Below are 144,179 nucleotides of genomic sequence, written 5' to 3' on the forward strand. Positions count from 1 at the left end.
TGACCCACTATGGCAAATCTGATGTTCTTACCTAAAATGCTCTTTACAGAACTGTGATTCATGCTGGTACCAATCTCTCCTGGTGATCCAAGGAAGAAGGATCACATACAGAATTTTTAGATAAATTGTGAGCCCACCAGAACAGACAGGGAAAAATGTTCGAGCCTGAATAAATTCATGTAAACCGTTCTGAGCTCTCTTGGGAGAACAGTATAGAAAATTGAATGAATGAATAAATAAATTTTATTGAAGAAGGACCCAGAGAACCATAGCATCAGCCTAGTTCAGCCACACAGCTATTAACCAGGGTCCAGGAAGGGGGAAAAAAGTGTTTTTCTTTCTATATTTTCTGCCTGCTTAAAGGCTGTGTGGCTTAACTAGACTGGGTCCTTCTTTAATAAAATTTTGTATCAAGTTTCAAGTTTATTAGTTTTTAATATCCCGATCATAAAACAAATATCTGACCGGTTAACAATAATAAAAAAATTTAAAATAGGAAAATAAGAACTAGTTAATAGTGTATTAGAAATATTGGAGAAAACATATTAAACATATACAGACAGACATGACCGTGAGGATGAATGGGAAGGAAGGGAAAAGTTACATAATATTAGAAGAAATGATATAGTGGGAAGGGAAAGAACATGAAGGATAATTTTGCATGATATTATGATATGCGCTAAAGTGAAGGGTTAGTATTGGGAGAGTGTTGAAAATTAAATAGATGAAGTAAAGATTAGGATTTATCAAAGGCATCTTGAAATAGAAAAGTTTTAAGATTAGTTTTAAATTTTTGTAAATGAATCCTTCAGTTGTTCCTTCGTCCTTGGATCACCTTTGCTGTCTTTGATCCTTTTGCTGGTTCTTCAGGAGGCCTTTCTCCTGTTTCCTTGGTCTGTATATAATTTTAAAACACATTTGCTATCATAAATCATTAATACTTGCTCCCAGACATCAGGAAATGCCCTGCGTGCACAAAGAAATGGCATCATTTGATGTGAATCCCCAGAAAAAAAATAATGCCTGCCAGGTTTGCAGATATCCATGGGAATGCCACAGAAGCAATGAAAAATTGGACCTGTAGAGTCGGTTAAAGGCTCCAGAAGGCAATAGCTTGGCTTCTCTACAGCCAGTGAATCTCATGATACCAGGGCACCCTGTAAGTCACCGCTGCCCCAGGGTCAAACTCACCTCATAAAAGTCGTTTGTTTCACAGCTCAGGAATTATGAGAGCAAATAGCTGCAGTTGTCTTGAGATGTCATTTGGGCAGGACACTTTGGGAGGTTCCACTGCATCTGACCTGAGTAATCCTGCAAAACGGTTGCAGCGGCCGGATTTCATGACTGCTAAAGCCCTTTCATGACTTTGGAGCCCTTTTACTAAACCGTGTTTATTTATTTATCTTAAAATTTTCTGTACCGTTTAAACCTAAACGGTTTACATAATTTAACATACATAATTCTGTAAAACAGGTAAAATCAAAGAAGCATTGACAAATAATCCTCAGAAAATCAACAGTGAAAAAGATGAAAGCCAGAAAAAGGCTTATACAGAGAAATTTTTCAGCAATCAGCAGTCATGAGGGATCAATATCTAGAAAAAAGCAATTTACAAATAACTGCGTTTTAAGTAATTTCCTGAAATTGCCCCTTTCACAACATTTTCGTAATTGACTCACAAGTGAGTACCACAATTTAACCCCTGCACAACAGAAGGTCAGTGTACTGGTCCTCGACATATTTGGGATTGACATTTGCTTTTAATAAAGCTGAGGTTTCAGAGCGCAGAGATCTATTTGGTAATTAGTCATCTTGCTCTTAAATAAATCAGGTATGGTGCCATACAAGAATTGATGGCAAATCATTACTGCTCTATACTGAATTCCGAAAACAACTGGCAGCCAATGTAATTGTTGGAGGTAGTATGGCGGAGCAGACCGCCTCAGGCACTTTTTTGGCGGGGGCGCTGTATAAACGTTTTTTATATACCGCAAAACCTCACTTTTGCTGCACGGCTTTATAAAAGGGGGGGAGGGAGAAAGTTAGGAGCCTAACTTTTGGCGCCCTCTAGAGCAGCAGTTCCCAACCCTGTCCTGGAGGACCACCAGCCAGTCGGGTTTTTGGGATCACCCTAATGAATATGCATGAGAGAGATAATGGAGGTGACAGGCATACAAATCTGCTCCATGCATAGTCATCCCGAAAACTTGACTGGCTGGTGGTCCTCCAGGACAGGATTGGGAACCACTGCTTTAGAGAATCTAGCTCTGGGTGCTACCTGGCTAGGTGCCTGCACTGAATATATGGGTCTAATTTAGCCAGCGGCCAGTGTTTAAACAAACACTAACTGCCATCGGCTGAGTATTTCTGTCTTTGTGTCTTACTGCTGTTCTCTCCACACACACACACCTCCTCACCCCCCATTATATTCTTATAGAGTCAGGTTGAATAAGTGTTTGTGCTTGGGCAAGCATTTCCACCTTCTTCCCCTTAGTTTCTGGCAATGTCATTTTTGAAGCATGGTTTGTGTGTCTTCAGCTTCTTTCTGAAAGGTACTGGCATCCATAGCATGACTCTGATAATCCAGAAAGGGATAATGAGGCTTATGCATGTTTAATAACGCCAACAATGCATTCTGCAGTTTTAAACTGGGTTGTTCCCCTCTGACTCATTAGGTGCACTCATTAACGGCTTAATCGGGTTGCTCATTTCAAAGTTTTGTGATTTTAAAAAAAGTTTGTCAGGCCCTTCGCTGCAAGTTATTTTTGGCCTCAACCTAGATGAAAGAACTGGAGTCTGGAGCTATTGTCGTCTGCAGTTCTGGTTCCAAACAGCCATGGGGACAATATTACATAGTCCTGCGTGCAAGGGTCAAAAGTGGCAAAGCAAGGCTAATGAGTCATCGAACCAATAGCATGGGATGCTTTAATGGAAACTCACCTGGGGAGGCTTGGCACCACCAAGAACCAAGGCCAACACAGCAAACAAGCAACAGTCTAGCAGATGTCGCCGCTTGGGACCCGAAGAAGGAATTCTACAGTCCATTCTTGTTATTTGTGTGTTTCCAATGCACGATATCACGTATCCCCATTCGTGCCACTCTATTTGCATATTAACAGACCTGCTCTATAAAAACCCTTTTCTTTGCTTTCATTTTCACTTTGTGTCTTACATTCGCTTTCGTATATGGTCCCCCAAGTGTCCAGAGTGTAACATAACATAACATAAAACACACTTGTATACCGCAAATACCATTAAGTTCTATGTGGTTTACAAAGAATAAACATCCTATATCTAACTTACAAAAATTTCTTAAAAAGATACGTCTAAGGCACGTCAAAATTGCTGGTACGAAGTTGGAGATTTTGAATATGTGAGTTAAATCCCTAGTTCATGAGGCCAAAGATAGCAAACGATCCTGAAATTTCTTATATTTACAACCTTTTACATAAGGGGATGAGAATAATGAATGAGATGTTCTGGGATGATTAGAATTTGTAATGATAAAAGATTCCAGAAGATACTCAGAAATTGAACCTGTTGGTGCCTTGTAACAAATACAGCCGAGCTTAAATTTAACCCGAGCCTCAACTGGAAGCCAGTGCAATCGGCGCTAGAAATCAGTGACATGATCATACTTCTTCAAATTAAAAATCAATCTGACCGCCGCATTCTGAATCATGCGCAGTCTCCGAAGATTCTTCTGAGTACCAGCAAGATACACAATATTACAAAAATCCAACTGACTTAAGGACCAGTGATTGAACCAACAATTGAAAGGAGTTAAGATCAAAATATGCTCTAATAGTTATTACTTTCCATAAAGTATGGAAACCCTTTCGGACCAGCGAGTCAACCTGATTTTTCATAGTAAGGGTACGATCCAAAATTACACCAAGGGCTACATTTACAAAGCCGCGCTAAGGCCTTAACGCGTGGAATAGCGTGCGCTAAATTGCCCCATGTGCAAGCCGCTACTGTCTCCTTTTGAGCAGGCGGTATATTTTTGGCTAGCGCACGCTATAGTGCGTGCTAATCCGGTGCGTGCACTAAAACCGCTAGCGCGGCTTTGTAAAAGGAGCCCCAAGTATCTTTATGGTTGATTGGATGCTATAGATTTTATCATTTAGGACAATAGATGTAACGTCTTCATTTAAATTTGGTGACGCAAAGAAAAATGTAGTTTTTTCTGTATTAATTTTCAATTTAAATTCTAACATCCAAAATTCAATTATCTGTAAAATCTCAACCACATTTTGATTGATTTGAGAGAAAGAGGTATGTACAGGAATTAAAAGAGTGATGTCATCTGCATAACTAAATAGTTTAATTTTAAACTGGGATAATCTGTTGCCTTAAGAGGCCAAATAGATATTAAAAAGCAATGGCGACAGAGGAGACCCCTGGGGTATTCCATAAGGGTTACTCCAACTGTTTGAAAGGTCATTGTTGAGATTTACTTGATAAGTTCTAAATTTAAGAAAACCCTCAAACCATTTTAAAACTTGGCCATGTATGCCTATAGCATCCAGACGTTCCAACAGTTTATCATGGTCCACAAGATTGAACGCACTACTCAGGTCCAACTGCAAAACCATAGCACTAACTGAAAAGACTATATAAATTATCCACTAGTGATGCCAAAACTGTCTCTAAATCCTGACTGTGATCCAAGCAGAATGGAGAAATGTTCCAAATAATTCAACAGTTAGTGGTTTACTAAACCTTCCATAATTTTTTTATAAAAAATGGAATTGATGAAATAGGCTTATAATTAGCCACCAACGATATAGATCCCTTAGGATCCTTAAGAATTGGAGTTACGATGATATGAGCTCCAGATGGAGGAAAGATGCCAGTATCGAGCAGATGAATTATCCAGATAAACAGATGTAATTGAAACTGTATAGGCGCTAGTTTCATCACTGCCGGGAAGCATTAGCAAAAGTACCCCTCTCTAGACTGACATGACAAGAGTCAGTTAGTGAAGGTAAACCAATGAGCATGATGATCGTAGATTATCAGTTTTCTTACTAAAATATCTTGCTAGCTCTACAAAGTGAGGGGGGATTACTTGAGCTGATTGTGAGAGGGAATTAATTTCAAAGATGTTGGTAACAATTTTAAAGAGTTCTTTAGTATTAGTGCCAATAATACTGATTTTAGAAGCATAAAATGTCTTATGTTTTACTTTAATTAGTTGTTTATAGGAATAGACCTCTTTCCTCCAGAGAACTCGGTCATTTTGATTCCCTGATTTTAATTAACTCATTCCAATTTCTTTACTTTACAGCACTGTCCCATGCAGGAAGCTAACCCTATTTTCTCAATAGGATCCACTGTTCACTTTCTGTGATTTTGAGGTGCTGGAACCTAACCTCTATTTTCCCATAGCCTCGATGTCTCGTTATTCACAATTTTGCAGTTTGCAAACATTTTCGGGAACTGTACTACTGCAAATAACGAGAATGGACTGTTCTGACATCATACTAAAGTTGGATATTTTCAAGGTGGCTTTGTAGTGCTGAGAGGTGGTGGTCTATACATTGAGGAGACACAATTAACCAAAAATGTGAAATATTACTACTAAGGATGGCTAATGGTCTTTCCATGATAGAAGTTGTTCCACTAACATGAAGTGAGCACAAACCTGTTCTTTGTGTTCCCAAGATTGATATTGTTTGTGGTCTGACTTCCTACTTTTATTTCTGCTCAGAATATGGAAAACAGAGCAGAATATTATGTGAGGTTTTATATTCTGCAGTAATTCCACGTCAAAATTGTATCAAGACATCTGTAACTTGAAATACCAAAATTTATCCCATCCAATCCACTAGCAAGATACTAAGGGCTCCTTTTACGAAGGTGCGCTAGCGTTTTTAGCGCACGCAGAGGATCAGCATGCGCTAGCCGAAAAATTACTGCCTGCTTAAAAGGAGGCAGTAGCAGCTAGCGGGCGCTACAACCGCTAGCGCGCCTTTGTAAAAGGAGCCCTAGGAGTAATTTTGGATCAAAATTTGACTAGGAAGAATCAAATTGATGCCCTGGTCCAAAGGGCTTAATTGTGTCCCATCAGAGCTTATTTTGATGTCATCTTTTAGACTTTTAGGGCTCCTTTTACTAAGCTGCGTTAGGGCATTAAAGCGTGGAATAGCACGCACTGAATCGCCCCGCGCGGGCGCTAAACCTTAATGCCAGCATTGAGCTGGCATTAGTTCTAGCTGTGTAGCGCGTGGTAATATCCTGCGTGCGCTAAAAACACTAGCGCACCTTAGAAAATGAGCCCTTAGTGCCAGCCCCGGTTCCAAGTCAGCTCGGCTATTGTAATATTGTCTATCTGGCTAGTGCTCAAAAAAAAATCTTTATAGACTTTGCATTATTCAGAACGTAGCGGTTGGACTGATCTTCAATTTGAATAAGTTTGATCGTGTTACACTTTTCTACTGGCCACTGCACTTGTTGCCGGTAGAAAGATGTAACCTGCCGGTTGAAGCCCTTGTGAAGCTGAAGTTGGGTCGTTTTGGTTTTACGGTGCTAACAGGTCTTGTACCTAATTATCTCATGGACTCATTTACATTTGTAAGGTCAAAACATTTTAGACACTCGCATGCTTTATTCACTTTTCCATCTGCCAAAGGCTGTTGTAAATTTAAAAGATATCATCAACGTCTTCTATCCTACCAAGCGGTGAGGATTTGATTTGTTTAATCATGATCTCTACCACTTATCAACAATTTAGGTGGCATCTAAAAACATATCTGTTTATTAGATCCTTTGGGTAACTGATGCATTCCGTCTATTGTAACCGCTTTCTTCTTTTGTAAACCACACAGAACCTAACAGTATTGTAGTATACTCTTCTCCCTCCGTATTTGCTGTGATAGGGGATTGACAGAACCCCAAATACAGGAAAACCGCAAATAACTTTTTCATATGTTATTCTCTGTTTTCTATTAAAAACCATTGTGAATATGGTGAAACCGCAAATAACATGGTGGGAGTCCTGGCCTGTTCCTGAAAGAGAGGCAAAACACGGTGAAGAAAGTGCTGGGAATCGGCGATTTTCTCTGTAAACGCTTGGAATCAGCTATTTCTCTAAGCAAGCTGATGTAATTGGGGGGGAAGGAGCCAGCAAGCTAATAGCTGTGAATAATCAAAACCGCGATTGCTGAAACCGCAAATACAGAGGGAGAAATATAAAAGTGAGTTGTTCTGTTCTGTTCTGTTAATTCTAATACAACCATATACTGTATGAGTGACAAGCAGTGGTAGTAATAATTGAAATCTTTCTTTCCACTACTTTCAGGATGTCAACATAGCACAGGGTTCCAGCAACATCAAAAAACAAACACTGCTTGCATTTAGAAATTTGCTACAGCAACTGACAGGTTTAGTTTAAAAATTAATATGCGGTAAATAAAGTCAGATACTAAGAAATCTGCACTTGTAAAGGAGAAGGGCAGAAGAAATTCCAGTGTTAATTTTAGAATGGTTTCTGTAAAGAGAAGAGGGCTAAAATGAGCGCTAAGCTATATAACACATGTCAACCCTCAGTTTACATAACTCAGCTACATCTCCAGATGGAATGTGCCATGCCTCTAAATTTGCTCTCTCTGGCCTGGTTTGGTCAGTCCTTATAAAAAGCTTGCACAGGGCACAGGTCAAAAGCTTTGCTATGAAGAAAAAGAAAAAAAAAAAAGGAGTACAGCGCTATTTTGAAAAATAAAATTCTTGAAGAGAACATATGATGAGAAGAAAATTGCTTTCCTGGAATAAAATCCTTTGGTTTAATAATTGCTCTCCCTCAGCAGAGCAGACCTAGCTTTGCACTGCATTGACCTGGTATCTGTATAAGACCAAAGCTGGAAGGCCCAAGAGAGGCCTTTCCAAACTGTCCTTTTTTGTTCTTCACATCCGAGATCCTCGTTCCTGAAGAATCTGCAATGGAAACAGGTGAAGTATCAGCCACGCATGCTGTAGAACTGCTCTAAAAATAAAAGACGAAGATACTGCCTGCTGACTGCACTCACACGGAGAAGCTAATTTCTTCCAGTTGTGTCTTTTTTTGCTTGGTTAGATTTGGACACCAATTTTCCTTTTGGCCCCCAGATTAGGGGAAAGAGATGAATTCTATCTTTATTTATATTTGATGTGTGTTTTTTCATATATTGTTTTTCACACATAGCACTTTTTGTTGTGCACATTAGTTATTCACACGGAGAGAGCCCGGGGATGTTTCGCAGTTAACACCTTTTGAGTGTAAACCCGCGGCAGCTTGTCCCTGGACGTTCCAGGGGTTGCTGTGTGACTGAGGGTTCTCCCGTTAAAAATTAAAGTCTAATACACAGTTGGCTAGTTCGAGCAATTAGTAGTTCTCATCTCTTTCCCTTAATCATTTTTCCTTCTTGGGGTGAGGGAGGGTTTTAGATTTTTGTGTACTTACACCTCCACTCTTTACAGGGTTCTATTTTTTGTTCTGTAGAACTGCTCTAGACAGAGGTGGAGAGTATGCACACATAGAAGTGATGTTTGAGCACATTTTGGTATGTTATAACAGCCTCTCAGGGGCAAAGGCAAGCCAGCTTTTTATTATTTAGCTTGTGTTTCTAAAGCTTAGCATGATGTACAAGTGTCAGCCGAGTGCCAGGAATCACCCCTCCCTGGCCACAAATCATTTAGGATTACAAATATGGATGTAAGAAGTAGAAAGCCATTACTGATCTCAAATATATTCAAATGGGCTCATTTTGGTATTTCATGGTCACTCAGGGATCATTCAGAAGTTAAGACAGGCTGGAAAATCTGAGTGACCATTAGATACTAGAACTCTAAGGGCTCCTTTTACTAAATTGCGCTAGAAGGGTTTAGCGCAGGCAGGTGAGGTAAATGCTCTGATGTTCATCGGATTCTTTGAGTGTCAGAGCATTTACCTTGTCAGCCTGCGCTAAAATCCTCTAGCGCCGTTTAATAAAAGCCAGCATAAATGATCGACCAGAACCAAAAATGCCAGTGATGTGCACAAAGCACAGATTTTGGGGCCATTTGGGCTTTTCTCCCGAGTTCTGAGCTATGCCAGTTTGTTTCATACATTCACTTTAATAAAAAGTTTTAATGTGTAACACTAATAGATGTACATCCCTAAGAAAAACCAAGTTTTCTTGTAAAACGGTAACTGAATACAGCTACAGTTGTAGGATGAGGAGCTAAGGTCAATGGACCGAAGAATGAAGCAATTTTGTTCATACTGCACATTTTTCAAAAAGGGCAGGATGGTGGCAATTACTCCTGAAAGCAAGTAAAACTGTTCTATAGCAAATATTGTCAGAGGTATCTAAGAGATGTTAATTCTATGTTAGAAACAGTTTTGATTTTGGAATCATTGCTCTAGGTAATCAAAAAACACGGCAGATCCTAATGGATGACCTCCTTAGCTAGTGACTAATTCTCATAAGTTTAATAGCGAAATCAGCTTGATTACGTTTTTTAGGTTCAAACAATTTTTATTGATGCAAACAGCGAAAGCAATACAAAGGCACACAAAGGGTCATAGACAACATGACATCAAACATGTACAGAATAAAAACAACAACAGCCAACCCCCCCCCTACTCAACTCAGGGCAAGCGAGGCCAGAGGTGACGTAAGAGCACTCTGGGGCCCTGGACTCTGATGAGCCCCGAAGAAGGCACATCCCCCCTCCCCCCACCAATGAACAGACCTGTATCTAAATGCCAGAATCTTTTAAAACACCCCCCCCCACTTCCCCTCCCCCAATCCCCTTCCATCCCCGAGCTTGACAGTTCTTTGAAGGATCTCTATTTTTTTTTTCTTCTTTGCTAATGATACTTTCTCATCTTATTCAAGGGGAGGCCCCACACTACCCTCAACAAAAAAAAGTAATTTTGCTCATAACAGATTTTCAAGAAACCAGAGTGCTAAGGGTAAGGAAAGGAGAAACCAGTCCAAAGGAATGCAGCAAAGGCCAAAGATGTTGCACTAAGGCTGCAACAACCGTTACTGAGCGTACAAAGATTTTCAGGAAAGGCAGGAGCCTTGAGAAATGAACGCCCAGCATCTGACAGAACAGCTGCCAACAGCAAATGCTGCTGGACTAAAAGGCAGCTTCTTACCTTTGCCTTCTCGCTGGGTTCTATAACTAGGCCATTGGATGAATTGTTGAGCTCCCTCGAGACAACGCCTGATCCTCATTTCCATAGTTGTAGGAGGATGAAATCTCTTGGGATAATTGTAAAGATTAAGTTAATTTATTTCCATGGCTCTTTTGATAAATATATTGTACAAGATTTTGATAATCACAGAGTGAATTAGTCAACAAGAAAGCATTCCCCACAGCAATAATGTTTTAGATTTGAAGAACAAATGCTGATTACTGTAAAATGAATTATACTGGACTTATATTTAAAATGACAATTGTGTGGTAACAGAATACTCCCTCAGTCAAACAATCTATGTAGAGAAGGACTTTGAATACAAAGGCCATGTTGTTAGATCTTTCCCATTGGAGTAGGTGTATTATTTATTTCTCCTAGGACAAGCAGGATGAGTCAGCCACATATGGGTAAAGGGTGTTATAAATATCGACAGACTATCCTGCTGTCCACGGAGAACCTACGTTACAGGTAAGTAACTACACTTTACCTGGATTTAGCTCAAGGTGAGTTACATTAGAAACATGACAGCAGATAAAGGTCAAATGGCCCATCTAGTCTGCCCATTATGGTACAGCAGGCATTTCCTTCAAGTCTCTGTTTTTTATCTGAGACAAAGGAGGGTTAAGCGAGTTGTCCAACATCACAAGATGCCTGAGATTTGAACCAGGTTACCCTGGCACTCAGGATGCTGTTCTAACCACTAGGTTACGCCTCCACTACCAAAGCATGCCAGCATTGGCTGCTGAATTGCAAAAACATAGACAATGTTAATGAGATATAAATGAAGCGGGATTCCACAGTAGACGCATACAAGTGGACAGTATCACAAGGACTTCACTATATCTACCCAAGATGTAGTAAAGTTTTCCGCATTAATAGTCTCTGATGATTCCCTTAATTGGAAGTCCAAATCCTAGTGTTAAATACCACAAGATTACTGCTAGGGGGTCATGGTGGTCATTTCGGAACCAAGAGTAGGAGTGAATAGGCACGGATCCTGATCTCAAATTTTTAAGCTGTAACATTTATGATTTTTGTACATCGCCTAGAAGCCTTATATCAAATTTTAAATGAACCTGACACCAGAGCAAGTATGGAGATCACGAGTGTGATGTAAGGGATTCTTCCAGGGAGGGCCTCAAGAATCAGTGCTGTCAGGGGGTGGGATTTTGAGTCTGGGAGTGGGGTGGCAGAATTGAACGTGTTGCGGGGGGAAGGAAAATTTGAGTCTGATAGATGTGAGCAAAGGGGATTAGGGAGGCGGGTTGACCTCAGTGTTGGCACTTGTGCCTTTGATCAGACTCTTTTGCATGTCTGCGAGCAAAAGAACCAACTTTTCAAAATTATTGGGGGTGCTAAACCTGATGAAAATGATATCTCCCTGGACAAAGCCAAGAAATGTATTCAATATTGGGGTGCTCAAGCACCCACAGAGCTGACTTCTATGCTTGAGGGTAGGTGTAAAAACCTCTTTCAAAGTCGGGGAAAAATCTCTTCCATAAAAGATACATTCACAGGGTGACATACTCGTAATAATAGGCACTTTCTAACAACTTTCTTTAATTTATTTATACAACTTTTAGACAGCATCTTCCTGGTTTTAAAAAAACAAAAACCATTATTCAATAAAAGAAAGAGTTAGAATGACACACATCTCTTCTTTCCACCCCCAAACCCTATAACTCCCACCCATCATGAGCAAAGATTGAAACATTATCTTTTTTCTGCCAACAGAAGCAGAGGAGGGTTTAGCGGTGCAGTAACACGGCTTTGGAGAGAGGTTAGAGAAGCAGCAAAAGATTGTAAGGAGACAATTATTATTTCTCACTTCTTGGATTGTGGGGCTCTTCTATTAAGCTGCGCTAAAAAGTGACCAGCGGTATCCCTAGCCTGATGCCATTTTTAGTGTGGCGGTAAAAATGGTTCCATTTTCCATTATTTCTATTCATGGTTTGGCTCTAACTTCAGAGAACCACAGTGAAGCTGACCATAGAATACAAGATGACTCTTGCTATAGGATTCACGAAGCTTTTGTAATATCAAAAAGATGCAACACAGGCCTATGTTTCGGCTGAATAGCCTTCATCGGGAGTCTTAACAATCCTGAAGCATATCAGTCAAACGAAGAGCCCAAAATCAATCACTCTTGTCAGGTCTCGCAAAACAACCAACCAAATGCATACCTTCCAAAAACATAGAAACATAGTAACACGATGGCAGAGAAAGGCCAAATGGCTCATCCAGTCTGCCCATCCACAGTAACCATTATCTCCTCCTCTCCCTATTGGCTAAGGCTCTTAACACTTACATTGTGATGTCATAGAACTTTATGGTTATAGAAACATACAAGGGTCATTTCATAAATAATGCACCCTATTATTTTTTTTTTAATTTACATGTTTTATTTTTTTTTCCAAGTATTTATTTACAGTCCTTTAATATAGTCTCCCTGCTTTGCAATGACCAAGTCCCAACGTCCAGGAAGCTTCATTATTCCATCTAAGACACCATTTTTGTTCATTTGCCAAATGGCTCGGGTACTGGCGGAAGAAAGCTCTTCCAGAGATGCAAAACGATGTCCACACATAGGTTGTTTCAACTTTGGAAAAAGGTTGAAGTCTGGTGGACTCATGTCTAGACTGTACGGAGCATGAGGTAACACCTCCCAGCCGTATTCGCGTAGCTTTTCAATGACAAATGGAGACGTCCATCTTCCCCACGACCCAAAAAATTTCGATGAGCTCAAAAGATTTTTGCTTATGATCATGAAGGCATCATCATCACAAGTGTCACAGTGTATTATCATGATTTTTTGCAGAAAAATGCACAAAACCTGACCTCAGTTGCTCTTGGCTGGGCCACTCATTCTTCACGACAACGCTCACCTGCACATAGGGAATGCCATCATTGAAAAATCACACAAATACGGCTGGGAGATGTTACCTCATGCTCCCTACAGTCCAGACATGAGTCCACCAGACTTTCCAAAGTTGAAACAACCTATGCGTGGACATCGTTTTGCATATCTGGAAGAACTTTCTTCCGTCGATACCCGAGCCATTTGGCAACTGAACAAAAATGGTATCTTGGATGGAATAATGAAGTTTCCCAGACGTTGGGACTCGGTCATTGCAAAGCAGGGAGACTATATTGAAGGATTGTAAAGAAATAGTTGAAAAAAAAATAAAACCTGTAAAAAAAAAAAAAAAAAATAGTCTGCATTATTTATGAAATGACCCTCATAGATCAAACCAAAAATACAAGGGTATAGTCATATAAATCGGACAAAGACTCAAAAAGAGAATGTACTGTATAATAGTTTTAGCAGAAGAACCACATTCGTATCATACCATCAAGAAAAAATAAAGCAGACAGAAAAAGAATAATAGTTTGTTTTTTTTAAGTTCAATCATCTTTATTAACATTTTAACATATACAACAATCAGGTAACAATGACCAGTAACCAAAAAGAGAAAGAAAAACAGAGAAAAACAGACCTCATACACGGGCAGCTGGGACTACACAGTACCCTAAGCCACCTGTATCATCACTGGTCTGAAAAAGACTCCGTACATTTATATTATCTCAGTATTTCATTTCATTCATTAGAATTAATTAAATTTGTATTTTTCAAAATTCAATTTCTGTCATCATTGTCCTTGAATGAAAAACAGGGTAAATCTGCCCCAAAAAACAATTAGCAATGAGCAACAAACTTTCAGTTCTTATTAAATGAAGTGAAAAAGCGTATCAAACTTATCTTGAAGTCACTTCTCTTAGAAGATGAGTAGTCTCTTCATCTAATCTTTCCAGCGGCTTCTTCCCGACAGAAAGCACTTCTGTTTCGCCTTAACAAGGCTACATCAGGGGAAACAAAACTTTTCACTATATAATGATGTGCAAACACTTTCACGCAACAAAGTAACCGGGCTGGCACACCCCAAAATGGCCGCAGGGCTGAGAGACGCCATTCTTGTATAAAGCAGGTTCCGGGAATGTAGGCCAGTAAGAACCCTGGCCTATATTTCTGGCATCTACTTTACACTTGGCCGCGATTCTGCAACCGCCACCAGTGCATGATTGACATGGGGCCAGCGCCAGGTTTGGAGGCACCAGCCAGTACCAGCACCAGTTGCAGAATCCAACCCTAAGGGCACAAACGCTAATGCGCGGCTAACTGGTTAGCACTAAGCCTGATCTCTGCTCCCGGCACTATAACCTCAGCAATACAAAATAAATTCTATAGCACATCGTAAATTCTATTTTTTAGCACCACGGTAGTGCTTTTTTACCCTGCAGTAAGCATGTGTTAGCACTTACCACAGCTTAGTAAAAGGGCTCCTATGTTGCTACTGTATGCCAAATTTCATCTTTCTATGTCATATAGCTCTCCAGGGAATGACAAACCTATGCCGTTCATTAAAAGTCTCCTAAAGGCTTTGCCTTCAAAACTCAGACTAACAAAATTATTTAACAATTCTAAATATATGTTCTAGATACTCAGCTAATAAACCAGCAGTTATCTCCGTGAGAAAATTATGTCACCGCTTTGCCTTGTGCTACTTTTATCAGTCCAGTGCAAGGTGATTCCCCTGATGCAGCTAAAAAAACACAGCTCAGATTCAAGGAGACTCTGCTGGCTTCAAGGCCTTTGAAAGAACCAGCAAAAGAAAAAGATTTGGGGACAAGCACAAGCCTCCTGCAAATCTAAAATGTCATTGTCATCATTAACTTATCCTGATACTTTTGCAACTAAAGAGCTCAAAGCATGGTGCAAGAGGTTAAAAATTTACAGATAGGCGTGCATACATGTGATAATGCACCAGGATTGAAGACAAAACAGAAACAGAAGGTTAGAGTATTGAAGCATCAGAGAATGTTCCTGCTGCATATCTTGAGACTGGGGAGAGCAGTTCAGGAAGTGGGCTTGGATTCTGACATTAGTCTGAAATGTTGTCACAAGGAGCTATGTTTTTTGCAGTTGTTTTTTTAAAACTGCAAGGTAGGCTGGACTTTGTAGTAATAATGTTCCCAAGTTCTCTCCTGTATATTCTGCAAGGATCCATCCTGACATCAACACTATTCCAGTGGCCTAGCCATGGGTGGGCAGGAGCCCAACCAAATTTGAAGTACCTTTCCTGTGGCCAGCGAGAATCTCCAACAGTATCTGCTGCCAGCCCTGGCCCTGCCTTCTGCCCTCCTCTCCCCCGACTACCGAAGTGGGAGAACATTTTGGCTGCCTTGGGAGGAGGTCTTTAGCTGGTGAGGATTAGGGGACCCCTACCAGCTCAGGTATTTATATTTTGCTTTAAGTGGGGGAGATGCTGAGGGAAGGTAGAGTGAGGGCTAAGACCCACCCAAAATTAGCCATCTGGCTATGTCACTGTTTCTAGGTGTCCAATAGCATCTAAACTTGATATCAATATTTTTATGAGGAAAACTCCAGAATTTCTGACTAAAAATGTAATAAATTCAAATACATCCGTTATACTCCTCACTTTAAACAGTTAATATAGAAACATAGAAATAGACGGCAGATAAGGGCCACGGCCCATCCAGTCTGCCCACCCTAATCACCCTCCCCTACTTTTGTCTTGTGAATAGATCCCATGTGTCAATCCCATTTGGCCTTAAAATCAGGCATGCTGCTGGCCTCAATCACCTCCAATGGAAGACTATTCCAGCGATCAACCAGATCCTCAGCGACACCACCTTAGACTCGAAAAACTCTAAGGATGCACGTGTCTATTCGTCACTGGATCATTGCTTTTCATAATCTTACTATAAATTAATGTATTATGTACTTAAAGAGTACTTAGCTGTATGGTCTTTCTCGTAGGGATAACTAGGCCAACAATGTTTCACCTTCTGGTTTTTTCAAGGCTTACATCCCTAATTGCTTAACGTCAACTCTATAGACCACAGCGTCCATCAAACTATGCCCTAGTACTTTTTCAATCCACAGTTCTCAACAGGATCCGGCTATAAGATCCAACCTCTACATTAAGGGCTCCTTTTACAAAGGCGCGCTAGCGGTTTAACGCGTGTAATGCCGCGCGCTAAACCACCGGCCGCGCCAGCCGCTACCGCCTCCTCTTGAGCAGGCGGTAGTTTTTAGGCCAGTGCGGGGGTTAGCGCGTGATGAAAAGTCACGCGTGTTAACCCCGCTAGCGAGGCATAATAAAAGGAGCCCTAAATTTCATCTGCCATTTGGATGCCCAGATGCCTAAGTTATTCCTACACTGACTGACAATTCACCTGTAATTTAACAACTGTGGATAATTCTGTGCCATCCACAAATCTGATCAATTCACTCATTATTTTTACATTTCCAGATCATTTATAAATATAGAAACATAGAAACTGACGGCAGAAAAGGGCCACGGCCCATCTAGTCTGCCCACCCTAATGGCCCACCCCCTAACTACCTCCATGAAGAGATCCCACATGCCAAATAGAAACATAGAACATGACGGCAGAAAAGGGCCACGGCCCATCTAGTCTGCCCACCCTAATGGCCCACCCCCTAACTACCTCCATGAAGAGATCCCACATGCCAATCCCATCTTTTCTTAAAATCTGGCACGCTGCTGGCCTCAATTACCTGTAGTGGAAAACTATTCCAGCGATCAACCACCCTTTCGGTGAAGAAATATTTTCTGGTGTCACCATGAAATTTCCCACCCCTGAGTTTCAACGGATGCCCTCTTGTAGCCGTGGGACCTTAAGAAAAAAAGATATCTTCTTCCACCTCGATACGGCCCGTGACATATTTGAACGTCTCGATCATGTCTCCCCTCTCTCTGCGTTCCTCGAGTGAGTATAGCTGCAACTTATCCAGCTGTTCCTCATACAGGAGATCCTTGAGTCCTGAGACCATCCAGGTGGCCATTCGCTGAACCGACTCAACTCTCAGCACATCTTTGTGGTAATGTAACCTCCAGAATTGTACACAGTATTCCAGATGGGGTCTCACCATTGATCTGTACAATGGCAGATGGTTCTAGAACCCACTTCGATCCAAATTTTAATTCACTCATTAATCATCTCACATAGACTATTGTAACTTTCTTTACCACGGCATAATTCAAAAACAAACCCGTAGATTACAACTAATCCAAAATACTGCGATCAAACTTATCTATAAGGCCAAAAAATATGATCATGTTACCCCGCTTCTTCGAGAGTTACATTGGCTACCAGAACAACATATAAAATCCTTCTTCTAACCTTTAAAATTAAGATCTTCCACCTCCCTGCTTTCCTAGACAAATATCTCATTCCACATACCCCTCCTAGGGTCCTTAGATCTACGAATCAGAACTTACTGACAGTACCCTCAATCAATTCCATTTTTTCTGTAGTCGCACCATCGCTCTGGAATGCAATGCCACTTTATCTCCGCAGTGAAAATTCCCTAAATAAATTTAAAACAAATCTTAAAACATTTCTCTTTAAAGATGCCTATTAATAAGGGAAATTTTTTTTTTAAATGCTTTTAAGCAGTAACATCCCCCTCTTCCTCTTGTTACTTCCTATCCCTCTACCCCTCCTTTTTATTTTTATTTACATATTGTAATTAAAACTTCCCTATCTCCTAGCACCTTTTGTTTCTAACAAGTCTTAATCTGTCTTAGTCCTAGTTTTACCCCCCTCCCTTTTATTTTTATTTTAACTAAATCTTAAATTTTATTAGATTTTTTCTAATTTTTAATATTGTAAATCATCCAGAAACATGTAATGGTCGGTATATCAAGCCATAAATAAACTTGAAACACTAAGGGCTCCTTTTACAAAGGTGCATTAGGGCCTTAACGCGCAAAATAGCGCACGCTAAATTGCCCCCGCGCTGGACCTTAATGCCAGCATTGAGCTGGCGTTAGTTCTAGAAGTCTAGCGTGGGTTTAGTGCAAGCTAAAATGCTGCATGTGCTAAAAACGCTAGCGCACCTTAGCAAAAGGAGCCCTAAATTAACTTATAAACACTAAAGAAATGAATAAGAAGATGCACCTAAGAAAAGGGGAACTGGTGAGGAGTGCTGCCACACTGATCTAATGGTCTCGGGACTCAAGGATCTCCCGTACGAGGAACGGCTGGATAAGTTGCAGCTGTACTCACTCGAGGAACACAGAGAGAGGGGTGACATGATCGAGACGTTCAAGTATCTCACGGGCCGCATCGAGGTGGAAGAAGATATCTTCTTTTTCAAGGGTCCCGCGGCAACAAGGGGGCATCCGTGGAAAATCAGGGGCGGGAAACTGCACGGGGACACCAGGAAATTCTTTTTCACTGAAAGGGTGGTTGATCGCTGGACTAGTCTTCCACTTCAGGTGATTGAGGCCAGCAGCGTGCCTGATTTTAAGGCCAAATGGGATCGACACGTGGGATCTATTCACAGAGAAAGGTAGGGGAGGGTCATTGGGGTGGGCAGACTAGATGGGCCGTGGCCCTTAGCTGCCGTCTATTTCTACGTTTCTATGTACTTGATCGGGGGGAGGGGGGGTATTCTGAGGAGCCCCGGGGTGTTTAAAAGAATGTTTATGACAGCTTGATTTTTATCAGTGCTAATTTAATTGTTTCCTAGCACTAAGCAGCAGTTCCTGAGCAAGGGTTGCAGGTACATTTCACTGTGAGGTTAAGTGTTAGTTTTACAATCTGCAGTGAGCAGCCTGCAGAAGGTTGCCTCTGTAATTGCTACTTGAAGTGTACAGCCTGTAGAGGGCTGCTTTCCAGATGTGAAATACGAACCCTAGCCTTTGACTTCCAGCACCTTCTGGAACTCAAGGTTCATAACAGATCTCTGAATGGGGGTTGCATTGTAAATCATGCATGACATCATCTGAGTTTCTAAAAGATTCTGTCTTGGGCTGCTTTCCTGATGTGAAATATGAACCCTAAGGCAGCTGGTTGTTTAGCCTTTGACTTCCAGCACCTTCTGGAACTCAAGGTTCATAACAGATCTCTGAATGGGGGTTGCATTGTAAATCATGCGTGACATTATCAGAGTTTATAAAAGATCCTGTCTTAGGCGGGAGTTTGTCTTTTGGCCAATCTCCACCACCAGATCTGGATTCCCATTTACAAAGGAGTCTAAATAATTGGAGAACTAAATACCAACAACATTCCATGCTACCGATCCAGGGCAAGCAGTGGCTTCCCCCATGTCTTTCTCAATAACTTTTCCTCCAGGAACTTGTCCAAACCTTTCTTTAAACCAGCTACGCTATCCGCTCTCACCAGAACCTCTGGCAATGCGTTTCAGAGCTTAACTATTCTCTGAGTGAAAAAATATTTCCTCCTATTGGTTTTAAAAGTATTTCCCTGTAACTTCATCGAGCGTAGGGTTACCATATGGCTCCAGAAAAAGGAGGACGGGTTGAGACATCTGGGTTTTACTTCCGTTGCTTTCAACAGAAATAAAACCTGGATGTCTCAACCCGTCCTCCTTTTTCTGGAGCCATATGGTAACCCAAATCGAGCGACTCCTAGTCTTTGTAATTTTTGACGGAGTGAAAAATCGATCCACTTGTGCCCATTCTATTCCACTCGGGATTTTGTAGACTTCAATCATATCTCCCTTCAGCCATCTCTTTTCCAAGCTGAGCACATGTACTTACAGTAAAAGGAAAACGGGCAGGGCACGAGGAAATAGTAGGCAGGAAGGTGTGCTGAGATTTCTTCCTATTGGCTGGACCATTTGGTTTACTTCTCTAAAGTTTCCCTCTCGTGAAAGCAGTGATCAAGATCAGTGCACTGAAGCTCCTCTGACGAGTGAGAAATCGGGCTGAAAGAGTGTGAAAGTGAGAAAGCTTTCAAATGCATGTGACACCCTCCTAATGAATGAGATTTGGCATCTCTGGACTAATATCTTCTTCCCTGTATGGGGGAGCTAAGCACCCTGCTCCCTCTCTCTGCAAAGGTGTGCCAAGTCAGACCTAAACTCTCCATACAGGGACTCTGCACTGCCACCTACTGGTATATTACAAAAAATCACAAACAAACAACAAAAAAAAGTTTTCTAGACAAAGAATATACAATATGTCATGTGTCATATAGAATCACCCATCTCATACACACATCAAATATGCTTTTCAAAGAGCCCCCCCTAGCACCTCATATCAGTAGACTGTGGGACCTTCGGCTAGATTCACTAACCTGCCTCTCGTGCATGCAAATGGGGACGATCGTTGGCATGCCCCCCACCAACCGCACAGATCACTGGAGAGTGATCCTTGAGCATGCACAGACCATCTTCCTTGACTGTCGATGGTCTGCGCATGCGCCGACCCTTCGTGCCTGGCAGAGCTTTTTTACTTTTTTTTACTAGCTGACTTTTTTTTTTTAACTTTTTTACTGTTTTTTCTACTTCACGAGCCTGTGGTTTTAACCCGCTTTAAACCCACGGGTTAAAACCATGCACTGCGGGGAAGGGCAGGCAAGTCAGAGCTGAATAGGGCAGGAGATCGGGGCTGAACAGGGCGACGAGACAGAGCTGGAAAGTCGGGGGCTAATAGCAGGAGATCGGGACAGAGAGCAGAGCAGAGAACAAGGCGCCAGAAAGCAGGGCAGCCCAGTCGGTGTCCCTCATTTGTTTAGTGAATCGCTGCCTGCCTATATTTGAATGCCGTTCCCCCTCATTTGCATGCGCAGATCAGATCGGTACACAGGTTAGTGCATCGGGTTGGAGGGAAATCGGGTCGCAAAGGGCTTGCAAACCGATCAGTACACGATCGGTTTGCTTAGTGAGTCTAGCCCCTTGTCTTTTTACCAATATTTTATATTACTTTCTACTTTTTGTATTTTTCTTCCATTACTAAACAAACACTGAAGTCATTATTTCAGAAAAGAATCCATAAGAACATAGTGACATTTACACATTTACATCACAGATAAAATATGAATTTTCTTCAATAATTAAAATATTACTAATTTTTTAGATCATATACTTTCTTCGAACCTCCAGTTAACGCGGTGGGTTCAAAAAATTCTTCATGCTTTTAAGAAAACTATTTCTACTTCAAGCCTAAGCTTTTAAATTCAGACTTATAATGAGAACATTCAATAAACCAGAAATGGAATCAATGTGGTCAGGTGGAGTGGCACCAAGCTTTCTGAAGGGATGAACGGCCTTGCTAAAACTTTCAGTGAAACATGTTGGCAAAGTTATCCCTGAAAGGAAGACCACATATAAGTTAAGTAACTTTATTAAGAGTAAAACGCCATGTCACATATTTATCTATTTAAGTAATTTTGATAATAAATATAGGATTCTGTGAAGAAGCAACACTTAAATCCAAGGTGGTATTTTTGAGGATTATATGAAGAAACGAATATAGGAGAAAAGGTTTAGAGCAAAAAGATATTGCTCTATTGACTACATTTCTGGTTTAAGAAAACTATAATATATTCAGAAGTTTTAATTTATAACATTTTATTGAAGGAATCAAATAAATATACAATAATATAATGCAAAAAGATATTCATTACAACTAGCTGATTACCCGGCATTGCCCGGATATTTATTTATCCCAAAATGTCCAACCCCCTACATGTCCCACCCCACTATGTCCCATATGTCCCACCCCCCACGTTACCCCCCCCCCCCACATATCCCATATGCCCCACCCCCATGTCCCAACCCCCTACCCTCCACATGTCCCAAAGGAATGTCCCTCTCTATGGGGCTGAACTTAGACTTAAACGGCATCGGGAGTGTCGGTATTCATCTCTGCGAGCCCGAAAACTATGGGTTGGACATTAATATCTGTCGCTTTTGATAATTTTAACATATCACCCCCTTCCCACCCCCACAGTATTTTACCCCGTCCCACCTGCACAATATTTTTCCCCAGATAGTAAGTCATATGTGTACCAAGTTTGGTTGAAATCTCTCCATGCGTTTCAGAGTTATGCTGAGTATTCATCTGTGAGCCCGAAAACACTATGGGGTAGATACTAAAATCTGTCATTTTCAATCATTTTTACATATCCCCCCTTCCCACCCCCACAGTGTGTGTCCTCAGATAGTAAGTAATGTGTATGTCAAGTTTGGTTGAAATCTGTCCATGCATTGAAGAGTTATGCTGGAATGTACATACATACACACACACACATATATTCAAATTATAATGTGAAATATCTGACAAAATGAATACATTACAACTAACGCAAAACTTGATTATAAACAACATTTTTAGTTTCACCTCCAGGAGCAAGAACATATAAATTCTTGGGTGAACCCACCCTTGAACAAGCAACATAGAGTTGTGGGCCGCGAGACCCCCAGAACATATCACCCCAGGTAGTGAGGGATCTGCATACCAAGTTTCGTTCAAATCGGTCAAGCCGTTTTTGAATTACTGTGAGAATGGCAGCTTTTTACATTTTTTCCATTGACATGAATGGGTGAAATCTGATTTTCTGTTTGTAGCTCCGCCCACGTGTGCAGGTGGGCCGCGAGACCCCCAGAACATATCACCCCAGGTAGTGAGAGATCTGCATACCAAGTTTCGTTCAAATCGGTCAAGCCGTTTTTGAATTACTGTGAGAATGGCAGCTTTTTACATTTTTTCCATTGACATGAATGGGTGAAATCTGATTTTCTGTTTGTAGCTCCGCCCACGTGTGCAGGTGGGCCGCGAGACCCCCAGAACATATCACCCCAGGTAGTGAGGGATCTGCATACCAAGTTTCGTTCAAATCGGTCAAGCCGTTTTTGAATTACTGTGAGAATGGCAGCTTTTTACATTTTTTCCATTGACATGAATGGGTGAAATCTGATTTTCTGTTTGTAGCTCAGCCCACGTGTGCAGGTGGGCTGCGAGACCCCCAGAACATATCACCCCAGGTAGTGAGGGATCTGCATACCAAGTTGCGTTCAAATCGGTCAAGCCGTTTTTGAATTACTGTGAGAATGGCAGCTTTTTACATTTTTTCCATTGACATGAATGGGTGAAATCTGATTTTATGTTTGTAGCTCCGCCCACGTGTGCAGGTGGGCCGCGAGACCCCCAGAACATATCATCCCAGGTAGTGAGGGATCTGCATACCAAGTTTCGTTCAAATCGGTCAAGCCGTTTTTGCGTGATCGCGGCACATACACACACAAATACATACATACACACATACATACCTCCGATTTTATATATATAGATTAGATTCACAATTATAATTTTTCCATACATATTTCTATCATTCCTCCAAAATATATTTCCATATGGCCTATTTCATTCCTCTATACACCACCACCACCCCTCCGTTCCCTTTCCCCTTCCCCCATTCTTTTTATTTCCAATTATAACATTGTAATGAAGGAATTAAGCAAATATAGAATTCAAGTATTTCCATACATATTACTATCAGAAGTTTTTTTTGCAGGAGAAGAGTTTTGGCTTCTGGCCCAAGCTCTATTATTGCCACAATTAGGCTACCGCAGTCTTAGGGCCCCTTTTACAAAACTGCGGCATTGATTCTCCTGCAGCAAATGCAACCAAGCCCAAAGGAATGGAATGGGCTTCGGTGCATTTACTGCAGTTCTAGACATATATTGAAAACACTGCACACAATGGGGTCCTTTTATCAAGCTGCGGTAGGGGTTTAATGCGCGTAATACCGCACATTAAACCGCCTGCCGCGCTAGCCGCTAACGCCTGCATTGAGCAGGCGTTAGTTTTTTAGCCGGCCGCGGGGGTTAGAGCGTGATGAAAGGACCCCAATGCAAAACACGGCGTTTCACCTAATCGTCTCACTAGGAAAATACGACAGTGTTTGATGTTATTTTCAAAAGCTTTGTTGGCTTCCAACTGAAGCAAAAATTATGCAAAAATTCTCACGTATCTTATATAAAAATACTCTATGGATTCAGCCCACGTTATGGGCTCCTTTTACTAAGCTGTGGTAGCATTTTTAGCATGCGTTACATTGCCCCGCGCGCTAACCCCGCGCCAAAAACTAACACCAGCTCAATGGAGGCGTTTGCGTCTAGCACGTGCTAAAACCACTAACACATCTTAGTAAAAGGAACCCTAGATGTATGATCACTTTTGTTTCATCCTTAGAGCCTGAAGAACTTATAATAATAATTATCCATTTGTTAAGGGTAATTTGGATTTCCTTTATAGTTACTTTTAATTTTCCTCTCAATCCCTTGACATGGGCTGCATTGTTTTTCAATAATAAGTACTTTGTACTAATTAATGAAAATAATAATAATTAAAAAAAAAAATCCATTTGCTTTTCCATCAACAAAAGGTTGGAAAAGACTGCAGCTACATGATAGACCTATATTGAGGAAAGAGGTTTTGGCTTGTTTTTATCAAACCTATACTTATAAGGATTTTAAAAAGTAAAGTGAAAACTGTTCTTTTTGGAAGATTTATGCTCTCAAACGGAAGCTGATAATTTTAACTTACAACAATCTATTAGGAAATTCCTAGTGGATTTTACTTGGCGTCTTGTCTTTGTAAACTGCTTTGAACTGAACAGGTGTTAGCAGCACACAAGTACAGATGTTATGTTGTGTTACATTAGGTTATATACTTGTAAATACCAATTTCAGAAAACTACCGTTTTACACTTTGACATTCACCAAGGGAGCTTAGTCAGGTCGTGGCTTCGGTGGGATAAGAATATCCATACTAGGTCCAGATCAATGATCCACGTAGCCCAGGGGCTGAGAGGAGATGTGACTGAAGTCTACAAAATCCTGAGTGGAGTAGAACGGGTACAAGTGGATCAATTTTTCGCTCCGTCAAAAATTACAAAGACTAGGGGGACACTCGATGAAGTTACAGGGAAATACTTTTAAAACCAATAGGAGGAAAAAAATTTTCACTCAGAGAATAGTTAAGCTCTGGAACGCGTTGCCAGAGGGTGTGGTACGAGCGGATAGCGCAGTTGGTTTTAAGAAAGGTTTTGAAAAGTTCCTGGAGGAAAAGTCCATAGTCTGTTATTGAGAAAGACATGGGGAAAGCCACTGCTTGCCCTGGATTAGTAGCATGGAATGTTGCTATTCTTTGGTGTTCTAGAATCTTGTTATTCTCTGAGATTCCAGAATCTTACTATTCTTAGAGATTCTGTATGGAATGTTGCTACTCTTTGGGTTTTTGCCAGGTACTAGTGACCTGGTTTGGCCACCATGAGAACGGGCTACTGAGCTTGATCTGGGACTATTGGTCTGACCCAGTAAGGCTATTCTTATGTTCTTAGGTTTCCAACAGAGGCCATGAAGACAGGGGCTACATGAACCATTGGGCTGACCCAGAAAGGCTATTCTTATGTTCTTCTATGAGATATGATCAATGATATTGCTAAGATGGAAATGAAAGGAGATGTGATGATATTGATTGACTTTAATCTACCAGACGTGGATTGGAGTAGAAGCAGAAGTGGAGAGAAGAGGAAAGACAGAGGTTGCCTTACAAGGGTCTTTGTTCAGACAAATGATGAAGGAACCCATCAGGGAAGGGTCGATGCTGAACTTAGTACAGTACTCATGAATGAAGAAAGTGTGTCTAATGACTGAGTGGGCACCCACCTGAGCAGTAATGATCCCTACACAGTGTGGTGTGATATAAAAGATAAGGTGGAGTCTAGACACACCAAACTCAATGTTCTGGATTTCAAACATGCCGACTGGTAAAATGGAGAAGTACCTGAAGGAGGAGTAGGTGGGGTGGGAGAAATGGAAAGGGAATATAAAAAGGGCTACGGATCTTTATGCAAAGAATTTAAATAAAGCATGAGTAAAAAGGAAACTGATATGGTTGGCCAATGAAGTCGTTGCAAAAAGGTACGAGGGGCCGCTGAAAAGTTCTCAGCTCAACCAACAAGGCTGGGGCAATCTCCATCGAGGGCTATACACTTAGTCCAGTGATTTTCTACTTTTTCATTCCATTGGAAAAATATAGAATGAAAAAAAGAAGAAAATCACCGGGCTAAGTGTATAGCCTTCGATAGAGACATCCCCAACTTTGTTGGTTGGGCTGAGAACTTTTCAGCGGCCCCTCGTAGCATCTACAAAGGGATCACAAAAGGAGAAGCACAAACAAAATTACTACATAAAGCTGGAAGAGTGAAAGAAAGAAGTCAGAATGACAAAAGTATGGACAGAAGTAAACAACTAAAGATATAAAGCATGGCAATAAGACAAAAAAAGAAGGCCAGAGATGGAATTAGGAGACACATAGTTGCTGAGGATCGATGTGTGGAAAGTGATGAGAGAAAAGTGGAAATGCTCAATGAATATCTCTGTTCAGTGCTCATTGAAGAAAAACCTGGAGAAGGTCCACAGATGACTGGCGAAAATGCATATGGGGATGGCACAGATACTATACATTAAGATAGTGGACACGGGATCCAGTGAGATACATCTCAGGATACTGAAGGAGCTCAAAGAAATATTGTTGGGGTCCTCCAGAGGATGTGTTGAATAAAGTCTTGGAAACGGAGAAGCTCCATAACATTGGATAAAAGGCTGATGTGGTCCTCTTCGCAAAAGCGGGAAGAGAGAAGAGGTGAAAAAGTACAAGCTGAGACGTCTAACCTCATTGATGGGAAAGATAATGGAGAGACTGCTGAAGGAAACAACTAGAAATTTTCTGTAATATAATGAGATGCAAGATCCGAGGCAACATGACTTCGCCAGGTAGATTGTGCCACCCAAATCTGATTGATTTCTTTTACTGGGTACAAAGTCAGGAAAGGCAGGTGCTGTGTCAGCAAGACAAAAAAAAAGAGCCACACAATGCGGTCTCTACGGTGGGTCTGAAGAATGAATTTATTTTATTTGTGGGCTAGAATAAATATTTGTTCATAGGTTCTTTTGAAGTCTGGCGCATTTGGCTCTTACAATGGGTTATATTTAATTAATGCATGTGTTTCGGCTTCTTTGGGCTTTTAAAACCAGGACCATATGGTTTTAACAATTGGGTGAAAATATTAGTTGGCTTTTTTTTATACTGTATTTGTTTAGAGGCTGGTGCTCTATAACCCTATCAATAGATATAAATGGTTTTGTGCCTTGTTTGAAAGAATCTTTTCTTTCTTGTTTCAGATGTTGTTGCTTTACAGGTTAAGATATTTGACATCCTGACTGGATTATTATATTTGGTCCTTCAGATTTAAGGATTTTCTTTTTAAAATCTTATTTTCTTTTATACTGTATACAAGCTTGAAAGTTACCAAAGTGGTGTACATTCAGGTACAGTAAGGATTGCATTTTATAGTTCTTTTTCTTACTTATGTTTAATTAATGTTTAGTTTCTTTGGGTTTTCTTTTTAAATTTTGTCTTTATTCAATGTTTCGTTTCTTTTGATCTTAACTTTTGTTGTTTTTCTCTTTCCTTATGTGGTGTGGTTCTTGTAATGGTCGTTTTTGGCGCCATGATATTGCCTCACTTATGTCCAATTTTTAAGGTGTCTTACTTATGTACCCCTAAAACAGGTAGGCCTGCCAAAACATATCAGGCATCAACATATATTGAAATGTAATTGGATGGATGTATAGTATTTCTTTCTAGGCTGCTTACTTTATTTAGGGCTCCTTTTACTGAAGATTAGCGCACGCTAACCCCCGCGCTCTGTGGAAAATACTAACGCCAGCTCTATGGAGGCGTTAGCGTGTAGCACGTGCAGCAATGTAGCGTGCGCTAAAACCGCTAGCGCAGCTTAGTAAAAAAGAGCATACGTTAAATTATCAACAACTTTACTCACCTGGGGTCATTTTGACCCCCATCGCTTATAAGCACTGTACGCTGCTTCAGCTTAATAATTTAGCAAATTCTCACGGTTATGGCACTCAAGTCAAACATTTATGGGCTCCTTTTACTAAGCTGCGTTAGCGTTTCTAGCGCATGCAGCATTTTAGTATGCGTTAAACCCATGCTACGCGGCTAGAACTAACGCCAGCTCAGTGCGCACGTGGCAATTTAGCGTGCACTATTCCGCGTGTTAAAGCCCTAACGCGGCTTAGTAAAAGGAGGCCTATGTGTTTATTAAGGGCTCCTTTTGCTAAGCTGCGTTAATGTTTTTAGCGCACGCATTTTAGCAAGCGCTAAACCTGCGCTTTGCGGATAGAACTAATGCCAGCTCAATGCTGGTTTTAAGGTTTAGTGCACGCGGCAATTTAGCGCGCGCTATTCTGCATGTTAATGCCCTAACGCAGCTTAGTAAAAGGAGCCCCAAATGTATATTTAGGCCTACAGCACAACCGGTGACGTTCTGGTAATGTTTCAATAATGTTTCTTCTCTTATCCAGCACACTCACTGCATACAAATGGACAATATTCAGGGCGGTTCATAGTCATTCGCGCACAAGACTTCAGCGCGCCGACATTGGAGTGCAGATAATTCGGCGCAAGACCCCAGTGCTCTGACGTGGGGTGTGAGTGGGGAACCCCCCCCCCCCCCAGTTTACTTCATACTCCTTGCGCCGCCATTGGGGGGATGGGGGGTTGGAACCCTCCATTATAGAGTATACTTAACTTTTTCCCGATTTTTGAGGAAAAAGTTAAGTTTTCTCTATAATGTGGGGGGTTGCACCCCCTCACACTCCCTCCAACGGCAGCGTGAAGACCATTCCAACGATCAACCATCCTTTCGGTGAAGAAGTACTTCCAGACTTCATGGCGATATCAGGAAGTACTTCTTCACCGAAAGGGTGGTCGATCATTGGAATGGTCTTCCACGTCAGGTAGTCGAAGCCAGCAACATGCTCGACTTCAAGAGACGATGGGATAAACATGTGGGTTCACTCTGGGGAAATGCTTAGGGGAGGGTTCTTTTAAGGGGAGGGTTCTTTGAGTGGACAGACTTGTTGGGCCGTCGGCCCTTTTCTGCCGTCATACTCTATGTAATTTTGGTGGGCTATTTTGGGGGAGGGTAGGCTAGGGGAAAATAGATTGGTTAGGTTAGCTGGGAAAAATGTGTCCCATGCGCCCACCCCTTGGAGTGGATGAAAGGGGGGGGGGGCTAGGATGGGAGTTGGGGGGGGGGTCACAGCTTGCAGGAATAGAGAGATCAATATGTGGGGAAAAGGCTTTGATTAAGGAATAAAACTATCCTGCAAGCTTGAGTGTGGCACCGTCTTGAGCGATTTGGGGATGATTAACAGCCCAGCGTCACTAAAGGCCAAGGGAGTTTGGGTGACATATTCAGCTTGTTTGATATCATCAAGCTGAACTGGGGTCTGACATACGTATGAGGCTCAAGTGTATAAGTTGAAAATGGATTTTGTTTGCTGCATTACAATTGTTTGGAATTGTTTGAGATTAATAATCACATAAAATAAGAACATAAGCATTGCCATACTGGGACAGACCAAAAGTCCATCAAGTCCAGTATCCTGTTTCCAGTAGTGGCCAATCCAGATCACAAGTAGAAATCCAAAGAGTAGCAACATTCCAGAGTTGAGATGGTGATGTCATAATGCCTCATTCCATCAATGCCTAAGAGCCAACCTCATCAATGATGTCATAAAGGCTTGATTATCCTATACTTGGCTCACATAAGAGCTGCCATACTGGGAGAGACCGAAGGTCTTTCAAGCGCAGTATCCTGTTTCCAAAAGTGGCCAACCCAGGTCACAAAGTACCTGGAAAGATCCCAAATTTGTTTTGCTTAATCTAAGAATAAGCAGTGGATTTTCCCTATTCCTCCTTAATAATGATAGATATACTGTAGAAGGGAGCATAGAGGGAGTATCCTGCACAGAGAGCCATGTACAACCCTGGTCATCTTTCTGGACCACAGTGGTCTTTATCTGCCTTCATTTACTATGTTATTCTGCTTGGTAGAGCAGATCGCAGTATAACAGTGAGGGCTGCCAAGACCAGTCCTGCTGTACCTTGAAACTCTGGTCCGGTGAAAAGGTTCAAAACAAATGCCATTATGTTTTATCACTGACATGAAGTGACTTTAACCACAATGCCTCCAGATCCTTTCTGAATATGACGTGACATGTCTACAGTAACTTCAAACCAGTATTCCCACTCCACCCCATTTTAATCCTCTTGGCTTTTAAAAAAAAAATTTTTTAGTTTGAGGTACAGTATAAAGAACACAGGGAGCTGTTGCCACCGTTCAGGTCATGTAAGAGGAATGGATTCCTTTTGATTGCTGCCTCGGAACATGGAAAATCCGACTGGAAATGACATTTTGCAAAGGAAAATATACAGAAGTCTGTGCAGATAAAGAGAAGAGTCAAGGAGAGAGGTATGTAGTAGCTATTTGTCTTGGCGTTCGCTGTTCTCTAGAGCACTGTTTCTCAACTCGGTCCTGGAGTACCCCCTGGCCAGTCAGGTTTTCAGGATCTCCCACAATGAATATACAGAAACTGCCTCCATTCTATGCACATTTCTTTCATGCATATTCATTGTGGAGATCCTGAAAACCTGACTGGCCAGGGGGTACTCCAGGACCGGGTTGAGAAACCCTGCTCTATAGCCTCAGGGCACTGCCTGGCCCCTTCTTGAACTTTTCTTTTGATAAGTTTGAAAACCCGTTTATACATTTCATTGGCAATTTAAGCTGAATTTGTTTGAAGCCCGTTGGAGGGACGGTTTAATGAGCGACGGTGCCGTTTCACAGTTTTAACTCTGCAGAAATCAAATCCTCAGGACAATATGAACTAATTTGTCTGATTCTCTTGGAAAGCTTTCCTCGATTAGAAACTTGCATAAGACCTTGCATGATTCAGGAACAGTTGGGTAATTAGAATTTGTGATGCGTGGAATTGCACTGGGGTTCTGGCAGAAGGGAATTAGTGGTCCAATTTGCTATAAGAATGCATATCAGGACACGTCACTATCAGATCTATTCCCCAAAAAGAGAGTGGCTAAATAGTAACTTATTGAAGCGAGAAGGGATTCAGCGCTTGATTGGATTTCGGGGAGGGAAATATGACATTGAGATTCAGTTCTCTTCTTCCTAAACTTAACACTAGTTCCAGTTCACCCTACAGGAATTGTAATGTGGCTAAGAAAAGATGTGTTTAGACTTGCTTGGCAATACTGCCAATAAAAATTACATAATTCTGCCATTTCCAAACTGTGAAGGGAAGTTTGTGAATAAGAACATAAGAACTGCCATCTCCGGATCAGACATTCGGTCCATCAAGTCCGGCGATCCGCACACGCGGAGGCCCTGCCAGGTGTACACCTGGCGTAATTTATAGTCCACCATATCTTTATATGCCTCTCTTAAGGAGATATGCATCTAGTTTGCTCTTGAAGCCTAGGACGGTCGATTCTGCAATAATCTCCTCTGGGAGGGCATTCCAGGTGTCAACCACTCTCTGAGTGAAGCAGAACTTCCTGACATTAGTCCTGAACCTGTCCCCCCTTAGCTTCATTACATGTCCTCTAGTCCGTGTCAATTTGGACAGTGTAAATAATCTTCTCTGCTCTATTTTGTCGATTCCTTTCAGTATTTTGAAGGTCTCGATCATATCCCCACGCAGTCTCCTTTTCTCAAGGGAGAACAATCCTAGTGTTATAAGTCTATCCTCATATTCCAGTTTCTCCATACCCTTCACCAGTTTTGTTGCTCGTCTCTGCACCCTCTCCAGCAGTTTTATATCCTTCTTTAGGTAGGGAGACCAATGTTGGACGCAGTATTCCAAGTGGGGTCTGACCATTGCCCTGTAAAGCGGCATTATGACTTTCTCCGATCTACTCGAGATTCCTTTCTTTATCATGCCCAACATTCTATTTGCCTTCTTTGCCGCTGCCGCGCATTGTGCCGACGGCTTCAGGGTCCTATCTATCAGTACGCCCGGGTCCCTCTCTTGTTCGCTTTTTCCCAGAGTTGCACCTGACATTGTATACTCGTATTCCTTATTTTTATTGCCTAAATGCATTACCTTGCATTTCTCCACATTGAACTTCATCTGCCATTTCTCCGCCCATGTTTCTAACCGACACAAGTCGCTCTGGAGTTTCTCTCTATCCTCCTGCGATCTGATTGCCCGGCATAGTTTTGTATCGTCTGCAAACTTGATGATCTCACTGGATGTTCCTTCCTCCAGGTCATTGATATAAATATTAAAAAGGATCGGCCCAAGTACCGAGCCCTGGGGTACACCACTAGTCACTTTCTCCCAATCGGAGAACTTCCCATCATTAGTTATGTGGAAGACACTTTTCAAAGCCATGTCGATGGCAATATATGTTTTATTGTGAAAATCCTGCTCTCTCAATGCACCCACCGGCACAAGTCAATCGTTCATTCAATTCTCTATACCGTTCTCCCAGGGGAGCTCAGAATGGTTTGCATTAATTTATTCAGGTACTTGAGCATATTTCTCTGTCCGGGTGGGCTCACAATCTATCTAATGCATCTGGGGCAACAAGGAGCAGGGTCACAAGGAGCAGAGTGAGTTTCAACCCATAAGCTCAGGGTGCTTTAACCAAATTTAAGCCAAATTTAGCTTTAAGCCAAGTTTAGGGGGAGTTATGTGAAGCCTTTTCCACCTGTTAAGTGACTTTAACACACAGAAAATGGGTCTTAAAACATACCCAAACCTGGAGTAGACATTCTCAGGGTTGTAGTTTGAAAGAATCTGGGGTGGCATTGCAATCTAATAATAATAATAATTTTATTTCTTATATACCGCTATACCTTAAGTTCTAATGCATACTCTGTAAAATACACATTTGCACCCACCTTGGAACAGGTGTAAATTTGCCCATGAGCATTTATTTGTGTGTTTGGAGAGAGCTTTGGATGCCTCCATTGTTAAGCTATTAACCGAAATGTAAGTTGTTTACTTCAAGCTTACCTGTACTGGATTAGTTTGGATGAATCTCTTCATAAAGACAGTTAATACAAGGGGGTGCAGAGCAGTCCTAGCCCCATAGTAAGTTCAAGTTTATTAATTTTAATATACCAACCATCGACGGACAATTTTATAATTAAAAGGTTAAAATTAAATTATTATGAGGGGAGGGAAAGTGTAAACATTAAATAGACAAATTACAAGTACGAACGTGAGCTTGAGGGTTAAGGGGGAAGGGAAAGTTAATAATTACATCATTAAAAAACAAAGGGGGAGGACATAACATCAGGAAAGGGGTTTGCTTCTTAAAAGCGGTTCGTGTTTAGTTTGCTAGCTGTTGGAGAATAAATATTTAAATGCTATGGTATGCATCTTTGAATAAAAATGTTTTTAGTTTAATCCTGAATTTGTTGAGTGAATTTTCAAGGCGGAGTTGAAGTGGCATGGCGTTCCATAAAGTAGGGGCTACAATGGAGAAATTAATTTTCCTAGTGTAATAGAGGCTGCTGAAAATAAGCTCCTCTATGAACCCATTACATTACATTACATTACATTAGGGATTTCTATTCCGCCATTACCTTGCGGTTCAAGGCGGATTACAAAAGGTTAATTAAAAAAGTAGAGTTACAATGATTAGCTAGAGAGGTAAGTTGTAGATCTTATAAACATTTAACGTGTTGTTGTGGGTGAGGTGGTTTGTAAAAGAATTAATAGGTGGTCACAGTGGAGGTTCTTTTGTTATTATTAGTGCGGTAATGGGTAGATCTAATGTCAGTTTTAGAGTTACTAAGAGGTCGTGATGTTATTGCTGCTTCAGGAATTTCTTGAAAAGTATGGTTTTTATTTCTTTTCTGAACGTCCTATAGTCTGGGGTGGTCATCAGAAGGTTGGAGATCTGGTTGTCCAGTCTTGCGGCTCGAGTGGCTAGGAGGCCGTCGTGTAGTTTTGTTCTTTTGACTTCCTTGATTGGGGGGGGGGGTATGAATGGGGAGTGCGTTTTTCTGTGTCTGGTAGTGGGTGCTTGGATGAGGCGATTGTTCAAGTATGATGGGCTGTCTCCGTGTAGGGTTTTAAATAATATGCAGTAGAATTTGAATTGGATTCTTTCTTGGATTGGAAGCCAATGTGAGTTGATGAAGGCTTCAGTGATGTGATCATGTTTTCTCAATGAATAGATGAGAAAGCCCTTTTGGGGAAACGGGTCCTGTCGGGGCATGCTAGAGACATTGCATTAAAAAGATAAGGAGTGTTGATTTTTGCTTTTTGAAAAAGAAAAGCCTAAGGTTCAACAGCAGTAAGCATACCAGCTACATTTAACCAGAAGGCTAGGATATGAGCCCAAGAAGAATAACTATGAGTTGATGTATTGAGGGCTCCTGTGCCATTCTGAAATTGATTCCTAACCAGTGAGGTCTATACTCGTTGTGGGATTTTCCAATTTGCCTCACGTTTCCATCTTCACTATCTTGTGGTGCTGAAAAGTTCTCAGCCCAACCAACCCACTTCCTAAATTCTGAATGTTATTTTGCTACTGTAGCTGAAAAGAGTGTTATCTTATTTTGTTAAGTGCCAATTTGCAGAAACAAAATTCTCTGTTTTGATACTTTTTCATATCATTGATTGAACCATATCCATTTCATTCTCTTCTTGGTTGGGGGTGCTGGTTAGCAACATTCCAGAGCTGAGATTATGATGTCATAATGCCTCATTCCACCAATGTCTAAGAGCTAACCTCACCAGTGATGTCACAATGGCTTATCCTATACTTGGCTCACTTTTATTACATATAAGGGGGTGCTGAAAAGTTCTCAGCCCAACCAACCAACTTCCTAAATTCTGAGCGTTATTTTGCTACTGTAGCTGAAAAAGAGTGTTATTTTATTTCATTAAGTGCCAATTTGCAGAAACAAAATTATCTGTTTAGACATTGTTTCAGATTATTAATTGAATCATATCAACACCATTCTCTTTATGGTTGGAATGAGAACTTTTCAGCACCCCCTTGTAAATCCCAAAATGAGTAAATAACTATTTTATAAAGGTGTAGAAAAAAGGTAGAAAATAGATACTCTGTAAAAAAAAAAAAAAAAAAAGAAAAGGATTTTCTCAGATTACTCCTGAGCCTATAACCTTTCTTTCACTCGACATTTTTAAATGTCTTATATCTACATTTATACCTCTTAATATATGATGCATAGTTTTCTATTGATTGATTGATTATTTATATTTATGTTTGTGGCCCGTCAAAGGGCAAAACTTGCCTGAGTCAGGCCCATGTTTACCTCTCCTGTTCTATTCTTTGGTCGATTAATAAATTATACTTTGAAAATTTAATCTTCACTTCTTTTCTCACCTGGTTTTTGCTCTGGATTTTGTGGACCACTTGCTTCTTAGGACCATCCTTAAAAGTTAGGTGCCAGCACTAATGCCATTATAGAGCTGGTATAATAAGTGACACCTGATTTTGGGTGGGCCTGAGCCCAAATTGGGTAGGCACAAGAGCCCTGTGTCCCCCCCTTCTCCCCCCCCCCCCCCCGGCATCTCTTTCCTCCCCCAAGCAATCAAGGTCTCTTAATTCCACTCCCCCCAATCTCCCCAGTACCTTTTAAGCTATTCAGTGCTGCTACTCATGCTGGCTCTGGGCCTTCCCACTGAAGCATCTTCTTGTTCACAGGGAAGGAGAGGGGAGGCAGAGATGCCAGGAGTCCTCAGATGGTAGGAGATTCCCACCAGCCACATCACAGTTGTGCTACTGCAGGGGTGGGGGGATCTCGGTTGAAAGTGGGTGGACTTGTGTCTACCTAGGAGTCTTCCAATTGCATTTCTGTCAGTAAGGGGTGGTGCAAAAATTACTGTGTTAGAGAGAGGTAGGTTCCCTGGAATCTTGCAGGGCTTGCCTCTCTGTTACTATTGAAAATGTGATAGTGAAACAGAACCTGCTACTAGCAAGATTAAAGATGAAAGAACAGAACAATCATTAAAAAAAAAAGGCATAATTGTATACTATATGTGATTGGCTATGGACTTCACTTTTAGGGCTCCTTTTACGAAGGCGCATTAGGGCCTTAATGCACGAAATAGCAAGTGCTAAAATGCCGCATGCGCTAGCCACTACCACCTCTTGAGCAGGCGGTAGTTTTTCAGCTAGTGCACGCTATAGTGTGCGCTAATCTGGTGCGTGCATTAAAAACGCTAGCGCACCTTCGTAAAAGGTGCCCTTAATTTTGGCGTTCCTTTTTCTCTGCATTTATGTATAAATTGTAAGTCGGTATGACCTTTTCCAATGGCGGGGTATCAAATGATCAATAAACATAAATATAATTTACAGTCTATAAATTAGGCATATAAGTGTGAGTTCCATCCATGCTCAGTCCACATGTATACACCCTTGCAAATAAAATACATCAAGCACATTCTTGGAACAGGTGAAAGTTTGGCAGTTATGACCATATGTGTGTAATATGCATATAAATGTCATTATTCTAAATAGTAAAATTCATCAATTATACCTGCAAAATGTTTCACAATGCATTTCACTGAGTCTAGGCAACTTTCAGATCTATCAAACACTACCGGATCCGCCCACAAACTCAAATTATCTTTCCCCTCGTTAAAAGGTGTCATGTATGCAGGTAAATTAGGGAAATCCCTTTTCTTCAAATTCACTGAGCTTTGGAATAACCTCCCTGCCCCGCTGCGGAACCTAGGCTCATTCCAATTATTCCGAAAGCATCGGAAAACCTGGCTTTTCTCCAAAACGTAAAGCTATCTATTTAAAATGTAAAGCTAGCTATCCTCTTCATAACCTCTAATTTCTTATTATGTCCTTCCCTCATTTATTGAATTTGCCTGTAAACCGTGCCGAGCTCTATCTTTATGGATATGATGCACTATACAAACTTAAGGTTTAGTTTAGTTTCTATTCCTCTCTCTCTCTTCCTCTCTCTCTCTCTTCCTCTCTCTTTTTTCTCTCTCTCTCCCTCTCTCTTTTTTTCTCTCTTTTGCTTTCTCATTCTCATTACAAGGCATCATGTATGCAGGGAAATTAGGGAAATCCCTTTTCTTCAAATTCCCTGAGCTTTGGAATAACCTCCCTGCCTCGCTGCGGAACCTAGGCTCATTCCAATTATTCCGAAAGCATCTGAAAACCTGGCTTTTCTCCAAAACGTAAAGCTATCTATTTAAAATGTAAAGCTAGCTATTCTCTTCATAACCTCTAATTTCTTATTATGTCCTTCCCTCATTTATTGAATTTGCCTGTAAACCGTGCAGAGCTCTATCTCTATGGAGATGATGCGCTATACAAACTTAAGGTTTAGTTTAGTTTCTCTTCTTCTCTCTTTTTTCTCTCTCTCTCCCTCTCTCTTTTTTTTCTCTCTCTCTCCCTCTCTCTTTTTTTCTCTCTTTCGCTTTCTCATTCTCATTACATGGCATCATGTATGCAGGGAAATTAGGGAATTCCCTTTTCTTCAAATTCACTGAGCTTTGGAATAACCTCCCTGCCCCACTGCGGAACCTAGGCTCATTCCAATTATTCTGAAAGCATTGGAAAACCTGGCTTTTCTCCAAAATGTAAAGCTAGCTATCCTCTTCATAACCTCTAATTTCTTATTATGTCCTTCCCTCATTTATTGAATTACCTGTAAAACGTATCAAGCTCTATCTTTATAGAGATGATGCGCTATACAAACTTAAGGTTTAGTTTAGTTTAGTTTCAGAAGCATAAAACGTCATAAGAAGCTAATAAGTAACCCTTTCCAGATCAACTTCACACTCCTCATGTCTCCTGAATACACTCCTAAATAAGCTCATCTGGTGTTTGAAGCACCTTTAAGTGCTAAAATAGTTGTATTTGAATAATATGGAATTAGACTGCAATATATAGAACACAACTTCATGAAGAGTGTGAAGTCGATCTGGAAAGGGTTACTTATTAGCTTCTTTTGACGTTTTATGCTTAGACTCGTTGAAATGCATTGTGAAACATTTTGCAGTGTAATTGATGAATTTTGTGTCATTTTTTTCTTTTTTTTTAATATACCTGATGGGAACGACGCTGGCTCATTCGGTAAATGCTGCACATCGGAATGTTTTCAAGAATCATTGCTTGAGATTTTACATAAGAACATAAGCAATGCCTCTGCCGGGTCAGACCTGAGGTCCATCGTGCCCAGCAGCCCGCTCACGCGGCGGCCCAACAGGTCCAGGACCTGTGCAGTAATCCTCTATCTATACCCCTCTATCCCCTTTTCCAGCAGGAAATTGTCCAATCCTTTCTTGAACCCCAGTACCGTACTCTGCTCTATTATGCTCTCTGGAAGCGCATTGGCTAAGGCTCTTAACATTTGCATCTCCTCTTCCTATAGGCTAAAGCTCTTTGCACCTGCATTGTGATGTCATAGAGCTTTATGGTTATAGAAACCTAGAAACATGATGGCAGATAAAGGCCAAATGGTCCATCTGCAGCATCCACTATCTCCTCCTCTCCTATAAGAACATAAGCAATGCCTCCGCTGGGTCAGACCCGAGGTCCATCGTGCCCAGCAGTCCGCTCACGCGGCAGCCCAACAGGTCCAGGACCTGTGCAGTAATCCTCTATCTATACCCCTCTATCCCCTTTTCCAGCAGGAAATTGTCCAATCCTTTCTTGAACCCCAGTACCGTACTCTGCCCTATTACGCCCTCTGGAAGCGCATTCCAGGTGTCCATCACACGTTGGGTAAAGGAGAACTTCCTAGCATTCGTTTTGAATCTGTCCCCTTTCAACTTTTCCGAATGCTCTCTTCTTTTATTTTTCGAAAGTTTGAAGAATCTATCTCTCTCTACTCTCTCTATGCCCTTCATAAGTACTTACGGAAAGCCGTTGTAAGCTCGCACACACACTCTTGCCGGCCGGTAAGAGTGCGCATGTGCAGCTAGGGTTTTATTATATAAGATACCGCCAGACCAGAAATGGTTCTAGGCGGTTCACAACAAATAGAGCTGAACATGCAGCGAAAAATACAATTCATAATAGAAATACATCAAATTGTAAAATATAAGAAATACATAATTATTTTAAAAGCATAGAGTGCATTAGGATACAAACTTATCAAATAGTTGTGTCTTTAATAATTTTCTAAAATATAAATAAGAAGCTTCTAGCATGATTTTTCCAAACCAAACATTCAATTTAGCAGCCTGAAAAGAGAGGGTTCTCTCAAGAAACCACTTATAACGACATAATTTAATATAAGGGTATGTAAACAAATGAACTCTATGTGTAGGCTTATTAGAATGGTTCAAAGATAGCCTGGTGACATGCCGAAAATTGATTTGTAACAAATGCATGTAAAATTCTTCAGCGGCATTGGGAAGCCTCCTTCCCGCATCGATACTGGAGGCTGACTTAAGAACATAAGAACATAAGAAGTTGCCTCCGCTGGGTCAGACCAGAGGTCCATCGCGCCCAGCAGTCCGCTCCCGTGGCAGCCCATCAGGTCCTTGACCTGTAAGGTGATCCTTGTCTAAAACCCTTTAGTCCCCTTTATCCTTCTATCTATACCTTTTAATAACCTATTTTAAATGTTTATTTGTATGGAGAATGTACCACATTTTTGGCTATTTTCCACAAAGAAAAAGAAATTGGGATTCTTGAATATCTGAAAAGTGGCATTTTTGTGTGAAAATGAGATTCTTTGTCCACTTAATAAGTGCGTTCAACACCCACAGTAGGGAGGAAATGATCATTTTCAGCCAAACGGTGGGATCCAGCCATAGGAGCTTTTCAAAATGATTATGGAGTTCTAACCTGATGGAAATTACCCCTTCCTGGAGTTTGCTCAATTTTGAAGGTGAACTGGCATCTATAAATCCAGAATACCATGTTGTTCAAAGTCATTAAAATGAGCAAAGTGGACCTGGTTTTAGAGGAACAAGAAACTGGTGGTTAAGCTAATGTGGTTAAACTCTAGGGAAAAGCGCCAGTCCACCACTGTGAGAGAATACATTTTATTGAGCAAAAAAAAAAAATGTACACAGCTTTTCACATGGAAACAAAGAATTTTTTAAAACTAGCTGTTTCTGAAATTTCTGTGGAAAATTGTTTCTTTTTTTTTCTCATGTTGGGAGGGCCAATGCTTGAAAGAGTTACGTTTTAGGTGGGGATTATCTTCTTATCCTCCCTGTTACCTCTGTGATGAAGCTTGGTTCACAAGGAGCAAAAGTTCACATGGCAGGGTTAGCCATGTCGACATACATTGTCAGCTGTCATCCAGCCTTGCATAATAGTAGCCAGACAGTTTCCTAAAGAACAGACATCTAATCTCCTGACATGGAAGTACAGATGCCACCAATCCCCACCAGCCATGGCCCTAAATAGGAACATAAGAGGGGTTTGAACAAACTTCTAGAGGAAAAGTTCAATTATTAGCCAAGAAAACCTCAGAAACCTAGTCCTTATTCCCAGGAGGGAGCTGCAAGAACTGAATCTTTGGGATTTGCAAGGTACTCCCTAGTGATCCTTGTGCCAAACTTATAAATTTGAATGTATGAGTGCGATACAATTGGGACATTATAAGAAATTCAAGGAGGTTTGGGACCCATTGACAAAATTTTGTAAAGATTGATTACTAGTTTTCCCCGTTGATTATACACATCCAGGAAGGGGGTGGGGGGAATATGTACTTAATTTATTTTTCAATTGTAATTTGCTTATCTTGGTCATTTGTATTACTCTTTATTGTCTTTATACTGTATGAAAGGGTGGGGGGGGGATGGGATATGTACTTATTATATCAATTGATGGAATTAAGTGCGGCTTTATTTTGTAAATTGTTTGATAATATGTTGCACTTGATGTTGATTTTTAAAATGAATAAATATTTGAAAAAAACAAAACAAAACAAAAAACAGATGTGCATACAAAATTATCTGGATCCCATACATTATACATGATGTATGATGTTTGCATTGTATTTTTAATTGTTGTAACTTTTTAAGTATTGGTATGTATGATTATTTGTAGCTCTGAAACCCCCTGATGCAGCCTGTGTTCCACGTCGGGTATTGTTATATATTGCAAATGAATCTGCTCCTCTCTGCATTAGCTGCTGTCAGAGACAGGATGCCGACCTCGATGAACCTTTGGCTTTGGACCAGCATGGCATATCTTTTCCACAGTGTCTGGGTTGAAGGGGATCAAACCTGTGGCTTTTGGGAGCTGAGGCTGGGGACCCGCTTCAATAACTTAGGAGCTAAACAGCTATGGAAGCATCCAGGAGATAGTTGTCCTGTAGGCATCAAAAAAGCAGACACACCTCCAAAGAATTCCCAACAATGGGATAGTCTAGTTTATTCTAAATATAAGGAATGTTAGAAGTACTGGTCTAGCACCTGGTGTGAGGATCATCACGTGAATTTGCTGGCCTGGTTTCTGTTCTCATTCCTGCTCTAGGCATGATTTATCCTGTCATTCCTATTGTTGATCCATGTCTGATCTATCCTATGAGGTCCTCTCCAGGTATACTGCCTTGAAGGACCCAAGTGCCTCCTTGCTGGGGTGTTCTTGTTACCATAAGTTGCTGGGGGTCACTCAACCTGGGAAAATAGCAGCTAGGCAAATTCCCAAAAAGGAAGGTTTGGACAATTTCCTGGAGGAAAAGCCCATAGTCTGTTATTGAGAAAGAAATGGGGGAAGCCACTGCTTGCCCTGGATCAGTAGCAAGGATTGTTGCTACTCTTTGGGATTCTATAATCTTATTACTCTCTGGGATTCCGGAATCTTGCTTTTCTTTGAGATTCTGTATGGAATGTTGCTACTCCTTGGGTTTTGGCCAGGTACTAGGGACCTGGATTGGCCACCGTGAGAACGGGCTACTGGGCTTGATGGACCAGTAAGGCTATTCTTATGTTCTTGTCGCTTGATGTGGGAAACACAGAACTAAATGGACACCACTCATTTCCATGCCACCTTCCCTGACAAACGTTGTCTTACCCTTCATGCAAACCCTTCCACCCCCACTTTGTTAAACATGCTTCCAAATATGGTCTCGCCCTCCACAGGTGTGTTCCTAAGCAGTAGCTGGTACAACTTTCCTATAACATACCCAGCTACGGTGATTAACTAAACACTGAGAACAATAAATTAAACAAAGAAAAATAGACATCACATGTCTTACAGATATTTTATTATGTATTAATGATGATGATAAGTGTTAAAAGGAAGGCAGATATTAGTTTGAGTCATTCAATTGAATTTATCCTTTTCATCTCTCCCAATTACTTAATGATGCATTTCCTGTGTACAGTCCTTTATATAATAGTTACAGATTTGAAGTATTTATCACTATAAAGCCAATCATCGTCATTTGTCCTCTGGGTTCTCTTTTGGATAACTGTATTGTTTAATAAAGTTTCTCTCTGCTCTTCTTTGCCCCATCCTCTCTCCTCTTGACTTGTCGATGCTTTGGCGATTTCTTCGCTTCAGTCCTTTGGCTCCCCACATTAGCGGTATGTTCTTAAAATTTGAATTCTTCATCTGAATGGCTTTTCTTGGAAACAATATTGTCTCAATTTAAGTTTTATTGCATTTCCATTGCATAAATATGTTGTTGCATTTGTTTTCTGATCTGATGATTCTCCTCTGTCCTGTTTCTTCCTGTTCATCTGATGCTATAAGCTTTTATTTGGATTACCTGGGAATTTTTTACCCTAATTTTTTATTTTCTTTACTTCATCTCATTTTAAAGTGTTTGAGGCTTATGCAGATGAGGACAGAGCTTGCAGGAATGGAGCAGGGGCAGGGACAGGGACAAAACGCATGGGGACGGGACAGGGAAATTGAGTTTCCATTGGGACGAAGAAAAATTTGCCGCCATATCATTCCTCTACTGCAAATCCCATTCTCAACCCTACTCTACAACAAATGAAATCCATCCCCATTGTTTTCTACACAAAGCATAAGAACATAAGAATAGACTCACTGAATCAGAGCATTGGTCCATCTAGCTTAGCATCCCATCTTCATGGAGGCCAATCCAAGTCACAAGTACCTGCCAACAATCCACAGCGAACAATGGCTTCTCCCATGTCTGTCTCAACAGCAGTTTATGTACTTTTCCTCCAGGAACTTGTCCAAACCTTTTTTAAAACCAGCTACATTAACCGCTCTTACCACATCCTCTGGCAATGCATTCCAGAGCTTAAGTATTGTCTGAGTGAAAAAAATATTTCCTCCTATTGGTTTTAAAAGTATTACTCTGTAACTTCATTGAGTATCCCCAGAAGTAAGGAAAGCTCTTTCATGGTGCTTTACAACACTCATCTATTTCTACTTTACAACTATTGGCATAAAATGCTGCCCAAGTAATATTTTATAAAAATGCAGTTTGTAGATTGCTCAAGTGCAGTTCATAACTTCAAAAGTGTCTAAATGTCCAAAATATAAAACTAAGATACTTAAATCTTGCACTTAACTTGGAGAGGACTCCACAGGAACAGCTATAGCAACTTCAAATCTTCAAAAGAGCCAAGCAGTTTTAATTGCCCCAATATCTGGGTTTGAGGGTGGGTTTTGAAGTTTAATATACAACTGTTCCCATTAATATTGGAGTTATTGAAATGTTACACCATGCAATAGCCACATCCCCATCCTGGCTGACCCTGGGAGTGGCAGTCCCGATGCAGGAATTGAACCAGGCACCAGTTTACATGGATGTACCGTATACCCACCCTTCTCTGTCATATTAATATCATTTCATGTACTACTCAGAGCAAGTAATGGGTTAAAGAGCCTTGGGTAAGTGAGCTGGATAGGACACGAAAAACTGATGAGTCAGATAATAATAATTTATTTATAACCCGCTACACCTTAACAGTTCAGAGTGGTTTACAACAAAGAGAATCTGCCACACGCAGATAAAATACAAATGGAATTATATCATTTGCATGGTTGGGGCTTTTTTTTCTTAGCCAAAATTGTCATACGAAAGAGATTTCACAGATTTCCTAAACATTTGATAAGACAATGAATTCATAAATAGGGCACTTAAGGTTTTGCTCCAGACACTAGCCTGGTAAGCTAAAGTTTTGTCCAGGAATCTTTTTACATGGGGCTGTATATTCATAAGCCCCCTCCTTTGTAAAGCCGTGCTAGCATTTTTAGCGCCGGCCGTGGTGGTAATAACTCCAATGCTCATTAAACTCCTGAGTGTAGGAGCTGTTATCGCCGCAGCCAGTGCTAAAAACCTTGCTACGCTTTTGTAAAAAGGGGGAGAATTCCAATGGGAGTCCAAGCTGTTACCGCCACGGTCGCATTAAAAACACTAGCGTAGCTTTGTAAAGGAGGGGGAAAATGAGACTATTTTTTTTTTAAAGTAAGGGCTCAACTTATTCAAGCTCAGTTTCAAATATTACTTCACAGTTATCTATGACAGTGGTCATTTTGAGGATGAATGTGTGGGAATGGCGTTCCCGTGGTTAGAAAAGTACAGAATGTTGTTCTCCTTGTTAAAGGTCTAAGAGTCTAAATAGTGCAGTCGCTGAATTAATTGCCATCTATTATATTCAATACATTTTTTGGGGGGGGGTCATTTAATCCATAGGTCAGAGGTCACCAGTTATATGAGTCAAATGGGTTATGGGTCAGCTTGCACTTTCACTACTGTTTTAGAGCCAGTGGCCATCTTATTTTTTTTTTTTTTTGCTATGTTTCTCTTTCCCCCTCTTCTACGAAACTGAGCTAGCGGTTTTTAGCGCTGAATGCCCGTTGTGCTCCCGACGCTCACTGAGTTCCTATGAGCATTGGAAGCAGCGCAGGCCATTCAGCGTGGCTCTCTGCCCTAAAAAACGCTAGCGTAGTTTCACAGAAGAGGAGGTTTGTCTGCTTATGTATGTCTCCATCATATTCTCCAAAATAAAAAGTACATCCATGAAAGTAAATGAATACAGAGAGAAACGTTAGTTATTTAATGCATTCCTTTATTTGATTCATTTATTTATTTTGATTGTCCAAAATAATTGCGAGGTGTCATACAATAATATAAATATTTGATCAATACAAAGCAACATCAATCTGAATACCAATCATACTGAACAATATCTTTAAAAAAAAAAAAAAAAAATCTTTACCTCTCCATCCTGCTACCTCTCTCGTCTCCTAGATTTGAACAGGTATCTCTTGGTCATCATTCTGTTTGGTTCCAATTGTTTTGAAGAATTTATTTTTGTATTGTTTCTCTCAGCTTCAGGGTTTGACAGAACCATGTCCGATCAGCCAATGAGGAGATACAGCAACACCAGATGTCACACAGAAGAGGTCCCTTCCATTCCCAGGGAAAATCAAATGAATTTATGGGACTCTAAATCCCTTGGCCCCCAAGAAAGGGCTTCCACGCAACCAAATCAATTGGAGAACTGGAAGAAAAGAGGACGTCTGATCTCCATCATCGTGGCCAGTAACATCATTATATTTGGCTGTACACTGGTTAGTGGGGCATCTTTTGATGGCATGAACATTCATAATAATGAGGTGCTCATATTTCTCTGTATTCTAATGTTGCTGTCGGTGCAATGGATGCTTTTTCAATTATATTTCACCTTCAAATATCCAAGTGCTGTCCTATACAAGGATGCCCATGCAGGACCCATATGGATGAAAGGTATAGAATTCTTTCCTTGTATATAATCTGTTTGGCGAGAAGTTATTAGGTCAGCTCAGGGGATGCACAGTTAGCGATAAAAAAAATTAGAGGGAATTAAAATGACATGCATAATAATAATAATAATTTATTTCTTATATAACGCTATACCGTGAAGTTCAAAGCGTTTTACAATAAAGATACGTTTAGTCAGTACATGGGATGAAAGTGGTTTACATTAAAGATTCATTTTGTCAGTACATGGGATGCAAGTGGGTTACATTAAAGATTCATTTTGTCAGTACATGGGATGCAAGTGGGTTACATTAAAGATTCATTTTGTCAGTACATGGGATGCAAGTGGGTTACATTAAAGATTCATTTTGTCAGTACATGGGATACAAGTGGGTTAGAGTAAAGATATATTTTGTCAGTACATGGGATGCAAGAGGGTTACAATACAAGTGGTTTACTATCAAGGTGCATTTTGTCAGTGTAAGGGATACAGGTGGGTTACCATAAAGATACATTTAGTCAGTACCTGGGTTACAATAAAGATACGTTTTGTCGGTACATAGGGTGCAGGTGGGTTACAATAAAGATACATTATGTCAGTACATGAGATTCAAGGTGGAAAGAATAATTAGTTTCGGGCCTTGGAATTAGGGGCGAGGTGGAAGGGTCATGGAGAGGAAGAGTTGGGTATGGGAATTAGAATTTGTTAAACAGTCGAGTTTTCAGAGATTTTCTAAAGTCTGTGTATGTAGTGGCCTCATAAAGCTTGTTTTACATATAAAAAGGGCTTCTCTAAAACTACATGGTGGGGTGGGGAGAAAAGAGTTCACATGATCTGCTCACTGATATTTCCAATAGCATAGTTTGGAGAAAAAAGCTTGGAGTTGCGAAGTATGTGTGTATTATAGAATATGAACGAGTACGCTTGTGATGTATATTTGCATGTTTGTGAAGTAGGTAGAAATTTGTGTGTCGATGGAGTTGCTTTTAGGCACCCATGCCATAAAGCCAGATTAAGGGCCTCTTCTATCAAACTGCGCTAGCAGTTTTTAGCGCAGAGAGCCGCGCCGAATGGCCCGCGCTGCTCCCAACGCTCATAGGAACTCTATGAGCATCAGGAGCAGCGCAGGCCATTGAGCATGGCTCAACCCGCTACACACTGCTAGCGCAGTATGATAGAAGAGGCCCTAAGTGCCAATGCGCTCTTTATAAAATATATTTCTCTCTTCTTAAAGTGAAATGACATGGTGGCCATGTTAGTTCACTTTCCAAGGTAATATATAGAAATAAAAAAAAAAAACCAAAGGAAATAAGGTGATACCTTTTTTATTGGACTAACTCAGTGGAATTTATGATGAGCTTTCGAAGGTAACCCTTCTTCAGATCAGAAATAAGCAAATGTTGACAAACATCAGCATATATAAGGAAAACATGAAAGCATTTTGGAGATAGGAAGAGGGAGGGAGGGAGGGGTGGGCAGGAGACAGAAAGGGGGCAGAGCAGTTGTTTTTTTTTTTCCAAAGCTTTATTTAAAAAATGAGAATATTTGGTCTTGGAGAATGAGATGTACAGTGTCAGCATCTATGAGACAAACTTGGTTCTTTTTATTACATAGAGCTTTTTGGACCCCAGTTCGTTTACAAAAGTTGGATAGCTCTAAATCTAATAGATGCTGACACTGTAATCTAGAAGTGGGGACATTGGATCATCTAATTTTTTATTGCCTCTGCATTAGTAATTTTTGGAATTCAATTTGGTCTCAAATAAATTGCTTATTGGAAAATCATGTGGAAATATAATATGATACTGTTCTGTTCGGTATGTCTATGAGGAAAAAAAGTCAATTATCAGCACATAACAATAAGCTTTTGATGATAATGACGGGTGTTGCTATGCAACATATTACTAACAACTGGAAAAATTATAGTAATCTCAATTATACGTTTTGGTGGAATTCCCTGTGTCATATTTACAAGATGGAAAGAGCAATTGCAATACAGAAAGGAAGTTATAAATTTTTTTTAAAGATATGGAGACTGATGGTTGATTTTTGTATTGAATAGGCATCATTTTTTCTTTGATAATATACATAGGGGGGTGGGGGGATTGGAAGATAAGATGTAGCGAAATTGAAATTTTGAAGGAATATGATAGTTTTAATGATTGTATAGAAAGATGGGAGGGGGGAGGGTTTTTAATTAATTTACATATTAAGAATATAATGTATGATGTTCAAGTGTTATACGATAGTATTTCATGTTGTTCTTTTTGTGCACTTGATGTAAGTTTGAAAAAGAATAAAGAAATTAAAAAAAAAAAAAATGAGAATACAAAGAAGTAAACCACAATCTGGATACAGAAACAACCAGAAACTAACCAAAACACAAGACAAAAGGGTCTACCGCGTGGTGTCTGCGCGGAGACAAAAGATACTCACCAAAAACCAAATGGCAACCCACCCCCCAGAACCCCCCCCCCCTCCGAAGCAGTTTTAAATGTCTTTATAGTGTTAAAGAAAGCCCAGATCTCTGTTAAGTCTTGTCTGGTAGGTGTCAAAATACCTTATCATTTTGATTTCAAAGGTTTTACGTTTTTAGATTGTGTTAAAGTTCCCTTTTAGTATTCTCACCATAAAATCATTGGTGCATGTTAAAAGTCTCATCATAAAGGAAGAGAAAACTTAAATATCACATAAGCCTCTAAAACACTCTAGCTCTATAATATATATTTTTTAAAATAATAATAATAACTTGTACTATTCAAAGTAAGGCCCCCCTTTTACAAAGTCGCAGTAGCAAGCCCTGGCGCAGCAAATGTGACGAAGCCCATAGAAATTGAATGGGCTTCGTGGTATTTGCCGCACTGGAAATCACTACTGTTAAATCTTATAACTGTTTCATTTTTTACTGCGGCGGGGCCTTCACATAAAGGACAGCATATCATGCTTAATAAACACAGCAGGGCTGATTTTCAGACTGCAGGAGGCAGCCCAGCTACCTCCCGACAGGCCAACAGACCTGAAAATGCAATGCCAGGGCTGGGTCCAGTAACTGGCATTGGAATTTCCAGTCTATTTTTAACATAAGAACATAAGAACTGCCATCTCCGGATCAGACCTTCGGTCCATCAAGTCCGGCGATCCGCACACGCGGAGGCCCTGCCAGGTGTACACCTGGCGTAATTTATAGTCCACCATATCTTTATATGCCTCTCTTAAGGAGATATGCATCTAGTTTGCTCTTGAAGCCTAGGACGGTTGATTCCGCAATAATCTCCTCTGGGAGGGCATTCCAGGCGTCAACCACTCTCTGAGTGAAGCAGAACTTCCTGACATTAGTCCTGAACCTGTCCCCCCTTAGCTTCATTACATGTCCTCTAGTCCGTGTCAAATTGGACAATGTAAATAATCTTCTCTGCTCTATTTTGTCGATTCCTTTCAGTATTTTGAAGGTCTCGATCATATCCCCACGCAGTCTCCTTTTCTCAAGGGAGAACAATCCTAGTGTTATAAGTCTATCCTCGTATTCCAGTTTCTCCATACCCTTCACCAGTTTTGTTGCTCGTCTCTGCACCCTCTCCAGCAGTTTTATATCCTTCTTTAGGTAGGGAGACCAATGTTGGACGCAGTATTCCAAGTGTGGTCTGACCATTGCCCTATAAAGCGGCATTATAACTTTCTCCGATCTACTCGAGATTCCTTTCTTTATCATGCCCAACATTCTATTTGCCTTCTTTGCCGCTGCCGCGCATTGTGCCGACGGCTTCAGGGTCCTATCTATCAGTACACCCAGGTCCTTTTCTTGTTCACTCTTCCCCAGAGTTGCACCTGACATTGTATACTCGTATTCCTTATTCTTATTGCCTAAATGCATTACCTTGCATTTCTCCACATTGAACTTCATCTGCCATTTCTCCGCCCATGTTTCTAACCGACACAAGTCGCTCTGGAGTTCCTCTGTATCCCCCTGCGATCTGATTGCCCGGCATAGTTTTGTATCGTCTGCAAACTTGATGATCTCACTGGATGTTCCTTCTTCCAGGTCATTGATATAAATATTAAAAAGGATCGGCCCAAGTACCGTGATTAACATAGCCAGCCAAGCTGATATTCGACAGCTGACTGGATAAGTCATAACAGCCAAAAGACCTACAATTTAGGAGTCTCTATCTGGCCACTAAACTTAGCCAGTCAGCCAATGAATACAGGTGCTAAGTGGCTTTGTCGAGCAAAATAGACAGAGGCTGGGTTAGCTGCTGACTGGAATATTCAGTGGCAGATAAACATCTCCTGCTGAAAATTAGCAATTAGCCAGCTTAGGCTATTTAGCCAGCCAGGAACCATTTCCAGTCAGCTAAATAGTACTGGATATTAGGCAAAGCAGCTTTGCTTGGTGCAGAACGCATCATTCTCAGTACTGGTTTAGTTTTATTGTTATTATGAGTCTCAGTTTTTCTATGAATGCATATTTAAGTCTTTAATTATTTATCCTTCAACATTATGTTGTGCAAAAAAGCATGCTACATATAAATAAGGCATCTTTATGGACTTCGTACCTAGGCATCCTTTTATAAAATTACCCCTCCCTCCCATCCCTCAGCAAGACCAATTTTTGAACCTCTCGCATTGTTGAAAATGCCTAAGCAGTTTTTAAGCCCAGTGAAATCTCCTCATCCTTTCTTTTTGAAAACTACCCAAGTGAAAATCCGCCGCGGTGATTTGCACCTGTTTTCTCTGTGGATAGTTTAGTTTGGGGAACTTCTCCCACCAAGGTTTTACAAAGAAAAATAAATTATGGGCTAGATTTACTTAAGGGCAGAGCGTAATTTGTGGAGGAATGGCCTGGAATGCAGTTCCGCCACTTACTTAGTCGTATTTTCTGGCTTCAGAGAAGCAAGGGCATTCTGCCCTAGTAGCTGCCTTCAGGGAAGAGGAGGGTATGTTAAGAGCCGGGAGCAAAGCAGGGACCAGTTACTGTAATCCACTGGCATAGCAAGGGTGAGAGGCGCCCGGGGCGGTGGTGCCCCTCTCCGCCCTCTTCTCTCCGCTCCTTCCCCACTCCTTCCTGCCATGCATACGTGCCCCTTCCCTTTGCTCGTGCCAGCTTCGGCTCTTCCTCTGGCATCACTTGCTAGGGGCGGGTCCAGGAAGTGATATTGGAAGAAGAGCCAACACTGGAACGAGCAGCAGATTGAGGTTGCTGTTCACACCGTGCACGTTAACAAGGTACGGGAGAAGGGAAGTGGCATGCGTGCAAGGTAGAGGGGAGGGGCGGGGAAGGAGGGGGGTAGAGAGGAGGATGGGAGCTAGCGCCCCCACCATGAGGGAGCCCGGGGCAGACCGCTCTCCCCCTTACTAATCCATTCCTTCTTTTCCTGTTGCTCTTTGTCCTGGACCACCCAAGCCTTTCTTGGCTCTACAGCTCCACTGCCTTTTTATCTGCAAATTAAGCCCTGCTAAAGGATGCTACTACATCAGTTGAATACTAACATGTATATCGACATGTTTTTATCTAACCCCAGGGCCTAATTTATGCAACAGAATCTTGTCCGTAATAAAGCATGCTAAACGCACTAAAGCAAACCTAGCTCTGTGCCCACCGTATTATCTCCCAACCTAATTATTTCCTCAAGAATGTCTACACTATCATATGGCTACGGACACACATGCCAGGGAACAAAACATGAGTTGTTTGGGGGAGGGGGTTCTGGATAAAGGGTGAGTGATCTTCAGATAGACCATTTTCAGCTTCGAAGTGGTATACAAGAAAACAAATAAAAACTAGATTTATACAATAGCCAAAAATCTAATCAAGTACTTTAAGTAATTTCCCTATTTGTCTCAATGGGATCACAATCTAACTGCAGTACCTATGAAAAGGGATGAACAAATAATTATCATCACGCATAATGAATTAACCCGGTGTCTCCCAACCAACATGTCATGTTTGGGTCCGGCGCGGTTGCCAACATAACATCACCACCTTTAAGAAACAGAGAAGTTGCCAAACTACATCTATTAGAATTTTATAGGCTTGATTGGATTATAAGAGGTAGTCAGAGACAGTGAAGGCTATGATGGTCTCTGAGGCAACCAGCGCTGTGTTACTGTATTTGGTGTTAAGGGTGTGGGTCTGATCACTTCACAATATCACTTTTTATGATCTAGAAGATGACAGATTGTCACTTTGATAAAATAGATGGTGATAAGTGAAAGTATGAAAAAAAACAAAAGATACCACTGCCTGATCATCAGCTCCAGATCAGCCCATGGGCTCTGCTCTCAGCACTCTAGAGGAAATAGAGACATCATGGTGGTGCTTAAGCATACATGAGATCTTTTCAGAGCATATGTGGCGTCATATACGCCTTTCCCTTGATTAAATGCACAATGTGCCCTGGAGTATAGGAGGCCCCGCTCTGTACAGCGCCCACATCACCCTTCCTGTGTCAACACACCCTCTTCCATGACCACAATATGAAAGTGAGGGTGTGCCTCAAAAGACTGAAAAATATTGCAATAACCAACCAAATTCAAATTACAGCCAGGAAAAACAAGTCTTTATGTTATACAAACATTTTGGAGCCAATACATAAAAGCGCTGTGAGGATCTCAGAAGACAAAAGAATATTTTTGATATTATTTTTATTTAAAAATTTTATTTTTTTATTTGTGTTTTGTATTATGTGTTGATTTTATGTTTTGAATTATGCGTTGATTATTTTTTACATATTGTGTATTTTTTAATTATGTTTCAGATTGTAAGCTGTCTTGAAGGTTTTTTCTAGGGCAGGAAAGAAAATTTTAAATAAACTCGGAAACTTGGCAATTATATGTCCACCGATAGCCAGTGAACAAACACCTTCCCTATCTGTGGATTTTTGGCCCTTATTCAAATAGTATCAGTCAAAAGTCCATCAGAAGAGTTTGATATTCTCTGTATAAGAAAGGAATGGCGGGAGGGGAGAGGGAGGAACCAAAGATTATCCAGATAGCAGTGATATTCAGCTACTTTACTATCCTCATGAGGTATATGTTTAGTTTAAGCCTAATGATCAATTAGTACCAGCACAATGATCATACAATACAGAAATAACTATAGTGGCACTGAATATGTATGCAATTGAAATGCCGACGGTGACAGTCACTACCACCCTACTTCTTCCTAGGTCGAAGTGTTAGCACCTAAAATGTTGGCACACAATTTACACTCAAGGTCATACATTTTGGAGCCCACATTGCCCCCTATATGTTCATGGGCAGCCAATGAGCATATATTTACTTATCTGTGGATTTTCAGCCCAAATAATATCAGCAAAATGATCATCTGAACAGCCTGATTCTGTCTGTTTAGGAAGGGGGTAAAGAGAAGGCATAGGGGGAGGCTTAAATTTAGGAGTTTCTGATGCTTGTGGGATACAAAGTTGTCAGGCCATATGTCCAGTGGCCCTCCCCTACCATTGCTTATGGTAGGGATGTAGGAGTTCAGGCCCTGAATACCACAAACAAGCCAGATTTTCAGGATATCCCTAATGAATATGCATGAGATAAATCTGCATGGATACTACTTCCACTGTATGCAGATTTATCTCATGCATATTTACTTTATTATTGTTTTTCTTATATTATAAAATTTAATACATTTAAAAATAATAAAATTAAAATATAGTAACTTCGTTTATGAGATTATATTAGCCACTTGAAGTGAAATGAGATTATATTTCCCTTAAATTATATTTATAATTGTGCATCTTCATTAGGGATACCTGAAAATCTGGTCTATGTACCTCTTTCGAGGCCTGAACTCCTGCCATTTGAGCTGGTAGAGGAGAAAAAAGGGTCTAAAGTTCTCTTAGGCGTCCGTGGCTGGCATCATTATTGTTGCAGTTGTCTGGGTCTCAATGCATCTGGGTAGGTAGAACCGATGTTTCAGCCACCACCACAGCATGATGGCTGAAATGTCAGTTTTACTCAGTGCTATAGCAAGGGTGAGAGGCGCTCGGGGCGGTGGTGCACCTCCCCCGCCCTCTTCTCCGTCCCCCCCACCACCACCTCCACATGCTCCTTCCCCGCCCCCTCCTGTCATATGCACGCTGCTTCCTTTCCCCCATACCTCTGCAATGCTCCTGGCATAAGCAGCAACCTCCAAACTGCTGTCACGCCACCATCGGCTCTTCCTCTGACTTCACTTCCTTGGCGTGGGTCCAGGAAGTGACATGAGCAGGTTGGGGGTTGCTGCTCATGCCAGGAACAGAGGTACAGGGTAAGAGAAGCGAAGTGCACATGGGGAAGTGGGAGGGGGCGGGGAAGGAAGGGGTGGCAGAGAGGACAGGTGCCTATACCCTCACCAAGATGGCGCCCGAGGTGGACTGCCCCTCCCTCTCTTACTATGCCATTAGTTCTACCTACCCAGATGACGCAAGTCCCGGACAACTCCAACAATCAAGAGGGTCAGTCGCCTCACCATGCTCCAAAATATAAAAATTATTTTTATTATTTCATCAACTCCCACTGTGCAAAAATGACTATTGTGAATTTTTGTTCCCCTTCCAATGTGGAGATCAGCAGTTTTCTAATCCAGTAAGATATATCACCTACCAGCTCTTCTGTTTGTCTCTACACAGCTGGGCTCATTCTGTTTGCTGCCTTCACATTAGTGTTGGATGCACTTAAAATTGGACATTACGCAGGTTACAACAACTGTGTGTCTTCAGTCAAACTCATCTTTCCTCTGGTGGAGGCAGTGTTTGTTATCGTTGAGGTAAGTGTACCTATACAGGTATATCAACTTTCCCCTAAGCAGTGTCTCTCAAACTGTGTGCCCTGAAGAGATTCCAGGTGTGCCATGAGAGATTCCAGAATTTTACATTTGAAAAATTCCCTTTATAAGTGTACACTAGAATACCTAGATGACATGCACATCATGTACGCAAGAGTCTGTCAATGTTATGAGCGTCTGTGTGAGTAAAAATACAACCGCCCAGACAAGAATCATTCTTTGATGTGATTGGCCCTTGAAAACTAACAGCAAATAATTTTATTTTTATTTTTTATGAAGTAATTATCCTAACTTGAGCAACAAAGCAATCAAGGCGTTGTTACCGTTTAAATCTTTATCTTTGCGAACTTGGATTTTTAGCTTGGACAGAAATTAAATCACAAAAAAAGAGAACTACAGATGGTGGATGATGAAATGCGTGTTTGCTTGTTGACTATTGAACCATATTTTGAGTTAATTTGCACTCAAAGACAAGCACATCCATCGCATTGATTAGCAATTCTATTCTATCTACTTTAGTTCCACCATTGTTTACAATTACCCATACATAGTTCAGATGACTTTAAATAAATAACTCTGTGGAATACAATGATCTTGACAAAGCGTTTATTAGGACGAGTCAAATAAAAGTAAAAATTTTAAAAAATAAAATAAAATAATCTCCACTTCATGAATAACTGATGTATGATGTGATAAGGACCTTACACGGTCCGTGTTTCGACAAAAAGCCTTCTTCAGGGGTCCAGGTCAGTATTCACTCAATGGTATAAAAAATAGAGAATAAATATGGCCATTACTTCTGCCTCGCAGAAGTGCTTCATTTGATTTTAACATCTTCACAGACAAGGTTTTATCCATATTTATTCTCTATTTTTATACCATTGAGTGAATACTGACCTGGACCCCTGAAGAAGGCTTTTTGCCGAAACACGGACCGTGTAGGGTCCTTATCACATCATATATCAGTTATTCATGAAGTGGAGATTATTTTATTTTATTAATTTTTACTTTTATTTGACTCGTCTTAATAAACGCCTTGTCAAGATCATTGCATTCCACAGTCTTTTCTTCTTTGGACTCCCATTCTTTGACTGTGGAACATCTGGGCTTTTGCTTTCTTTGCAAATAAATAACTCTCAAATTTAATTTTTAGTTGGATGTGCAATTTAATAATTTCAATTATAATGTGCCACAAAAAACATGAAATGGAACGAAAAGTGTAGCATAACTTGTAAGCTTCATGGCTTTAAATCATTCTCTTCTTGGCTGGGCTGAAAACTTTCCTGTGTCCCTCCTACATGGTTTATATTTTGTTGAAATTAATATACTGCCTTTCGGCTTCACTTTAGGACTGGCCATGCTCATGACTGGCCTTGTGGTATTCACTATGTATGAAATAAAAAAAGATCACCCAGAAATTAAATTTCACGCCCTGACTGTGTTTTATATCTTTCAGATAACAAGGTGGTGTACATGTATATGTGCACATATGCATTTAAATTCTACCTAAATGTTATTCTGTACACAGCTCTTATTTAACAGATGGGTGTGCACATGGGAAGAGTCTGGGTGGAGTGTGATTTGGACTCACACTTATATGCTTAAAGCTTATATAATACAAAGGGTTTTTAAAAAGGTTTCAATAATTTTCTAAAAGAGAAGTCCAATAAGCCATTATTAAGATGGACTTGGGAGAATCCACTGCTTCTTTCTAAGATAAGCAGCATAAAATCTGTTTTACTCTTTGGGATTTTGCCAGGTACCAGTGACTTGGTTTGGCAGCTGTTGGAAACAGGATACTGGGCTTGATGGACCTGCGATCTGTCCCAGTATGGCAACTCTTATGTTCTTATGTACTGAGGAGTAGTGGCTCGTGGCCAGCAGGGGGTGCTGTTTATGGGACGATAATGGAATGGATGTCGGAGCATGATAGTGCAGTATTTTTGTGAAGTTTTTTCTACAAAAGTGCCAGTTTTTCGTATGATTCTGGGTAATTCTAGTTAGATACAAACATCTGTGTCAGTTAAGGACCACGCCCAAATAGAAGCGTACGGAAAAACAGGTGAATAAAATTCTAAATATAATGTAGCTAAGGCCAAAGCTAAGGGAAAACATAATAATATCTGTTTATGTACTTTGCTGTTGAGCCAAATCATGGTGGAAATCATGATTACATGATTACATAGAATCCATTTTGGGCCAGTGAATAGTATTCTGTCTTCTTTGTCCTCTCTGAGTTTTCCCGCTCCCAGCAGCGTGGTGTTAAGTAATACCACATGTATTGTAGACTGGCTAGGAAGATCACGTGTCCTAAACTAAGAGATAAAATGCATTAAGTATGAATGTGTGCAAGGGGCCCCGAATGAACGAAGGAATGATTGATATATGAGAGATATATGAAAGAATGGTGTGTACTTAATTTCTAATATTTTATATATTTTAAACCTGAAGAAATACTAAGGAAAATCCTAAGGTAACATCTGGAAGTAGTTAAGTTAGAATCTGAGATGCTGTATCAGTCTCCAGCATAGGAAGGAGGGCATTGGAAGCCCACGCCTAGCACTGTGTCAGTGTAACATGAAGCTGTTCATTCAGGGAGAGGGAGGGGGACCTACCCCCCCCTCCTCCTCCAGACTAAGGTTTCTGTGTAAGGCCATGCAATTTGAATCTGTTAGCTTAGGAAAAGAGTTTTTCCTTTAGGGCTGAGAATTTCTCAGCACCATGTTAATAATTGTAGATTCTCTTGAATACGTTATAATGTTAATTCAGAAATCAAATGTACTGTTCTAAACTTTTAAACATGGAAACATGGAGGGATTTATTTTCCTTTGTCTAAACTTTTAGGACCACCTCTTTGATGAATTGTTATTGGATGTCAAACTTGATGATGTCACTGAGCCAAAAGTTATATAATAGAATGAAATGAGATATGAAAACGAGACCATTGTGAGAAGGCCAGCCTTTGGCCACGATGATGATCTCCCATTAGCGCAACCGTAAGCATTAATTATGCTGGATTCTTTTGATCTAATAATGGAAAAATAGAAACAATAATTCAATAAATCTTGGTTATAATTTTTAAAACCTTGCGCTGGTGTCATTTTGCATGTATTATTATTTTCAAACCTGAAGCTTTCACAAAGGCGTTGATGACCCTTGCTCAGTACACGCCCATCTCCAGCATTTAGAGATGACATCTTACACCTCCTCTATGGCATATCCAACTCGTATTCAATGCATATTCAACTCACTATTCACCTATGTCGCAACAAAAAACTGGAACAGCCTCCCCATGGACACAAGATCAGAAACCGACTATCTGGGTTTTAGAAGAAAATTGAAAACATTCCTTTACAGCAGGGGTGTCGAACTCAATCACATTAAGGGGCAAAAACCCAAAAGAACAAGATTACAATAATCTAGACACGACAGTACCATCGACTGTAAAATGATCTTAAATGTGCCATCCTGCAAAAACGGTCTAAGCCTACCCAAAAGGCGCAGCCTGAAGAAAGATCTTTTTTTATTAGATCTTGAACATGGCTTTTAAATGTCAATTTCGAATCCATCAATACACCCGAATATTTGACCTCCTCAGAAAACTTTATAGAGGTGTCCAATAACTGAATGGAATCCTCTTTACCAAAGAACATTACATGGGTTTCCAAAGAAAGCTAAAGACTTTCTTATTATCTGAAAAAGGGCTGGCTCAACCTATGGAATATGTGAGGCTCTAACCTGTGAAAACAGGATGGAAAAATCCCAGTCTGGTCTACCTTCAAACTTCTAGAACAGTGCGTCGCAAACTTCTCTGCCAGGGGCACACTAAACTCAGGGCCATGTCTACAAGGCCTCTGAGCATGCATAGACGTCAAATGGTGACATCTCACACATGTGTATGATGTCAGCATCCGCAATGCTCAGAGGCCCTCCAGATGCAGCCTGAGCTCAGGGGCCTTCCAAAATCCAGACAAACTGCCGGGTTTTTGAAATCTGTCCATTGTAGGGTAGCAGAGAGGAGGAGAGGTGCCTGCACTTGTGCCGGCAATGACAGGCTCCTGTCTCGCCGTGGCTCACACGGAATCTCGCCACGGCACACAGTTTGCGATTCACTGTTCTAGAGCGATAGATGCCAGTCTAGGATTTTGGTACTCTTTATCATCAGTGCCCTGAGTCAGTACCTCACCTGGTCTACAAGAAGAGGAAGATGAGAGAAGGAAAGAGAGACTGGATTATAGTTGGTGGAGAAAGGAAGGAGAGAGATACCATATTGCAAGGGAGGGTGAGCAGTGCAAGTTAACTCAAGGCCTCACAGTCCCTTCAGCTGACCCTGTCTAAAACACTGGAAGTTTATTTGAACTGTATCTAGCATTGTATCTTGCCAATGTTTGGTGTTGGTTTATTTTTTTTGGGGGGGCGGTTTCTTACAGTCTACAATGTAAGAGTGAAATAGTAATTGCAGAATATAAATAATGTATTGTATTGTATTACATGGACCCACTTGAGACTCCTGCTGTCAATGTATCAAATCAATTTGCAGGAATATGCCAGATCTATAAAGAGAAAAAAGTCTAAAAAAAAAAAATGCTGTTTAAATTTGTACTTTTCAATGTTTAGAGCTGTTTCCTCTGGGTTTCCTGTAAGCACTGTGTTCAGATCTACCATGACATAACAAGGTGAGTTTCATTTATCATACACAGTACAGTACTATATAGTATCATTTCATTAATGTTTAATGATTCATTTGAAATCTGGGACAAGTAATGCCCCATTTGAGACATTTACACAAAAGTCTGATATTGATTTTAATTTGGAAATGTAGAAATAAGAGTGACACCTTTTTATTGGACCCATCTCAGTAGAAGATCACTCCTTTGCCAACATTGCAATCAGAGTGCTTACAGAGAGCATGCAAAGATGGAAAAAACCCTGAAATTTATATAATCTTTGAAATTAATGGACTCTTCAAAATGGAAAAATGTATTGTTCCAATCACGTTTAGCAATCTCCCAGCTCTTTCCTTTTTTCCAGGCTGTAATGGCAGGTGCAGACAGCCGAAGACAGAGGTGGGCAACCACAGTCCTTGAGATCCACATCCCAATGGGGTTTACAAGCTTTCCATAATACATGTGCATGAGATTGATTTGCATGTACTGCTTACATTGTATGCAAACAGATCTCGTACATATAGATTATGGAAATCTTGAAAACCAACTAGGTTGTGGCCCTCGAGGACTGAGCTTGCTCTCTCAGAGAAACAAAAACATGATGGCTGATAAAGACCAAATGGCCCATCCAGTCTGCCCATCTGCAGCATCCACTATCTCCTCCTCTTTTTTGGCTAAGGCTCTTTACACCTGCATTGTGAGGTCATAGAACTCTATGATTATAGGCTAAGGCTCTTAACACTTGCATTGTGAGGTCATAGAGCTTTAAGGTTATAGTAACATGATGGCAGATAAGGGCCAAATGGCCCATCCAGTCTGCCCGTCTGCAGCATCCACTATCTCTCTCCCTAAGAGCTTGTCCCATGTTTTCTTGAATTCAGACACACTCCTTACCTAAGGTCTGGCCAATTGTTTTGTGGGTACACAATTACAAGAACGGGCATTATGTAGACACTAACCTTGGACAACCTTGCATTAAGCATCTATTCTTGCCTGGGCTTAGATAGCTAGGAGCCTTTGGGCTGGATGGGCTCTCCCTTCACATTCAGGTCATTCGGCAAGGGCAGCAGGGAGCAAAGACAAAAATTTGAATAGTGACAGGGATTTATACCATAGTGAATTTCCCTTCCAAACAGTCTCGTCCCCACATTTTAATACTGGTCTTTGAGGAAAATACTTCTCTCCAGCAAATAGTGATGTCATCTTATATAATAAAATGCTAAGCGCGCATGCGCACTCCTGCCTGCATGTTCCGTGATCCGTAGGTCCTTGGCAGGCAGGAGAGCACATGGGCGCTTACAACGGTCCCACACTCGAGCGCTGTGGCCGACTCTATTACACTGCACGACCGAACTCTGCAGCTCCTCTCAAGAGCCTCACCAGCACTCCAGCGCTGTAGCCGACGAACTCACAGCCACACCTAAGCGCCAGTTCCTCTATGGCAGCTAGCGTAGTGAGGGGCCGGGACTTAGGAGAAGGAGAGCAGGCTCGGGATTCGGCCGGCCCTGGCCAGGCAAGACCCCCCTTCTCCGCCGCATTCAGGCCCCAGTGGTCCCTGCCGGTAGGAGGAGGGCTTCGAGGGAGCCGGCTGTCAGCGGAGGGCAGACGTGGGCCCAGGACAGACTTGCTCCAGCTCGCACCATCTTCAAAATTAAAAATAAACAGCCCCACACCGCCTCCCTGCTCGCGCAGACCTCCATCAACGAAAAATGGCACTACCATTTGAAGTTTATTTTAAAAGTTTAAAGTCGCTGCGGCTCCTCTCATGAGCCGCACCTACGTCGGAGAAGGCTTCCGATGCAGGCAGCGATCATGAGAAGAGCCGCCACAGCAACTTTAAACTTTAAAAATAAACTTCAAATGGTAGTGCCGTTTTTCCATTTCCAGCTGTGCCCTTGCCATCTCTTTTGCTTTCTCCCTAGCCCCCAGTGCCCTACGGGTCTGTACCTTTGTATTTACCCTTTCGAGTGCGCTTTTTAATACTCGAGGCAGCAAAACAGCCATGCAGGTGGTGCCTGAGCAACAAGCCAGTCTTGCTGTCTTATCCCACCAGGCCTTTCTGTTTCTTAAGTTTACCGCTTAGATAACCTTGATAGGCGGTATATAAAATCCTAATAAACTAAACTATAAACTATTAAGGATTAATTATGTGCCAAGAATAAATAGGAAGCCGATGCAGAAACTATGTGGAGGGAGACAGCAGAAAGGGGAGAGGTAAGTGGTACATGCTGAGAGGGAGACCAAGGCAGGAACTGAGGAAGATCCAAAGGCAATTGTCTGACTGGTATAAGAAAAAGAAAGAAGGGAAGAGATGGAAAAAAGACCAAAAAAATTAGCTATAGGGGCCTCTACAGACGGAGAAAAAAAGAGTAGGGATGTGGATTAATTAGATTCAGTTCATTTAGACAGCTTAAAAATGTTAATGCATGTAAACCTAAAAACCAACATATTTTCAACTGATCTGAGTGCATTAGAAAGTTCTAATGTTCATAACCTGTGCATATTAAAGACGAATATGGGGAGCAAATCATAGTTTGTATAGAAATATATAAATTCTTATTGGTTTTAATAGACCCCCTAATGCTAGCGGCGCATATCAGGTTCTTCAATAAAGTTTGACTGTCAACCCATTGCTGCTGCGCTTTCCGGTATGCCTCCAAGCCGTGGCTCTTCCCCCCCCCCTCCCCGCCCCTCTCCTTCAGGCTGCGGAAGAGAATGGAGTGTGGGATTTGGTGGAAGTGTTTGTGTCTGGGTTGCAGGATGATAAAACTGAGGAGCTGGCAACAGGTATACGTGCATGCGTTTCTTCCCTCTCCCGGCCAAAACCCTGTAGATTAATGGCGGCCCTGATTATAGGGGAAGACTTTTGCACTTAAGTTGTGGAGGGAAATGCTGCTGCACATGGAGGGGGAAGGAATGCTGCTCACAGGGAAGTGGGGGGGAGAGAAATGCTGCTGCATAGGGGCAGGGAGAGAGACAGATAGAAAGACAGACAGACAAACATATTCTAGCACCCATTAATGTAATGGGCTTGCTTTGGGGAAGGGGGAGGGAGACAAAAGGGGGCCACGGAGAGACAGTCATGGAACAACAGATAAATACAGGTAGGCAGGGGGCCAGGGAGAAAGACAGAGAGACATACAGAAAGAAAGACAGGGGGCCAGGGAGAGAGACAGACATAAAGAAAGACAAACAGACAGGGGGCCAGAGAGACAGATAGAATAAACACAGACAGACAGCATGCAAGGAGAGAGACACAAAGAAAAAAAAGACAGACAGCCAGCGGCCAAGGAGAGAGAGAGAAAGAATGACAAACAAACAGGGGGCCAAGGAGACAGACAGAAAGAAAGACAGCCAGCCAACATCTAAGGAGAGAGAGAGAGAGAGAAAGAAACCTCCCCCCGCCCCAGACAAACACTAGCCAAGGAGAGAGAGAGAGAGAGAGAGAAAGAATGACAGACAGGGGGCCAGAGAGACAGACAGAAAGAAAGACAGACAGACATCTATTCTAGCACCCGTTAATTTACCGGGCTTAAAGACTAGTAGCTAAATAAAAGGTATTATTTTTAAGCAGAGCCTCTAGATGTCACTGTGAACACCCCTCAACAGGACCCTATGATCTCCACATAAAAAATTGCTTTTAAAATGCATTGAGCACTGTGATGTCCCATGCTTCCCATAGGCTCCCTAGGCAAACCTTCAGTCTTGCACACATATTTCTCACCTTCTCCCCCCCCACCTTTCAACAATCATGATTACCTCAACAGCACTCCTCCCAGAAAAAATCTGGATAAATGGGCTCTTTGAAACTGCTCGCTTTCCCTGCTGGTAAAAATTTGGGACTTATTGTTTTGCTTTAGCTGTAGCTGTTCTTTGACGCCCCTCAGAAGCTTCTTGCTGCTCTAGGCAACTGTCTAATACCTGGGCCAACTCTGATCAAAACTCCTATTCAGGGTGACCATGAGTGTTTACTCCTTTTCCCTTCCTCTCAAAGAATGATTTAAGAAAAAAAAAAAGAAAGCAATGACAGAAGACAGATTTCTGATTCCCTGCATTTTTTCTTTGTCCCTGCAGATGTGGCCTGATGTTTGTCTTGGCCACTAACCTGGCCCTGTGGATGACAGCAGTAACAGATGAATCAAGTCATCAGACCCTGGAGCTGGAGAAATCTCTCAGTGGGAATGACACCACGAACACAACACTGGAGTTGAGAGGTAGCCTGCGGATGAACTAAGTTGAAAGGGGGGGACAAGCAGATTAAACAATTGTGTCATTCCATCAAACCACAGAAACTCAAAGTATTTGTGCAAATGGATATAGGAAAAGGGGACAGAGCAGAGGGAGGAGTGGCCTAGTGGTTAAGAAGGGAGGAGTGGCCTAGTGGTTAGAGCTACAGCATCAGCACCCAGAGGTTGTGGGTTCAAGCCCAACACTGCTCCTTGTGACAACTGGTACATTGCTCCTTGCCCCGGGTACATTAGATAGAGTGTGAGCCCACCAGGACAGATAGGGGAAAATGTTTAAGTACCTAAATGTATGCGATTTCTAGATCGTAAGTACCTAAATGTAAAAGCCACTTAGACAACCTTCACTGATAGGCAGTATATAAATAACTACAGAAATAAATATGGAAACTGACACTGAACAAAGAGTAGGGGGGGTCACAACTTTAGAGAAGAGCCAACCAATAATTTGTCCAAATTTATTAGAGATCTCAGCAAGTTAGTAAACCAAACAGCTAACAGCAAACAGAGCCAGAGTCAAGGGTCATGTGGTCTGAAAGTACCCTTAAAAATTCCAATTATGACACACAGCTCCAAACAGAGAAAGTCTACTCTGTACAAATCCCAAGGAGTCCAATAAATGGAGCAGAGTAAGCCAGGTCTTCAAACAAACCACACTTCAATATAGCAGATCAAGACCGGTTTTCATGTGATTAAAGATTGGTAAATGGAGAAGAAACTGAAATTGAATATTGGAAAGACTGAAATTATGTGTGTAGGTCGAGAAAAGCATTTGCATTTATTTTCTTCAGAGATTGTGCTGGATAATGTAGCGATTCCAGTGTCAAGCCAGTGTAAATATCTAAGTGTTATATTGGATTCAACGCTATCATTTAGGATGGTAAATTTCCAAGGTCATTATTAGGCTATGACTATTAAGAAGGTTAAGAGATTATCGGTGGAAAATTTTCAAACAGTCATTGGGGACGTGTTGACACCTATATTTGATTACTATAATTTCTTTTATTTGGGCCTGCCAAAGTACATGATTCAAACGTTACAGCTGGCTCAAAATGCAGCAGCTCATGTGATTGTGGGAGCGTCCAAGTTCGACCACATTACACCTATCTTGCATGATCTCCACTGGCTGCTTATTGCTTATCACATAAATTTTAAAGCAGTTTGTTTAATTTTTAAGCTGGTGAAGGACAAATTTCCAATTATACTTAGCTCTCTGCTACTGATATATTATAAGAACATAAGAATAGCCTTACTGGGTCAGACCAATGGTCCATCAAGCCCAGTATCCCGTACTCACGGTGGCCAATCCAGGACACTAGTACCTGGCCAAAACCCAAGGAGTAGCAATATTCCATGCTACCGATCAAGGGCAAGCAGTGACTTCCCCCATCCTCTCATCCTTGTCATGCTTTATGATCTGAAGATATCTTGAGGTTATATCTGTTGAACAGATAAAGTTGACAGGCACTCAGCATGCTTTGTTAACTGTCCAGGGCGTAATATTGCGCAATGCATTAACATTGGATATAAAGAATGCTACCAGTTTACTTCAATTCAGGAAAATAGTTAAAACTTGGCTTTTTCAGAAATGTTTCCCATAATCGATTGAGTTAAGGAATATTTAGGTAAATCCTTTTTATTCTGTTTTTGGTAAATGGCTGAGTCATGAAGAATTTTACTGTTTTGACATAGTTGATGTAATGATTTGTTTTTAAGTCTATTTGTTGTCTGAGATATTGCTTTAATCATGTGTATTCGATTGTAACTCGCTCAGAATTGTTGGATGGTTGTGAGCAATACATTTTTAAATAAATAAATATAATGTTTCGGCAAATGAGCCTGCATCAGGAGTCCTAAGACATATACCATATTTTTTGCTCCATTAGACACACCTGACCATAAAACGCACTCTAAATTTAGAGGAGGAAAACTAGAAAAAAAACATTCTGAACCAAATTCTCCCTGCCAGGCTCTGCACCCATCCCCACACTCCTTGCCAAGCTCTGTACCCTGTCCCCCCTCCCTGCCAGGCTCTGTACCCTGTCCCCCCTCTGGTGGTCTAGTGGTAGGCTGGGACAGGGAACAGGGCAGGTAGGGATGGGACAAGGCGGGCGGGCCAGTAGGTAGGTAGGTAGGTAGATAGGCAGGCAGGCAGACCTCCCCCCCTCCCAGGCAGGCAGGCCTCCCCCCCACAGGCAGGCAGCAGGAAAGCCCCAGCCTCTCCCTCCTCCCTCCCTATTTTTAATTTGGCAGGGAGGGAGGGCAGGCAGGCAGGCCCTGGCCTCTCCCTCCCCCCCAGGCAGGCAGCAGGCAGGCCCCGGACTCTCCCTCCTCCCTCCCTACCCTTCAGGCAGGCAGCAGGCAGGGCCCGGCCTCTTCCTCCTCACCACCTAGGCAGGCGACAGGCCGCCCTCTCTCACTGGAAGCGGCACCCTCAGCTGGCTAGCAGGTGACAGGCAGGCCCTGGCCCTCTTCCTCCTCCCCGCCGCCCCCCGCACGTACCTTTTTTTTTTTTTTTTTTTTACTTCTGTTCGCGGCAAGGCTGGCTGAAAATAAAAAATAAAAACTCCAATGAAAATAATGAAACTACAGTAAAAATAAAAACTACAAATATCATGAATAAAACAGGTCATAAATTAAACAGAATCTAAAGATTCAATACAAGTGTAACAATGGACTAAATTTAAAAAAAACCCAACAGTCCAACAGTAAGAGCACCACTATGGATTGAAAGTAATTTATTCTAAAAATGACCTGGCAACAGAATGTAAGAAATAACAATACTAAAAAGCCAAAAATTAAAACGAAGGTAAAAAAACCAAAAAACCCTTATGTTCAAAAAAGGCGCTAATAAGAGAGTGCTATAAAAGCAGAGTCCTAGAATTACAAAAGAGTGCTGGTCCAATGAAAGGAAAGGGAGACATCTATTCAACTAACATAATAATTGCCATTGCTAGGTCAGGCCAGTGGTCCATCGTGCTCAGCAGTCTGTTCATGCAGCAGCCCTTAGCTCAAAGACCAGTGCCCTAGCCTTTCCTGCGTACATTCTGGTTCAGCAGGAACTTATCTAACTTTGTCCTGAATTCCTGGAGGGTGTTTTCCCCTATAACAGCCTCCGGAAGAGCGTTCCAGTTTTCTACCATTCTCTGGGTGAAGAAGAACTTTCTTATGTTTGTAGGGAATCTATACCCTTTCAACTTTAGAGAGTGCCCCCTCATTCTCTCCATCTTGGAGAGGTAAACAATTTCTCTTTCTCTACTAAGTCTATTCCCTTCATTATCTTGAACGTTTCGATCATGTCCCCTCTCAGTCTCCTCTTTTCAAGGGAGAAGAGGCCCCGTTTCTCCAATTTCTCACTGTACGGCAACTCCTCCAGCCCCTTAACCATTTTAGTCGCTCTTCTCTGGACCCTTTCGAGTAGTACTGTGTCCTTCTTCATGTACGGCAACCAGTGCTGGACACAGTATTCCAGGTGAGGGCGTACCATAGCCCGGTACAGCGGCATGATAACCTTCTCCGATCTATTTGTGATCCCCTTCTTAATCATTCCTAGCATTCTTTTTGCCCTTTTCGTCGGCGCACATTGCGTGGACGGCTTCATTGACTTGTCAACCAGTACTCCCAAGTCTCTTTCCTGGGGGGTCTCTCCAAGTACTGCACCAGACAACCTGTATTCGTGTATAAGATTTTGCTTACCGACATGCATCACCTTACACTTATCCACATGAAACCTCATTTGCCATGTCGCAGCCCATTTCTCAAGCATGTTCATGTCCCATTGCAGGTCTTCGCAATCCTCCTGCGTTTTCATTACTCTGAATAACTTCGTATCGTCTGCAAATTTAATCACCTCACTCGTCATACCAATTTCCAGGTCATTTATAAATATGTTGAAGAGCATGGGTCCAAGCACCGAACCCTGCGGCACTCCACTTGTGACACTTTTCCAATCCGAGTATTGTCCATTTATCCCCCACTCTCTGTTTCCTATCCGCCAGCCAGTTTTTAATCCACGTGAGTATTTCACCCTCGATTCCATGGCTCGCAATTTTTCGAAGTAGTCATTCATGCGGAACCTTGTCAAACGCCTTCTGAAAATCCAGATATACAATATCAACCGGGTCACCCTTGTCTATCTGCCTGTTTACTCCCTCGAAGAAGTGCAGCAAATTTGTCAAGCAAGATCTTCCTTTGCTGAAGCCGTGCTGGCTGGTCCTCATCAGATTGTGTCCGTCAAGGTGATCAATGATGCGGTACTTTAGCAGCGCCTCTACCATCTTTCCCGGTACCGAGGTCAGACTCACCAGTCTGTAGTTTCCCAGATCGCCCCTCGAACCTTTCTGGAAGATCAGCATAACATTTGCCACTTTCCAGTCTTCCGGAATCCTTCTCGATTTGATCGACAGATTGATTATTAACTGAAGCAGTTCAGCTAGAGCCCCTTTCAGTTTGTTGATTACCCTCAGATGGATGCCATCCAATCCCAGGAATTTATCGTTTTTAAGCCTATCAATCTGCCTGCATACCTCTTCTAGACTGACCATCAACCCTGTCAGTTTCCCGTCTTTGTTTCCTGCATATAGCCTGTCAGCTTCCGGTATGTTGTGTATATCCTCTTCGGTAAATACAGACGCAAAAAATGTGTTCAGTTTGTCAGCGATGGCTTTGTCCTCCTTTAGCACTTCCTTTATTCCATGAGAAGATCTTTAATCATAAATGTTGTCCCATGAATAAAGATCTTCTCATTGGTTGATAAGATGTCTCCCTTGCCTTTCATTGGACTGTTTGTATCTCAAGGCGGGGTGTTCTTCTTTTTGCCTGTTTGTTCTACTAAAACTCATAGGAACACTGAGATTGCAAAAAGGCTAAAACAGTGCAGAAAAGCACAGACACTAAAACAACAATGCTAACAAAAAAAAAAAAAAAAAGGGGGTGAACAGACTTACCCAGGGAAACACCATGAAACGGACATCCAAAGTAAGAAAAAAAAAGGCTGGCGTAATGGAAGGCTTATGAAATGAATTGACTCTCACAAAAAGTGAGAGCGTTGTGGAGTCGTGGCGTCATGACGAATACTCAGCAGGAAAAGAACAGAAAATCAAAAGACGAAAATATAAAAGCTGATTATGTGAAGACTGGAAAAACAAAACAACCCCCCCCCCCCCAGAAAAGGCAAAAGAAATGTGAATTTAAAAAGATCTGGGGGCCATTGACAACTTATTGTAATGATTATTGTAATGAATAGACACCATTTTCCAGTGAAAGTATATTTGCAAATGGGGGGAGGAGGGTGGTTTATAGTTTACTATGGGTTTAATCAAAATAAAAAGAATACTTATATTGTATATTTTTGATTAAATGTTAAATGAAAGGGGGGTGGGAAGGGAATAAATTTATATATTTGATGTTATATTAGAAAGAAATTCAAGTGATGCATTTAATATCAAATGTTTTATTATTTGTACACTTGATGTAAGATTAAAAATGAATAAAGAATTTTAAAAAAAAAATGTGAATCTCAAAGAAAAACTGAGTGCCCTGTCGAATCGCAGAGACTTAGCACAAAAATGAATGTGCAAGTGCTGAAAATAAAAAAGTTAATATGTAATAGAACTACCCTTACTCACAGCCATAAATCTCTATTTCAAAATGCCATATATATACACATAATTAATGAAATAATGATATCAATGGTAAGAGCATCCATTACATATATCAGATTAATTTTCTGAAAGAATATATATACAGCAACCTAAGAATGTTTATAGAAACATATTGTAAAAAACATCTAAGCCAGCATATGCACGTTAGTAACCAAATATCACACAGATATGCCCATTTTGTACCATTATCATATTCATGTTATAAGGACATGTAGACCATATTATATGAACAAAAGGGATATTCATATTAAAACATGTAACATGAGCATCATAGGAACACACTGAGATCTAATTCTGCATTTAACCCTTGTGGGGTAACAATGTCTAATTCATAGATCATTCTCTTTTCTAGTCTAAGTTCAATATCTATGTTACCCTCACGCCATCTGCTGGGCAAATGTCGTATTCCACAGAATTTTAAATCTTCAATTCTATATCCTTCCATTGCCCAATGTGTGCAAGTGGTGCTGAAGCGATGTTCCTCAAAATTCAACTCCTATGCTCTATGATTCTTGTTTTCAATGTTCTCTTTGTTTTACCTGTATATAAGACACCAATTTTCATTAATAACTTTCCATTTCAATGCGTCGATAAGATAAAAATTCTCGGCGTCTTCATAGATAATAAACTAAACTATCACAATCAAGTTAATTCCGTTGTTAAAAGTTGTTTCCATAGACTGCGTATGATTAGATCCCTAGCTAACTTTCTGGATACTCCTTCACTTAACATTTTAATTCATTCATTAATTATTTCAAAACTGGATTACTGCAATTCACTTTATAAAGAAATCACACAAAAGGAAATTAGAAGATTACAACTAATACAAGATATTGCAATAAAAATCATCACAGGTAAAAGAAAATTTGACCATGTCACACCATTACTAAAGAATGCGCATTGGCTTCCTACCAACCATAGAATAACTTATAAACAGGCGCTCATCACATTTAGGGCTCCTTTTATCAAGCCGCGCTAACCCCCGCGCTGGCCAAAAACTACCGCCTGCTCAAAAGGAGACGGTAGCGGCTAGCGCAGCCAGTGGTTTAACGCTGCTATTTCTAGACCAAGCCATTATTCCCGTATTCTCCTTCCTGCTCCTTATGATCCGAGGACAAAAATCTACTTACTACTCCATCCCTATGAATTATAAATACTAGACGTACCACACTCTTCTCTGCCGCTGCTTCCCAGACATGGAACCTACTACCAGCTCAGGTAAGAGAAGAAAAGAACCTCAAAAAATTTAAATCAAAACTAAAAAGTTTCTTGTATAAACGCCTTTAATTAATTTGCCTTTAGCTGAGTTACTATTTCCATTTGAAGTAGGCATGTACTGATCTAATATAATATAACTCCTATTGTCTTATCCTTATTTGTTCTTCTTCCTATATCAAATTGTAATTCTTCCCCCGATTTCCCTATGAAATGTACGTCTGTCTAGCCCTATATTGTATGTTTCCCTCTTTTCAAAAAAAAATTTTGTTTTGTTTATTGTTCATCGCTTTGTAATCTTTGAAAAAAGTGATTTTATCAAATAAGAAAGAAACTTGAAACTTTACAGAGACAAATAATGGTGGTATTAGAGTAAAGTGTAACTGTAATATTGCGATTAGAATGTTTAGAGTTTGATAATGTTAGTGACTGCTTACATACTGAGCAGGAGCCACATAGAGTATGACCTCCTAGGGCTCTTTTGGAAATTGTGCTCAAGGCTAGGTAAAATAGAGGACGCAGCTATCACATCCACTGTATAAACTGACAATAGGTTTTAAAATCAAAACTTTATGACATTTTTCCATGCTAAACATTTTAGCATTGGCAAGGTAAACCGTGGAAAACTCCTTAAAGTTTTGATTTTTATATGATATACATGATTACATAAGATATGGCAAGGGTGGGGAGGGGATAAATTTCATTAATTTAAGATGATTGTAATAGAAATTCAAGTGATGTTTGTAAGTTTAAATGTTATTTCCGATTAAACTTGTTGTAAGTTGTAAAAATGAATAAAGAATTTTTTTAAAAAAAAACAAAAAATCTATTGTCAATACGTATATAGTGGATGCAACAACTGTGTGACATAATCAGGTTTTTTTTACGGTGCTTTCAGACCCCTTATGCAGTCTCCATTTGCCACAACACGGCCTGTTATCTGCTCTTGTGTTTTCATTCACTAGTACCAGTTTTAATAACAAGAAAATCACTGAGGCTAGGAGGTTTTAGATTTGTAGACAGGGAAACCAATTTACAGTCTTCACTTAATAGGATGTCAAAATGGCACTTAATAGGGATGTCACTTAATATGGATGTCAAAATGTATGTGCTCTTCTGTTCTAGGAGAAAGTGAGTTTGCCGAGGGGTGCACATGCAACTCAATCTGTCAAGTCTTTCAAACTGGTTATTATTACTTGTATCCTCTGAACATTGAATACAACCTCTTTGCTGCTCCTATGGTCTACATTATGTGGAAAAACGTTGGACGTCTAATGGATGATACCACTTTTCACCAGTACCATCTGCGTATCAATTTCCGCAAGCAATGCTCCTTCATAGGCCTCACTTTAGGACTGGCCATGCTCATGACTGGCCTTGTGGTGTTCACTATGTATGAAATAAAAAAAGATCACCCAGAAATTAAATTTCACGCCCTGACCGTGTTTTACATCTTTCAGATAGTCTGCTTAAGTCTAATGTCTCTAGGAGCTCTTGCAGGATCCATCATCTATAGGTTTGACGAAAGAGTCATGGACAATCGTAAAAACCCAAGTAGAACATTGGACATGGCCCTATTGTTGACTGCTAGTCTAGGACAATATTGCATTTCCTACTATTCAATAATAGCAATGGTGGTGATCAGTCCTAAAGCACTCCTAAATATTCTCACCCTATCCTATTCTTTGCTGTTGATTGTCCAACACAGTATACAGAACATATTTATTATTGAAGGCCTCCATCGACAGCCCCCTGAAGATTCTCACCAAGGACCAATAAGTTCACCTCCAATCAATTCAGAAAATCCGGTTGAGCTTATCTGTGTCAGAAACAATCTTCCAAGACATACTTTTACAAACAATCCCTTATCATCCATCTCAGACGACGATGAAAAGCCAGTAACAGTCCAGAAAGAGCTGAAAGGTCCTGCAAATGCACACCAAACAAGGAGGAAAATCTTGAAGGAAATTTACATGTTCCTGCTTCTGGCAAATATCCTGGTAAGTATATGGAAGAATCCTTTCTCTTTTCCATGGAAAAGAGATGCTGTAATTCAGGAGCCAAAAGCAGAAGGAAATTAAATAGTAACATAGTCAATGACAGCAGATAAAGCCCTGAATGGTCCATCCTGTCTGCCCTGTAAACACAATTTCATGATTAAATTAAAATGTCTTTTTTCTTTGTTACTTCTGGGCCATAGACCTTAGAAGTCTACCCGGTGCTGTCCTTAGTTCGTTCCTTAGGGTTGCCGGACCCCCTAGGCCCGCCCGCCCACCCAGTTCTGCCCATCCCCACCCTGTAATGCCCTAATCCTGCACCAGTAATGCCCTAGCCCTGCCCCCGCTGCCTGCTCTTGTTGGGCAAGAAGGAAGTCCACACATACGTGGACTTCCTCCCTACCCAACGCGATTTGAGGAGGCTTTTCAAAACCCAGACAAAGTGCCATGTATAGATAGGAGACACCTGCAGACCTGAGTGCTTTTGTAGTGGGGTATGGTTAGATACAGTGGGTTTTTAGGTGCTCTGGAGTGTTAAGGTTGCCAGATTTTCCAATCGGAAAATCCAGACCCCCTAGCCCCGGCGCCCACCCTGTTCCGCCCATCCCCACCCTGTAATGCCCTAATCCCACCCTAGCCCCGCCTCCGCTGCCTGCTCTTGTCGGGCAGGGAGGAAGTCCACGCATGCAAAGACTTCCACCCTGCCCAACGCAATTTGAGGAGGCTTTTCAAAACCCGGACAAAGTGCCGGGTTTTGAAAAGCCGTCTGGACCCCTGGACATGTCCTCAAAAGGAGGACATGTCCAGGGAAATCCGGACATCTGGTAACCCTAGCTCTACTTAGGGGGGGGGGCTACTTTGCCCAGTAGGGGGACGAGGAGAGCACAGACAAGATTCCAGCTGCAACCCAAATTAATTTAACAAAAAATTTTTAAGGACCATCATAAATGAAGAAAAAACTTGTCTCAGTTCTTTTGCTTCATCAGTCTAATCATCAAGCCAATCTTTTTCTGTATAGTTCAGCAATAAAAATTCATTAACAATCAAAAAGTAGCTGTAGTAGCCATAAGGAGTAGAATCAATTAACAAAACAAACACATCCTATGTGGGATCCCTACGAGGGTCGAGTTAAGGAATAGGGTCATTAGTTGTGGGATCTCTAGGAGAGTAGACTTAGGGGGGTGGGTCAGTAGAGTGGGCAGACTTGATGGGCTATGGCCCTTTTCTGCCGTCATCTTTCTATGTTTCTATCTTATTATACTGTATGCAATCTTCAGTGGACCACAAATTTCTCCACTCTGAAACAGGGGTGTAAGCAAAAGATGATTTGGGTCAGAGGGAAGCCCGAGGGAAGACTGGGGGAGACAATTACTTCCTCTCATTCCCTCTCCCCTGGAATCAGCTGCCGAAGTTTCACTGCCAGAGCCCTGCACATGCTCTCTGAGAAGCAGTGAAGCAGACAGGCTGCCCCAGCCTCCAGCGTCAGTTTAAATAGATGAACTGAGCATTTGTGGAAATGCCAGTATCAGCAGCTAGAGTACCTTTCTGATTTTCTGCTGCTCAGGAAGCGCGGGCTGGGTTCCTGCAACCTAAGATTCCAGTTGGCCCAGGTGCCTAAGGCCCTTCCTATGGGTGGGGCCTTAGGCACCTGGGCCAATCAGGCCCTAGGCCCCTCCCTGATGCATCCCACAATACACTGGGAAGCGGCAGGCCTGCCATTCAGACAAAGGCAGGCCTGCCGATGGACGAAGGAAGAACCCAGCTGGCCGGCCATCAAAAAAAGGTTAGAGGGGGTTCTGGGGGAGGGGATGGGGGTGTGGATGGGGGATGGGGGTCCTGGTGGGGGTGGGGGGTCTGGGTGGAGGCAGGACCAGGGGTGGGCTGGGCGGTTCAGCAGGGGTTCCAGTTTCGGGGGTTGTCCAGCAAGAGGGATTGGGCATCTCTCTTGCCATGATGTATCAGGGGGGTCGCAGCGGGTGGCGGCAGGAGAGATGCCCAATCTCTCCTGCTGAGATCGTTGTGGGGGGTGGGGGGGGGGGACAGTTTGATGATTCTCTAATCAGCGTTGTTTATGACAGATGCCGGTTAGAAAATCATGCTTTTAGGCGAAGGACTGGTGAAGTTGCGATCGTGTGGGGAGTTCAAGAAGGGTTTACTGCCAAGGCAAGCGCTAAAATCCATGTTATGGATTTACAAAGGGGGAGGGGGGTTAGTTTGTGGTCCTGTATTTGCATAGGGCTTATCTGTCTTCTGCATGTGTGACCAAGGCCAGGTGTTCTGGTAGGAAATAATGTCAAGAAGCATTATTGGTGTCATGGCCCCAAGTAGGACCACATTTGTCAGCTCTCCTTGAGCCCTTTTAGACCCAAAATGTTCCTCACTTAAAAATGAGCATAGACCACTGGCCTAGACAGCTTCCAATGACTTCACTTCACACTGCCTGGCAAGCTCCCTAACATCATATCTCAAAAGGCAACTCTGCATCAAGGACATAGAAACGACAAATTCCAAACATATGTATTAAAGGTCCAGTTTTACTTCATACTCCATAACATGGCTGCATATTTTTCAAAATAGGTGTAACAAATGTGCACCTATTCAGTAACGTAGTAAGGGATGGTGGGGGGTTGGTCTGCCCTGGGCACTGTCTTGGTGGGTGCACTGGCATCCATCCTCCTCTCCGCCCCCCACTACCTTCCTGACACACACACGCTCACATCCCCAGCTGCGTGCGTGTGCTCCTTCCTTCGTACCTCTTTCATTTTCCAGACACGAGCAGCATCACAAACTTGTTGCCCACATTGGTGTCGGCACTCTCTGATGTCATTTCCCCACAATTAGGAAGTGACATCAGAGGGAGAGCAGACATGTTGTGGGCAGCAAGTTCGTGATGCTGCACCAGGAAAATTAAAGAGATACAGTGGAAGGGAAGGGGGGCACGCACCCAGCAGGGAGTGTCTGGAAAGAGTGGGGGAGGGGCACCGCCATAGCGGTAGCAGCTCCGACGTTCATAGAATTCCAGCCATGTTAACACCGCGACTAGCGCTAAAAACTGCACTATGGTTTTGTAAAAGTGTGTATGTGGGGAGTGGGGGGGGGGGGTTAAAATAGAAATATATAGACAAAAGTTAAACTGAACCACCAAGGAGCTGGACTCTGCATACAATGCAACACCACAGAAACAGAAACAGTGATGCCCTAATATTGTGCAAAATATAAAGACAGCAGATGTAAATTTGAAAAAAACAGAGAAATAGCAATCATCACTTTACAAATTAACAAATAAACTCCCCACTTTTATGAAGTTACATTAGGGGTTTTTTTTTATTGCAGGCCACAGTGGTAAAAGCTCTATGGGTATTGGAGCTTTTACCACCACGGCTGAAGATAAAAAAAACCCTAATGTGGCTTCATAAACCCCCCTTTTATGAAGCTGCATTAGCCTTTTTTATTGCCGGCCGTGGCAGTAAAAGCTCCAGCACTCATAGAATTCCTATGAGTGTCGGAGCTAATATTTTTGCAGCTTCATAAAAGGGTGCCAAAGTGTGTGGGGGGGGGGGAGAATAAAACAAAAATGGTAAGTAAGATAATGCCGTTTTATTGGACTAATACATTTTTCAATTTGCTTTCAGAGGCCAAAACCTCTTTTCTCAGGTCAGTAAAGTATACTGCTGTTACAGTATCCTGTTCTGATCTGAGGAAGGGGGTTTTAGTCTCTGAATTAGTCAAAAGTGTATTACAATTAATCCAATAAAAGGATCACCTTATTGCCATTTACAAATATATATCAACACAGATACAATACTACTTTATCCTAAAGCAAAAAAAAAAAAAATAGAAATTTTTTTTCTACCTTTGACTTCTCTTGTTTCTGCTTTCCTCATCTTCTCAACACTCCTTCCTTCCATGGCCATCTACTGTCTGCCCTCTCTCTCTGCCCCTTCTATATGGCATCTTCTCTCCTTCTATGTCCCTTCCAGAAACTGTCTGCCTCCCCCTTCCATCTCTCCCTTACCCCCATTGGTCTGGCATCCATCTTCTTCCCTTCCCTACTCAATGGTCTGGCACTTCATCCTCTCCTTCCCTTTTCTTCCTTCGTCTTCCTTCTCAATTTATATTCTGCATCTGCTAGATTAAAATCTTACTACCCAGTCCTCAATTTCCCTTTCCACTGTGTCTACCTACAGCTTGCCACCTTCTTTACTCACCCCCCTCCAGTATTTCACTAACTTTATCCTCTTCCCCCCCCCATCCAGCATGTGTACTTTTCTATTTATCCCCTCCTTCCATCATGTGCCCTCTTTCTCTACCCCTTCCATCCAAAAACTGCTCCCTTCTCTCTCCCATCCCCATTTCCATCCAACAATAGGCTCCCCCTCCACACTAACATCCAATGTCTACCCTTTCTCTCTCTCCATCCACCCCACTTCCATCAGCATCTGCCCCCTTTCTCTCCCCCAACCCAATTCCAGCCAGTATCCTTCCCCCTTCTGTCTCTCTCCCTGCACACCAATTCCATCAGCATCTGCCCCTTTCTCTCCCTCTACCACCCTTCCATACCAGTCTCCTGTTCCCTTCTCCCTCCCTCCACCCCAATTCCATCGAGAATCTTTCCCCCTCACCTCCCCACCGCTGCTGTATGCTTCTCAAACCAGCAGCAGTGGCTATAAACTTAAATGAAGTCATCACAGACCTTGCTGCACCTCCCTGCGGCTGCCGGCTCTGCTCCGTTGGAGCTCTGTTGAAAGGGGTGGACCAGCAGCCATGGGATGGTGCAAGAAGTCCCGCGATGACTGATTTTACATTTTACTGCTGCTGCTGCTGCTGCTGGTTCAGGAAAGCAGCAGTGGCAGACTAAGGTGGGAGGTTCTGGACTCAGTGTGTTGGCTGTGCACCCCTTTAGAGCATGTACCCAGGATGGTCCGCCCCTCCCACCCCGCCCTTGGTACGCCACTGCTTATCTCTCTTTTTCTCTTCAGAGTACAAATCAATATCGGTCTGGGGGGTTCAGCGACCAACATGACTGCTGTCAACTTTCGTCTCAGTAGGCACTGTTGAGAAGGGGGAGAGACCTTGATACAACAAATGCGAAACATGAGTCATATCGGTCGCTGAACCCCCCAGTCCAATATTGATTCGTACTCTGAAGAGAGAGAGATAAGTGCTTTCTACTACTGAAAGTATTACTATTGAAAAAGATAAAGTTTCTCTATTCATTAAGTATTGATTATTAAGTTATATTAAATGTTTAATGCTGGAGATTGAAGAGATAATAATTTAGAAAGTTTATATGGGAGCAGGTGAAGACAAGATGAATAAATCTGATAAAGAAATAGAATTACATTACATTGGTGTCTTCTATCCCGCCAATACCTTTCAGTTCTAGGTGGTTTACAACAAGAGTTGGCCTGGGCATTTCCAGGGAGAATACATGGTTAATAGATGTATGTGTCGGGATCTGTGGAGGGTCGATCAGGTTTAGTTAGATCATTTGACAAATTTCTTGAATAGAAAAGTTTTAAGTTCTTTCCTGAATGTTTTGTAGTTGGGCGTCATAGTCAGCAGACTGGAGAGGTGGCGGTCTAGTTTCGCTGCCGGATATTTACAGTACTTTGGCGACTTTCGGCGTGTCATCAAACGTTATTCTTCCAGCTTTCTTTTGTGACATTTTTTCTTTTTTCCTTTATCACCATGGACCCCTGATGAAGGTTGTCCGAAACACGGACCGTGTTGGGTCCCTCGCTTGGTAAAAGGTTTTTAGATACGATTTATTTGTCACAATAAAATTTGCCTGCATCGTGTACAAGCCTGCAGTTTTGGTTTGTTTGCTCTGGTCTGTTTTTTTACCGCAGACGAAGTTGGACCCCTTGTTTTCTCTGGTTTTGTTGCTCTCATCCATTTTGACACTGTTTCTAGTGCAGTGTGTAGTTTGTTTGTTGTGTTGGGGTTGGTTTGGTCGAAAGGCAGGAGGATGGTGATGTCATCTGCATAGCTGTATGAAGTTATGCCTATTTCGTCTAAGCATGTGCCAAGTGTGACTATGTAAAGGTTGAAGAGTGTTGGAGATAGTGGGGAGCCTTGGGGGACTCTGCAGGGGTTGTTTCAGGATTCCGACTGTTCCTTGTTTGCTTTAACTCTGTATTTTCTTGAGTGGAGGAATCTTTCAAACCAATTGTATACTTTGCCTGTGATTCCTATTGCCTCCAGTGTTTGTAGTAGGATGTTGTGATCTACTAGGTCAAATGCCCCTGTGAGATCGAGTTGTACGAGTAGCATTTTTTGCCTTTACTTATGTGTTCTTTGGCTGTGTCTAAGAGGGAGACTAGTAGTGTTTCTGTGCTGTAGTTGCCTCTGAAGCCTGATTGTGAGGGGTGGAGTATGTTGTGGGTTTCTAAGTATTCGGTTAGAAGTTTTGCTACGAGGCATTCCATTAGCTTGACGTAAAGCGGTATGGAGGCTATAGGTCTGTAAAAATGGATGGCTGATCTGTAGCTCTCTTTGGGTCTTTCAGGATAGGGGTTTTAATGATTTCGGATAGGTCTTGTGGAAATTGGCCCTCTGTTAGCATGTAACTGATCCTCCGGATGAGGTGGGTGCGGAATTTAGTGCTGGCTGCTTTTAACAGATATGGGGGGCAGTGGTTGAGATTGCAGGCTGCATGATTGTATTTGTTGTAGAGTCTTTCTAGGTTGGGCCATTGTAAGTTTGGGAAGTCTGACCAGTTTCTGTCAGTGCGGGTGTCATCGCTGAGGCTCCGGAAGAAAAAGTAAAAAGAAGAGTTGAAAGTGCTGATTAGGGCACTATTAATTTTATTACTTTATAACGGCAATATATGCCCTCATAAAATAGGCTCTATGAACTGTTCCCAATAGCTTAACAATTCTCACACACATTGGCTATATAGTACTACAAAATGTCTTCAACTATGTCTTGCTAACACTATAATAATTTCCCAACAGTTCTGGATCATGCCAGCATTCGGAGCTCGAATACGGTTTGATAATGAGTTGGAGGTGAACTTCTATGGGTTCTCCATTTGGGTTATCATCACCAACATCTGCCTGCCCTTTGGGATCTTCTACCGGATGCATGCGGCCGCCAGCCTGCTGGAGCTTTTCGTTGTATCCTAGAGGACACCAGGGGGACAGAAATCCGGCAGTCTGCGAAGCCTTTTTACAAATGGAGGTGGTTAATAGGATAATGATGATTTTTGTGTGGTACTGGACCACAGACATTTCTTTGAAGGATAGCGGGCCCAACGGTTTTGGAAGTCACAAGATGATCTACTGTTCTAAATATAAAAGTCTACTGCATGTGGCTTCCCTTCTTCAATATTCATTTCTCAAATGGTAACAAAATAGGTTTGCAGCTTTTACGTGACAACATTTGCAATGTATTAGAATTAAAATCTGTCCACGCTTGTACCAGCCATTTCCTTTGAAATTCCTTTTGCAGTTTCTTCCTCTACTGGGATCTGGTCTTTGACCTGGGAGCCGCCGCGTGAGCGGACTGCTGGGCAGGATGGACCACTGATCTGACCCAGCAGGGGCAATTCTTATGTTCTTATTCATAAGAACATAAGAATAGCCTTACTGGGTCAGACCAATAGTCCACCAAGCCTAGTAGCCCGATCTCACGGTGGCCAATCCAGGTTACTAGTACCTGGCAAAAAAACAAGGAGTAGCAATATTCCATACAGAATCTCAAAGAATAGCAAGATTCCGGAATCCCAGAGAGTAATAAGATTCTAGAATCCCAAAGAGTAGCAACATTCCATGCTACCGATCCAAGGCAAACAGTGGCCTCCCTCATATCTTTCTCAATAACTGACTATGGACTTTTCCTCCAGGAAATTGTCCAAACCTTTCTTAAAACCAGCGACGCAATCCGCTCTTACCACAAACTATGGCAAAGCGTTCCAGAGCTTAACTATTCCCATCACCTTTTGCTCTGTGCTACTTATAACTCATAGCTGTTGATATGATGCCGAAAACAAGTCAACAATAGGTGAGAGTTAATGCCAAGAATGATAACACAAGAGATAATTGAGAAAGAGCCTTATTGAGGTGTAATTTTGAGGACATTATTAAATTTCATTTGCAGTGTTCTAAGCACGAAATGTACCCCATTAAACATCTTTTGTGTTTTTCAAGATGAGGGTGTTAATCATCCTCCATCGAATCCCCTCAAGCTGAAGAGGAACGTCGGCTAAGAGAGGGAAAACTGCTTGAGTACCTGAATAAATGCATGCAAACCATTCTGAGCTCCCCTGGGAGAACGGTAAAGAAAATTGAATAAATAAATAAATATGATAGAGGTTATAAAAATTATCAGTAAAGTGAAACAGATAAAGCTTTCAAACAGTATTGGGACTAAGGGACTAAACAGGTAAGTGAAATTAATTAGGTGAATATTACTATGACTAGATAGATTGCAATTATCATGTGTAAATCTCTGCTGCCCAGTGAGCATCAAATTGGGTTACTGTATATTTATGTTTATTTATATGTCGCTCTTCACTACCACATCAGTGCGGTTTACAAAAGTTAAGGAAAGGAAAAAAACACCAATATTAAAAGAACAAATTACCCCCCTCTTTTACAAAATCGTTGTGTGGTTTTTAGCGCCAGTTGTGATGGTAACAGTTCCAATGCTCATAGGAATTCTTTGAGTGTAAGAGCTGTTACCATCGCAACTGGCGCTAAAAACCATGCTATGGTTTTGTAAAAGGTGGAGGGTGGGGTAAAAGAACAAATTTTTAAAAACTGTCCAATAGTTGCTACAGGAACTGTTACTCCCCCCAAAAAATACAAAAGTAGAAATTGAAAGAAATAAAACATCCAATAAAACCTAAAATTAATATAATTAAGGGAATGGCAATCCAAAAAGACAAGTCTACTACTATGAATTATTTCTATAGCGCTACCAGACGTACGCAGCACTGTAGAGTCCTAAAGAAGACAGTCCCTGCTCAAAAGAGCTTACAATCTAAACAGCCAAGACAGATAAACAGGATGTCATAGATACAGTTAAGGGTAACGTTTAATCTGCTGGCTGGGTTGGAGGGCAGAGGGGAGTACAGGACAACTGTGACATCACTGATGAGGTTGGCTCTTATTGGTGGAATGAGGCATTGTGACATCACAATCTCAGCTCTGCTTTCCAAACACTGAAACTCTTCACACTACTACTATGAATTATTTCTATAGTGCTACCGGACATACGCAGCGCTGTACAGAGTCACAATGAAGAAGGCAGTACCTGCTCGAAAGCATTTACAATCTAAACAGCCAAGACAGACCAACAGGATGTCAAGGATACAGTTAAGGGGAATGGTTAATCAGCTGGCTGGGTTGGAGGGCAGAGGGGAGTACAGGACAATCAAGCCAAATGTGACATCACTGATGAGGTTGGTTTTTATTGGTGGAATGAGGCATTATGCACAATCCACAAAGCCGCTGAAAGGGCATGCTGTGAGAACAGCGATCCCAGAAACAAAGGCAAAAGACCAGGCTTCCACAAAAGAATAAGGAACGTCAACAAAGCACACCACATTGAGCCAGTTCCTAGACACAGGAGTTAGGAATGTAAATCACTTTATTTAAAATTGTAAAAAATGATCAAACAAGCACTGGCACCTAGACCCAACACAGGCTGTGTTTCAGCAAAATAAGCCTTCCTCAGGGGTCCTGTCTTTCCTGCAAATGCTGCAAACAGTGCCTGCATAACACCCAAAGAAACCTTTGGATATCAGCTGATAAATTTGAAAATCTCAGCTCTGCTTCCCAAAGACTGAAACTCTTCACAATACTATTATGAATTATTTCTAAAGCGCTAACAGACACACTCAGCGCTGTACAGTCACAAAGAAGACAGTCCCTGCTCCAAAGAGCTTACAACCTAAACAGGATGTCATGGATAGAGTTAAGGGGCATGGTTAATCTGCTAGCTGGGTTGGTGGGCAGTGGGAAATAGGGTTATGGATTGAAGGCTACAATCAAAAAGGTCTGCTTTTAAACAAGGGAAGGGAAGGGGCTTCTATGAAACTCTAAATTTAAAATAAGATAGCTCAGAATGTAACTCATTTGGAAGAATGTTTCATAAATTTAGAACAGAAGCAAAAAAAAAGCAGAATTATCAGTTGACATTGGTCTAACCAAATGAATTGATGGTAAGGCCAACCGATTTGAGGTTCATGAATGTAAAGTACAAGCAGGTTTATAAGGAACAAGCAATTTTGTAAGTCTATTGGGGCTGGTGTTTGAATGTTAGAGCCGGGACTAGCTAATGCTAGGAGGCTGCTGGCATTTTAATCCACTCACTCAGCACACCTCTCTCAATCAATAATATAGTCCAGACCAGAATACACAAGGGTTGAATGAAAAGTAATGCCGCCACCTCCATAACTTTTGTTTAAATAAAGACATTGTAACAAATGAAAAATGAAAATAATGCTTGAAACGGGCTCTTTTATCTACTATAATAAAATGCTAAGCGTGCATGCGCACTATTACCGCCGTGTTCCCTGATCTGTAGTTCCGTGGTCGGCAGAATGCGCATGCGCCCTTAGCTTTCCAGTGACCGCCAGACAAATTGGAAAACGCTGGTTTTCCTGCTCGCGCAATACTGGACAGCAGAGACAGTACCCCCTCTTTATTTACATGACCGAAGTTCAAAGCCGCCGCAGCGACTCCTCTTTAGAGCCGCACCTGCGTCGGAGAAGGCTTCCGATGCAGGCGGGGATCGAGAGAGAAGCCACCGCAGTGGCTTTGAACTTAAAAATAAACTTCAAACAAAAGAACCACCCGAACCCCCGTTGATCCTCCCATCGCGGTCTGACCCTTCCATCCCTTCCTGCCGTCTGACCGACTCACTTATTCCCTTGCCGCCCTCTCTTCCCTTCCCGCGGTCCCAACAAACCTGCCGACTCCAGCAGTGTCCGCAGCACTCTACACACGCTACTTCGGGGCCTTCTACTGCCCTGATTTGCTCTGCCGCATCTCTGATGATGTTATCAGGGACGTGCAAGAGCACATCAGGGCAGTAAAAGGCACCAAAGCAGCGTGTGTAGAGTGCTGCGGACACTGCTGGAGTTGGCAGGTTTGTCGGGACCGCAGGAAGGGAAGGGGGGGCAGCAAGGGACTAAGGGAGCCGGCCAGACCACGGGAAGGGAAAGGGGGGATAGGGGAAAACGCTGCTGCTGCACAGGGAAGTGGTGTGGGCGGAGGGAAATGGAGGGGGAGGGAATGCTTCTGAAGCTTTTGTACAGGGAAGTGGGGGAGAGGGAAATGCTGTTGCTGCTGCACAGGGAAGTGGGGTGGGGGGAGGGAAATGGAGGGGGAGGGAATGCTGCAGCAGCTGCTGTACAGGGAAGTGGGGGGAGGGAAATGCTGTTTCTACTGCACAGAAAAATGGAGAGGGAGGGAATGCTGCTGCTGCGGCTGCTGCACAGGGAAGTGTGGGGGGATCGAAATGCTGCTGCACAGGGAAGTGGGGTGGGGGGAAATGCTGCACAGGGAAATGGAAGGGGGGTAGAGAAATGGTGCTGCATAGGGGGCAGGGAGAGTGACAGATAGAAAGAAAGACAGACAGCAGGAGGGATGGAGACAGAAAGAAAAGAAGAAAGACACAGGGGCAGGGAGAGACACAGAAAAACAGACAGACAAAGGGGGCCAGGGAGAGAGACAGACAGAAAGAAAGACAGCGGGAGGAAGAGAGACAGAAATAAAGAAAGACAGACAGACATATATTCTAGCACCTGTTAATATAACGGGCTTAAATACTAGTTTCATATATTTACTTTTCTCCGTAGTTGCCACCATTTGCCACATATTTCTGCTAATGATGGACAGGTTTTTGAAAGCTGTTGCGAAAGAATTACACATTCTGGGTTCCAATTTTATATAGACCATCTATCCTATTTTGAAATGGAGTTCTTTTCTTGATGAATATGTCATATATACTGTACACCACTTGGATTCTTTTTTAGGCTGTTATGCAGTATAGAAATTTTTTAATAAACATAAAAAACCAGGACCAAATAGTATGGTGCTAAGTGTGATTCTATAAAAGTTAGGCACACTATATAGCAATGTACAACAAACTGTGTGTCACATGAGATTCCAGGTGTGCTGCCAGGCGCCGGGGAGGATGAGAGGCACCAGTGCCAGCTGGTTGCCCACAGGACGTGCCTCTTGCGGTGAGAGGCACATCCTGTAGGCATTCAGCCAGCGCCTCTCCTCCTTCCTGGCATCTCTGAATTAAACTCTAGATCAGTGGCTCCCAAACCTGTCCTGGGGGACTCCCAGCCAGTCAGGTTTTCAAGATATCCCTAATGAATATGCATGAGAGAGATTTGCATACCTGTCACTTCCATTATATGCAAATCTCTCTCATGCATATTCATTAGGGATATCTTGAAAACCTGACTGGCTGGGGGTCCCCCAGGACAGGTTTGGGAACCACTGCTCTAGATCATTGTTCTTCAACATTTTGACACCTATGAACCGGCGGAAATAAAATAATTATTTTGTGGACCAGCACTGGTCCGTGGACCAGCACTGGTCCGTGGACCGGCAGTAACTAGGAATTTTATTTCTTCTTGATTTGTCTTTAATATCCTTTCCTTGTTATTATGTGTAATAATAATATTTAAACTCAATAAAAAAAAGAATTTAAAACAAAAAGAACAGAGATCAATGAGGATCGTAGCCATCCTGGGTTACGCTACCTGGGTGGTAATCTGAAGACCCCTATACCTAACATACACAATCTGTGTTGCTAAATAGTATGTGAATGGAGTTATAAGCACTGGATGTACAGATAGTAGCCAGGATTCAAATTTGGAATTAATTCACAAAGAGGCACCTAACTCAAAAATACACCCATGATCCACCCCTAACTATGCCCACTTTTAGGTTGGCACTTTGGACTAGGCGCCTACTTTTTGTACAATCATGTTTTTCAAGTTAGGCACCTAATTTTCAATTAAGTCCAATTGAAGCCAATTATGAGGTGTTAAGTACCAATTTTCAGCACTGATTTTAAGCATATTAATCAATTCATTTAAGCACCAAAATCATCTAGGATGGGCTAGGATGGTTTAGATGAGCTGGAGTGAGCTTTGATGGAGACTCCAGTAGATGAACAATACCGGGCAGAGCTCTGGCTTTCAGGCCCAGAAATATCTAAGAAAAAGAACAATTTAAATTAAATCATTAAATTATAGAGCAGGAATGTTTGGGCAGATTGGATGGACCATTCGGATCTTTTACTATGTTACTGATGTAGGCACCTGACTTAAGGCGGACTATATGGAATTTGTCAGTTTGTCTCTTTAGTCCGTTGCTCAGTCTTTTCCACCTCTTCATTCAAGTAGAACAGAAAAGCCCCTGGAAAAAGATGGGAATTGAATGGTGCTAAGTCTGGGCTGTATTGCCGAGGGGAAAACACTGTGAGGCCCATCTTCACAATTGTCTCTCTGGTGTTTCATGCTCTGTGAAATGTGGCACTGTCATGTTGCAACATTTCTTTCCTGTGCTTTTCCAAACTCTTTTCAATCATTCCTTCAAAGTTTTCAGGGTTGCAACGTAGCACTCCGAGTTGATGGTTGTACCAGGTTCAAAGAAATCCATCTGAACACCACCAACCATGTCCCAACAGACTTGAACCTTGAATGTTTCTGCAGATGTCTATGTTTTGAATAGTTACTTTGCAGATGAACTGATGATGCTCCATAGAGTGCTTTATTTCTGGCTCATAATAATGAACCCATGTTTCACTAGATGTCGAAATCTTGTGAAAAAAAATTCCTCGCCTTCATTGTCATATCGAGACCCAAATCTTGAAGCTTTCATTTCTGCAGTCAGCATGCAAGGAACCCATCTTACACAAATCTTTCAATATTCAAGGTGGTCAATAATGTAACCCACAAGTTCCTGTGAAATGTTAAGTGTGTCAGCAATTTCCCTTTGAGTGATTCTTCGATTGTCCTTTATGAGTTCGTCAACCTTTCTCATATGAGACTGATCCGTTGCTGTCATGGGTCATCCTCTTCAATTTTGACCACACAAATCAATCCTTTCTAGTCCACAGTCTTTATATTTCTTGGCCCAGTAAAGCACACTGTTCACACCAACACAACCATTTAGAGGTAAATTCTATATATGGCACTGAAAAAATATGGTGTGGAAAAAAATGTGCTTAACACTATTCTATAAATCACGACTAAAGTTAAGTGTAGTTTATAGAAAAAATATAGTGGCCAGACGCTCTACTAAAATTTAGACGTGCGACTTTAGCCACCACATATAGAATCCAGGGGTTAATGCTATAAAATGCATGGTCGTGAAAGGGTGACTGGATGGTACAGAGGGCAGATTGGATAGGCCACATGGTCATTAGCTGCCTTCATTTTCCTTTTTTTTTTCTATGTTTTTAATTCAAGTTTACCGTATTTTTCAGACCATAAGACGCACCTACCAGTGATTGGCTGCAGTCAGTTACTCTGACTGCAGTTACTGACTGCAGCCAATCACAGAGCGGCATGGCACCAGGCAGGAAGCGCAAAGGTTGCATTCCTGTGTCATGCGTCGCTCTTCTAAAGACCAAGGTAGCCATCCAGGAGACTGCGCTGGACCACGCCACTAAAAAAGGAACCGGGGGGTGGCGCAGTGTATTCGGTCCATAAGATCCACCCCCTTTTGGGGGGTGGAAAAAGTGCGTCTTATGGTCTGAAAAATACAGTGTGTTTCTGTAACCATTACTCTGGTTGTGAAAGCAGAGCCTCCCACTGGGGAACATGCCCTAAAACGCACCACTGAATATTCAAAGTGATTTAAATTGCCTGGAGAGGTTCCTGGAGAGGTTTAAATACTTAGCAACACTTATCTGCTTAAGCATCTAAGCTGAAACTGGTTAACCTGTGGGTGTTCCAAGAGCAGAGTCAACACTTATGCAAAGTGCGATTATTCACTAGAGAATGACATGGTGACAGAATTCATCACCGTTCCCATCCCTACAGATAACCCGTGGGAAAACATCTCCCTGTTATTTTTTAAGGAGAGAGGGAAGAATCAAGAATGACATGGTGACAGAATTCATCACCGTTCCCATCCCTACAGATAACCCGTGGGAAAACATCTCCATGTTATTTTTTAAGGAGAGAGGGAAGAATCAAGAATGACATGGTGACAGAATTCATCACCGTTCCCATCTCTACAGATAACCCGTGGGAAACCATCTCCCTGTTATTTTTTAAGGAGAGAGGGAAGAATCAGAGTATGAATGGGCACAACCACTGACCCTCAAGCCTTGCACTGAAGAATGACACGGGATGGTTTTCTGCAGTTATCCGTGGGGACGGGAACGGGTGATGAATTCTGTCACCTTGTCATTCTCTAACATTCAGCCCTTAATCACATAACATAACATCAGATTTTTATATACTGTCACCAACCATTGGTTCTGGACAGTTCACAAACAGCTAGTAAAACTAGAAATGCAGTACCCCAAAACACAAGCAATATAACAAAGCACAAGCAATTTTTTAAAACAATAGAATTCAACAACCAAAATTACAAAAACTGAGCAAAAAGACATGAAGTAGTCTTAATTAAAATGCATCTGGGAAAAACAGAATTGTAATCATTTCCAGAAATGGAAATAATTATTTTCTAATTTAGGTTCAGTAGGCAAAGCGTTCCATAATGGAACAGCTTCTTACAAGAAGAAATCAACTTAAGAGAAGAAAATGAAGGAACAGAAAATTTATTCTTATTTAAGAATCTACGCGGACCTCGACCTGATCAAAGAGAGACTACAAAGGGGTGCTGAGAAGTTCTCAACCCAAGCAAAAAGACAATGATGTGGATATGGTTCAAGCAATGATCTGAAACAATGTCAATAACGGAGAATTTTGTTTCTGCAAATTGGTACTTAACAAACCCCCTCTTTTATGAACGCAAAGTGTGGGTTTTAGCACCGGCAGCGGCGGTAACTGCTCCGACGCTCATAGAGTTCCTATAAGCGTTGGAGCAGTTACTGCCACTGCCAACGCTAAAACCCACGCCACGCGTTCATAAAAGAGGGGGAAAATAAGATAACACTCTTTTCAGCTACAGTGGCAAAATAACGCTTAGAATTTAGGAAGTTGATTGGTTGGGCTGAGAACACCCTAGTCTGTAATAACAGTGAGCCAAGTACAGGACAATCAAGCCATTGTGACATCACTGATGAGGTTGATTCTTAATGGTAGAATAAGGCATTATGACATCACAATCTCAGTTCTGGTTTCTAGAGACTGAAAGTCTTCACACTACGGAGTGCTGAAAAGTTCTCAACCCAACCAAGAGAATGACATAGATATAGTTCAATCAATGATCTGAAACAATGTCAAAACAGAGAACCATATCCAGGTCATTCACTCTTTGGTAGGGCTGAGAATTTTTCAGCACCCCATCGTAGTGTGAAGCGTTTCAGTCTCTGGTAACCAGAACTGAGATTGTGATGTCATAATGCTTCATTCTACCAATAAGAACCAACCTCATCAGTGATGTCACAATGGCTTGATTGTCCTATACTTGGCTCACTTTTATTACATAGGAGGGGGTGCTGAAAAGTTCTCAGCCCAACCAACCAACTTCCTAAATTCTGAGTGTTATTTTGCCACTGTAGTAGAAGAGTGTTATCTTATTTCGCTAACAAAATTCTATGTTTTGACATTGTTTCAGATCATTGATTAAACTATATCCACGTCATTTTCTTCTTGGCTGGGCTGAGAACTTTTCAGCACCCCACTCGTATAATAAAGGCCAAAGGAAAGTTAAACACAAAAGAGTACGCATAGAAAGTTGTGGTTAGACATACTCAGATAAGCTCACAGGCTCGACAGAGCCGTGTTTCAGCGATGAATGCCTGCATCAGGATATTAGCAGTTATATTTTTCACTTTTTTTTATTATGTTGATATTTTTGCCTCTGGTTTTTCAGATGCTTTGACTCCTGATGCAGGTGTTCGTCATTGAAACACAGACTTGGAAGGTCCAGAGTAATAAGGATGAACTCCAAACTTTTTGAGGATTGGAAACCTGGGGTTTACGCTTTCTCTCTAAGAGAGAGGTTGGAGGGGATTAAACATTTGAAATCATTTGAGAATAATGACGTGTCAATATCTTAAACAGCCACTGCAGGTCACTATCACACTGCAGGAGGAATATAGCTGTCAATACCAATAACTCCCTTCACACATATTTTCTATTTGGGACCTATGGAAGTGTAACCCCCAAATGTACTTGGGCAATGGATTAAGTTAGTATCACCTTATATATTTTTGTGGACAGATGTTGTACATTCATAGCCTTCCTAGTGCATAAATGAATTGAGTTGCAACACATCAGCTCTACTTCATGGCATTAAAAAAAAAGCACCCTTCATTGGTAATCCAAATTTTCAACTGATAATAGTATAAATATATTTGGAAAAGAAAATGTTAATAGAATTGCTTATCTGAACAGGCTTAAGATCAAGTTTTATTTAGAATTTGATTAATCACTTAATCATACTTCAAAGTGATGAACATTATAAAAACGTTACAATTTTCAGGGGGAATAAACACATAAACAATACTCAACGAACATGACATACATTACAAAAAGGGAAAAAGGATAAGAAATATAATAATTAATAAAAAGAAGCAAATAAGGCAGGGGTGTCAAAGTCCCTCCTTGAGGGCCGCAATCCAGTCGGGTTTTGAGGATTCCCCCAATGAATATGCATGAGATCTATTAGCATACAATGAAAGCAGTGCATGCAAATAGATCTCATGCATATTCATTGGGGAAATGCTGAAAACCGGACTGGATTGCAGCCTTCGAGGAGGGACTCTGACACCCCTGAAATAAGGGGTTAAACATCAGGAGGGGGTAAATAAAAATAGCGGAGTATAAAATTCAAAAGGGCAGATCCCTCGACAGTGGCCATCGTTTCATGGCTAAAGCGCCTCTGCTTCAGGGCACAGATACAACAGGCGCAAGAAATGCTCTCAGCTCGAATACCGCTATGACAGGAGAAAGTCCGCCTCACATGGTGAAGTCCCCCTATAATGCATTACAGGCCTAGACTACCACAACACACTCCTGATCTGACTCCACTGAGGTACCTTAAGACTTCCCATCTGCTTGCCTTTCTAGACAAATATCTCATTCCACACACCCCTACTAGGGCCATTAGATCCACCAATCAGAATTTACTGATAGTCCCCTCAATCAAAGACCTATATTATACTAAAAACACCATTTTTTCCGCAATCGCACCTTCACTTTGGAATGCAATGCCACCTCACCTCCGCAGTGAAAATTCTCTAAATAAGTTTAAAACACACTTTGAAACATTTCTATTCAAAGATGCTTATCAAAATTCCAATTGAGAACTCGATAAAGAGAAATAAAAACTAATAAATAGGGAAATGCTTTCAGGAAGCGACATCCCCTTTCCCCTCTTGTTTTATCTCTTCCCTTCCTTTTATTTTTATTTACACAATGTAATTAAAATCTCCCTCCTCCCCCTGTCCCTCTCATCTCCAACCTGTCTTAATTTCATCCTTGTTCTAGCCTCAATCCCTCCTATTTTTATTTCAATTTATTTTTTAAAGCTATTTTAAATATTTTAATTTTTAATATTATAATCCGACCAGATACTTGTGATGGTCGGTATATCAAGCTATAAATAAACTTAAAACTTGAATAAACTACCTTTTCACTCTGAGTAGTTCGTTCCTGGCCAGGGCTTAATTTCTGGGGGAACTCCACCACTTCCTTTCTTACTGGAGTTTTCTGCTCCAGACCCTCCTTCCAGGCAGCCTTCGGGGAATAAGAGGGCGAGCAGGGAGTTACTCTGCTTTCTAATTCAGCCACTCTCCTCATTCCTGCCCTTGGCTGCCCACTGTCCCAGCTCCACGGTTCTACTTTCCTTTTATCTATCAATTAAGCCCTGCTTCTGGCTCCCAGCTCTGGTTTCTATAATTATGCGTTTGACCTTTTCCGAGGATCATCATCTTGGAAAATGAACTGGAAGTTGTAACGATGGAGGGTAAATACACAGTGAGAAGCTGCCCCATAAAGATATCCACATGCGTTATCTAGGTATCTTTATGGGGCAGATTTTCAACCAGTCTATCCATATAAATAGGACTGTTGATTTACACAGACATGACTTATACATTTATAATCTAGTCAATTTATACAAAATTATCTAGACGGTAACTGATTATTGCTGCTATCAAGTGTTTCAGGCACTGTTGCCAAATACTTTTTTTATAACACCGCCAAATTACCTTGAAAAAGCAGCCTAAAAACAGCCCAATGTATGAGGGGGTGTTGAAAAGTTCTCAGCCTAACCAACTTCAGTTGGAGCAATCTCCATCAAAGGCTATGGGGCTCATAATCGAAAGAGAAAAACGTCCAAAAAGTGGCCTAAGTCAGCACTTGGACGAACATTTCTCAAAAACGTCCAAGTGCCGATAATAAAACTGGGTTTTGGACGTATTTCTAAACGACCTAGGCCTTCATAGTGCCGCTGAATGACCAAAGCTAAACGGGGCATTTCGGGAGGAGTGTTGAGGGCGGGACGTGGGCCGGCTTAGACTTAGTCGTACAGCATGTATAACAGAAAGTTTTACAACAGAGCCTAGATGGAACTTGGACAGTCACAAAAACCCACCTAGTCATCAGATAAGCACTGAAAACACATCAAACAGATCCCCATACACTACCCCAGTGATCAATGACCCCCCCCCCCCCACCCCCATAAAAATTTTAAACACAACTTTAAAATTCAGCCTCCAGACCATCATCACCTGGCCGCCTGGCATAGGAAAGCCTAGTCGTCCAGCACAGAGGCAGCTTAAGTCGTCTTGGGGTGGGTTAGGGATCCATAGAGAGGAGGACCCATGCCCATAAGCCCCTGTAATCACTGCATTGATTAAACATGTGCACTGCCCTATACACCCCCAAAACCCTTTTGTACTGGCATATAAGTGGCTCCTGCAGCCATAAGGGCTATTGGGATGGTAGATAAGTGGGTTTAGGGGATTTTGGAGGTGGTTTGGGGGGCTCACCATAACCTATAAGGGAGATGTAGGAAGGAGAAGCCATGGCACCCTTTTTGTGAAGTTCACAGCAGTGCCCTGTAAGGTACCCCCACTATTTAGGTGGCATGTCTGGGTGTTCAATCCATTACTTTGCAGACCCCCTCCCACATCCAACAGGGCTTGTTCTAGGCGTTTTGGACTTGGACGGAAAGTTGGACGAAAATGTGGTATAAAGATGGACAATTTAGTGGCTTGGACGATCAGATCGGCAGAACATATAAGTAGACAATTTTCAAAATGAAAAAAAAGTTGGACGTATCTTTCAAAAATGTGTCTTAAGCTGCTTTTTACTTTGGACGACTTGCGAGATGGACATAAACTGACTTAAGACGTCCCTTTTGATTATGCCCCTCCACACACTTAGTCCAGTAAGTTTGCACTTTGTTTTGTTCAGTACTTTTCTGACGGAATGGAAAAAGTGGTAACTCCTGAACTAAGTGAACAGCCTTCAATGGAGACTGCCCCCAACTTTGTGGGATGGGCTGAGAACATTTCAGCATCCCCACTTATTTCTTCATATTCCCAAGAGTACATAACATAAAAATTGCATCATCAGCTATACGTAATTAAGGTCATAACATACCTTATTCATCATGATCATCGGTCAAATACATGCTGGAATTGAATTTATTCAGCATTGTTGTTGGGATAAATCCATTGCGAGATGGAGCCCAGTATAGTCCAACAACTCCCCCCCCCCCCTTAGTACGTTACTATGCAGCTTTCAAGGACCAAGGTTACCCACCTCTGTTCTACAGCAAGGTGTATGGGATTCTGTTCTCAAAATTTTCAAATTACCGTATTTCCCCATGTATAGGTTGCAGGAAATGTAGATTTAGGTTCTTAAACTCTTAGATAAGCCACCCCATGTTACTAGCTGCGGCTTATCTAAGAGTTTTAAAACCTAAATCGGCCTATACAATGGGGCGGTCTATACATTCCTTCCCCCCGCGGTAAATACCTCCGCCAGCTGCCTCCTTCAATGTCGTGGCCAGCGGTGCAGGGCAGGAGCGATCCTTTCAACATCCAGCCGGCCCTGTGCTGCTTTCTCAATGCCTGTGTCAATTCTCACGGGACTAGTGAGACTCACGCGTCCCGCAATAATTGACGGCAAGCATTGAGGAAGCAGCATGGGGCTGGCTGGATGCTGTAAAGATTGCTCATGCCCTGCACCGCTGGCTGCAATATTGCAGGAGGCAGCCGGCAGCTGTCCAGGAGGGAGCTACAGGTATGGGGGGCTCCGCAGTTGATATACTAAAGGGGCGGCTTATCTACGATGTCTTTAGATAGACCGCCCCATATAAGGAAGCCACACCCACTGCATGAGATTGTCATTGCTCTGTAAAAGATGCTCGTATATTCCCATTTGAATAATGAAACTCTTCACATATAGATGAAAATTTTATATTTCATTGATTAGGTTCTCTAGGCCTGTATAAGTTTGGGGGTTTTATAGGTTTTTTTGTGTTTGTTTGTTTTTTGGGTAGTCATGATTTTGGTCTTCTTGATGTTCAAAATCATGACTACCACCAACAAGAAAGTCCACATAAAGATCAACAATAAAGAAATAGAAGTGGTTGGTAGCTTCATTTTCCTTGGGTCCTTCAATGACCACACTGGCGGTTTGACAGCAGAGATCAAGCGTCAATTAGCACTGGAGCGTGAAACCATGGTGATCATGGACCAAATATGGAAGTGCAAGGACATCTCAGTCACCATCAAAGACTTATTGCTGCCATTGTGTTCTAATCGTGATATATGGCTGCAAGACACGAACACTCATGAAAGCAGACAGAAGATAAATAGATGCCTTTGAGCCGTGATGCTAGAGAAGACTTCTACAAATCTCATGGACAGCTAGGATCACCAACAAAGATGTTCTTGATCATATAAACCCAGAGTTGTCCCTAGAAGGCAAGATTTCCAGACAGAAACTGACCCATTTTGGACATGTGATGAGGGCAAATTCACTAAAAAAAGGAGGTGCTACTCGGAATGGTCAGTAGTAAAAGGAAGAAGGGGAAACCAAAGGCCCATTGGCTGGATTCCATCAAGAACGATGCGTGAATGAACATCAAGCAATTGAAAGAAGCCATAGAAAATAGGGAAGCATGGCGAGGATCAGCCTACAGAGTATCCAAGGGTCGGACACAACAGAATAGATAGTAGTAGGTAGGGTTACCAGATTTTAGTTAAATAAAATCCGGACCCATAGCCCCGCCCTCCAGGTCCACCTCCAGGCCCACCCAGTTCCGCCCCATTCCATCCACGTCATGTCCCAGCCCCGGCCCCTCAACCTGTTCTCATCGGTCAGCAGAGCAACCATGCATGCGCGGATGCAACGCAATGACATCACACACATGTGTGTGACATTGATGCTTTGCATCCGCACATGCGCGGATGCCCTCCCGATGTGGTCCCAAAGAAGAAGCTTTTCAAAACCCAGACAAAATCCCAGGTTTTGAAAAGCTGTCCGGATGCCCGGACATGTCCGGGTAAATCCGGCCATCTGGAAACCCTAGCTGTAGGGAGCCATACTGTAATTTTAATCTTCCTGTTAGTGACATCAGAAAGAGAGCTAGTCTACCACCACAGTTTTTTTTTAGTTGTTGATAGCATGGTAGAGATAGGGCTCAGTCAGGGGAGAAGGCTAGGCTCTGTGATTAGCTGTACAGTTATGGGGAGAGTGGGCAAGGGCCGTCACTGGTGGGATACTGAACACATGTGTCTGCATTAAGTGCTGATTTGCAATTGAATGTCGAGCCGACTTGTTGAGAATTTAATACAGATTTCATTGCAGTGTGCAATGCAGCCCAAATTACAGTGACAAAAATCTGAAACCAGCCCACAAAATCTCAACCCTCAGCTGATCAAAATTTCCCGCAACAAGCTTTCTAAAGCAGCCCAATTGGATAAGAAAACTGCGAACCTGGCAACTATGGTTTTCTCCCACACTTTCAGGATCAGAAAAGATTCAGGGGGCAATATTCAGTGTAGTTTAACTGGACAGAAGAGATTATCAATTTGTGCTATTGTTAAAACGAGTTATTTTACTGTTAATCTAATTCAGGGGTCCCCAAAGTCCCTCCTTGAGGGACGAATCCAGTCGGGTTTTCAGGATTTTCCCCAATGAATATGCATGAGATCTATGTGCATGCACTGCTTTCAATGCATATTCATTGGGGAAATCCTGAAAACCCGACTGGATTAGGCCCTCAAGGAGGGACTTTGGGGACCCCTGATCTAATTGTTAGATTCAAGGTCTCATTGCATAAAATGGGAACTGTTCTAAAATACCACAAGTTAGTGGTAAAATAACACATCTTAACGTAGCCCTCCCTTAGTATGAAGATTTCCAGTTTCTGGAAACCAGAGGTGATATTGTGATGTCAGGGGATACTCTTATATCCCATTGTTAGTTCTCCTTATCCCTACACAACATTGATAGCACCTACCCAGCTCTGAACTCACTACTGAGGGCTATAGACGCAACAGAACAGAGGGGAAGAAAAAAATGCCCCCTCCTCCCCAACCTCCCTTCATCTCTCAGAATCTCACTCCTCACACCAAACACCAATCTGCAGACTCTCCCGCACCCTACAAAAAATTCACTATGCCCCCCATTTTTTCTACAAGCGTACTCCTACATCTACTACTCTTCCTACTCCTAACCAACAGAATAACAGAAGGATATCATACATCCTCTATCCCAACCTTAACAGAATCCCTTAGGTTCTCTCTACCTACCAGAAAACTATACTCGCCCAGAAACTTGATAGACTGCTCCTCACTCAACCATATCAGCATACCAACCAGCTGGGGAAAAAGACCACCCCCAAAACCAAAATCAGCACACCACAACTATCATCCACAAACCAAAGAAAATCTCCTCCACCCAAACCTCTCACCCACTCCCCAAACACACAACACCTCACTATCCTGTGCATATATGAACATCAGATCAATAAGCACAAAAGCAGACCTTATTAAGGACTGGATAATTAAAAAACAACTAAGCTGCCTATTCCTATCCGAAACCTGGCTAACCTCGGAATCCGATCCCACCATCACAGAACTCTGCCCAACAGGTTACAAAATAGAACTGATCTGCAGAAAAAAAAAAACGTGGTGGAGGTCTAGCCATCATACTCAAAAACAACATTAATATAAAGACCCTAGACAAACACTCCACCCCCCACCTAGATCTCCTAGCCTGTCAACTATCCGATGATTCTCTCATAGGAACATTAACATGCATCCTCTGTTACTCAACACCAGGAAAATGGAACGAAAATAAACAAGCTCTCGAAGAATTCATTTACCAGAATTCCATAACATCACCTCATAACCTACTCCTAGGAGACATAAACCTCCATCTAGAAGATCACACCTCTAATCAAGTACTAAATTTTCTCTCATACCTCAAAGCACTGAACTACCAGATCCTCAACCCCCAACCCACACACGAAAAAGGCCACCAACTAGATGTCGCTGCTTACATGACCCAACACCCTCACAAACCCGAAATCCATATCTCAAATGGGACCTGGCACCCCTCCCTCTGGTCAGATCACTATAAATACACCTTTAACATCAACTGGCCTCAAAGCATCAACAAGCAACCTCCAAAAAAAACCTCCTTCAAAGCACGCCAAAAAATCGAACCCTCCACATTCTGGGATAAAGCAGACCACGCCATCAACAACATAGCCCCCAACGAATTTACATCCCAATGGCGAACCATAAGCGAAACCATCCTGAATGAGCTAGCCCCAGAAAAACAAAAATTTAAAATATGCAGACCTTCTGATAAATGGTTCGACTCCGAACTTCTCCAAGAAAAAAAGCTATGCAGACAACTTGAAAGAGACTGGAAAAAAAATAAGAGCTCTGAACACTCTAAAACAGCATGGAGAAATCAAATTAACCAATACAAAACCAAACTCAAGGAAAAACGGAAAACCTACTACTCCAAAATGATAGGCACAAAAACCCCAGACACAAAAAAGCTATTCAACCTAGTAAAGAACCTCACTGATACCAAACCTTACCTTGCCACACAAGGAATCCACCCACCGACAGCAATCCACCTAGCAGACCATTTCAAAAACAAGATCACCAACATCAGAACCGCATTCATCAACACACACACCCATCTCGAAAAGATAACAACAAACCCATCAACAGGGGAAGCCATTGTTGCAGACAGAAGCTGGTCTAACTTCCCAATCCTACTTTGGTCGGATATGAACCGACTATACAATAAATACAGCCATGCCTCCAGCGACCTAAATAATTGCCCCACCTACCTGTTATCAAACGCCTCCATCACATTCAAAACTAACTTCATGCTATGGATTCAAACCACATTGACAGAAGGCCAATTCCCACAGGACCTAGGAGAGATTTTAATCACCCCAATCATGAAAGATCACAAAGGCCCAATAGATAGCCCCGCCAACTACAGACCTATCGCTTCAATACCAATATACGTTAAAATAATAGAAGGTCTAGTAGCTCAATACCTCACTAACTACCTGGAAAAACATAACTTACTCCACCCCTCACAATCAGGATTTCGAACTAACCATAGTACAGAAACACTACTTGTCTCACTTCTAGATACAGCCCGGCAACACATCAGTAAGGGAAAAAAGATGGTGTTAATACAACTAGACCTCTCCGCAGCATTTGACCTAGTTGACCACACCATATTACTACAAATACTCGACACCATAGGGATCTCAGGCAAGGTCTACAATTGGTTTCAAGGGTTCCTCAAATCAAGAACCTACAGGGTAAAGTACAATGATATAAAATCAGAGCCATGGGCAAACCCCTGCGGAGTTCCACAAGGATCACCACTCTCACCTATGCTCTTCAACCTCTTTCTCTCCTCCCTAGGAGCCACTCTAGATAACCTAAATGTCACATCCTTCAGCTACGCAGACGACATCACCATACTCCTCCCCTTCGACCCATCAGATACCACCACCACAACAAAGCTGGAAACAACCTTAGATACAGTAGAAAAATGGATGATGGATCACAAACTAAAACTAAACTCAGAAAAAACAAAATTCCTCTTGCTCGAACAGGCCAAAACGCCTACCATCACAGAACTGAAAATCAAAAACACCAAATACCCAATACAACCCGAACTAAAACTCCTAGGAGTTATAATAGACAGATGCTGCACAATGCAGTCCGAAATCAACAAGACGACCCAGAAAGCTTTTCTAACCATGAGAAATCTACGTAAAATCAGAAAATTCTTCAACCCAGCACAATTCAGACTAATTGTCCAATCCCTAGTCTTAGGTCTGCTGGACTACTGTAACTCCCTCTATCTTCCTTGTCCAGCCACTATGATAAAAAGACTCCAGACCATACAAAACACCGCCCTCAGACTGATCTACTCACTCAGAAAATATGATCACATAACTACTGCCTTCTTAGACTCCCACTGGTTACCCATACAAGCACGAATTCAATTCAAATTCCACTGCCTATTATTCAAAGCGTTACATGGCTCTTCCCCTTCCTACCTAAACAACCGCTTAAACCAGATCTCCACCTCAAGACACAGAAGAACCCCAAACCCTTTTACTTTTCCCCCACTCAAAGGCACACTACGCAAGAAATTGTTTGACAACCTTCTGGCAACACAAGCAGCAAAACTCAACCATACCATCTCCAATCTGCTGATAACATCGGACGACTTCAAAACATTCCGAAAAGAAATCAAAACCCAGCTTTTCAAAAAATTCATCCAAATATCTTAACCATTCTTCACCTACCTCAAGATATTACTTCCCCAAATAACCCACCTAAACACCTTCCAAGCAAACAGACCCCAAAAATTAGATGGTAATCTTACCTACTCTAACTATATTCTCTTTGTCCATATCACACAGTTCGGCACTGTCATTTTACTATCCAACCCCTAATTCCCCTTAGGAATGTATCCAGCTATCTCTCTTCTGTCAAAAAAAAAAAAAAAAAAAAAATTGTATCTTCACTGGAAAATGACCAGTCAAATCTTTTGTAATCCGCCTTGAACTGCAAGGTATAGGCGGAATAGAAATCCGTAATGTAATGTAATGTAATGTAATGTAATGTCATAATACCTCATTCCATCAATGCCTATGAGCCAGTTTGAACAGCAATGTCACAATGGCTTTATTGTCCTACTGTAATATACTGCAATATCTGTACTGCAATATCTTCAGGTGTCAAAGCAGTCAGGGCCCTAGCAATGTGCAGCTGAAGCAGCCACAAAGGGTGCAAGGGAAGCTGTCCATTGGCTTCCCTTGATGATGATGTCACCATGAAGTCTCGGCAGCCATTTTGAACATCTTCAGACCGGCAGTGCTCTAGCAGCGGCAAGGGCAGGAAAGAGTTGGGCTCTTTCCTGCTCCTGAAGCCACTAGATCACCAGGGATGGTAAGATATGGCACAGGGGTCAGGTTGGCATCGGGGGAGGGTGCCCTGGGACTCCATTGCTATGGCATTACCATGATAGTTGTTCTCGCTCACACAGCACTACCATGGAACAGCCAACCATTATCATGGAAATACCGGGCAAAATTAAACCTTATATAAAAAGTTGATCATTTCATCTTAAATTTTGCTATTCGGTGAATATACCCTATAAGAACAGTGCAGTTGTCTATGTTTGAACTGGTTAGATGATTTGGGTCACTTAAAGCGGAGCATCTACACATGCTTAGAGGACCTCAAGACATGGCCCCAAGCTTAAGAGTTGAGATTCGAGTTCAGGCAGGGCTGGACAGGGTTGGGTAGAACATGGTGTGTCTGGTGCAGAATGGGGCGGGACCTCTTTTTTAAGGAGGAAATCTGGTAACTCTAGCATTAAGTGACTTGCCCAGAGTCATTAGGAGCTGTAACTGAATCTAGTTTTCCTGGTCCTCAGGTTCCTGCACCAGTAGCATAGTAAGGGTAGGAGATATCCAGGGTAGTGGGGGCACACCCCCCCGGCGCCCCTTGCCCCCCACTCCTTCCGTACCCCCCTGCTCCTTCCCACCCCCATTCCACACTTGCGCTCCCCCTCCCCGTACCTCTTAATCTTCATTGGCACCAAGTGGCTTCTGCAAGCCTGCTCCTCGCACTAGCATTGAATTTCCCTCTGATGTCACTTCCTGGCCCCATGACTCAGAAGTAATTCAGAGGGGAACCAGGCTGGTGCGAACAACAGGCAGAAGTTGCTTGCATTAGCAAAGATAATACAGAGGTATGGTGTGTGGGGGAGGGATGGGGCGAGGGTGGCGTGGTGTGGCGAGGCGAAGAGGTGCCAGCACCCCCACTGACTTGGACCAAGTCCGCACCCCCCTTACTATGCCACTTTGCTACACTAACCATTAGGCTACTCTTCCACTCCCACTAGAGGTCTGCATGGCATGGAATGTTGATATGACCATGGATTGGGGTGAAAATGGGCATCTGAGATCTGCACTAGGTAGTGGGGACTGTGGTGGGAATTAATATCAGAGGCACATGGATGGAGATGATAGGATAACGGGAATGAAGGCATCAGATCCAAGGTCTTGGAGAGGGGGGAGGAAATGGCTCCATCATGACTAGAGATGCTACTCTACAGAAATACTTTGGAACACTAGGAGTCTCTAGCACTGCCTGGGATGAGATGGGAGGGATGAGAGAACTGAGATCACTGTGGAATGATTGGAGGAAAAGTTCTAACACTAATTAAGAATTACTGAAGACCTCTTTAAGTACCACTGCACTAAAGGGCAGAGGTACTACAAACTAATTACAAATTGTAATATTTAAAAGCAATTGCTGTATCACTCATAATTACCGGTAAACCTATTTTCACTGAACTTTCAGCAGTTTTCTTATTGCAAAAATTCCTTTTGTTATTTAACGTGCGACTGCACCTTCAGTGCACCGATGACAAAAGGTTCATTAATGCAGAACATTCAAGGTGCTTGCCCTCAGGCTAGTGCACACCTAAGTTGTACTCTGTAATACTGTACATCAAAGACAAGAAAGCTCTCCTCAAATGATGGGAATTAAGAGTTCAAAAAAGTTCATGGTGTTCTACACAGTTCATTTTTTCTTCAGACTGGAAAGGAGAGCATTATGGGGTATGCAGTTTCCAAAGACATTCTTTGTATTGTGTATGTTTGTGTGCGGAATGGTTGTACAAAGACAAAATCTTTTCCGTTCCATTTTTCCATATTTTTGGCAGGTTTGTTTTTTTCAGTGTATTTCAGACATCCATTGGAAAAGGGGTGGGCAATCTGTGGCCTGTGACCGAATGCAGCCCAATATTGAATTTTATGCAGGCCCCCGAGACTATGGGAAGTATACACAGAAAGGCCATTATTCTATAAAGGATGCCCAAAGTTAGGCACCTAGATCGGGACAGCTAGCCAATCTACCCTGTTTCCCCCAAAATAAGCCCTATCCCGAAAATAAGCCCTAGCATGATTTTTAAAAATGCCCCTAAAATAAGCCCTACCCCAAAAAATAAGCCCTAGTTAAGATCAACCCCCCGAAGCCCCCCTCCCCCAAATGTCCCCAATACTCCGACTCCATCCCTGGCATTAGTGCTGCCTGATTTGCTGAAAAAATTCAGACTCATCGATTAAGCAACCCCTACCCCTGCTGCTTTAGGAGGCCTTGGAGTGGAGGTATGTCAGTCTCAGGGTGGGAGGGTCGGTGTGGTTCTGCTGCACAGGATGATGGCAGAGAGGGAGGGATGGAAAGATCCTACACAAGGGGATGGATGAGAGGGGAGGAAAGATGCTGTATATGGGGGAGGGAAAAAGGAAAGACTTGGGGTGGAGGAGAGGAAGGGAGAAATGATTGTTGTACATGAAAAAAATAATACATCTGTCACTATTTTCCTCTCCACCACCTCTCTTAAGAGCGCATTCCAGGCATCCACCACCCTCTCAGTAAAGAAGAATTTCCTTACATTGCTCTTGAGTCTACCACCCCTCAACCTCAAATTATGTCCTGTGGTTTCACCATTTTCCTTTCACTGGAAAAGATTTTGTTCTACCTTAATACCATTCAAGTATTTGAATGTCTGAATCACCTCTCTAATTTGAGGTTGAAGGGTGGTAAACTCAAGAGCAATGTAAGGAAATTCTTCTTTACAGAGAAGGTGGTGGATTCCTGGAATGCACTCCCGAGAGATGTGGTGGAAAGTAAAACGGTGACAGAGTTCAAAAAGGCGTGGGATGAACACAGAGGATCTAAAATCAGAAAATAATAGTAAATAATGAAGAATTAAGGCCAGTACTGGGCAGACTTGAATGGTCTGTGTCTGTATCTGTATATGGCCGTTTGGATGAGGATGAGCTAGGGAGGGTGTCAATGGCTGGGATGGTATAGATGGGCTAGAGTGAGCTTTGACAGAGACTTCAGTAGTTGGAACCTAAGCACAGTACCAGGCAGAGCTTTAGATTCTTGCTCAGAAATAGCTAAGAAGAAAAAGAAAAAAAATGTTTTAGATTGAATCAGGTTGGGCAGACCTGGTTGGGCAGACCAGGTTGGGCAGACCATTAGGTTATTTATCTGCCGTCATCTACTATGTTACTATCTACTATGTTACTACCCCCAAAAGTAAGCCCTAGTACGTTTTTAAGTCCCAAAATTACACTTCTCCCTCCCTATTCGTGGGGGTTAGGGTAGAACCGGCCCGCGAATAGGGAAAAATCGCAAATAACTTTTGGCTGGCTCTGACCCACCCCCGGACCTTACCTGGTGGTCTAGCGGTGACACGGGGCAGAAGCGATCTTCCTATACTCCTGCCCCGTGCAGAGCCGTGCTGCTGAGTTCCCATGGTCTCACGAGACTACAACAGGAACTCCCTGTTGTAGTCTCGTGAGACAAGAACTCACAGCATGGCTCTGCACGGGGCAGGAATGTAGGAAGATCGCTCCTACCCCGCGTCACCGCTAGACCACCAGGTAAGGTCCATGCTCCAATTGCCCCATGCCACCTCTGATTGCCTCCCTCCGCCTCCGATCGCCCCCCCCCCCCCCCTCGATTGCCTCCTCCAAGTTCCAGGGCTGTTTTTTTGTCAATGTTAACAAGCAATTCTCAGGGGGGGGGTACTGGGGAAAAACCGAGGATAATCGAAACCATGAATATCGAAACCGCGAATAGGGAGGGGGAAGTGTAATATAAGAAACTGTCTTATTTTCAGGGAAATACAGTAGGTGCTTAATATTACCCTTTATGAAGCTGCGTTAGGCTTTTTTATTGCTGACCATGGCAGTAAAAGCTCCGATGCTTCCTATGAGCATCAGAGCTAATACCGCCGTGGCAGGCGATAAAAAAGCTTATCGCAGCTTCATAAAAGGGGGCCTTAACTGTTTAAAAGGCTTAATCAGCGCCAATAATTAACAATTAGAACCTCGTAACTGGTGTCAATTTGCATGTAATTGGATGGTTATCACTTTGAGGTAGGCGCTTAGTCCAGGGCACCTACCAGAAAGTAGGCAAGGTTAGGGGGTGGATCATGGGTATGTCTTTCATGTAGGTGGCTGTTTTGGACTTAGGCACACTCATTTAGGCCAAGAAGACCCTGGCATAAATAGGGCGCACCTAAGGTCAGGATGCTTATTGACGCCTAAGCCCACTTTAGGCGCTGCTAGGCATGATTCTACAAGTGTGCCTAAATTTGTATAGAATCACGCTTAATGACGTGCTCCTCAGCGCCTAAGTTTTAGGTGTCATTTATAGAATCGGGGCCAAAATGTCATTAACCAGTGTTTTGATGATTTTAATGACTGTATTTTGCAAATATTTTCAGAATATCCACTCTAGCAGTTGGTTTCAATCATTATCAGCTACCTTTTTACTTATTTAATTTTTCATTTATCACAGGTCTATGGAAGCTCTGTGATCATGTAATGTTGCAGCCCACTAGGGATAGTACTGACATTCATGTGACCCTCTGTATATAAAGGTTGACCGCTCCTGCGTTGTAATAAACATATTTTGATGAATTTGATGCATACTAGAACTTTTTATGTGCACAAATCAATTGTACATGCAGTAATTCATAAGTTAATGTGTGCTAAATCAATTTTGTGCGCAGTAAATTTTGTAAAGCATAGCAGTGATGTATACATCTCTGTGTGTGTGTATATATACGACATCTTTAGTGTGTGTGTGTGTGTGTGTATGTAACATCTCTAATCTGTATATGTGTGTCTTCTTAATTATCTCCCCTTTCCTTCACTTTTCCTCATTCCTTGCCTCCTCCCCTACTTAGCCCACCCTTCCCCTTAGTGCTCTGTCTCCATGAAGCCCCCCCCCCCCCCCCCCACTCAGCCTCAGTAGCTCATACTAGCAATAACAAAAGAAGACAGACCTAGTCACATCAAGGTTCATTGAGGGGGTGCTCAGGAACACAGGCTATGCACACCACAGAAACCACGTACAATCTAGTGTAAATAATATCGAAATGAGCGCCCCCTCAATGAACCTTGATGTGACTAGGTCTGCCTTCTTTTGTTATTGCTAGTTTAGGTTTTTGGCAGTGTTGGAGTATATCTTTTGTGTTTAATCAGTAGCTCATACAGCAGCTTTATGCCTTTAATATTGCCCTGCCTCAGGGACTCACGCAGTAAGCTTACCTTAGAGCCACGCGTGGATAGCTTAGTGCATGGCTTCTTAGCGCAAACATTAATACCACATTTTTCTGGCTGATGCAGAAAACAAATTGTACTGTGGAAAATAACAATGTTTTCGACCTTCGTTTTATTTCTTCAAAAAACCTTAAAACATTGTCTACATTTGTCCTTGACGGACCCAACACAGGCCGTGTTTCGGTAAAAACTCCTTCCTCAGGGGTCCGAAAGAGGAAAAAAGCCTTTGCAAATGTTGCAAAATAACGTAGCTAGCCTGTGTAGTTGTCTCATATATAATTTTTCCGACTATCCATCAAGGCCCAGAATGAAGAAAATCCTTATCCGAGTATATGAACAGTAAGGAAGATTTGCAGTAAGGTCCCGCGAGGACTGCGGCTGCCGCTCCGCCCCCTCCGCCGTGACGTCGCTTACTTCTTCCGGAGCAGAGCCGGCAGACGTATCCTCGCGGGACCTTCCTCCACTTCAGCGCGGCTGCCGACTCTGCTGCGGAAGAAGTGACGTCACGTCGGAGGGGGCGGAGCGACAGCCGCAGTCCTCGCGGGACCTTACCTCAACTCCCTGCGTCTGCCGGTCTACCCCACCCCTCCGAGGTCACTTACTTCTTCCGGAGCAGAGCCGGCAGCTGTAGTCTTATCAGGTGATGGTAACTGAAAACTCATGGTGCCCTAACTCAAGAATGAGCAGGAGGAAAGCGCTGGGTATAAAAAAACCCAGAGAAAATAAAAATATCTAAATTTTAATCCATCCAATGGGCCTAAGGAAACTGTGTTGGTATCAAACATTTTTTTAAAAAACTGTCTTCCTGTTGGTTCAACCATCCTGTCACTTTGGCTTTGTGTCAAAGGAGTTCAATGGATAGTCACATGGTACTAATTGACAAATCCCAAAGATAAAATAATGATTGATTATTTCCATCCATTTAGAAACTCGATTAATGTAAGCTTAATTGATTTGATGGATATAAATTTTAAGTCCTATTGTTGAGATTTTTTTTTTTTTTCTGCATATGTAGTTTGATGTGTGATCAAGTAAGAAAGCAAAGGCAAAATAGAGCCAAGAACATGGTTTGAAATTTTATTGTCATGAGAACATAAGAATAGCCATACTGGGTCAGACCAATGGTCCATCTAGCCCAATATCCTGTTCGCACGGTGGGCAATCCAGATTACAGGTACCTGGAAAAAACCCAAATAGTAGCAACATTCCATGCTACCAATCCCAGGGCAAGCAGTGGCTTCCCCCCATATCTGTCTCAGTACTAAACTATGGACTTTTTCTCCAGGAACTTGTCCAAACCTTTATTTAACCCAGCTATGTTAACTGCTGTTACCACATCCTCTGGCAACACATTCCAGAGCTTAACTATTCTCTCAGTGAAAAGATATGTCCTCTTATTGTTTTAAAAAAATATTTCCCTGTAAACTTCATCGAGTGTCTCCTAATCTTTGTAATTTTTAATGGAGTAATAAATCGATTCACTTGTACTCATTCTACACTCAGGATTTTGAAGACTTCAATCAGCAATCTATTTTCCAAACTAAAGAACCCTAACCTCTTTAGTCTTTCTTCATATGAGATGAGTTCTATCCACTTTATCATCTTGGTCGCTCTTATTTGAACTTTTTCTTAATTCCTCTATAACTTTTTTGAGTTACAGCGATCAGAAATGAATGCAATTCTCAAGGTGAGATCGCACCATGAGCTAGAATCATTGAAATATTCTTTTCTAATAATTCCTAGCATCTTGTTTGCGTTTTTGGACGACGCTTATTGAATGGAAGGTTTCAATGTATTTCTTTTCCTTGGTTGCTGACCCCTAAGGTGGATCCTAACATCTGGTAACTATAATTTGGATTATTCTTCCTAATGTGCATCACTTTGCATTTATTCACATTAAAAATTTCATCTTGCCATTTGCCCAGTCTTCCAATTTCCTAAGGTCTGCCTACAATTTTTCACAGTCTGCATGCATTTTAGCAACTTTGAACAGTTTAGTATCATCTGCAAATTTAATCACCTCACTCATCATTCCAATTCCCAATATCATATGTAATATACAATAAGATGAAATTTGACATTCGTTGATGGTTGGTATATCAAATATAGAATAAACTTGGAAACTTGGATCATTTGCATTGCACAGTGTGAACACATCACCATGGTTTGGAAGGGATGCATAAGCAAAGGAATTCTATAAAGACATCTTGACTACATAATGAGAGAAATTCAACTCATGTTTTAATATTCTAATTCATTCTTTGGTCATTTCCACCTTAGACTATTGCAATTTCCTCTATCAGGGAATCACCCAAAAATGGATCAGGAGATTACAGATAATTTTAATCTAATCTAATCTAATCTAAATCTTGGGTTTATATACCGCATCATCTCCGCAGATGGAGCTCGACACGGTTTACATGGTTAGGGAAGGAACGGAACTCCAGTGGAATTATATAAGTATGAGAGAAGAGAGGTTGGTGTGAGAGTGCCAGGAGCGGGACGGGGTTACGTTCTGGAGAAGAGCCAGGTCTTCAGATGCTTACGGAATGGTAGAAGGGGGCTCAAATTGCGGAGAGGGGAAGGGAGACTGTTCCAGAGCTGAGTGATTCTGAAAGGGAGGGAAGAGCCAAGTTTACCAACAAGGGAGATGCCTTTTAAGTATATATATTATTTTATATATTTTAAATATATATATTTTAAATATATATATTAATATATATAATATAATAATCTAGCTATTAGACTTATCTTTAAGGCAATGTTTCCCCTCTTCTTAGAAAAGCTCATTGGTTACCCATCACTCACAGAATCTAATTGAAAACTCTTTGACTAGCATTTAAAGTTCAACTCAATCACTCTCCCATGTTCATTGACAGGCTCTTAATTATTTACAAATCCTCAAGGTCACAGATCATCTCAGCAACATCTTCTGACTATTCCCTCAATCCGACAGCTGTTCTACAATACAACATGAAAAACTATTTAGTCGGTAGTTGCACCAATACTATGGAATGCCCTTCCCCTAACCCTACGGCAAGAAACTATTTAAATAACTTTAAAACCAATCTTAAAACTTTTCTCTTCAAAGATGCTTATGAGATTTATGATTGATAATGAGAAATAAAAAAATTGAAGAAGCTTGTTCCAGACAACCCCACTTCCCTGATGTTTTTTCCTGTACCTTTCCCTTTTATTTTTAATATTGTATCCCTACCCTTTCTTCCTTTGTTTCAATTTATGTCTTAATAGTTTGTATTAGTTTGTCCATTTCCCCGACTTTTAATTAATTTTTAACACTGTAAACCACTTTGGTATGTAAAAGCGGTATATCAAGACATAATAAACTTGTAACTTAAATGTTTCCTTCTTTTTGGAATTTATTACATTCAAAAATATCTGATGATGATAGATGAAGACCATTTTGCCCATCCAGCCTGTTCAATATTTGTGATCTATAAAACCATTTTCCCAGTTCTACGTATTAAGATTGGTGATGTTTAAGCTGCAAGTGATATATTTCCAATTCTTTCATTTCTTACTTTTTCTCTTTGGACTCTGAATATCCTGGGGAGGAACCACAATATTTCAAAGCCATGGATCTATGTAGTTGAATACACAAACTATTCTAACTATTATGTAACTGACCTTGTATTTCCTCATGTCTTAGGGCTTTAAGACCAAATAGGGAAAGGGAGTTCTCTCAACCACTATGTCAATCACTCTTAAGCTGGACAGAAGAGCACATGAAAGAAAAGTGAAGGCTAATAGAATACACGAGACATATTCTGCAGGGTATTGGACTGAATGGCTCAAAATGAAAGGGAAGGCTTAGTAGGCGATGGAGAGAAGAATGTTGTACATAGAATAAACTAATCATACGGTGATAGGAATATACTGGGAACAAAGGCACCTGTTTTTCAATCAGCCCATAATAGAAGCTATAAACTACCCTCTCATGTGATGACATTTTGTTTTATTTCCTCGTCCACCCCCCTGTATGGAAGAGGTAGGTACAGTTCTAGGCAAAACTTGAAAATGACCATAGCTCAGTGTGAGGAACGCTCAGGACTGGACTCACCCTCCTTCACTTGGAGTATTAGTTGCCACTGGATAGCCGTGAGGAGGAACAGGACAACAATTCTGGTATATATAACATATCTTTCTCGATCTCTTCTAAAATTAGCACTTGTACACAAGGTAGCATGTGAACTATCAATTTGAAAAGTTCTCCTCCTCCCATTTGAGGAAATGGTATAAATCAAGATATCTTGAGAGGTATAAATTCACTGCCACTCCTGATTCTGGAAAAGAGGAACACCACTGAGACACAGGTAAGGTCAGAGCTTGATTCACTGAAAGAGAATGAGATACTAATGGTAAGAAATGATTAATATATGAATGAATTATGATGTACAGTACATATGTTGTAAAATTAGGCAGCATATGCATTGCTTAGCATAAATCTGCATTTGTAATAGACTATAGTACAATTCACGCCCAGATTTCTTCCAAATGAACAGAGTCATATTCTCTGCAACACCTATACAGAAGACATGTCAACCATTTGAGTAACAAGCCAATTCTACCTTAAACATCCAGTGGGGTGACCATCAACATTGCCAAGACAAAGCTCAAACATTTTCAAAGCAACAGGTTTGAGAGGTCAGCTCTTCTCACTGTTTAACTTGGAACTACCTTCTTGCCCTTTTATACTCTTTGCTTTACCCCTTGATCTCCGGAGTTTTGTACTCCTTGATTGTTTCTCTTTTGATAGATTTTGCCTTGGGAAGATTTGTTTTTGTCAATTGCTCTCACGTGCGTTTTAGTCTCCTGAGCTCATTAGACTCCCGCTTTCCTGTATTTTCTTGCTACGTTTATGTTTTCTTTATCTTTTTACAGATTGAAATACAGTTGTGCTCATGGAATCCAACAGAGACTCTAGTCCCCAGGAAAAGATTAGTTCAGAGGTTTCCCCCAGCCAAACAAGCCACCATGCTGTTCATCAGTCCACTGTGCTGCCCAACCCACCTGAAGCCTGGAAGAAAGGGGGACGTCTATTATCTGCCTTACTGATCATCAATGTAGCACTTCTTGGCTGTGCCCTGATCAGCAGTGGAGCCTTTCATAACATAGCTGTGCAAGACACTGAGGTTCACTCTTTCCTAACCATCTTGATGTTGCTAACCATCTTCTGGATGCTTTTCTACATGTTCGTCACATCCAAACACCAGACCTTCATGTATAAGGATCACCACGCAGGACCCATCTGGCTTAGAGGTACAACTTCTACACAAACTTCACTGCAGGATGAGTAAGGTGGAAATGAGAATGTTAAGTGTTAGGGTCCAGACAATTGCAGAAGACACAAAGGAGCCCTATTACTAAGGTGTAATAAAGTCTGGGCTTAGCACATTCTAAAGCGGGACTTTTCTGTGCACTAAGCCCAGATCTAGCACGGCGGTTTTTTGGGGCTTTTTCTTTTTTTAAAAATGGCTGCAGGTCATGTGCTAATTTTCCCATTAACCTGCAACACCTAAAAAAATTAACATATAAGCGCTTAGGGCCTGATTCTATAACTAATGTTTAGGTAAGCTGCTGCTAGTCACCCAAATCACGGACGACTAGCAATGTCTAACTAAAATTCATATGCAGCTTAATTGTTTTTTAATGGGTTAAATGGTGTGGTAATTGACCATGCAATAAAAATTTATTAAAAAATAATTTTTTAATTGGCAATTGGTGCTATAATTTATTTATTCAATTTTCTGTACTGTTTTCCCAGGGGAGAAGAGTATACAGTTTATTCAGGCTCACAATCTATCTATAATGTACATGGGACAATGGGGGGATTTAAGTGACTTGACTTGGTTCACAAGGAGCAGTGTGGGTTTAAACCTGCAACCTCAGGGTGCTGAGGCTGTAGCTTTAGTTACTGCGCCACTTTAGAAATCAAAACGTAATAAAAGTGAGCCAAGTAAAGGGCAATCAAGCCATTGTGACATCAGTAATGAGGTTGGTTCTTAGGTATTGTGGAATGAGGAGTTATGATGTCACAATACCAGCTCTGATTATCAGAGGCTGAAACTAGGCATGATTGACAACCGCGTTTACCAGTGCCTACAAGGTAGGCGTGGTTAGGCATCATTTATAGAATAATTTTTATGCTTTAGAAAGAGGACCTAAAATATTTTCTTGTGAAAGGGGCTCTCAAAATCCATTAAGACTCAAAACATACATGTTTACGAGGGGCTGCCGACATAGCTTGGGCAGACTCCATTGAGGGCTCTACACTATAGTCCAGTGATTTTCTACTTTTTTCGTTCCATCGGAAAAATACAGAACAAAAAAAAGTGGAAAACCTCTGGACTAAGGGGTCCTTTTACAAATGCGCGGTAGCGGTTTGACGCGTGGAATACCGCGCGTTAAACCGCCTGCCGCGCTAGTACCTAACGCCTCCATTGATGAGGCGTTAGGATTTTAAGCTGCCGCGGGGGTTAGCGCGTGATGAAATGTCCGACGCACTAACCCACGTAGCACGCCTTGATAAAAGAAGCCCTAAGTGTATAGTCCTCAATGGAGGCAGTCCCAGCTTTGTTAGTTGGGCTGAGAACATTTCAGCAGCCCCTCGTATTGTTAACTATCACATCATATTACAACACCCATCACGATGGGCATTAATTAGATACTTATGAGTTTTTCTGGGAATTCTTTTTTGCTATCCTCTCTCATATGTGTTCAATATCTAATTTAAGTTACTTTTCAAACAGGTGGGCTTGCTCTGTTTGGACTCTGCAGCCTGGTGCTGGATGCTTTTAAAATTGTAGCTTACATTGGTTACTTTCACTGTGAATCTCCAGTCAAAATCGTCTTCCTTGTTGTACAGGCTATGTTTGTTATCATTCAAGTGAGTACTGCCATTTTTACATTCTTATTCCTGCGAACTGTAAAACAGGTGAACTCAGGCACACACACTCAAATCTTTCTTAATGGAGTGTGAAGAATTGTCTGGTTGGTGTCGTGGGGCGCCGCTAGGTACCACGCGATATTCCATGCAAAACTTAAATTGATTGTTTCTTAAAATGTTTTAAATTGGTTTTGAATGGCATGGCCAATTAAAAGCCCAAACATGGTTATCAGTTATTCACTGCAGCACATTTAAGCACTGGCACTTTATTTTCATCTGTGGTTATTGACAATAGATTCCATCAACCACCCGCTATGAGAGATAAGTAAACTTATAATACTCATTATCTATAATGGAATGTACATAGCGAGTGGTCTTGGGACTGTAAAGGCGATGATGGTCCCAGCAATAACCACATTTTGGGTGTTACCACTAAACAGATGGTTATAGGGTCTGAGCACTTTACAAATAATTTTGTTATTTTATCCAATATAAAGTCTTCGAGCTGTGATTTAGTTAGTGAGTTCTGATGGCCAATTAAAAACAATTTTTCACTTTGATTTGTTCCGTCAATTTTTGATATTGCATCTCACATTCTACACAAGCCTATTCTCCAGACCTCTTTTTTCTAGAGAGGCCAAGCAGGTGTATGAGGTGATAGCAAAAGCCAGAAAGAGGCTTGGGTGCACAGGAGAGGAATGGTCAGCAGGAAAACGGAGGTAATAGTGCTTTGTATAAGTTTCTGGTAAGAAACAGTTCTGGAAACTAGTGCTGTCTGATTCAGGGAAAAAAATTTTGACTCGATTCGATTTGGCCTATTGAATCAATTTTTTTATTCAATTTGATTCGCTTTTCCCGCCCAATTGGGCATTTGGTTTTTTTTAGGGGGGAGTTTCAAATGTCCTGGCAAGTTTATTTTATAGCCTTTCCACCCACCCCTCCCTCCTTTGCATTCTCCAATCCCATGCCGGCGCTGTGGTGTAAACAAAAAAGACTTTTCCTCTCTCTGTTAGGTCCTGGCTCACGCTCGCTGTCTAACATCAGCTCTGGCAGGATACACATTTCAAATCTGACATATTGTAATCACAAAATAGAAAATAAAATTATTTTATTCTACCTTCCACTGCCATATCCAACATTTATTTTTCCCCATTGTCTACCATCTTTCACTCTCTCTCCCTGCCTTGTGCCCTGAGTCAAACCTTTCTATTCCTCTTCATGCAGCATCTTTCCCTTCCTCCCCTCCATTATCACGTGCAACATTTCTTTCTCTCTCCCCATGCACCATCTCTCCCTGTCCTCCCTATGTCCAACATTTCTCCTTCTCTCTTCTCCATGCATGTCTCCTTCCCCTCCACCATATGCAGGATTTCTCCCTCTCACCCCTTTCTATCTCTTTGTTTCATCTCTCCCTTCCTCTCTTCCACCCCAACAATTCTACTTCACAGTGTGCAGCATCTTTCCTCCCCTTCTATCCCCCTGAGCAGCAGCTTTCCTCCCCTCCCACCCATCCTCCTGGGCAACAGCTTTCCATCCGTCTCTCCCATCTCCCTGTGTAGCAGCTTTCCATCAATCCCTCCCATCCCCCCTGTGCAGTAGTTTTCCATCACTCCCTCTCATCCCCCCCTGTGCAGCACTTTTCCTTGCCTCTCCACCTGTGCAGCAGCACCCCACTGACCCTCCCACCATGAACCTGACATACCTCCAGGTCTCCCAAAGCAGCAGCAGTGTGGCAGTGGTTGACCTTGAAGAGGCAGCGCTGTGAATAGGCTGATTGCAGCCTGTCCCGTCAGGGCTTCCCTCTGCCGTGTCATCAGTGACATGGCAGAAGGAAGACCCTGGCATGGAAGGCCATGAGCAGCCCTTTCAGAGTGTCGCCTTGTCTGACCTGCCACTACTGCTGCTGCTTTGGGAGTCCAGTAGGTATGTCAGGTCTCACTGGGGAGGGAGGGGGGGAGGTTCACTGATTTGGTGCGAATTGATTCAAATCGATTCGCCGAAGTGACTTGGTGAATCAATTCAAATTGGTGAATCGAGCAGCACTACTAGAAACCACACTTTCAAAAGGATACAAACAATAAGATAGTGAATAAAGAAGGCAGATATTAAGGGATTTACTGTACATCTCCAACTAATTGGAGGATTTGTTCAGGTGTAATTATGGCTGCCTTACTAATCATGTTAAGGTGGAGTTAGCCATTTTGAACACCTTGTTATTGTCTTAGGGCTCCTTTTACTAAGGTGCGCTAGCATTTTTAGCGTGCGCTACATTGCCGTGTGTGCTAACCCCGCGCTACGCGCCAAAAACTAATGCCAGCTCAATGGAGGCGTTAGCGTCTAGCGCGCGTGGCATTGCAGCGCTAGTAAAAGGAGCCCTTAGTGGGGAAGAGCAGCTACTGTTAAAACGATGATCTTACCAAAATATTTGTTTTCTCAGTTGCCCATAGTCATTAGCAAGAAGCAATTCAGATACTGGGCTAAGTCAACATTTTCTTTGATTTCATTTCAATTTCATTTTCATTTTTCTTTCTCTCATCTCCTTCTCTCTTTGGCCTCTGGGCGATCTCATCTCTTTTCTCCTCTTTTTTTTCTTTCCCTCCCCCCTTTTTTCCTTTCTCCCCTCTATAATATGAGTATACTATTGATGTTAAATGGATGGGTGACTTGCGTCTATGACAAATATGTTCTCACTTTCATTTATATATTCCTCCATCCGTTATGATGTAAATTTTTCTTATGTTGAGTTTTCTCTTTTGTATTTCAAAAATTTTTCAATAAAATTTCATTTAAAAAAAAAAAAGAAAAGGCAAGAAAGTGAAAATAAGCATAAGGAAAGCCAGAGGAGAGACAGGTTCTCCTAATCTTGAACAATATTATAAGCCAGCAATTTTAAAAGCTATACAGCGGCATTACAGGGCAGACCCCTCTGTGCACTGGGTTAGGTTGAAATGGGAGATTTTTGTACTTTATTCAGTGTTTAAGATACCACAGGTATGAAAGAACTGGATGGCAGAGGGATTTCTGTTTTAGGGCTTCTCTAGCAGTAATGGTATAGAATTAAGGTGATCTGCATTATTTCCATACAACCAGCTCTGGATCTACACATTCCTTTAAGCCAAGCCTTGATCTCCTGGCAGGATTAGGCATGCCACACTCTAAAAATCTAGTCTGTCACTTAATGTTCTGCAGGAGTTGCTCGCTAGGAAAATTGCCTTTTATCATACTTTCAATTGTGTAATTTTCTCCTGGGTAGGGTTCCAAGAAAAACATGCATAGAGTGCCCTCTCAGAGGTGGTTTTGTTTAAGTCAAGTTCCAATAAGAAAATGTTTTTTAAGCTTTATAAAGTGCTAGGGGAAGTGAATGTCCCTACTATTCAAGAAAGGAATGGAAAACAAAGATGAAAATGTTTTCATGCCTTTGTATCACTCTATGGTACGCCGCACCTCAAAAAACTGTATGTAGTTCTGGTCGCCGTATCTCAAAAAAGATATAGCGGAATTAGAAAAAGTACAGAAAAGTGCAACAAATATGATAAAAGGAATGGGATGACTTCCCTGTGAGGAAAGGCTAGGGCTCTTCAGCTTGGGGAAGAGATGGCACAGAGGTGATGTGACAGGTCTATAAAATACTGAGTGGAATGGAAAGAGTAGATATTAATCACTTGTTCACTATTTCCAAAAATACTAGGACTAGGAGGCATATGATGAAGCTGCTAGGTAGTAGATTTAAAACCAAAGAAAATATTTCTTCACACAAAGTGTAACTAAACTCTGGAATTTGTTGTTGGAGAATGTGGTGAAATCAGTTAACTTAGCAGGGTTTAAAAAAGGTTTGGATAATTTCCTAAAAGAGAAGTCCATAGGCCATTTTTGAGATGACTTGGGGGAAATCCACTGCATATTCCTAGGATAAGCAGCACAAAATCTGTTTTACTATAGGGGATCTAGCTAGGTACTTGGAAAGTGGGTTGGCCATTGTTGGAAACAGGATACTGGGCTTGATGGACCTTCGGTCTGTCCCAGTATGGTAATTCTTATGTTCTTATGTGAGCCAAGTATAGGACAATTAAACCATTGTGACATCACTGATGAGTTTGACTCTTAGGCATTGATGGAACGAGGCATTATGACATCACAATCTCAGCTCTGGAATGTTGCTACTATTTGGGTTTCTGCCAGGAACTTGGGACCTGGATTGGCCACTGTTGGAAATAGGATACTGGGTTTGATGGACCTTTGGTTTGTACCAGTGTTCTTATGTTCTTATATGTACCAGTGTTCTTGTGTTCTTATGTTCTTATATGATGATGTGAGACAAATGGCTGGATAAGGAGATTGGGTTAGAGGAGTGACATATATGATTCATGATTATTTGGGTTTCTGCCAGGTACTTGTGACTTGGATTGACCACTGTTGGAAACAGGATACTGGGCTAGATGACCATCAGTCTGATCCAGTGGCATAGTAAGGATGAGAGGTGCCTGGGGCGGTGGCGCCCACCTGCCCTCTTCTCCACCCCCCTGTTCCTTCCCCTTCCCCTTCCACACACACGCACCCTTTCCTACCCCATACTTCTTTTAACTTCCCTAGCTACCAACTTGCATCAGCGTCGGCTCTCCCTCTGACATCACTTCCTAGGTGTAGGACCTGGATGTGTCGTCAGAGGGAGAGCCAGTTCTGGTGCAAGCAACAGGATGGAGTTGCTGCTTGCACCAATGAAAAGATAGAGGTAGGGTGGAGGGCAAGGTGAAGGTATATGTGTGGCAAGGAGAGGAGGAGGGTTGTCGGCACCCTCACCATGTCGGCACCCAGGGTAGCCCCCCCCCCCTTACTATGTTACTGTGTAAACTTACATTCCTGTTCTTCCATTACAACTTATAAACAACTACAACTCTATCATACAAAGATTCTACTGGGCAAAGATTAGAGACGATGATGGGGGAGTAGATTTTGGCAAAATTGTGGGGAGAGAGGCACACGTGAGCATATATGGTGGGACTGTATGGTTAAGAAACAAAAGGCTTGTGGAGAGTTGATATCCAAGATGAAGGCTTTATTGAGATAAATAATCCACATAAAAACATCTAGGGCATGAACCACTGGAAACATATGGACATTTTGACACAATTGTCTTCTTCAGTGGTCCCTATTGGTCCTATAGACAGACTTGTGGATTAACTACAACGATAATTTCTGCGCTTAGAAGGCAAGATCAGGATCAAGGTGAGGCAGTGGACTGAAGAAGATTAAGCTGGAGATGAACATAACAGAACATTTTATTTATATATCGCTATACACCTGATAGTACAATGCGGTTAACAGAACTACCTAAAGGCTGGACATAACCGGCATGTAGTATAAGTATGGTGATCTAAAGCAGTGGTTCCCATCCCTGTCCTGGAGGACCACTAGGCCAATTGGGTTTTCAGGATAGCCCTAATGAATATGCATGGAGCAGATTTGCATGCCTGTCACCTCCATTATATGCAAATATCTCTCATGCATATTCATTAGGGCTAGCCTGAAAACCTGATTGGCCTTTAGTTGGGTAAACTCATGCGGAGTCCCACAAGGCTCTCCTCTTTCCTCCACATTGTTCAACATCTACCTCGCCTCATTGGGGAACTTGCTACAAAGCTTAAAAGTTAAATTTTATATCTATGCTGATGATATCACCATTGTTATTCCCCTTACTACTCTGACCTCCAAGACTAAGATTCATCTATCATCCATTCTAAAGCAAATTGAACTATGGATGACCGAATTCAAATTGAATCTCAACACTGACAAAACTAAATTTTTCCTTGCAAGCCCTAACGACAAAATCAAAGACTCATCAATCTCCTTGAATGGTCAGGACTTCCCTATTGACCACTCCATTAAGATCCTGGGAGTCACCCTGGACCGCCACCTCACCCTAAATGCTCACACAGATTTATTGGTTAAAAAAATGCTTTCCGGTACTATGGAAACTCAGAACCATCAGAAAATACTTTGATGCAGCATCCTTCTGCTTACTGGTTCAATCTTCCATCCTAAGCTTGCTCGATTATTGCAACATCATTTACTTGGGATCCTTCAAAAAAACCATTCTAAGACTCAGAGTCATTCAAAATTCAGCAGTTCGACTGATCTTTGGACTGAAGAAATGGGAACACATAAGCCCCTACTATCAAAATCTTCATTGGCTGCCCCTAGAGGCGCGAATCCTGTTTAAGTTCTCTTGTCTGTGTTATAAATCAATATTTGATCTAGCCCCCACTTACCTAGTTTCCCATTTTAATCTGGCAAGTTCTTTTAGGCCCACACGAAGAATACATCTGTTCACCTATCTGACAATAAAAGCCTGCCACTACAAAAGATTCTTGGACAGAACTCTTGCCTTCCAGGCAGGCAAATGGAACGATTGGCTTAGTAACGTTATCACGCTCTCCTCATCCTACTTTAATTTTAGAAAATTGGTAAAAACGAGTTTGTTCAATCGATTTATAAACTAAGATTCTATACTGCTCTTCTTATCCAACCAGTAACCCTAAAAACTATATAGTTTTCCAATTCTTTCATTATGTAAGATTGTATTGTTGACTTTTGATTGTAACCTCTTCGCTAATTGTCCAGCGCTTCTTGCTGTAAACCGCCTCGAACTTCCATGGCTTTGGCGGTATATAAGAATAAAATTATTATTATTATTATTATTATTACTTCACTTGTAGACTGTTTACTGAACCTTTTTGATATTGTGATATAGTGACAATAAAGATTAATTCATGTATTTATTTAGTTTGAATTTACTAAACTGCATTTAACTACTATAAACCACTTACAGCCTATGTGGTTTACATTCAGGCTCTCAAGTATTTTTCCTTATCTGTCCCAGTGGGTTCACACTCTAATGTACCTGGGGCAATGGGGGGATTAAGTGACTTGCCCAAGGAGTAGTGTAGGATTTGAACCCAGAACCTCAGGGTACTGAGGCTATAGCTCTAACCACTGCGCCACACTCCCTACAAGGCAGTGTACAGTCTACAGTATCAAAGAAAGGAATGACAAAAAAAATAGGACAGAGTCAATCACTCTAAGTCTCCATACACACAAACATGATAGACATACAAAGGGGTAAGAAAATGGGAGTAGAAATTCCAGAATTGGCAACAGTCAAGACCCTTGGGCCCATTTGATCAGCCTGGGAAAGCTTGACCAAATAACCACGTTTTTACTGCAATTTTAATTTTTTCTTTAACAATATGACTCTGTATGAATTTGCAAAGGAAGAGAATTCCACAATGAGGGGTTTAGAAAAAAGAAAGTACGGTTTAGTGTAGATTCTACCAAGGTGCTGATAGGACTAGCAGATGATCATTTAAAGGCTGGAGTATACGGAATGGTGTGTACAGAACAGTTAAAAATAGATAATCGGGCAGCCCATAGCAGAAGGCTTTGAATGTCAAAAAGAGTTTGATACGTTGTTCAATTGGAAGCCAAAGCCATTCCTTTAGTAATGGTGAAACGTGAGTAAATCTAATAGCATGGTAATATTAAAAAAATAGGATACAAACAAGATGTAGTTAGAATAGAGGATGGAGGAGAGTGTGGTGCAGTGCTTAAAAGCTACAGCACCCTGAAGGTGTGGGTTCAAACCCACACTGCTCCTTGTGACCCTGGGCAAGTCACTTAATCCCCTTATTGCCCCAGGTACATTAGATAGATTGTGAGCCCACCGGGACAGACGGAAAAATGCTTGAGTACCTGAATAAATTCATGTAAACTGTTCTGAGCTCCCCTGGGAGAACAGTGTAGAAAATTGAATAAAAAAAAGACTTCTAAAATGGTCTATGTCATGAGATCTATAAAGCGCCCCCTTGAATAAATGTGTGTAAATTGATATGCTGCTTTACTGTGATACAGCCAGAGCAGTTAACATATATCATATGAGGGGACATTCTCTGTCCCTAGCGGTCTCGCAATCTAAATGCTTATACCTGGAGCAATGGAGGATTTAGTGACTTGCCCAGGGTGACAAGGAACTGCAATGGGAATTGGACCCACTTTCCCAGAGTCTTAGCCCATTACACTAACCTGTAGAGCTAGTCCTCCGTGTAAATACCTCCAACATATAGTCAGACTTCTTTCAGTGAAAAGGAGGCTTTGGAACAAGGGTCATTGGATAAACTCAAAAGGGTGCTAAATTCACTAGTAAAGTGAACACAAGCTGTTTGAAATTTTATGTATGCTTCTGAAGAAAGAAGTATGAGCAGCATAGTCTTGTCTTGTATGTTAGTTTTGTTGCGTTGTTTGATTTATTATGTGTGTATTATGGAAATATTTCTGTCAATATGTTGATTTGTCGTCCAGTGGAGGTGGTGGAGTCAACAAGGATGATACTTGAATTCAGACAAGCACTGAGGATCTCTGAGGGAGAAGGGATTCTAGAGACTGGGTTATTGGTTTGGATAGGCCAGGGGTCCGCAACCTGCAGATCTTCTGCCATGCGACTGTGGCTTTCCAGGTCCTGACCCTTTAATCTCCCTCCCAACCCCACAGTCCTATCCCCCAGGTCTACCAAGGTCCCTGGTGGTCCAGCGGGAGTCTTTGTGGCAGGAGCGTGGCCCTCTCGCTCCTGCCTCCTCGTTGCTGCTTTCTAAAATGGCTGCCGTGACCTCTCATGGCAGCTTGTAGTAGAAATGCAGGGAGTAGCCGCAAAAGGTTACGGCAGCCATTTTAGAAGTCAGCCACATGGAGACAGGAGTGAGAGGGCCATCCTCCTGTCACAATGACCCCCGCTGGACCACCAGGTACCTCGGTAGGCCCGGGGGGGATCGTGGATTTGAGAGGAAGATTAAAGGGTCGAGGCCCGGAGAGAGCAGAGAACCTTGGCTATGTGGTGGGGGGAGGGGGACGAGCAAGGGAGAGGGAGGAGAGGTGTAGAGACCTGTGAAGGGTTGAAGAGAAGAAAGAGGGGAGAGAAGCTAGACCTTGGGGAGGGAAGAGAGAATGAGAGACCTGGAATATTACAAACTCCATTCTCTACCCATTTGTAAATCTTGGTCTAATTTTTAGGATAAATTAGCTCTTTGCTTTAAAAATTTGTCGACTCCTGGGATAGACAGACTGGACAGGCCGTATGTTGTTTTTCTGCTGTCATATTCTGTGTTTCTATGAGAATTATCCCTGCTTTACAGATATATATTTTCTACTTTAACAGACTTACTTTCTCTGGGTTTCTTCTAAAGACTGCATCCAAATCCATCTGAACCTGAGCAGGTAAGTTCCTGGTACATATAATGTTGATCTCCATTCATCTGTGAATTTATTAGATATCTTACATGTGATCTAGATGTATCAAATGAACAAACACATCTTTTTCATACAGAAAAGCTATAGAATAATAGGACATGAAATGAAACTGAAAAAAGAGATAACATCAGGAAATACTATTGCTTAATAATGCGCACCAGTTATCAATAAACACACTGCACCTTTTAAAATATATTTATTATTTATTTATTTAAAAAATTTCTATACCACCTGGAGTCTCAGCAGTTTCTCTGTAAACAGGATGGAGTCGGTCCAGAAGATGGCTACCAGAATGGTCGGTGGTCTTTGTAATAAAGCTTATGAGGACAGACTTAAAGATCTCAATATACACTTCCCCCTCCGTATTCCGTATCTACGGATTCACTTATTCGCGGTTTTAAAACAAAAAATACATTTTCATTTTTCAGGCTGTTTTAAATCCTGTAAGTCCCCCTCCTCCTCCCCCTTAAGCCTTACCTGGTGGTCTAGTGGGTTTTCAGGGCAGGAGCGATCTTCCCACGCTCCTGCCCTGTGCATATTGCTCACAGGAAATGGCTTGAGAGACTACGGAAGCTCAAGGCAGCCATTTCCTGTGAGCGATCTGCAAAGAGCAGGAGCGTGGGAAGATCGCTCCTGCCTGAAAACCCGCTAGACTACCAGGTAAGGCTTAATGGGGGCTTTCAGGGCTTAAAATAGCCGGGGAAAGTGGGGGTTAGGGGCAGAACCGGCCCGAATATTATTCGTGGATTTTTATATTCATGGGCCGGCTCTGCCCTTAACCCCCTCGAATACGGAGGGGGAAGTATATATACTTTGGAGGAAGACAGGAGAGAGGAGATATGAGAAAGATGTTTAAATCAAAAATCTAAGGAAAATGTTATTTGCCAGAGTGTTGGAAGCACTCTGGCAAATAACATTTTCCTTAGATTTTTGAATTGTTATTTTGATTTTTTTGTTCTTGAGAGATGTTTAAATACCTATGTGGCATAAATGCGCACGAAGCGAGTCTCTTTCATCTGAAAGAAGTCTCTGGAATGAGGGGGCCATAGGATGAAGGCGATAGACTCAGGAGTAACCTGAGGAAATACTTCTTCATGGAATGTGTGGAATGGCCTCCCAGCGGAGGTGGTGGAAACAAAAAGTGTATCTGAATTCAAAAAAGCTTGGGCTAAGTACAAGTGCTCCTGTAGATGAAGGAACAGCCCTGGGTATGGACTCTTTCTTCTCTTACCACCTGTACCAAGACTCTAACTCTGTTTATTTCTTGAGTTCACCTTGTATTACCTTACTTCTATTGTATTAGACTCCGACCTTACTATGATCCTTTGTTATTTGTATCCTCAACTCTCGTACGATTTTTCAGTTAACTTCTATTAACCGCATCGAACTTCATTGTGTATTGCAGTTTATAAATAAAATTTTATTTTATGTTATTGGAAAATTTATAAACACTGATATGTTTGGTAAATATTTTAATTAATTAATTGTGTTTATTCTGTGTATTCATGTATTTTAATTTTTGTTAACCGCACAGAACCGCGAGGTAGCTGCGGTATATAAGAAATATTGTTATGTTATGTTATGGATCTCTAAGGGAGAAGAAGGGGTAGTAGATGGCATGGACAGGCCAAATGGTCTTTATCTGCTTTCATTTTTCTCTGTTTCTATACACTTCTCCCTCTGAATCCGCGAGTTTAGTACCTGCGAATTCAGTTATTCACGATTTTTTGCCCCGGACTTCCCCCTAGTTTTTAAAGGTTGAATCACTGCATCCCGGGCCTCCCCAGACCTTACCTGGTGGTCTAGCAGTGACGCAGGGCAGGAACGATCTTCCTACGCTCTTGCCCCGTGCAGAGCCATCATCAAAAATGACTGCCATGAGTTCCCGTAGTCTCACGAGACCACAACGGGAGCTCACAGCAACCATTTTTTATGACGGCAGGAGCGTAGGAAGATCGCTCCGGCCCCGTGTCACCGCTAGACAACCAGGTAAGGTCTGGGGAGGTCCGGGACACAAGAGGGAGGTGGGGTGGGTCAGAGTCGGCCTAAAAGTTATCCGCAATTTTTCCATATTCGCGGGCCAGCTCTGCCCCGAACCCTCGCGGATTCAGAGGGAAAAGTGTACTTCTGTGTTACATGTGCACTTGCAATCTCTACCTGTGACCCACTCAGACTGTGCCCTTGGCTATGCCTTCTAGCAAAGTGCACACCTTCTTGACAAGGTATCAAGCCTATATTTGATGATGGAAAAACCCAGGAGCATGGCTCCACCCTGTTTCACCTCCAGGCCCATCTTGTTCCGCCTCCAACCCTCCCCGTTCCACCTCCAGCCCCGTCCCATTGCACACACCCCCAAAAAGCACATCTCCTTTTTCCTGAACTCCAGGCCATGTCTGGAAGGCCTCCAGCATGTGCAGATGCATGTGACGTCATGTACGCATGCTTGTTGAAGGCCCTCCAGACGCGGCCAGAGCTCAGGGCTTTCCAAAACCCAGACAAACTGCCATATTTTGGAAAGTCTGTCCAGGAACCCAGACAGTCCTCTAAAAAGAGGACATGTTCAGGTTTTCCCGGACGTCTGGTAACCCTAGTTAAGCCATTTGGTATTTTATAAAAGGCTTTTTACACCCATATGTGGCCGCAGAGCCTGAAAAGACTTTATAGAATCACACCCAGAAGGGCAATTGGAAGTAACCTAGAAAGTCATTATTAAATCCAACCTCATCTCTCTCTGTCTTCTCGCCCTGACAGGTATGGCCTGATGCTCGCCTTGACAACAAACTTGTCACTATGGATGGCAGCAATAACAGATGAATCAATCCATCAGACCCACATAATGATAGAAGAGGAACAACCTCAGAAGAACCATACTGAACTTGGAAACTTTACCAGAGCATTGGCTTTCAGAAGTATAGGCAAGGCCTGCTAATCTGCTTCCATAAGTAACCATGAAAATAAAAAGCCAGGCAGATATTGCTGCCATTATACCTCATCCAAAGGGCAAAACTGGGTCAGGCAGAGAGAGATGAGATATAAGCGTAAGAATCCTTTCAAGATCTTCATCAGCCCAGTATGTTTGCAATTACAGGACATGTCAACTTAATGTAGAAAGAAAGTATATACCATTCTGCCACAGCGTCCCCTGCTGGGATGGCTGCTACAGTTCTTCCTACCCTTATATACAATATATGCCAGACTTTGGCCAGATTTTATAAATGGCACCAGTATCAGTAGCCACCTAAAAATGGCCGCCAAACACATGTCACTTATGCATCGGTGCCGTTGATAGAGCCATGGTTGTTTTTAAAACAAGCACCTTAAATGTGGGCCAACATTGGGTTTGGGGTGGTTGTTTTTTTTACTAAATGACATGTACCATTGATCTGAAAAATTCAATAATTCAGTACATATGCTATTTCACTCTGAGCAATGACTTTCTTCTCATAATCCAAAGAGATTCAAAGCATTAGTCAGATTATATGGCTATCTATCTACATCGTAAAGTTGAGCTTCTGATATCATCTATCAATGAATGTTGTCATAGGGAGCTTTGTAACAGGTGTTATAGCAAGGTTAAAGTATGTCTACTTTTCTTATTGCAGCTGGAGGAGGTGGATCAACCAATGGCTGTGAATGCAGCATCAGTGGCTGTACAATCTTCACGGATGGTTATTATTACTTATATCCTTTCAACATTGAGTACAGCCTCTTTGCTTCTGCTCTTTCTTACGTTATGTGGAAGAATGTTGGACGTTTCCTACACCATCAAGACCATCACCCAAAATTGAATTTTCGCCTACAGACACTTTTTGTAGGTGTCATCTTAGGGATAACCAGCATTGTGACTGGCTTGGGGATCTTCATAGTTTATGAAGTGCAGATAAACGCCAAGATCAATACAGATCGAGCTGTCTCTATCTTTTACATCTTCAACATAGTTTGCCTGAGCCTCATGTCTTTTGCAGCTCTTGGAGGATCCATTATCCATAGATTCGATAAAAGGAGTATGGACAATCACAAAAACCCAACTAGAACATTAGATGTTGCTTTACTGCTAGGAGCAGCCTTAGGGCAGTACTGTATTTCCTATTACTCCATTGTAGCCATAGTAGGTAGCAATCCCAAAGAGGTCCTGAACATTCTTGGTATCACTAATTCTTTGCTGATGATTGTACAACATACTCTTCAGAATGTCTTCATTATTGAAGGTCTCCATAAAGAACCAGCTGAGACTGTCCATCAAGAACACAGAAATACACATCACTTCACAGGACTGTTTTACACCAATGAGAACCTCTCAGGCAATGTTAGTGACAGTAATACCTCATTAAATAAGAGGATATATGGTCAGGAACTGACAGCAAACAAGGACGCAACCTCTCTTGTAATAAATTCCAGGAATGCTAAGTGGAGGAGGAAGATTTTGAAAGAGATCGCCTTATTTCTCCTTCTTTGTAACATCATCGTAAGTAGAACCCCAAAATACCTGTAATCATTTGGTTTTTTTTTTTAATTTATAACCTGAAAGTGTTGGCCATTTCCTGAATATGTGTGGCATATCCACAGGTCCTACCTAGAAAGTTGTCCATAACTTAATCTATGCAGTTGGCATAGTAGCGGTGGGGAGGCGAGGACCACCCCTGGTGCCATCTTGGTGGGGGCACTGGCACCTCTACGCCTCCCCCCATGCCACGCTTCCGCTCTCCTTTCCCTGCCCCCCCCCCCAATACCTCTTTAAAATCTTCCCCAGCGTGCTTGCGCCAGCCTGAATCCCACTGAAATCACTTCCGGGTCACGGGGAAATCCAGCACAAGCAGCAGGCTGGAGAAGCTGCTCACACTGGAGAAGATTTAAGCAGGTACAGAGTGGGAAGGGAGGGCACGAGTGTGGCACAGAAGGAGCGGGGGGATGGTTGGGGCAGAAGGAGCACAGGAGGGTGCCACTGTCCCGGGCACCTCCTACCCTCGATATGCCAGTGAATATATGATATGGGTATATCTCCATCCCCTTGAATACACTGCAGAATCTTGTGTCTCATAACGATCTAGTTATATTTTGTTTGGTTTTTGACAACAAAAGTGTTCTAGATCATTCTATTAAGGAGTTTTATTTTATCCAAGATTTAAACCATATAAATTAGGGGCAAAGTGTTGCAAACAGCTGCAGCATTCTGTATATCTAGGGTGTCAAACTCATCTCAATGAGGGGCCAGATTTTGTATTAAAAACAGGCTCCATTTTGGACTTGTCTTCTAGGGTTGTTGTTTTTTTTCAATGTCATTAATAGTGTGCATGATTGCTCAAATTATGCATACTATTGCTTAGTTATCAATAGATACACTACTGAAAAGGATATAAACACTCATGCAAAACCGGAAAAAAAAAAAAAAATCCCATAAATGACACAGGAAACTAAACAAAATGAAAATATTTGGCCTGCAACAACCGCCACATTGCTTTAAGTGAAAACTAAAAAGAGGAATGAGTAAATCAAATGACCGAGTACTTCAACAGAAACAAAAGTGGCTTAAGGGTTTAGTTTGTTAAGTCTAGGTTTGATATTCAGAAAACTCTAAGGGCCAGATTCTATAAACGGCACCTAAGCGCCCAGTTGTCAATAAACTGCTAGGTGCTGCTTATAGAATCAAACCTAGTGACTCCTAAGCATGCTTTGGCATCCAAGAGGTAATCGCCGGTATATTAGGCCAGGTTTTACCTGCCTAATTTACAGATACCTAACTCAGACATCTAGCAATGCCTAAGTCAACCACGCCTATTTTTTGCCCCCTAACCACACCTACTTTTCAGGTAGGCTTTGGAGGGTGCCTGGATTAGCTAATCACCACTCTGAGTTCTGCACGGAACTCTTAATTGGTTAATTTATTTTTGTCAATTAGCTTTGATGGCGTGGTCAATTAGTACACCATTTAAGCTAATTAAACCAATTTGAGTTGAGTGCGGATTTTCATTAGGCATCGCTAGGCATCCTCAATGTAAGCGCCATTTATAGAATCTGGACACCTGGAACGCACTTCCAGAGAGCGTGATAGGGCAGAGTACGGTATTGGAGTTCAAGAAGGAATTGGACAATTTTCTGAAGGAAAAGGGACAAGAAGGGTATAGATAGAGGGCTGCTATACAGGTCCTGGACTTGATGGGCCGCCGCGTGAGCAGACTGCTGGGCATGATGGACCTCTGGTCTGACCCAGCAGAGGCACGGCTTATGTTCTTATGGCCCTAATTGACATCAATTAGAAGTTATGCGCGTAACTTGGTAGGCACATAAACAGTGTTATGTTCCATATCCAGTGCATGAATCTAAAAGGGAGCATGGCCAGGGCAGAACATGGGTGAATCATGGACAGTTCATGGGCATTCCTAAAAGTTATGCGCCGGCCAACTGGCCGGCGCATAACCCAGGTACAGGAATTTACGCCTGTTTTTAGCTGGCCTATAGCAAAAAATATTAAAAATATGGGATCAATGGCAATTGTAGCTGTGTGATGAGCAATCTACCCAAGCAGCCTTCTGAAGATTCCTATTTCACCAAACAAAGTATAGATCTCTGTGAGCTTCACTGGCTATGAGTTTTGATATGTGACTATTTCAATCGATTTGCCTGATTATCTTCAAGTTTCAAGTTTATTATGGATTTGATTAATCGCTTATTCAAAATTCTAAGCGATGTGCAAAGGAGTAAAATAATAAATTACAATTATCAAGGGGAAACAAACCAGATAAATACGACTGATTTGTCAAAACATATGGTACAAAAGGAAAAAATAGGAAAAGAAATACAAGTTAATGATAGTAAGTAAGACGAATAAGGGAAAAAACAATAGGAAGGGGGAAAACGGTGAGCTTCAAAGAAATTAAGAACTAAGGTTCAGTTGATGCACCTAATCTGATTTTCTAGTTGGTATACCTAACCTAATCTTCAGCTCCTGTCACCATGTACATATATGTGTGTCTATATCTTACAATAATTTTACAAAAGTCCTTTTCCATAGGGAAAACAGGGTTTACCCACAGGGAACCCCCAAAATAGGGAAATCTTGTTTGTAAATCTGTCCCTATGTGTTCTCAGGAGCACTATTTTGTGCAAATTATTTGCCAAACTGTGACAGATGGCAATTAGCTAGTTGATATTTAAAATGATTTAGCCAACTGCTGTCTATTTAAATTACTTAGCTGGGGGCGAGCTGCTAATTTTCAGCAGCTTTTAACCAGCTAAGTGCCACTGAAATTCAGGTTTAGCAAATAAACGGAATTGCAAATAATTTTGTCCTATTTTTATGTACTACCCCACATAAGTTAGGGTAGGAGGTGTGTGGGGTGGTGACCCCCCCCCCCCATGCCCTCCTCTCCACACCCCTGCTCCTTCCATGTGAAACCCCCCGCTCCTTCCGCACCCCCACGCCACACTCGTGCCCTCTCTTCCCACCCCTATACCTCTTTAAATCTTTGCCAGCACGAGCAGCTTCTTCAGCCTGCTGCTCACGCTGGCATTGGTTTTCCCTCTGATCTCCCTCCCTGACCCCGCGACCCAGAAGTGATTTCAGAGGGAGCCGGACCGGCACGAGCAGCAGGCTAGAGCAGTTGCTGTCACTGGCAAAGATTTTAAAGAGGTGCAGGGAAGAGAGGGTGTGAGAGTGGCGTGCGGAGGCGGAGAGATGCCGACGCCCCCAACAAGACGGCACCCGGGATGGACCACCCTCTCCCCTTACTACGCCACTGCTACCCCATGGCCGCTTAAGTGCTGAATATTGACTTAAGCGGCTACATATTAGCCAGCTCAAAAATAACTAGATATTCAAAGCTACTACTACTACTATTATTAATTATTTCTATAGCACTACCAGACGCACGCAGCGCTGCACAGAGTCACAAAGAAGAAGAAAACAATCCCTGCTCGGAAGAGCTTACAATCTAAACAGGCAAGACAGACAAACAGGATGTCAAGGATACAGTTAAGGGGAACAGTTAATCAACTGGCTGGGTTGGAGGGCAGAGGGGAGTACAGGACAATCAAGCCATTGTGACATCACTGATGAGGTTGGCTCTTATTGGTGGAATGAGGCATTATGACATCACAATCTCTGCTCTGCTTCCCAAAGATTAAAACTCTTCACACTACTACTTCTATTAGGAATTATTTCTATTGCGCTACCAGATGCACACAGCACTGTACAGAGTCACAAAGAAGACAGTCCCTGCTCAAAGAGCTTACAATCTAAACAGACAGGACAGACAGACAGGATGTCATGGATACAGTTAAGGGGAACAGTTAATCAGCAGACTGGGTTGGAGGGCAGAGGAATAGTGTTAAGGATTGAAAGCTGTATCAAAAAGGTAGGTTTTCAGTCTGCTTTTAAACAAGGGAAGGGGCTTGACGGACAAACTCAGGTAATTTATTCTAGGCATAGGGGGCAGCTAGATGAAAGGAACGAAGTCTGGAATTGGCAGCCTAGACAGGGCCCGGCATTGAATAACTCTGTCAGCGCCGAGCAAAACATGCCCCAATTCATAGAATTTCCAACCTTTGATTGCGAGCCCACTACGGACAGAAAAAGCACCAGTATATAATATGGAAACCATTTTGACTGTAGAACAGAAAGGTGGTATATCAAATGCATAACCCTGACCCTCAAATAGTAAGAGATTCTTAGTTCTAGTCACCATTGCAAGCAGATTCCAGAATTATTTTCCATTGTTATATCATACATGGTTTCCTAAAATATCATTTTCACAATTTTCTGAAATAGAAACGTAGAAACATTACAGCAGACAAAGGCCGAATGGTCCATCCAGTCTGCCCATCCACAACATCTGCTGTCTCCTCCTCTCCCTAAGAGATCTCACATACTTGTCTCATGCTTTCTTGAATTCAGATACAGTCTTCATTTCCACCACCTCCATCAGGAGACTATAACATGCATCTACCAACCACCCTTTCAGTAAAGAAGTATTTTCATACATTACTCCTGAGCCTGTCACCTCTTACTTCCTTCTATGCCCTCTCCTTCCAGAGTTTTCTTTCATTTGAAAAAGACTTACCTCCTGTACATTAATGCCACGGATATATTTAAACGTCTCTCTATCATAGCCCCTCTCTCACATCTTTCCTCCAGAGTATACATATTTATTTATTCATTTATATAGCCGGTCTTCCCAAAAGAGCCCAGAACGGGTTCAGGAGTCCATATACAGAATGTTCAAGCTAATACAGAAAAGACGTAATTGAAAAGAGTAGTACAAGTCAAGGTGCAGTATGTATAAACATCAGAGTAGAGAATGACACAGGAACAAATTTGTCCTCATCCCCGCAGGTACTCAATTTCCCTATACCATCCCCGCGAGTTTTGTCGCTGTGCCCCCTGCCCCATTTCTGTAAGCTCTGCCTTAACCACACAAGCCTTGAACACTTAAGATTTTAAAGTGTCTGAGGCTTGTGCAGATGAGGACGGAACTTAGGCATTGGTGGAATGAGGCATTATGACATCACAATCTGAGCTCTAGAATGTTGCTACTTATGATTTTAAAGTGTCTGAGGCTTGTGCGTATGAGGATGGAGCTTAGGCATTGGTGGAATGAGGCATTATGACATCACAGTCTGAGCTCTAGAATGTTGCTACTTATGATTTTAAAGTGTTTGAGGCTTGTGCAGATGAGGACAGAGCTTGCAGGAATGGGGCAGGGGCAGGGACAGGAAAAGAACTCGCAGGGACAGGAAGGGAAAATGAGTTCCCGCAGGGACGGGGAAAAATGTGTCCCCGTGTCATTTTCTACATCAGAGATACACTAATTTACAATAGATACTTTGGTGTGGAACTTAGACATATGGCCTAGTTGGTGAGACTATTTGGGTTCTTTAAAGGCTGATATTTTTATGGAGCTGGGTTCGTGAAGAGGAAGGTTTTTGTGGCTTTCCTAAAGCTCCAAAGGTCGTCTAGTTCTATAATAGTTGGGGGGATGCAGTTCCATATTTTGGGCATGAAATGTGAGAAGGTGTGCCTGCGGGCTGATTCTGTTTTGAGCGCACATCCAGGGAGTAGAGATAGTCGTCTTTCTTTTTGGGATCTTAACAGTCGGCTTGGGTTATAGATTGGTAACTTGGGAATCATGTAACGTGGTACCACTTTCTGAAGTTCAGGTTCAATTTATTTAATATACCGCAAACATAAAACCAGAAGGCAAATCTAAGCGGTTTACAATAAAACAGTTAAAAAAAATTTAATAGGGTAAGAACAAAAGGAAGACAAAATGTAAATAAAAACAATTGAGGACATGGGGAATTAGGGATTAACAATAAAAATTAAAAAGGTTGGAGAAAGGGATGAACAATGTGGTAAGGGAGAAAACAAAATATTTAATTCTGCCCACACACAAAAAAGTAGCCATCAGGAGGTTGTAAATTAAGAGCTAAAGGCCAAAGAGAAGTAGAATGCCTTTAATTGCGCCTTGAAGGTTACAAATGGTTTCTCTGAACAAAGGTAAAAAGGCCAAGAATTCCAGAGAGTAGGAGCCAGAACCAGGAGAGATAGTTTTTTGGCAGATAGACTTACTAGCAATGAACTACAGTATTCCATGCAAGACAGCACAAAAACTGAGCACATTCTGGTTCTGAGAAGTATGCACGGAAGTCTGTCCCCCTACGAAATAACACTTTATTTTTATTTTTTTTTTTTACAGTTCTGGATCATGCCAGCATTCGGAGCCCGGCCACACTTTGATAACCATACAGAGCTGAAGTTCTATGGAACATCTATGTGGGTTGCCATTGTTAACATCTGCTTGCCCTTTGGGATCTTCTATCGGATGCATTCAGTTGCCAGCCTCCTGGAAGTTTATATCATGTCTTAAGAAACAGAAGATACGATGCATTGCTTTTTTGCAGTAACGTACCTGGCTTGCTGGCCACTTGAGGCAGACCACACCCCCTCCTCCAAGTGGTAGAGACGTGCGTGGAGAGGTCGCAGGGCCGTCGGCTCTGCCAGTCCCCTGACCTGGAACAGGAAGTTGACGTCAGAGGGAGTGGGGCTGGCAGAGCCAATGGCCGTGCATGCAGACCACGGTCCTGTGACCGCTCCATTCACCCCCCTGCCCCTCCCCCCAACTCCCTGCAACCAGGATGAACCTCCCCGCCCTTGGTACACTATAGCACTTTTGAATCATGTTGGGCATGATTTGCTCTTTGGAACTTCCGCATCCCAGGGTAATATCTTGTAGCTGGTAAATGAAATCAAATCCTCCCCAGGACAACTTACACTGAACTTAAAAAGGCAGATTATTTAGCTAAGGTGGCATCTACCTTACACACAAGGTAAGGTTCGAGGTAAACAACAAAAACAATTATGATAATAAAAAGAGATGGCTTATAGAAATGTACAATACTATATAACTAGCCAGAAACAGTCACCAACTAGTTAAATAGCATTTATTTGGATAACCATGAAAATTCAGCTTGAGATATCCAGTTATCTTCACTGAATATTCACGGTTAGTGGCTAAAAATTAGCTGGCTCTGTCGCATGATAACCAGCCATATTCAGCACGGACTGGCTAAGGTGAGCGGGCAAATTGTCTCGCCTAAATAGCAGTTCTATCTTTGCCCATTATAACTTAACCAGTCAGCCCTGAATATCGAGTTAACCTTTCCCAAAGCCGCGGTAAATGCACCAAAGCCCATTCAGCTCCTAAGGGCTTCGGTGCATTTACCATGACATCGTTGCTACCGCAGCTTTGGAAAAGGGGCCCTAAGATATAGCCAGTCAAAAAAAACACAGATTCAAATGCCAGTCACTGGAAACAGCCTAGCATTGAATTTCCAAGGTCACTGCCTCTCACGGTCTGAATATCAGACCTGATGAGTATTTTAAGTGTTAAATGAAAATCACCTTGTGCTACACTCATAGATCTCTAATTATTTTTAAGAGGATTTTTATATAGCAACAGAATTGTAGTTGTTTTTAGAGGTATTCTAAATGATTTATAATGGCTAAAACAACTTATGTTCTTTATGAGCTAATAAAATTTCACTTTTTACCATGATTTTTCCTTCCTTTTATTCTTGGGTGTGTCAACTATCAACACACAATGCATTTCATAAGAAAAGTGAGTTTGTATCTAACAATCATCCTTTGTTTGCTCTGAATACTTTGCTACTGGCAGAACTCCATTCTCTGTTGATAAGCAGGATGAACAAGCCACTGAAGTAGGTGACATCATCCACTGGTACTTAGATAACTATCTCAGAAAATATAGGTTTACAAGGAAAGTTTTTTACCGTATGCACAAAATTAACCCACATGCCCTTAAGCTGAGCAAGAGTCCTCCATCTGCAGCTCTGCCAGTGGGAGGTGCTGTTTCACTATCACATTTTTTCATTAGCGAGGGATAGGCAAGCTCTGAAGGACTCCAGGAAACCTGCCAATCCCAAGCAATTAAAAAGACAATATTGAAGGTCCCCCAGCCCCCACTGATTGCAATGTAGTTGGAGTTCCCCTGCTCAGCTTAGACCAGGGATCTCAAAGTCCCTCCTTGAGATCTGCAATCCAGTCGGGTTTTCAGGATTTCCCTAACGAATATGCATTGAAAGCAGTGCATGCACATAGATCTCATGCATATTCATTGGGGAAATCCTGAAAACCCGATTGGATTGCGGCCCTCAAGGAGGGACTTTGAGACCCCTGGCTTAGAGGGTCCATATGGCCAGAATCAGATTGTTCAGAATAATATACATAATGTTGGTTATTATTAGGATTACCAGTTGTCTATATTTACCCGGACATGTCCACATTTTAGAGGACTGTCCAGGCATCTGGACGGCTTTTAAAAACCCGACACTTTGGGTTTTGAAAAGCTTAGAGCTCGGGGCCGCGTCTGGAGGACATCTGCGCATGCATGGATGCAATGCAGTGATGTCACATGCATGCGCGCAAGCATGTCACATCACTGTGTCACATCCACGCATGGGCAGATTCCTTCGAGACGTGGTCCAAAGAAACGAGGTTTGTGTAGGGCCGAGGTTGGGGGATGGGCGGGGCTTTGGACAGATCAGGGCGGGGCCGGAACAGGTTTTTGGCTGTGCATCCTCTTTTTGCCCAGCAAAAATATGGTAACCTTAGTTATTATAGATTTTCTGGTATATTTATTCAATTTTCTATACCAATATTGGTCGCCGTACCTTAAGAAGAACATGGCGTTACTCGAGAGAGTCCAGAGGAGAGCGACACGTCTGATTAAAGGGATGGAAAACCTTTCATACCCTGAAAGATTGGAGAAACTGGGTCTCTTTTCCCTGGAGAAGAGGAGACTTCGAGGGGATATGATAGAGACATACAAGATCATGAAGGGCATAGAGAGAGTAGAGAGGGACAGAAAGAGAGAGAGAAAGCGAGACAGAGAGAAATATATATAGAGAGAGATAGAAAGAAAGAGAGAGAGAAAGGGAGAGACACAGAAATAGAGAGAGAGAGAGAGAAAGGGAGAGAGAGAGAGAGAGAGATTGGAGAAACTGGGTCTCTTTTCCCTGGAGAAGAGGAGACTTAGAGGGGATATGATAGAGACTTACAAGACCATGAAGGGCATAGAGAGAATAGAGAGGGACAGATTCTTCAAACTTTCAAAAAATAAAAGAACAAGAGGGCACTCGGAAAAGTTGAAAGGGGACAGATTCAAAACAAATGCTAGGAAGTTCTTCTTTACCCAACATGTGGTGGACACCTGGAATGCGCTTCCAGAAGATGTAATAGGAAAGAGTACGGTACCGGGGTTAAGAAAGGATTGGACAATTTCCTGCTGAAAAAGGGGATAGAAGGGTATAGATAGAGGATTACTGCGCAGGTCCTGGACCTGTTGGGCCACCGCGTGAGCGGGCTGCTGGGCACGATGGACCTCAGGTCTGACCCAGCGGAGGCATTGCTTATGTTCTTATTCTTCCAGGGGAGCTCAGAACTGTTTATATTAATTTATTCAGGTATTCAAGCATTTTTCCCTGTCTGTCCCAGTGGGCTTACAGTCTGTCTAATGTACCTGGGGCAATGGGGGGAATTAAGTGACTTGCCCAGGGTCACAAGGAGCAGCGTGGGTTTGAACCCACAACCTCAGGGTGCTGAGGCTGTAGCTTTAATCACTGCGCCACACTGGTAACTTTCTGGATTTCATATTTCTGACAATAATATAAATTTCCTCTTGTCTACTCTAAATGAGTCATTTGAATAATCCCTGCTCTTCTGGGACAAAAATAATCAATTGGACTTAACTCAGAAAATTAGCAGTTCTGTCTGGTGATTCAGGCATTCAAATGACATCATTCAGTTGCTAGCCTGTTCTGGTTTTCAGGTTTCAGGTTTTTATTCATATTTGATGGATCGTTTATTCGATTTACTAAGCGATTAACAATTTCTTAAAAGCGGGTTACCATGAATAAATAATAAACACAAGTCTTGGGACAAACAATTTTAAGACGTACGCGGAACGTGAGGATAAAGGGGTAAAGTTACATGTTTATGGCTTATGGAGAGAGAGAAAATAGGGATGAAACAATAGGTCAGGGTAAGAAATTCGAGCCCTAATATTTGTATCTAAAAGGGGGTTCAAAGTTAAATATTAAATGTTAAATGCGTCTTTAAAAAGACGGCTTTTTAAAAGTTTCTTAAATTGACTGAGGTCTTTTTCTTCTCTGATGTAATGGGGTAGGGCATTCCACAATTGGGGAGCCATTACAGAGAACATATCATGCCTTCTAGTGCCTATGATTTTTTTTTTTTTAATATATATTTATTGAATTTTTCAATATAATCAAGCATAACTTGTACAGAAAGGAAATTCAGCAAAAGAATTAATAATTAAACATATACTTCAATCAAACATCTAATATAAGCTAAATCTCTACTCAAGTCCACAATTAAGATCCAAGGTGGATGATAGGCAAGTAATACAAAGAAAATTTAAATTGGAAATACATAAAGACAACCGAAGCCTGGAACAAACATAAAGATGATCAGAAGAAATGTCACAAGGCGGTGAGGGATGCAAAACAGGAATATGAGGAAAAAATAGCCCAGGAGGCCAAAAACTTCAAGCCCTTCTTTAGATACGTGAAAGGGAAAAAACCTGCAAAAGAGGCAGTCGGACCCTTGGATGACCAGGGAAGAAAAGGGTACATCAAGGAAGATAAACAAATCGCAGACAAACTAAATTCTTTCTTTGCGTCCGTCTTTACGAAGGAGGACACCTCAACAATACCTGAAGCGGAGAAAGTGTTTGCAGGAGAAATAGAAGACAGCCTCACCACAGTTGAAGTGGACTTAGACCAGATATACTATCAGATCGACAAACTTAAAAGTGACAAATCCCCTGGACCGGATGGAATTCACCCGAGAGTCTTAAAGGAATTGAAGGTTGAAATCGGAGAGTTATTGCAAAAACTTGCAAACCTGACAATCAGAACTGGACAGATACCGGATGACTGGAGGATAGCGAACGTCACCCCAATTTTCAAAAAAGGATCGAGAGGGGAACCGGGCAACTATAGACCTGTGAGTCTTACGTCTGTCCCCGGCAAGATGGTTGAAGCACTGATCAAGGATAGCATGGTCCGGCACTTGGACGCACACGACTTGATGAAACCCAGTCAACATGGATTCAGGAAAGGGAAATCATGTTTGACGAATTTACTCCAATTTTTTGAGACCGTGAACGAGCAAATTGATAGTGGGAAGCCGGTGGACATAATATACTTGGACTTCCAGAAAGCGTTCGACAAAGTTCCACACGAAAGACTTCTCAGGAAACTACAAAGCCATGGCATAGAGGGGGATATACAAAGATGGATAGGCAAATGGCTGGAAAACCGAAAGCAGAGAGTGGGCATAAATGGGAAGTTCTCCGACTGGGAGAAAGTGACTAGTGGTGTACCCCAGGGCTCGGTACTTGGGCCGATCCTTTTTAATATTTATATCAATGACCTGGAGGAAGGAACATCCAGTGAGATCATCAAGTTTGCAGACGATACAAAACTATGCCGGGCGATCAGATCGCAGGAGGATAGAGAGAAACTCCAGAGCGACTTGTGTCGGTTAGAAACATGGGCGGAGAAATGGCAGATGAAGTTCAATGTGGAGAAATGCAAGGTAATGCATTTAGGCAATAAGAATAAGGAATACGAGTATACAATGTCAGGTGCAACTCTGGGGAAGAGTGAACAAGAAAAGGACCTGGGTGTAATGATAGATAGGACCCTGAAGCCGTCGGCACAATGCGCGGCAGCGGCAAAGAAGGCAAATAGAATGTTGGGCATGATAAAGAAAGGAATCTCGAGTAGATCGGAGAAAGTTATAATGCCGCTTTATAGGGCAATGGTCAGACCACACTTGGAATACTGCGTCCAACATTGGTCTCCCTACCTAAAGAAGGATATAAAACTGCTGGAGAGGGTGCAGAGACGAGCAACAAAACTGGTGAAGGGTATGGAGAAACTGGAATACGAGGACAGACTTATAACACTAGGATTGTTCTCCCTTGAGAAAAGGAGACTGCGTGGGGATATGATCGAGACCTTCAAAATACTGAAAGGAATCGACAAAATAGAGCAGAGAAGATTATTTACATTGTCCAATTTGACACGGACTAGAGGACATGAAATGAAGCTAAGGGGGGACAGGTTCAGGACTAATGTCAGGAAGTTCTGCTTCACTCAGAGAGTGGTTGACACCTGGAATGCCCTCCCAGATGAGATTATTGCGGAATCGACCGTCCTAGGCTTCAAGAGCAAACTAGATGCATATCTCCTTAAGAGAGGCATGTAAGGATATGGTGGACTATAAATTACGCCAGGTGTACACCTGGCGGGGCCTCCGCGTGTGCGGATCGCCGGACTTGATGGACCGAAGGTCTGATCCGGAGATGGCATTTCTTATGTTCTTATGTTCTTAAGTAAATTATTACTAGTAGACTGGAAATACACCTTTCCTTAATCTAAGCACTCATGTTCCATCTTTCTCCAAACATGAAGTTGATAGAAAGGTTGTCAGTTGAGATGGCTCAAAGAAGACAAATTTATGTGAACGATAGTTAATTACACATTTACATGGATGTCGCAAATAAAATGTAGCCCCTAGAGCCATAACACCAGGTTTCCTTAACAAAAATTCACGTCTCCTCTGCTGGGTCTCCTTGGCCAAATCTGGGAACATCTGTATTTTACAACCTAAAAATTATTTTTGTTTATTCTTAAAGAAAAGTCTCAGCAGTCAGTTTTTATCTGGCGCGAGCGCTACTGTTATAAGTAAAGTTGCTGGTTCAGCCAATTTTTTATCCGATGTTTCCAGAATATTAGATAAATTCATAGAGTCCTGTCCCATATTCTGTTGTTGTTGTTGCTGTTGCAATTTCTTATTTGGAAGGTAATAAACTTTTGTAAATGGTGGTAATGTTTCTTCAGAAAGCTCCAAGTGCCTATGATTTTTAATAAAGGAACTGTAAGGAGCTTTTCGGTCGTCGAACGAAGAGAGCGACAAGTGTTATGAGGAATAAGCAATCGGTTGATAAATTGTGGTTCTTTGAAAATTAAGGTTTTGAAAGTAATACGATGGCTAATTGGGAGCCAATGGGATTTGATCAGTAGGGGAGCGACATGATCATATTTTTTACCGTTGTGAATGAGTTTGACCGCTGTGTTTTGTATGATTTGAAGGCGTCTTTTCTCTTTCTGTGTAATATTGATTAGTAAGGAGTTACAGTAGTCAAGTTTGGCCATAATCAGAGAGTGAATTAATATATTGATCGATTTGGGCTCAAGAAATTTTGAAATTGAACGAATCAAGCGTAGTTTATAAAAGCACAGTTTGACTATGTTGCTTATCTGATCGTGGAAAGAAAGTTTGTCATCAATGATAACTCCTAAAATTTTTATGGAAGATACACAATCTTAAGATGATATCAAGAGAAAATGGAGTGATCAAATGTATATCTTTTTTTTATGGGAAAAGCAGGGATTTTGTTTTTTGGATGTTTAACGCTAGCTTATTGGAATGAAGCCAGTTTTTTATTGTCTCTAATTTCTTATTGATTTCGTTTAATTTCCTTTATGTTTTCTGGGTTTAATGAGTGTAAAAGTTGAATATCGTCAGCATATGTGAATGTGGTAAAGCCAGTTGATTGGCATATGCTCAGAAGTGGGGATAGGAAAATATTGAACAGTAAAGGGGAGAGGATAGAACCTTGGGGAATCCCGTAAGTTGAAGAATAAACTTTAGAGGTCGTGTCATTGTAGTTCACTATGGATGAACGGTTGGTAAGGAATGAAGTGAACCAATCCAAGATGCTGGCAGTGATGCGAACACTAATTCCTGAAACCGAGAGCTGCTAGTGCTGCCTTGTTTGCTACATCTTCAAACATCAAGCAGCTTACACTAACATCAGCCCTTGAGCTTTTGCAGAAGTATATACAGATCACCAAAACAAAATTGTGTTTGAAGTAACCGTTGTCATTAAATCTTCTCCAGTTATGGAAATAAAACACTCTTCCACAAACTTGAAATACAGCCATCGCAGAACCTTCCTGCACCTCCGCGTGGCTGCTAGTCCACTCCCTACAACTTCACTCCCTTGTTCGCCCTTGTTTCTATTTATTACATTACTAGTCTTTAAGTCCATTACATTAATGGGTGCTAGAATAGATGCGTCTGTCTTTCTTTCTTTCTGTCTCTCTCTCCTTGGACGCTGTCTGTCTTTCTTTGTCTCTCTCTTTCCTTGGCTATCCACCACCACTCCTTGCCTGCTCCCCCTGTCCAGCAGTAGCCCTTCTACCTTCCTTTTACCTCCCCCGTGTCCAACAGCACCACTTCCCTGCTCCCTCTGTCCAGCAGCAACCCTTCTCCCTTCGGTTTACCTCCCCCTGTCCAGCAGCACCCCTTCACTGCTTCCCCTGTCCAGCAGCAGCCCTTCTCCCTTCGTTTTACCTCCCCCCCTGTCCAGCAGCACCTCTTCTCTGCTCTCCCTGTCCAGCAGCAGCCCTTCTCTCTTTGTTTTACTTCCCCCATGTCCAGCAGCACCTCTTCCCTGCTCTCCCTGTCCAGCAGCAGCCTTTCTCGCTTCGTTTTACCTCCCCCCTGTCCAGCCGCACCTCTTTCCTGCTCCCCCTGTCCCCTTCTCCCTTCCTTTTACCTGCCCACCCCCCCACCCCGTCCAGCAGCACCCCTTACTTGATCCCTCTGTCCAGTAGTACCCTTTCTCCTTTCCCTGCTCCCCCTGTCCAGCATCCGCTAGCCCGGGCAGCCTCAGGGCTTTTGCTAGGCCAGCCCACCTCGCATTATCAAAGTGGGCCGGCCTAGCAAATGCCTTGCGGCTGGGTTTGCTGGTCCGGGGGTGAGAAGAGGCGTCCCGGCAGCGGCAGCGCAGGAATCAAACTGCACGCGTCACAAGCCAGCTCTCGCGCCTCAAGCCACCGCACGCACCACAAATAGAATACGTCCACGGAAGGACACAGCACGCTGGCAGGGATCACAGCCTCCTAAGTGCGCATGCGCGCTTAGGGTTTTATTATAGAGGGTTTGAATCTGACAGAAATAGAGTTTTCATAAAAGTTAGTAATGAAATCTGGTGAATCAAATTTAGAAATGTAATTTTTTTTTTTTTACTAAAGTAAGCCTGTTTCTATCTATGTTGCATTTTACTATATCTCCCTCACCTCTCTAGTTGTTGGTCTGCAAAGAGACATGAGATCAGTTAGATAATGAGATGGCCACTCCTCTGGATTTCCTGCTCTATCAGCTGCCAAACACTCGCCCTATCCAATGCATCATAACTGTTCCAGTTAGTCACCCTCAAAGTGGGTGTCAGGAGAAATACAATGTGGGCATGCAACTTTCTAAGATACGTTGATATGACTCTCTACAACACAACGTACCCTTTCTACATTCAGTTTATATCTATATCAATCATCCAGAGAGAGTAGAATCCATCCGTTCCCCCAAGGAAGAGGTCAAACTCCCTGTCAGGTTTATATGGAACAGTGCTGGTTCTGTTTTTGTTTAATTCATGATATCTCTCTTGGGATACTAATACCAAGAAAAGTAGAAGGTAATATTCAAAGGGTTTTGTCTCCTAACTTTGAGAATTAGGCTCCTAAATTGACCCCTTTTGGGTCAATATTCAAAGAAACTTAGGAATTTAGCTGTAGCCAGTAAGCCCTGAATTCTATATATGGCATCTAAAGTTGCATGTGTAATTTTGGCCATATATGGCCAAATTGCGTGCACAACTTAATTGTTTAATGAAAGTTAATTTCTTCGTTACAGAGCTCACTTACACCATGGCAGGTCTTCAGAACAGATGTGCCATTCAGTTAAGGCAGTAGCACGGTCTCTTCCTCAATGGAATGGTCAAGAGAAAGCAACCAACTGGCTAGATCAGAGGTTCTGCCCTAGACAAAGAGATTGTTACATTACATTAGTTTATTTCGCCAATACCTTGCGGTTCTAGGCAGATTACAAAAGGAAGAGATTCTGGTCATTTCCAGACAATTACAGGGAAGCTATTGGTTGTAACTTTTGGAGTTTGGTGATGGAGTGAGGATATTGGTTGAATCAGGAGTGTGTCTTGACATATTTCTCAAACAGCCTGCTATTTATTTCCCCCCTGAAGGTTCTATAGTTTGGTGCCGAAATCAGTAGATTGGAGATGTAGCTGTCTAGTTTCGCTGCTTGCGTGGCGACTAGTCCGTCATGTATTTTTTTTTACGCTGAATGCCTTTGATTGGGGGGGGGTGAAGGGTATCTGAGTTCTCTTTGGTCTGGAAGAGTTGTTCCGAGTGTTAAGGTAGGTTGGTCTATTGCCATGTAAGGTTTTGAAGAGCATGCAGTAGAATTTTAAAAGTATTTGTGCATATGCCGGTAGCCAGTGTGTGTCTTGGTATGTGTCGGTGATGTGGTCAAATTTCTTCAGTGAGTAGATCAGTCTGAGGACTGTGTTTTGCACTGTTTGTAGTTGTTTTATCATGGTAGTGGGGCAGGGTAGGTATATGATATTGCAGTAGTCTAGTAGGCCTAGTATTAGTGCCTGGACCAGGAGTCTGAATTAGAAACATAGAAACATGACAGCAGATAAAGGCCAAATGGCCCATCTAGTCTGCCCATCCACAGTAACCATTATCTCTTTCTCTCTCTCTCAGAGATCCCACCGTTCCTATCCCAGGCCCTGTTGAATTCAGACACAGCCTCATAGAAACATAAAAGCCTCATAGAAATATAGAATTGTGTTCTGTCAAAGAATTTTCTGAGTCAGATTCTCTAAAGTCACCGTGCATTTACGATGTCGCTAAGCCATCGTTAAATGCACGTATTTTACTGCCCGATTATTAAAACGTCTCACCTTGGTCTTTTCCGTGCTTTCTAGCAGCCTCCGATTGTACTATGTAAATGTAGTACAAGGAGGTCATTAATATTAAAACTGTAGTATAACGAGGTCATTAATATTAAAATGGCCTCTCTTGGCAATTCTCAAAAAGGAATGCCCCTATTGCGCTGAGAATCACCAGTAAAACAAAAATCGCTCCCACCACAGTATTTTTTACCATAGTGTCGGAGCTTAGAGAATCTGCCCCTCTGTCCCTCCCGCATTAACAGACGTCAGCACTATTTATCTGAGGAACAAAAGTGACCTGAATGGTCCAGGAAAGGTGTTGGTTTGAACGGCAGATTATCTTGATCTGATAAACTGCTGTGAAACCCATTTAAACAAACACAGTCTCTGTATATCAATATATGAACATATCACCCTGTGTTTACAGTTCACCAGTTATGCAAATATGAACAGAAACAAATTGTTTAAATTAATATCCTGTGGATGGCTAACACTCCTAATCAAAGAGAAAGCCGCTCTGAGGGATGAACTGCGAATTATCCTCAAACTCAGCAGCACCTTTTTGCCTGTAGCATTTATCATTGATTTACACAGAGTCCTAATCCATGAGAAGAGATGTCTAGAGGAGAGGAGGGACAGGGGAGATATAATACAGATGTTTAAATACATGAAAGGTATTAATATAGAACCAAATCTTTTTCAAAGAAAGGAAATGATAAACCTAGAGGGCATAACTTGAGGTTGCAGGGAGGAAGACTAAGGAGTAACATTAGGAAATTCTTTTTCACATATAGGGTGGTGGATGCTTGGAACACCCTCCCGAGGGAGGTGGTGTAAAGGAAAACTGTGATGGAATTTTAAAAAGCGTGGATCTCTATCTAATTAGAAAACAAATGGTATAAATTAAAGAACTAAGGCCGGTGTTGGACAGACTTGTGCAGTCTGTGTCCCGTATATGGTGATTCGGTGTAGGATGGGCTGGGGAGGGCATCAATGGGAACTCCACTATCTTGGAACATGAAGACGTTACTGGCCAGACTTTACAGTAGATATCCTGCAAAGAAAGACATGGTTGGATAGGCTGGAGTGAGCTTGGATGGCAACTTCAGCATTTGGAACCTAGGACAATATCAGGTGGACTTTAGTCTATGGCCCAGAAATATCAAAGAAGAGACAAGTTAATTTAATCATGTGTTTTTAATGAGAATAACTAATGGGCAGATTGAATGGACCGTTCAGGTCTTTATCTGCCGTCAATTACTGTGTTACTATGATCCTTTGCGCTGTGCTTGAAAACTGAGTCCCTGTTATAATACAAATTATCCTACAGCAGGCAGGGAGAAATTACATTAGAAAACAGTGATGAGATACAGTGAGGTCCATTTTCAAAAAGCCAGAGAGGGAAAATGATCTGGATCACTTTGTCAGAAGATTCAGCATAACTTGCCTGTGCGGAATATATCAGGACAGTTTTATGTGGGCAACATTATTGGTCTGTCGGAGCTGACTATTAACACGGACTCTAGGAACATAACTGGTGTCTCTTTCTATCTGGGTAAATTTTGTGCAGGCAACAATTTGCCCAGATGAAATTTAATTAGATAATTTGAAGAAAATTTTAAATTCTGGAATTTGTCAAGCTAGCGGGGTGGGCAACTCCGGTCCTCGAGGGCCG

At 41.9% G+C, this 144,179-nt stretch overlaps 2 protein-coding genes across 7 annotated transcripts; both read left to right on the top strand.

The window, feature by feature from the left end:
• The first annotated feature begins 7,639 nt into the window (after positions 1-7,639).
• LOC117367468 (proton channel OTOP2-like) lies at positions 7,640-79,572 on the top strand. 3 transcript variants are annotated; one of them, XM_033960023.1, is made up of 8 exons: positions 7,640-7,953; positions 42,412-42,434; positions 45,167-45,583; positions 54,200-54,336; positions 58,972-59,030; positions 63,096-63,235; positions 71,269-72,143; positions 79,100-79,572. In XM_033960023.1, exons 3-8 carry the CDS (start codon positions 45,187-45,189, stop codon positions 79,268-79,270), a joined length of 1,779 nt encoding a protein of 592 aa, XP_033815914.1. In that variant the 5' UTR covers positions 7,640-7,953; positions 42,412-42,434; positions 45,167-45,186; the 3' UTR covers positions 79,271-79,572. The 3 variants fall into 3 exon arrangements, with proteins under 3 accessions (XP_033815914.1, XP_033815913.1, XP_033815915.1); XM_033960022.1 differs by lacking the exon at positions 42,412-42,434 and having other exon boundaries at positions 7,641-7,953; XM_033960024.1 differs by lacking the exons at positions 7,640-7,953; positions 42,412-42,434 and adding an exon at positions 30,240-30,382.
• A 25,900-nt stretch (positions 79,573-105,472) lies between these two features.
• On the top strand, positions 105,473-133,189 carry OTOP2 (otopetrin 2). Of its 4 annotated transcripts, XM_033961389.1 has the most exons (8): positions 105,556-105,578; positions 109,462-109,603; positions 109,841-110,218; positions 111,709-111,845; positions 121,048-121,106; positions 123,891-124,054; positions 124,742-125,604; positions 131,831-133,189. In XM_033961389.1, exons 3-8 carry the CDS (start codon positions 109,861-109,863, stop codon positions 131,999-132,001), a joined length of 1,752 nt encoding a protein of 583 aa, XP_033817280.1. In that variant the 5' UTR covers positions 105,556-105,578; positions 109,462-109,603; positions 109,841-109,860; the 3' UTR covers positions 132,002-133,189. The 4 variants fall into 4 exon arrangements, with proteins under 4 accessions (XP_033817278.1, XP_033817280.1, XP_033817279.1 ...); XM_033961387.1 differs by lacking the exon at positions 109,462-109,603 and having other exon boundaries at positions 105,473-105,578; XM_033961388.1 differs by lacking the exons at positions 105,556-105,578; positions 109,462-109,603 and adding an exon at positions 105,579-105,708.
• The last annotated feature ends 10,990 nt before the right edge of the window (positions 133,190-144,179 follow it).

This window comes from Geotrypetes seraphini, chromosome 10 (assembly GCF_902459505.1).
Source record: "Geotrypetes seraphini chromosome 10, aGeoSer1.1, whole genome shotgun sequence".
NCBI classification, from domain to species: Eukaryota; Metazoa; Chordata; class Amphibia; order Gymnophiona; family Dermophiidae; genus Geotrypetes; species Geotrypetes seraphini.

Excerpts from the sequence above, each read along its gene's own strand:
- LOC117367468 (XM_033960022.1), top strand. Across the intron at positions 45,584-54,199 it reads AGGACCCATATGGATGAAAG|CTGGGCTCATTCTGTTTGCT; the intron begins GTATAGAATTCT and ends GTCTCTACACAG. Across the intron at positions 63,236-71,268 it reads CACAACACTGGAGTTGAGAG|GAGAAAGTGAGTTTGCCGAG; the intron begins GTAGCCTGCGGA and ends CTTCTGTTCTAG.
- OTOP2 (XM_033961387.1), top strand. The coding sequence starts at position 109,861 with ATGGAATCCAACAGAGACTCTAGTCCCCAGGAAAAGATTAGTTCAGAG. Across the intron at positions 124,055-124,741 it reads ATTGGCTTTCAGAAGTATAG|CTGGAGGAGGTGGATCAACC; the intron begins GCAAGGCCTGCT and ends TTCTTATTGCAG. Across the intron at positions 125,605-131,830 it reads TCCTTCTTTGTAACATCATC|TTCTGGATCATGCCAGCATT; the intron begins GTAAGTAGAACC and ends TTTTTTTTACAG.